This window comes from Rhinoraja longicauda, chromosome 30, assembly GCF_053455715.1.
Source record: "Rhinoraja longicauda isolate Sanriku21f chromosome 30, sRhiLon1.1, whole genome shotgun sequence".
NCBI lineage: Eukaryota > Metazoa > Chordata > Chondrichthyes > Rajiformes > Arhynchobatidae > Rhinoraja > Rhinoraja longicauda.
The window spans coordinates 27,712,222-27,856,400 of record NC_135982.1 but is presented as its reverse complement, the minus strand read 5'-3'; the positions used below and the strand labels follow the sequence as shown (position 1 = coordinate 27,856,400).

At 42.0% G+C, this 144,179-nt stretch overlaps 2 protein-coding genes across 13 annotated transcripts; one reads left to right on the top strand and one right to left on the bottom strand.

Annotated features, from left to right (window-relative positions):
• Positions 1-6,876: 6,876 nt before the first annotated feature.
• On the top strand, positions 6,877-23,705 carry efhd2 (EF-hand domain family, member D2). Its single transcript, XM_078425092.1, has 4 exons — positions 6,877-7,239; positions 16,246-16,393; positions 19,888-20,022; positions 22,628-23,705. The coding sequence occupies exons 1-4, from the start codon at positions 6,944-6,946 to the stop codon at positions 22,757-22,759; spliced, it is 711 nt and encodes a 236-aa protein (XP_078281218.1). The 5' UTR covers positions 6,877-6,943; the 3' UTR covers positions 22,760-23,705.
• Positions 23,706-40,975: 17,270 nt separating this feature from the next.
• Positions 40,976-125,949, bottom strand: foxj3 (forkhead box J3). 12 transcript variants are annotated; one of them, XM_078425641.1, is made up of 12 exons: positions 124,532-124,739; positions 96,119-96,577; positions 82,527-82,601; positions 78,197-78,280; positions 76,372-76,473; positions 71,181-71,309; positions 70,613-70,814; positions 69,275-69,580; positions 66,770-66,871; positions 65,588-65,779; positions 62,101-62,205; positions 40,976-48,939 (listed from the first exon to the last, which is right to left on the bottom strand). In XM_078425641.1, the coding sequence occupies exons 2-12, from the start codon at positions 96,434-96,436 to the stop codon at positions 48,812-48,814; spliced, it is 1,743 nt and encodes a 580-aa protein (XP_078281767.1). In that variant the 5' UTR covers positions 96,437-96,577; positions 124,532-124,739; the 3' UTR covers positions 40,976-48,811. The 12 variants fall into 12 exon arrangements, with proteins under 12 accessions (XP_078281767.1, XP_078281768.1, XP_078281769.1 ...); XM_078425642.1 differs by having other exon boundaries at positions 40,976-48,936; XM_078425638.1 differs by lacking the exon at positions 40,976-48,939 and adding an exon at positions 123,936-123,987 and having other exon boundaries at positions 61,925-62,205; positions 124,532-124,740.
• Positions 125,950-144,179: the final 18,230 nt, after the last annotated feature.

The following is a 144,179-nucleotide window of genomic DNA, read 5'->3' as shown; positions in this document are numbered from 1 at the left end:
TCTGTTGTGCTTTTAGGCCCTTCCCACGTTCAGAATAATCTGCTTCCCTCCTGTTGAGTCCCACACTGTTTCTTATCCAGTTCTCGTGACCCACTTCGATCGGTACATGATCTGATTAAGAGTCTGCCTGAGTACACAATACTTGGGCAGCTTACAACCCAGCGGTATGAATATTGATTTCCCACTCTGTCCATCCCTCCCCATCCTAGATCTCAAGCCAAGTCAAGACAAGTCAAGTTTATTTGTCACATACATATATACAAGATGTGCAGTGAAATGAAAGTGGCCACGCCTGCGGATTGTGCTAAACTACAAAACACAATAGAACAAAAAAATTTAACACAAAAAATAAATTAATACAGTAAATTAAATGAGTCCCTGGTGATATGAGAGTTAACAGTCCTGATGGCCTGTGGGAAGAAACTCCGTCTCGTCCTCTCTGTTTTCACAGTGTGACAGCGGAGGCGTTTGCCTGACCGTAGCAGCTGGAACAGTCCGTTGCTGGGGTGGTAGGGGTCCCCCATAATGTTGCTGGCTCTGGATCTGCACCTCCTGATGTATAGGTCCTGCAGGGGGGCGAGTGTAGTTCCCATGGTGCGTTCAGCCGAATGCACTACTCTCTGCAGAGCCTTCCTGTCCTGGGCAGAGCTGCTCCCAAACCAGATTGTGATGTTCCCGGACAAGATGGTTTCTACAGCCCCAGAGTAGAAGCACTGAAGGATCCTCAGAGAGACTCTAAATTTCCTCAACTGTCTAAGGTGGTAAAGGCGCTGCCTTGCCTTACTCACCAGTACGGCAATGTGTGTTGTCCGTGTCAGATCTCCGCCTAGTTCCACTGTCCTCCTGATTACATTTTACTGATTGTTAGCCTCGTTGTCACCTTCCCGTCAGCTAACAATGAACCAATCTAAACTACTATCTACCTTGTTGGTGACCCTTGGACTATCTTTGATCAGACTTTACTAGCTTTACCTTGCACTGAACGTTGTTCCCTTATCCTGTATCAACCGCACACTGTGGTCGGCTGGATCGTAAACGTGTATAGTCTTTCCGCAGCAAAAGCTTTTCACTGTACCTCGGTACACGCAACAATAAACTAAACTGCGCTGAACCTGAAAGTTATCTAAAGGAAGGAAGACACAAAATGCTTGAGTAACTCAGCGGGTCAGGCAGCATCTCGGGAGAGAAGGAATGGGTGACGTTTCGGATCGAGACCCTTCCGTCACATTCCCCCATCAGTCCGAAGAAGGGTCTCAACCCGAAACGTCACCCATTCCTTCTCTCCCGAGATGCTGCCCGACCCACTGAGTTACTCCAGCATTTTGTGCCTACCTTCGATTTAAACCAGCATCCGTAGTTTTTTTCCCTAGTTATCTAAACGAGGTGAGCATCACTGCAGGTACCCTGTCTACAAACCTTCAAGCCAAAGTACATCTCTTCCCAGTTCTCAGAAGAGGTACACTGTGATCGATCCAGTGAGTGGATGACTGAGCTTCCAAAGCACTGAGATGATGCTGTTTCTGTGGTGTTATACAGAGGACCTGCTCTCGGCAAGACTGTGCCTGCAGCCCCGATGTGGAATATAGGCCGTGTCGCCAAACAGCAGGTGGGTACAACTGCGCTAATCATAGAAAATAGGTGCAGGAGGAGGCCATTCGGCCCTTCGAGCCAGCACCGCTGTTCATTGTGATCATGGCTGATCATCCACAATCAGTAACCCGTGCCTGCCTTCTCCCCATATCCCTTGATTCCGCTAGCCCCTACAGCTCTCTCTAACTCTCTTTTAAATTCATCCAGTGGATTGGCCTCCACTGGCAGAGAATTCCACAAATTCACAACTCTCTGGGTGAAAAGGTTTTTTCTCATCTCAATTTTAAATGGCCTCCCCTTTATTCTTAGACTGTGGCCCCTGGTTCTGGACTCCCCCCAACATTGGGAACATTTTTCCTGCATCTAGCTTGTGCAGTCCTGTCAATGTCTCTGCAAATTATTTTATAGGGCAACTCTTTGTTGTAAGTCTCTACATAACCAAATAAATTAGAGGAGATTTTTTCACAATTACGGGTTGGCCAGTGAATATTTAATTAGGATATTTTTTTAATTCTATTTTCGCACAGTTTTAGTTTTCGGTTTTAAGGAGTGGGAGTCATCAGGGAGTATTTTTGTTTATATTGAAATAGGAGACCATTCGGCCCTACGAGTCTATGCCAGCTCTCCAAGTAATAGAAACATAGAAACATAGAAAATAGGTGCAGGAGGAGGCCATTTGACCCTTCATGGCTGATCATCCGCAATCAATAACCCGTGCATGCCTTCTCCCTTGATTCCGCTAGCCCCTAGAGCTCTATCTAACTCTCTTTTAAATTCATCCAGTGAATTGGCATCTATTTATGGAGTAGTTCCATAAATCATATTCCCCCAACAATTTCAAGAACCAGAGGACATAAGACACACCTTAAAGTTATCTTGACTTTTGGTCATGTGCTCTCTCTTATCACTGAAATTTGCAACACAAACAGGATCCCACTTTCCAGCATCTGGTCCATTTCCTTCCCGGTTAAGGCTGTTTGAGTGAGAGCTCATTAGGAACTATTTCATTTAGTTTAGTTTAGAGATACAGCGCGGAAACAGGCCCTTCGGCCCACCGAATCTGTGCCGACCAGCGATCCCTGCACACTGACACTATCCTATACACACTAGGGACAATTTACACTTATACCAAGTGTACAAACCCAAGCCAATCAACCTACAAACCTGTACGTCTTTGGAGTGTGGGAGGAAACCGAAGAGTTCGGAGAAAACGCACGCGGTCATGGGGAGAACGTACAACACTAGTAGTTGGGATCAAACCCGGGTCTCTGGCGCTGCGATAGCTATAAGACAGCAACTCTACCGCTGCACCACATTTAATAATAATAATAATAATAATCCTTTATTCATCCCACAACGGGGAAATTTGCAGGATTACAGCAGCAAAGTGGATAGCAAAAATAAATAAGCATTCATTAAAAAATAAAATAACGGTAATTATCTTTATTTACTGGTCTGCTGGGAGCAGTGCTGATTGTGCAGTCTGACAGTGGCAGGAAGGAAGGACCTTCGATATCTCTCCTTCACACACTTGGGGTGAAGGAGTCTGTCATTGAAGGAGCTGCTCAGTGCAGTGACAGTGTCCTGCATGGTGTGGGAGTCGTTGTCCAGCAGTGATGATAGCTTTGCCATCATCCTCCTCTCTCCCACCGCCTGCATTGAGTCGAGGGGGCATCCCAGGACAGAGCTGGCCTTCCTGATCAGTTTATCAAGTCTCTTCCTGTCAGCAGTTGAGATGCTGCTGGTCCAGCAGACCACTCCATAGAAAATGGCTGATGCCACCACAGTGTGGAAGGTGGTCCTCAGGAGTACCCCCGCACTCCAAAGGACCTGAGTCTCCTCAGCAGGTACAGTCTGCTCTGGCCTTTCTTATACAGTGCATTAATATTATCAGTCCAGTCCAGCTTATTGTTCAGGTAAACACCCAGGTACTTATAAGAGTCCTCTCTCTCAATGTCCACTCCCTGGATGTTCACCGGTGTCGCGGGGGCCTGGCTGCGGTCATCGGTGCCGGAACTCATTTGTTCTGTACCTTTTCATGCCTCTAGTTGCCCTCTCCCCTGACTCTTAGTTTGAGGAAGGGTCTCGACCCGAAATTTCGCCAACGCTTTTTCTCCAGAAATGCTGCCTTATCGAAACGTATAAGATTATTAAGGGGTTGGACACGTTAGAGGCAGGAAACATGTTCCCAATGTTGGGGGAGTCCAGAACAAGGGGTCACAGTTTAAGAATAAGGGGTAGGCCATTTAGAACTGAGATGAGTAAAAACTTTTTCAGTCAGAGAGTTGTGAATCTGTGGAATTCTCTGCCTCAGAAGGCAGTGGAGGCCAATTCTCTGAATGCATTCAAGAGAGAGCTAGATAGGGCTCTTAAGGATAGCGGAGTCAGGGGGTATGGGGAGAAGGCAGGAACGGGGTACTGATTGAGAATGATCAGCCATGATCACATTGAATGGCGGTGCTGGCTCAAAGGGCCAAATGGCCTCCTCCTGCACCTATTGTCTATTGTCTATTGATCCGCTGAGTAACTCCAGCATTTTGTGTCTACTATTTAAATACCTTGATGGTTTCTCATTCATTGGGTTGAGACCCTCTCGGGTTGGATGTTCTAGATCTCCACTATTCTTTGAGTGAAAACATTTGTCACCAACGCTCCTTTTAATCCTTCCATCAGTTAGCTTAAAAGGCGGCACAGTGGCGCAGTGGTAAAGATGCTGCCTTACAGCCCCAGAGACCCGGGTTTGATCCTGACTACGGGCTGTCTGTGTGGAGTTTGTATGTTCTCCCTATGACCGCTTGGGTTTTCTCTGGGTTCTCCGGTTTCTTCCCACATCCCAAAGATGGGACAGGTTTGTAGGTTAATTGGCTGCTGTAAATTATCCCTAGTGTGTGTAGGATAGAACTAGTGTACGGGTGATTGTGGTCGGCGTGGACTTGGTGGGCTGAAGGGCCTATTTCCACGCTTTATCTCTGAACTAAACTATAAACTAAACTAAACTTAAAACTATCCAGAATTTACTGAACTCTCTGCTAATACTCCTTCTGTTTGCCCTGGTGACAGCTTCCCTTGTTTTACATACCTCTGCCACATCTTCTCTCAGTCTCCTTTGTTTCAAAGAAAACTGCTCTATCTGAAACAATCTGTCTTTGTTAATCGTCTTTAAAACGTCCTAGTCCTGGCCACAGCTTTGTAAACTTCCTCTACACGATCTCTAGTACCATCACATCAAGGCCAAAACTGTACATAGTCTTTTTGTAGACTTTTGTGTTTTGTACAACCTTAGTATGAACTCTTGTATTCTGTGCCTTCGACAATGAAACCAAGCAGCCCATATTCTTCTTAATCAACTTATCAAACCTCACTATGTTCAGCAATCAGGCATTAGGCACTGCTAGATTTTCTATATTTCTCGGTATCCTGCCATTTATCATGTATAACCCCTTCTCTTCATTCCATGGCTGTCTCTGGATAACATTATGTTCACCATCTACAAGTTTGCATAACAACCCAGAGGCACAGCGGTAGAGTTGCTGCCTCATAGCTGCCTGTCCCGAGTTATTCCAGCTTTTTGTGTCTAGCCTCTAGTTTTATATTGCCCTTATCTAAAAGATAAAAGTAGAGGTACACATGATCTTATAAACCTCTATAAGATCACTACTCAGCCTTCGATGCACTGGGGAATAATCACTGATCTATCCAATATCTTTTTATATGTCAAACCCTCCAGCTCCGGTAACATGCTTGTAATTCATTTTTACACCTTTTCCATTTTAATGGCAATGACATCCTTCCTCTAGCAAGGCGAGCAGAACATTGTAGAATATTCCAAATGTGGGCTTGCATTTATGTCTAACCTATAGCCCAACATATTAAAAGCTTTGCCATGTATCCTGCAGTTCAACTCTGCAGCCAATGCTCAATCACTTGAATGGAGAGGAAGGAACTGCAGATGCTGGTTTCCACTGAAGATACACAAAATGCTAGAGTAACTCAGCAGGACAGGCAGCATCTCTAGAGAGAAGGAATGGGTGACCAGTCGGATCAAGACCCGCTTGCATGGGATTGTCCCTTGAATGTCTGCAATCAAGATTTTCCCTTCCAATCCCTTCCCAATGACTTGAATGGAAGAGAGTTAGGCGTGACACCCAATGGGCAGGTTCAAAGTTATAATTACCCCACATGTTCAATTCCTTCTGGTGACCATCCTGTTGATCCAAGTCCTGCCCACTGGGGCAGGGGCTGTGGCCATGCGTGTCCAAGCGAAAGCAGGAGAATGGAGTTAGGAGGGAGCGATAGATCAGCCATGATTGCATGGTGGACTAGACTTGATGGGCCGAATGGCCTAATTCTGCCCCTATCATTGATGATCTTATGAAGATCCTACACCCAGCCAGAGCAGCTGATTGGCTCGGGGTGCAGGAAGGGGCCGTAGCTAATTGGCGGACATTGGGGAGGGGGTGAGGAAGGGGGTTGACGAGAGTGGGGAGGGTGCGGAGCTGATCGGCTCGGGGTGTTGAGGGGGACGCTGTTGACCGTCTGGGGGGTCGAAGCATGGGGGCGCAGGTTGAGGAGGGGGCGCAGTTAATTTGGTGGTGGGGTGGAGGGGACACTCCTGAATTGCAGGAGATGAGGGGGTGCTCGTGAATGACTGGAGGGGAGGTTGGGGGGGGGGCGAGGGGAGGTGGGGGGGGGGCCTGATTGCCTGGAGGGTTGGGAGGGGAGGGAGGGGATGGAGGGAAGCTCCTGATTGTCTGGAGACAAGGGGGTAAGGGAGGGTGCTCCTGATTGGCTGGAGGTGAGGGGGGGGAAGGAGGGAACGCTCCTGATTGGATGGAGGTGATGGGGGGAGGAAAGGGGGAACACTCCTGATTGGCTGGAGGTGATGGGGGGAAGGAGGGAACGCTTCTGATTGGCTGGAGGTATGGGAGGGAACGCTCCTGATTGGCTGGAGATGATGGGGGAGGGAGGGAACGCTCCTGATTGGCTGAAGGTGATGGGGATCAGCTCCTGATTGGCTGGAGGTGGTGGGGGGAAAGAAGGGGAGCAGCTGATCGGCTGGAGGTGAGGGGCGCAGCCCATTGGTTGCGGGGGGTGATGTATGGACGTTTCTGATTGGCTCGAGGTGAGGCAGAGGGCGGGGACGCTCATGATTGGCTGGAGGCGAGGGAGGGGGATCGGACGCAGTTCATTGGTTGCGGGTTGTGGAATGGACGTTGCTGATTGGCGGGCCGTGGGCCGCTGCTGATTGGGCGGGCGGGAGGGCGGGAGCGGTTGCAGTCCGGCGCGGGCAGGCGAGGCGCACGGTCGGACCGAGAGGGAGCGGAGCCACCGCCACTATCATCGGAATCCCGCCATGGCCACCGACGAACTGGCTTCGAAGCTGCAGCGGCGCCTGGACATCGGCGACGGGCCGGTGGGGGACGCGGACGGTGAGGGTGAGGCGAGGTCAGCGCCGGAGCCCGCGATGGAGGAGAAGCCGCCCACAGCCGCCGCGGACACGGAGCTGTCGGCCAAGTTGGCCCGGCGCGGGGAACTGAACGACGGCGCGGCCGAACCGCAGCAGCGGAGCCTCCGCGTCTTCAACCCCAACACCGAGTTCAAGGAGTTCTCCCGCAAGCAGATCCGAGACATGGAGACCATGTTCCGGCGGTGAGTGACCGGGGGGAGGGAGGGAGGGAGGGACAACCTCACTCACCTTCCCCTCACTCACTCTCCTTCCCCTCACTCTCCTTCCCCTCACTCACCTTCCCCTCACTCACTCACCTTCCCCTCACTCACTCACCTTCCCTTCACTCTCCTTCCCTTCACTCTGCTTCCCCTCACTCACTCACCTTCCCCTCACTCACCTTCCCCTCACTCTCCTTCCCCTCACTCACTCACCTTCCCCTCACTCACTCACCTTCCCTTCACTCTCCTTCCCTTCACTCTGCTTCCCCTCACTCACTCTCCTTCCCCTCACTCTCCTTCCCCTCACTCACTCACCTTCCCCTCACTCACTCACCTTCCCTTCACTCTCCTTCCCTTCACTCTGCTTCCCCTCACTCACTCTCCTTCCCCTCACTCTCCTTCCCCTCACTCACTCACCTTCCCCTCACTCACCTTCCCCTCACTCACCTTCCCCTCACTCAGCTTCCCCTCACTCAGCTTCCCCTCACTCAGCTTCCCCTCACTCAGCTTCCCCTCACTCTCCTTCCCCTCACTCTCCTTCCCCTCACTCACTCTCCTTCCCCTCACTCACTCACCTTCCCCTCACTCAGCTTCCCCTCACTCACCTTCCCCTCACTCACCTTCCCCTCACTCTCCTTCCCCTCACTCTGCTTCCCCCTCACTCTGCTTCCCCCTCACTCACCTCATCGTTCACTCACTCGCCTTCCCCTCACTCAACCTTCATCCCTCCCTCATCTCGAAGGGCCGAATGGCCTCCTCCTGCACCTATTGTCTATCTCCCTCACTCAGTCATCTTCTCCCGCCCACCCCTCACTCAGCTTCCCTTTCTCTCATCTCACCCCCTCCTCCATCTTCTCCCCACTCCCATCTTATCCCCCACTCCTTCTCTATCCCCCCTCTCTCCACACCCCCCCCCTCTCTCCACACCTCTCCACCCCCCTCTCCTGTCCTCCCCCACCCCCTCCCTCCCTCCCTCGGTCCGAGTGCCCTGCCCTGGATGCCGGCTGACTGGAGCTCCGTGTGTGTTCACCTGTCAGCGCCGGCTGCTCAGCAGCGCCTGTCTGTCCCTGTGGAGCGCCTTCAGTGGGACCCACCCTCGGCGTTATACCGGGGTCGGTACTCTGCAGGATCGCTGACTCTCACCACATTAATTCGTGCCATGAGCTACTTGCTCCCCCGTTCCCTGCTCCGGGACAGGGCTGGCTACTAAACGTCTATTTGAGTTCCACCGCGTGTCAGTAAATTACATTAATTACTCAAGATCAGTCAACATTACATACAAAGTCAAGATCAATTCAAGGAGTCGATCCACCAGTTTTTGGGATCGTGTGCGATAACAAGCTGCCGTTATTTCGGGTGATTCAGCTACTCAACAGGTCCTCCCAGTTTAATTCTTTCAAAGAAAAATTCATTTTGACAGATGCCTTGTGCTAGAGAAAATACCTTGTGTGGAATAGTTCGGCTCTTTACTACCGTGGATTCTGACAGTTCTGTTTAGAATAAAATGTAGCTAATAGTTGGATATTTTAAAAGTAATTTCCAGCCTTGGAAAATTGGAGCATGGCCCCAAAACTATGGACCAGAATTTAGCCTAATTGTAATTTATAAATTGACACTATCAGTGGTTTTCTGCAACAAATATCTTTACGATGTCAAAGGTAGACACAAAATGCTGGAGTAACTCAGCGGGCAGCATCTCTGGAGAGAAGGAATGGTGATGTTTCGGGTCGAGCTCTTCAGACTTCAAACTGAAACATGCCCCATCTACACTAGTCCCACCTGCCTGCATTTGGCCCATATTCTTCTAATACTTTCCCATCTATGTACTTGTCATAAAGCTTTTGAAACATTGTGATAGTGCCTTAACTACCTGCTCTGGCAGTTCATTCCATACATCCACCCTCCTTTGTGGTTGCCCTTCAGGTTCCTATCAAATCTCCCCCCTATCCTCACTGTAAACCTATGCTTTATAAATGCATTAATGAGATGGTTGATCTGATGCCTCTGGATCTAATGTACAGAGAAGGATTGTCAGGGCACAGTTCATGGCTTGCAATAAAACGCTGAAAGAAGCTGCCTATCAACAGTGGCAAATTGTTTGAAGTGGTGATTGCGATATGTAAATAGATCTGTGGCTTTAGAAGCTCCATGCTAGCCTGTGATTGTGAGAAACTAATTATTAAACAGCGTGAGTGAATGCGATCAGGCTGTGAAACGGACGCCTGTAAAAGTTCTCTTTAGCCCTCCCGTCAACCATTTTTAAAATCTAGATCAAATTCTGTTTTATTTTAAATGCTTCAAGTTTTCCATTAGTCACTAATTTTTCTTTCAAACATTATGGGTTTTATGTAATTGAAAGGCAAACCACTTCTTTTAATGGACATCAAGTAGAACCATTCGGGTTAAATGCAGGCTAGTTGTACTCTACCCCTCCCCCACCCTAGTCATCCTGTTAGTTTCAATGTTCATATCCCTTCGTTATCACTTCCTCCACAGCTAACTATGGAGCATTGTGGGCTCATTGTCTATCGGTGACGTCTCTGACTTGTTCTGTACCTTTTCATTCTTCTAGTTTCCTTCTCCCCTGACTCCCAATCTGAAGAATGGTCTCGACCTGAAACATCGCCTATCCCTTTTCTCCAGAGATGCTGCCTGTCCCGCTGAGTTACTCCAGCATTTTGTGTCCATCTTGAGTTAATTTGCAGACTGCCTCTTGTGTGTGAAACTGGGTGGGGTGGGTGATGAGGGTTTGGATGTATCTGGGTGTTTTATTTGGACAGAATGCAGAGACAGCTTCAGGCGTGTTGGTGTACATGTGGTGGCCTGCCCACCAACAGCTTATCTGATGAAGCTCCAGATGCTTGCAAAACTAAGCAGATATTAAACTAAGGAGTGAAGCCAGACCAAGAACAAGAAACTCCAAGAAAGACTCGGCAGGTCAGACAGTGTCTGTAGGGAGAGAGATGGTGACTGCCTCAGGTTGATACCCTCCCAGTAATTGTAAAGATTTGACTATCTCTGAATCATACAGTGCAGAAACAAGCCTTTCGGCCCAGTCTGAGTGCAGACCATCATGTGCGATCTATTGGCAGTGATCTATGCCTTGGTCTTCAAGTGGCCGCCTGGATACTACCTCCCTGTTGTGAGAGGCAGGGCATTACAAACTGCAACCACCCAGGTGAAAATATTTTTCCTTGTGTTCCCTCTAAATCTCTTATTCCTTCAAGGGGACATATGCTCCTGAGTTATAGATACCTCTGCCGTGGAAAAACGTTTACTGTTATCTATGCCCCTCATAATTTTGGTACTTGTCCATTGAGTCCTCACTCTGTCTTCTCTGATACAAAGAAAACAAACCAACCCAACTAGGGTCACCTCAACTGAGGTTCCATTCCCAGCCACACCTCGGTGAACCTCTTCTGCATCTTCTCCAGAACCATCGTATCCTTGCTATTCAGTGACGTCCAAAGCCGCGCACAGGATTTTGATGTGGTCTCATCGGTTTAAGTCTTGCAGGTACATTCTTCAGTGGTTAACATCTCTACAAGTTTTTTCCATTAGCCCTTGGTTCAGGAGGAACACAATCACTTTGGATCAGTTTACCACAGTGGGATTCTGCACAGTCAGAAGTATTTGAATTCCCTAATTCAGTGTTCTAAATAGAGATTAACATCTTAATACCTGACCATTGGCTCAGTGAATGTGTGCCTCTGTTTAGCTCCACATGAGCCACTCTCATCTCGTTCTCTTGGTCTCCTTCCATTTGATTCTCGTATTTATTTAATTCTTCGGTGTTCTTACTCTTTGCGTTAACTTCTCCACTAATCGTGAGTTCCACATTCTGCAAACACTCGTTGATGAAGTTCCTCTTGAACTTCCTGTTGAATTTTTTTGGTGACTGTTCCTTGTTCTGGTCACACCCATGATTCAAGTCACGTCCACATCCACTCTCACAGACTGGTTCTAACAATCTCTATTTGATCACCTCTGGATTTTCTGTTTTCTACAGTTAAGATTATTTTAGGAGACTTCCAGTCACTGAGTTCCTAACAATTTCAATGTCTGGGAAGGCCAGGTATATTGAGCAGACTTCTCTTTAAGACTTTATTTTAGAGATACAGCATGGAAATTGGCCTTCTGCCCACCAATTACCGCCAACCAGTGATAACACCGTCCTCTACCACTACTCTACACACTAGGGGGAATGTACAAATTTCCCAAAGGCAATGAACACACAAACCTGTACATCTTTGGAGTGTGGGAGGAGACCAGAGCTTCCAGAGAAAACCGCACGGTCGCGGGGAGAATGTACAAACTCCGTACAGACAGCACCTGTAGTCAGGATCAAACTAGAGGCTCTGGTACTGTGAGGCAGCAACCCTACTGCTGTGTCGCCGGTTCTCGACCATCTAAGGCTCGGGATAAGACGTTGCCGGAACCTGTGTTGTTTTGAGCAGCTCAACGTTTGTGGCTGAGGACTGGCACGATTGGGAATGTTTAACATCTCTATCTTAGCTCCCACACTAATACGGTGATTAGCTCCATCTGCACGGTGATTTGCAGCTACTGCAAACAGAAACCCCTCTGCACCCTGTGTAAAATCACTGGAACAGCGAAACTTTAGACAATTCTAATCTGCCACTGGCTGCTTTTAGCCAAGGTGACTTTGGACTTGGACCGGGCAAGTGTTTGCTCTCTGATTAAACCGTCCCAGTCCCAGGTGACTCGGAACACACGTGTGACGCAGAATCTCGAGCTTGATATTGCGTGTCTCATTAGTGACGTTTCTGTGCAGACTTCAAGCTCAAGTCGCTTGTAATTTGTCTATTTTTAAAGGTTTGCAGGGAATCAACTTTCCACGAACAGTACACTGCTTTAAATTCGTGTTGTGCGCCAGTTTCTTTGAAGGCTTGGTGTTGGTGTCCCCATGTGATTCAACAGTTCCACTCTAACACCATGGAATGAAATATTCAACTGCAGACGATATCACGCCTTCAGTATACACTGTGCAGCACTGGGTGGAGAGTGGAGCAAGATGCAGTATTAATACTGCCCCCTCCCCACACCCTAAGAGAGGGTTCAAGTTGAGATGCATTCTGACAAATCCTGTCCTTTGGTAGAGAACAGCAAACAGATATTTTCAAAATATCCGTGAATGTTTGTTAGATTGTTTCATTGAATGATGTTGATGTATCTCGGAGAGATAAAGAACTGCAGATGATGGATTCTCAAGTAAAACACAAAGTGCTGGAGAAACACAACAGTTCGGGCAACATCCATAGAGGGAGTGGACAGGTGTCATTTTGGGTGGGGACCCATAAAACCCTGAAAATGGGTCCCGACTCAAAGCATAGCCTGTCCATTCCCTCCATGACTGCTGCCTGTCCTGCTGAGTTTATGTAGCAGTTTGTGTTGTGCGGATCAGTGTGGGGTGGGTGGATTTTCGTGACATTTCAAGAATTGTAAGTATCATTGTTAATTCTGGATGTATTGTGTAATCAAATTTTTGTGGGTTTTCAACGCTGTTTTACAGTCTCTATCGTATATCAATTCAGTATCTATTTGACTTTAAGACCTGTTAAGAGGGATGATATAATTAGTTGGGGGTTTACCATGGACTACTGCATGTGGTGTAAAGGAGATAGAGATGTAAATTTGCAGACACATTACAAAAAGATGCAATATTTTGCACTTTCAGAGAGAGTCAGAAGAACATTCAAAACCACAACTCTCTTAATGAATTAAGATTGTAGAGTTTAAAATGTGATTAAAAAAATTAGACTTTTGACAAATATAAGGTTGGGAACAAAGTAGAAGGGAGGAAGTACAGAGATCTTTAGAAAAAGGGAATCAGGTCATAGAGTAGATTAGTGATTTACATAAAAGGGAACTGAAATGCCTTTTGTAAGCAATAAAATAATACAATGAAAATCAAAGGAAGGGTGTGGCTGGTTGGGGTCCAAAAGCCAGTAATCACAAGTAGACCGTCAATGAAACGTAATAGCGGCTGCAGTATATTGCACTGGTGATGAAGCATCTTTTTGAAGAGAGCAACTTCTCTTTGTACAGGTACATCTCAGTTTCTGATGGGGTTCCGTTCCGAGAAACCCACCGGAAACCGAAGTATTATGTTGAAATGTATTGAAAACGCGCGATCACGTGTCGGGATGTGCCGCGGCTCGCTACGGGTACCTGCCGTTTGCAGCATCGCAAAGTCGAACTATCGCAAGTTGAACCACGTAACCTGGGGAGTACCTGAATATTTGGAAACATTTTGACCTCTTTCAGGGTGATACAGTGGCACAACGGTAGAGGTGCTGCCTCACAACGCCAGCGATCCAGGTTGGATCCTAACCTCGGGTGCTGTCTGTGTGGAGTTAGCACATTCTCCTTGTGACCGCGTAAGTTTCTTCTCGGTGCTTTGGTTTCTTACCACATACCAAAGACATGCCAGTTTGTGGGTTAATTGGCCTCTGTAAACTGTCCCTGAGGTGTAGATAGTGCACGAGTAGGTGGGATAGCATGGAACTAGTGTGAATGGGTGATTGATGGGAGGGCTGAAGGGCCCGTTAACGCACTGTAACTTTCAATCAGTCTTCAAAGTAGAAAAATCAATGGGTCCCAATGGACCAGAAGGAAGATCAGGAAATTGTGGCTGTGTTTTTCCAGTTGTCTGTTGTTAGCAGTGTGAGACTGCGGCAGGGCACATTCAGTAGGTTGGTTTACACGGAAGGTTTACATCTCAAGCACCACAGCCCTAGATGTTGGCGCTGGGGAAACTGGGACATCGATCCAGGGCAGGATTCGTGGGAATTAGTAAAAATCTGGGTTACTGAAACTAAATCGTGTTTGACAGATTTGAAATAGTAGAGATGGTAATGAGAGGTGTACAGCTCATAGTATATACTGACCTGCAGCAGGACCACCAGGGAGTAGAATAGTTTCTGTACTTAAAACCCTTGGGATTAAAAATGTGGAGAAGTTATTTAAGGGACAGGAAATGGAGCGTATGTTGAAAAGATAAATATCTGCTTTTAGATTAAATTCCTGAATGAATAAACAACCTTAATACTTATTGAAGTCTTCAACACCAATGACGTAGGAACACTGAGTTGCAGATCTACTCATTTCCATTTTAATTTGTGTAGATTTAACTTTGGAAGGCTGAGAGCAAAACAAAGTGTGTAGGCTGCTTTCCTGCACCCGGGTACGTATGTAACTACTTCATTACAATCAACGTCATAAACCAAACAACGTTACCCTTTAATCGGTGAATGAGGCACCCAGTGGAGGACTTTGACCAAGCACATTTCTCATAAATCTGCCACAGTAATCCAAAGGGCTGCACTGGCTCCTGGCCACGGGTCTCACCTGCTGAGTTACTCCAGCTCCTTGGTGGAGTAGACTTGATGGGCCGAATGGCCTGACTACTCCTAGAACTTATGAGCATTCTGTACCTTAGTGCAAATCCCTTCAAGCCCCTGCACCATGATGCAAGATTTATAATTTCTGGCACGTGAGAATTCTCTTCTCCTTAAACCTTGACGTGTCTAAACAGGACGTAGAAATATTTTGTCAGCTTTCATCAGCTGGTTGCTGGAAGAAGGCGGTAGTCAATTAACAGTGCCCTACAGGTTTTCTTAAACTACACCACCATTCTTGGATAGGGTTCTCCCATCAGGCAAGAGATATAGAAGTGTGAAAACACACACCTTCAGGGTCAGGGACAGTTTATTCCCAGCTGTGATCAGGCAACTGAACCATCCTATCACCACCTTGAGAGTGTTTTTTGAAGCTTTGAGTGAACAGAGCTCCTGGCCTGGAAGACTGACCCCTTGCCCACACAAGCTGGAGAGGGGGCAGTTGTGACCCACTCCTATTGGACCCGGGTCAGGGTTCCCAGCAATGGTAGGTGTGGTGGCTGTTGCTATGGAGACACTGGGCACAGGGCCTGGGAGAGGCAGGGAAGAGATAACATTCTAGTGGAATGGAGCAACTCAGCCGGGCGGGACCTGCCCCCTCCCCTGACATCAGTCTGAAGAAGGGTCTCGACCCGAAACATCACCCATTCCTTCTCTCCCGAGATGCTGCCTGACCCGCTGAGTTACTCCAGCATTTTGTGTCTACCTTCGATTTGAACCAGCATCTGCAGTTCTTTCCTACACTTCTCTTTTTGCTCTCCTGGTTTCTGTAAAAGTCTAAACTGCCGGAATGTGCTCTGAATGCCTCGCCCTTTCTCTTCCTCGCCAACCCCCCCCCCCCCCAGAGCGGTTTGATGCGCTTAGCTGCCTGTTGCGAACACTGTTTGCTCAGAACTGCACCTTGTACACTCACAATTCAGTGCGCCGTCCCTTTATTTACTTATTTGGGGAATTAGCTGTGATGTGTCCAGAGTCACGGAGGAATGTGGAGTGAAGCGTGTGTCTAACGGAAGAGGTGTGGTCTGATGAGGTGGGGTGTGAGTACATCGCCCAGCCCCGAGGAGCAATGGGGAAGGGTTCATCGTGCAAGAGTATGCAACCTCTGGGTGTTTCTTTGCACTTTACACCTCCAGGAATTATTGGTTATAAATCATAATGCCTGATACCATATCCAAGGGCTAGGTGTGTGCACACATTTTTACCAGAAAATTCCCTGCAAAATGAGGTGCCAAATGTTTCAAAACAAAATTAGAGGGCTGTCGGTTTTGTGTGCTCTGGGTTTATGGAGGGAGTGTGGGTGAATGGATCTGTCTGGATTACCTATGGGACTGGCAGTGTTCTATTTTCTTAATCTGTGATCCATCACTCAAACCTAGGAAACATACCTAGGCCTCCACTGTTTCTGCAAGACCAATCCCCCCCACCCCTCCTCCCTCTGTTCACCGAGTATCCCCACATGGTGTTTACTGCACCCCGCCCTCTGGTCCCATGTGCTGACACCTCCTTCAGCCCCCCACCCTATGACCTGCCGACTGTGTGTGACCTGGTTTGTCTCTGACCACCACAGATATGACGCTGGGAAGGACGGTTTCATCGACCTGATGGAGTTGAAGCTGATGATGGAGAAGCTGGAGGCTCCTCAGACCCATCTGGGGCTGAAGAACATGATCAAGGAGGTCGATGAGGACTTTGATGGAAAGCTCAGCTTCCGAGAGGTACCGCACTCTGCTGGCTGGGGTTCTGGCAGGCTGACCTGCACGAAGTGTGTGTAAAATGCAAATTACTGGGTTACACCCAGGAGACTTGTGGTATCCCACTGACTAATCGGTTCAATGGTTCTTTTATTGTCATGTGTACCAAGGTAGAGTGAAATACATTTTTTACATACAGATCAGAGATTATTGCCATACAATCCCCGATTAAGTACCCCGTGCGTGGAAGCAGTCCACTGTCCATATACAATAGTCGCCAGATTTTGGCACCATTTTACACAGTCCAAGTTGCAGCTGGCCGCAAAGGTCCGTTGCAGCTGTCACCTCATGCGGATCGCCAGTGAGCCTTCGTGCCCCGGGTAAGGGCCTCCCGCAGCCGACCTTGAAGGTGCAGAAGGTTAGACCACTTCCCAGATCCACTTTAGTCAAACCCTGTATGTACAGCATTATTGGATTTGATTGGATAGCATGTAAAGCTTTTCACTGCATCTCGGTACATGTGGCAATAATAAACCTAAACCCAGTTACTGGGTTAGATGTTTTATAGTGTCTCAGTGTTGGTTACAGGAATAGTTGGTACAACACATATTTGGAAGGTTATTGCTTTAATTCCTACATTGATGTACAAAGCTCAATCTGCTGGAGAAATTTAGTCAGGTAGCATCTATTGAGGGAATGGTCAGATGATGTTTCTTGTCAGTACTTGGTGTGCAGTTGTGGACTAGGTTGCAGAGTCCTGGAGGGGTAAGTCAATGGTGTCCCAGTGTTCATTGGTCTCGCCCCTCTGTCACGTCTTAGTTTCTATCCACCATTGGCAGCTGTTTAGTCGGTGTTACTGTGCAACACATTTTACCAGCGGGGGCATCAGTGGTGCAGCGGTGGAGTTGCTGCCTTACAACATTAGAGACCTGGGTTGAATCCTGACTACGGGCGTTGTCCGTAAGGAGTTTGTACATTCTCCCCGTGGGTTTTCTCCATGTGCTCCGATTTCATCCCACACTCCAAAGATGTGCAGGTTTGTAGGTTAATTGGCTTTGGTAAAAATTGTAAATGGTCCCAAGTGTGTAGGATAGTGCTAGTGTGCGGGGATCGGTGGATTCGATGGGCCAAAGGGCCTGCTTCCAGGTTGTATTTCTAAACTAAACAGCGATGGTGAACCTGGTGCCGATGGATTCCAACAGGTGGCTGGTGTTTCACAATCACATTGAGAGGCATAGCGAGGTTAGATGGAACCTTTTCCCCACGGTGGAAGTGTAAAGAGCAGAGGGCATAGTTAGTTCTAAGATGAGAGGCAAAGTTTAAAGATGATGTACGTGAAAGATTGACAGAAGGCATTTCATGAGGCCTTCAGATGGACACACAAATATGCAGGTGATGGAGAGACATGGATCACGTGCAGGCAGAGCATAATTTAACTTGGCATGTGTAGGAGGGAATGGCAGATGCTGGTTTACACTGAAGATAGACACACAATGCTAGAGTAACTCAGCAGGAAATGGCAGCATCTCTGGAGAGAAGGAATGGGTGGCATTTCAGTTCGAGACCCTTCACATTGAGTCGGGAGAGGAAGACAGATATGGAAGGGTAAGGTGTGAAAATGAGATCAAAAGGTACAAAGATCAAGGAAGATGTAGAAAAGATCATTGTTAGCTAAGGTGACAATGAGGCATATACAGATAAAACTTAATCACGGTTTGTTCTGTATTCGAAAGCGGCCTCTCATGGCCTCCCCTCCCCAGACCCCATCGGCATTTCCCCGTACGTGGGCCATCGGGCAGCTGGCAGAGTGGCCTCACTGGCTTTGTTGAACCTGTCTAGGACTTACCCCACCTGCGCTCAAATGCACATTGCAGCTCTGTGTCTGAGGAATGAGACAAGTGGCTGTAGTAACTACAGGAACCTAATGAGGACTGGAGCAGGTGGAGGGTGTGGAATAATGGTGGAAATAGCCATAGTGTTTGATGAAGAGTTCTCGACTGCTGCCATCCCCCTCTGCTGGTCGCTCGGAGTGCTGCATCCCAGTGGTTCCAAAGTTACGCAGTAATTCCATGAGTGGTTTAGAAACATAGAAAATAGGGGTGCAGGAGGAGGCCATTCGGCCCTTCGAGCCAGCACCGCCATTCATTGTGATCAGGGCTGATCGTCCCCAATCAATAACCCGTGCCTGCCTTCTCCCCATATTTAGATTTAGAAATACAGCGCAGAAACAGGCCCCTCAGCCCTCCGAGTCCGCGCCGCCCAGCAATCCCCGCACACTAACACTATCCTACACACACTAGGGACAATTTTTTACATATTACCCAGTCAATTAACCTAAAAACCTGCACATCTTTGGAGTGTGGGAGGAAACCGAAGATCTCGGAGAAAACCCACGCAGGTCACGGGGAGAACGTACAAACTCCGTACAGACAGCGCCCGTAGTCAGGATCGAACCTGAGTCTCCGGCGCTGCATTTGTTGTAAGGCAGCAACTCTACCGCTGCGCCACCGTGCCGCCCTTAATTCCACTAGCCCCTAGAGCTCTATCTAACTCTCTTAAATCCATCCAGTGATTTGGCTTCCACTGCCCTCTGTGGCAGAGAATTCCACAAATTCACAACTCTCTGGGTGAATTTTTTTTTTCTCACCTCAGTTCTAAATGGCCTCCCCTTTATTCTAAGACTGTGGCCCCTGGTTCTGGACTCGCCCAACATTGGGAACATTTTTCCTGCATCTAACTTGTCCAGTCCTTTTATAATTTTATATGTTTCTATAAGATCCCCTCTCATCCTTCTAAACTGCAGCGAATACAAGCCTAGTCTTTTCAATCTTTCCTCGTATGACAGTCCCACCATCCCAGGGATCAATCTCGTTGTTGTCATGTTCTTGCCCAGTTCAGTCTGAAGAGGGGTCCCAACCCGAATCGTTGCCTATCCTTGTTCTCCAGAGATGCTGCCTGACCCGCTGAATTACTCCAACACTTTGTGTCCTTTTATTCTGAAAATTAACATGGTTATTGCCATTTTTTGACAATTGATCAATTTTGAATTAAACATAAATCAATTTATAATGAATTTGTATTTAAATAAGTATTAGATACATACCTAAAGTTATGTAATTCATGTATTTAAATACATAATGAGTGTGTTACTTTAACATGACTTAACAAGTTTGACGTTGAACCACTTTGAATTGAGGGCATGCTACTCATCTGGTATTGGTTCAGGAGATGGTCTCATCATGGTCCTAGCTTGGAGAGGGCAGGTGGTGGGGGAGTGGAGTTTGGCATTTGTCTTGTTGCTAAAGGAGTGAGTAAAGCTGATAGTGTTGGCCAGTGAGCTGCTGCTCTCCCCTGCCTGCCTCTGAGATCTCCAGAAGTGCACGTTAAACCATTGGTCTTACCATCACCTTGTCCTAGTCCATCACTCTCTCATGGTCTTACCATCACCTTGCTTTGTGTCCATTCCTATCTACCAGCAGACTTCTCCTTCACACCACTTCTCCTCTCTTGCCCTTCAGTTCCTGCTAATTTTCCGTAAGGCAGCAGCCGGAGAGTTGGCTGAAGATAGTGGGTTGCAAGTTCTTGCCCAGTTGTCTGAAATCGACGTCTCCACAGAGGGAGTGAAAGGTGCCAAAACCTTCTTCGAAGCCAAGGTTAGTGTCACAGGCATGTGGACTTTGCTGATTTCCGCGTTTTTAAAATCCTTTTTCCGCGCCTTTTGCATGATTTCCGCGTTTTTCACTTTAACAAATAAATGGAGAAATCGGATTGAAAAAAAGAAATAAAAAATAATAAACAGTGTATAGACTTGTAATGAACACTGGGTTCCTCTAGGGGTTCCGCGAGAAATCCCCCTGCGAGCCCTGGAAGTCGTCCCACCTAGGCTGGGCAAGGCAGCCAATCCCGACTTCATCGGGACTTCCATGGCCAATTTGTCAATTCGGCCGCGAGAGGTCCCCCGCGCCGTGGAAGTCTTCCTGAAAATGTGGCACCTAGGCTGGGCAAAGCAGCCAATCTCGACCTCGTCGGGACTTCCACGGCCGATCGGTGGGTTGAATTTGCAACCTGCGGCCGGGGCTGTGGAACTCCAGCCCAGCTGGAGCCAGCACATCTATCCCCATAGCTGACTTCCTTGGCCGGCTGGATAAACCAGCAAAGCTCTGGAACCAAGAGTGCTAGAAAATCAGCGGTGGAACTGTAATGAGTAAATATTAAATTTAAGTGCAAGTTGGCACGGTAGCGCAGCGGTAGAGTTGCTGCTTTACAGCGAATGCAGCGCCGGAGACTCGGGTTCGATCCTGACTACGGGTGCTGCACTGTAAGGAGTTTGTACGTTCTCCCCGTGACCTGCGTGGGTTTTCTCCGAGATCTTCGGTTTCCTCCCACACTCCAAAGACGTACAGGTATGTAGGTTAATTGGCTGGGTAAATGTTAAAAAAAATAAAAAATTGTCCCTAGTGGGTGTAGGATAGTGTTAATGTACGGGGATCACTGGGCGGCACGGACTCGGTGGGCCGAAAAGGCCTGTTTCCGGCTGTATATATATGATATGATAAGACAGGGTTAAAATGTAAAACACAGCAAAAAAGTCAATTACCACCTTTTTGGGCTGATTATCAATTAATGTGCGAATTTATTTCAAAATGTTATTAGTGTACAGTGACATATTCACATTATTTTGCAATGACTGTTTTCACTTTGAAATGCACTAAAAGAGGCTTGAAACTGGTAATTTTGTGTGTAGCTTTTTGACCCCCGTTGTACGCCTCGTGCAAGCGCTCGGATCTTTTCATCTTTTTTTTTACCTCACTCGCATGCCTGGTGTCACTTGAAACTTGAGTTACTGTATTGATTATTGACTGACATCTGTCAGTGTCAGGGCTTGTATTGAATCACACAGTAACTACAGCCAGGTCATTGCTCTGCTGATGCTTGTCTCTTCATCCCATCAATATCCCCTTCTAATCCTTCCTGTTTCGCCAACCTCTTTAAAATGTCAATACTTTTGTGTCTCAAAAGCTTCACATGGCAACATGTTCCACATTCTAACCAATCTGTACAGTGAGCAGGCTTCTCCTGAATTCCCTATTTAGAGATACAGTGTGGAAACAGGCCCTTCGGCCCACCGAGTCCGCGCGGATCAGCGTTCACCCCGGACACTAGCACTGTCCAACACACAAGGGACAATTTACAATCTTTATCGAAGCCAATTAACCTACAAACCCGCCGTCTTTGGACATGTGGGAGGAAACTAGAGCACCAGGAGAAAACACTGCTTCTTTGTGCTGCTCTAGTCTACAGATCCCAGTGCCTGAAAGTCTGGAATAAGGAAAGGCCTTTGTGCCCATTCCTTCCAGGTTGTTTACATCTGTCCAGGCCTCAGTAGCACTTTTCTGCCAGTCTAGTGCCTGAGTTAGCCCAGAATCTAACCTTTCTCACGGAACATGTTGCAATTTTTCTGGAGGCTGCAATAAAGAAATCATCTTTGGATGTAAATTTGTAATCCCAGACACTGAGATAAATGAGGAGTTGTGTGTGAAGCAAGCAGCCTGTTTCAGTTCCATCTGTGTAAATTAAATTTAAGGGTGGCGCAGCTGGTAGAGCTGCTGCCTCACAGTGCCAGAGACTCGGATTTGATCCTGACCTCGGGTGCTGTCTGTTTGGAGTTTACACATTCTCCCTGTCACCACGTGGGTTTGCTTTCCCTTCTGCATCCCAAAGGCGTGCAGGTCTGTAGATTAAATGTGTTTGAAGGAACTGAGCTTTGTCACCTTTGATCTCTAGTTTTCACACCTTACCCATCCGTATACCTCGTTTCCCTCTCCCCTGACTCTCAGTTTGAAGGAGGGTCTCGACTCGAAACTTCACCCATTCCTTCAATGCAGAGATGCTGCCTGTCCTGCTGAGTTACTCCAACATTTTGTGGCTATCTTCAGGTTTGTAGATTAATTGGCACTCTGTAAATTGACACTAGTGTGTGGGGAGTGGATGAGAAAGTGGGATAACAAGAACTTGTGTGAACGGTCATCGATGGTCGGTATGGACTCGGTAGGCTGAAAAGCCTGTTTCCTTGCTGTATCTTGGAACATTTAAACTCTGTAAATGTGCAGTTTATTCCCCCGATTATTTTGAGACCTGGATCAGTCTTTCCTCCATCCCTAGATGACATTGACTGTCCGATTGTATAAACAGTGGTCTTTGTTCATTATGAGTTGACGTCAGGGCTTTGAGCTCGATAACAATGTGTTACCTCTGCAGCTTCAGGTAATCAATGACTCAAACCGATTCGAGCAGGAAATCAAGGAGGAGCAGGAGGAAAAGAAGAAACAGGCGGAGGAAAAGAAACAGAAGAGAGCTGCCTTCAAGGATCTGCAGTCAGCGTTCAAGTAGCCGCTTGGCTCCTGGGTGCAGGAGGTATGAGGATCTGGCTTCTAACCTTGGCAAAAGCCCAGGTGACAGACTGCTTTTTGTTTTCAAGAGTAGGTTGGGTAAGGGGAAGGGTGGGAGATGGGGATGGGATGTACCAGAGACACCACTGACCACAATGTCCAGTGTGGATGGACAGAACTGCCTCTTTCACTTCCAAGCATATCCTCAGCCTGTCGATCTACCACCAGCCACTTGTGAGGGCTCGGGGATGTGAGCAGGGCTGGAACAAGAAGCGATGGTCGGTCGATGTTCTTCAAGCCAAGCCTTACCAAATGCATTGTTTCCAATGTTATTATTTGCTGATCTTGACCTGTTGCTTTATTCCTGGTACGTGATTCTGAAAGTAAAATCCTGTGCTCCGTCTACGATGGGACCCGAGGCTGCCGGTGAAGCTCCGTGAGCCTGGTTGACATTTTGAAAGGGACTTTGGCCTTGATGGGTTGTGTTAATTTGTCCAACAAAGCCTCTTCATTCTGACAAATCTGAAGCAAGACGGGCCCCAGTGACCACCTTAAGCTGAAGCTCTGGGGGAGGGAGGTTCCTGCTGTCTCTCTTCCTGCCTTGTAAAGGAATCACCTCAGTCCAAATTCACCTCTTCTCACAGTTTCCTCCATTAGCACATGGCTGCTCATTGCAGTCATGGTGCGATTTTAAGGATAGGTTTGATTTGACACCACGTGCAAAATAAATGGGTTGGTAATACAAGAGGGTAATACATCAATAATTTGTGGTATCTTAGGTCAGATCAAATAGCTTTAGTCCTTTAAATTGTTCATGCCAAAATCTACTTTTACCTCTGGCATCTAATGTAAGAAAATAACTGCAGATGCTGGTACAAATTGAAGGTATTTATTCACAAAATGCTGGAGTAACTCAGCAGGTCAGGCAGCATCTCAGGAGAGAAGGAATGGGCGACATTTTGGGTCGAGACCCTTCTTCAGTCTGAAGAAGGGTCGAGACCAGAAACGTCGCCCATTCCTTCTCTCCTGAGATGCTGCCTGACCTGCTGAGTTACTCCAGCATTTTCTGGCATCTAATGATCAGAAATCAGTAGCATATTACCTGTTAAATGATCAATGTAAATCAGTGGAGTTAGTTGATATAGGATAGATTGAACATTTCTTTCTTGGGTTCCTGTGAGCTTGTGTAATTTGTCATAATGTGGGTGCGTTATTATGAAGCTGCTGACCTGCACAAGATGCTTTTATTGCCACTTTGGATGGTCCAAGTGTACTAGTCATCGTCTGCTTCCTTCAGACCCCCTACTGTGAGGGAGGCAGTTACCTATCAAACCCAGTGTCTGACTGTATTTACAGTTGAGTTACACCCTGCAGATACAAGTTCCTGGAGTGGGCATCAGTCATCAACCCTAATGCAAAGATTAACTATGCATCTTCCATCTATAGTGTATGAATGTTCTGAGCAGCCAGGTAGGGATTACTAGCATGTCCTTGGGAGGCAGTGGAAGAAGTTCCTACTCTGGTCTGAGTTATGACTGACCCCCTAAAGTGGCTCTGAGGTTTGTGTTCCAACGGGGTGCGCCATACAGAAACACCTTCAGTCAGCACTATTTGTGATCTATATCAAGTCTTCCTCCAATCTCAGGGGTGCCATCTCAGTTCTTCCAAATCATCATCCCGGCAGCATGGGAAACATCATTAGAAAATACCGACCAAACATCCTTGGTTAAGTTCATCTTTGTGGTTTCTCTTCCATCGTGACCTCCTTGTACAGAACAAAGCGACTACATGGTAGACACAAAATGCTGGAATGACTCGGCGGGTCAGGCAGCATCTCTGGAGAGAAGGAATGGGTTATGTTTTGGGTCGAGCCCCTTCTTCAGACTGATGTCAGGGGAGGGGGTGAGACATCTGTCTGAAGAAGGGTCTCGACCCATTCCTTCTCTCCAGAGATGCTGCCTGACCCGCTGCGTTACTCCAGCATTTTGTGTCTACCTGTTGCATTTTGTATGCAATGCCTCTCCTGGAGTGGGGCCAGGAGGAGAGAACAGCGTTGGCTTCCCAACCCCCTGCCTTCAACCTATGGGCAGGAGCTCTGTCACACATCAGGTGGGGCAGGTAGAACTTTGTTGTTTGCGGAATCAGAAAGAGACCACGAGGCCTGTTGACCCCAGAACCAGTTCCTGTAGAGAACAACCCAGTTAGTGTTGAGTCACCTAGGTGTTTGTTCAAAAACCCTGGAAATGTTTTAAGGAAAAACAATAGAAGTGCCTTTTAAGAAGAAAATATATGGGTTTTTTTGGATTAGAGGAAATCAATTGTCTTAAAAATCAAGGCAAGAAATATTCAAATGATTGAGACTGAGGGAAAAATACTTAAATGTTCAACTTTCTCAGTTACCTCCAGTGGGGAGGTTGGAAGTAGAGGACCTAGTGAATGGAATATCCTTGAAACAACTTTTTGCAAACCTTGCCATAGACATGAGGAACTGTAGGTGGTGGCTTACAGAAAAAGACACAAAGTGCAGGAGTAACTCATCAGGTCAGGCAATATCTCGGGAGAACATGGATAGGTGACGTTTCGTGTCGGCCCTTCAGACTGAAGAGTTATTCCACCACTTTGTCTCTTTCTTTACAAACGTCTATTTGCTCAGGCTGCACCTTGTGAAATAGTTTTTGTGCTGTAAAGGAGTAGACAGGTGGGGTTGAGGTGTCTAGTAAACCAGCTCTGGAAGCTGTCAGACACAGCAGGGAGACAAATGAAACAAAATGGTGACCCTTACAGATGCTGGCAATCTGATGCGAAACTTCTGGATCTTTGTAATAGATTTGAGAGCCTCTGCAATAAAGTGATAGGTAATAACCCTTTGCCAGAACAAGGTTTACACCAAAAGCCTTTTTCAGATAAAATTGTTCCCTGGCCAACTGGTTCCACCTGTGCCTGGTCTGACAAGGGAGCTCTGCTCATTCCCTAGTCTACAACTGGTTTGATGCTGTCTTGGTTACAGTGCCACTGACTGAAAGCAGAATATCAGTCCGTTCTTGCTCCTCAACAATGGTCAGTAACCCTTGCTGTGCCTGTGTGACCACATGGTGGGCTTGGCATTGATCCCTCCATGTGGTGGTGAGTGTAGCCACCTCTGGGTGATTAGGACTGTTGGTTCAACAGCATGAACGAATGGTTCTAACTCATCTCAATAGGGGCTTAAAACAATTAGCTTTGGTTTATTTGCACCCAAAGGTGTTAGACAGTCTACATTCCATTGCATGGGTAATCTTGGGCTAAATGTGTCTTTTTCCTGTCTGTCCATTGTGTTTAAAAACTGTTGTGCCAAATACTTATGCCAAATGTTTGTGCCAGTGATGTTTTGTTCTACTTTCAAAAGCACTGAATTAGCTGTGTGTCTGTCCACTTAAGGACATTATTCTGCTTTAGTTTCAAGCTGAAGGCACAGGTGAGGGACTTTAGCTTTGCATCGAGAATATTTGTTTGGCTTTGTACAATTTGCTCTCACTGTCCCTGGAACATGTTACCGATGGGGAGTGGGATGTGTGGTGTCTGTGTGTCATGTGTGTGTGTGTCTCTGCTGTATCCATGTGTTCTTCAAGATCCATTAACATAATCGTGCCTGTGTTCTACCTTAGAACTGGTTCTCCCCAAGGAACTACCTGAGTGGGATAATAAACAGGAATGAAGTCTGGAATGGGCAGCATTATACGTGTGCTGTGGGAGGTGGGGATGGACTCAGTAAAAGGATAGAACTTGCTCACTAAATTATTCCAACACCAATGAATCTGCATGAACTCTGCATAATATTGATGACATTGTTTGGTGCATTATGTAAACTGAAAAATCACCTATTTTCTATAACTGTAATGTTGCTGTCTAAAAATCGCGGAAATGAGTTGTGTGAAAAAAACTATTTTTGATTTTCTTACAAAAATAAATTTAATTATACATATGTTCTAATAAATGCATCTTAAATTTTTATGTCTTTTACCTTTTTATTTGCCACTGCATTTGAGGTACAGGTTGTGAAAGGAACAATAAGGTGCCATTTTTCCACTGATGGCAAAAATTAGTGTACATTCACATTGATGCTGCTAGTTATCTGTCTAAACTACCTTCTGGAAGCCAAATGGAAGCTGTTCTCCAGTGAGGACCTGAGGGGAAGGAGGTGGGAGAGAAACGGTTGGGAAAGGAAAGAAAATTAATATGATTGCCACTTTACCGTCCATTGTCAACTCAAGAGAAATGAGGAGGTTGACAGAATAGCTGGCCAGCCTCATCCAAAAGGTGCCTTATGTTAGAACCAACCTTTCTCTGCACGTCCATTAAACAAAAAACAATTGCATATCCATGCAACTCCCTTTTAGTTCTTTGGAGATGTGAGCTTACAAAAATACACAGATCAAAGAAATGAAATGATGGCAAGGGGGTGTATGTTAAAAACTAGTGTACATTTGTATTGACTAATTGGTGTCAAATTAGCTACTGCCTGGAGGGAACAACACAGTGAGCAGTTTCACACCAGGCGTGCTTGCAAAAACTTTAACGTTGCTAGTTATCTGTCAGAAAATTCTGGTTCAGAGCCAAATAGTTTTCCTTAGTACCTGCCACACATGCAAACACAACCATTAATCTTTCTAAAAGAAACCAAGTGCTGGAGTAACTCAGCGTGTACAACTCGCTGAGTGTGTGTTGCTCTTGCTGAACAAATACATGAATTTGTAGGAAGATACAAAATGCTGGACTAACTCAGCGGGTCAGGCAGCACCTCGGGAGAGAAGGAATGGGTGATGTTTCGGGTCGAGACCCTCTTCAGACTGATGTCAGGGGGAAGGGGTGTCTGCCCCGAATCGTCACTCATTCCTTCACTCCCGAGATGCTGCCTGACCCGCTGAGTTACTCCAGCATTTTGTGTCTACCTTTGATTTTAACCAGCATCTGCAGTTTTTTTCCCACACCTGAATTTGTAGTCGGGAAGCTAAATGGAAGCTGTTCTCCAGTGAGGACCTGGGGGGGTATTTACCTTCCATTGTCAACTCGGGAGATTGACAGGGTAGTTGGACAGCTTCATGCAAAAGGTGACACTGCACCCACCGGCTGTATGTTGGAACCAACCTTTCTCTCCACATCCATTAAACAAAGATAAATTGCATATATCCGTGCAACTCCCTTTGAGTTCAATGGTGGAGTTGTGAACTAACAAACATTTGCCACTCATATACGCCTTGTAATGTTTTACTGAAGCTCAAATACACACATCAAAGAAAAGAAATGACAATAACTGCAAAGTCAAGCTTTCAGACAAAGTAATTTTGGGGGAAAAAAAGGCCATTGGGTTCAACAGGGGAGTTAGAAACCAAACTACCCTTCTGCTTCTCACATTTCATCTTCCATCAGTGATGGAAACAAAGTGCATTTGTTTAATATAAGAAAATAACTGCAGATGCTGGTACAAATCGAAGGTATTTATTCACAAAATGCTGGAGTAACTCAGCAGGTCAGGCAGCATCTCAGGAGAGAAGGAATGGGTGACGTTTCTGGTCGAGATCCTTCTTCAGACTGATTGCATTTGTCTGTAAGGAGAGATGAGGTGATCAGGGCATCTGCTTCTCATTACACGGCTTTATGTTAAAGTGAGGGACATGAATAAGGAATTAATGACTTTATATATTTTTTTTGGATTATAAACTTGCTGATTCACTACCATTTCCACAAGCAATTGCATTATGACATTACTCACTGCAACTCCGCCATGAAGACACACAGAGCAAAATACTTCATCTTTATCTACCTGCACCTTTAGATCCTGGGACTGAAATCTAAAATTAATTTTGGTGGCTTAAAATGGTAAATCTTAAAAAGATATTACATGAAATTTTCCTACCCAAAATTAACAAAGATTCTCTAGAGTCACAATAATGCAGTGCAGAAACAGTCCCTTCAAGCCTTTCACATCTGCACTGATCAACAAGCACTCTTTTCCATCAATCCTACTGTGATTTTATTCCGCCTTGGCTATGTTCCAAAGCATTTAATTAAAAAAATCAATCACATTAGAATAATGAGTATTTTTATACATGCAATCCTCCACAGTTAGCAAAGAGAAAAAAATAATTTATGGGCGACTTGGCAGATATTGACTTGGATGGCAAACCACTTCCCACGTCATCTTCAAAGTGCTATGAAATATTTAGTGTCTACCATGCTGACAGAACTGTTTAATATTACATCTGAAAGATCGAACTTCTGATCAGTATTCCAATAGCATTGCCCAACAACGAGGAAACATGCCAACATCACTGCCTGCACATGGATAATAAGTAATAGGAGTAGAATTCAGCCCATCAAATCTACTCCGTCATTCAATCATGGCTGACCTATCTCTCCCTCTTAACCCCATTCTCCTGCCTTCTCCCCATAACCCCCGACACCCGCACTAATCAAGAATCTATCTCTGCTTTAAAAATATCCATTGACTTGGCCTCCACAGCCTTCTGCGGCAAATAATTCCACAGTTTCACCACCCTTGGACTAAAGAAATTCCTTCTCTTCTCCTTCCTAAAGGAACGTCCTTTTATTCTGAGGCTGTGACCTCTAGTCCGAGACTCTCCCACTAGTGGAAACATCCTCTACACATCCGCATCATCCAAGCCTTTCACTATTCGGTACGTTTCGATAAGGTCCCCCCTCATTCTTCTAAACCCCAGCGAGTATAGGCCCAGTGCCGAGAAAAACGCTTATCATAAGTTAACCCACTCATTCCTGGGATCATTCTTGTGAACCTCCCCTGGGCCCTCTCCAGGGCCAGCACATCCTTCCTCTGGTATGGTGCCCAAAATTGCTCACAATACTCCAAAAGTGGCCTGATCAGAGCCTTATAGAGCCTCAGTATTACATCTCTGTTTTTGTACACAAGCCCTCTTGAAATAAATGTTAGCATTGTGTTTGCCTTCTTTACTACCAATTCGACTTGCAGATTAACGTTATCCAGCACTCTCAAGTCCCATTGCACCTTCAATTTCTGGATTCTCTCCTCATTTAGAAAATAGTCTAAATAGTTTAGAAGATAATATAGTATTGATGACCCTGTGCAGAAACTTGAGTGGAGAGGAAAAAGGAAATGTCCTTTGTAGAAGACCACTTGAAATGAGTCAAAAGGCAATGTAATTCAAGAAGGAGCCAAGCTTGAGTTTAAAAGACCAGGAAATGGGAAAAGACTGGGGAAGATTGAGATCAAAATTTCAAGGTAAGGAATAAGCAGGAGACATTTCAGGAGGCTGGGTTCCAGTAGACTGGGGTGTACACGATGAATGGTAGGCTGAAAAGTCTGCTGCCACACTGTATGATAATAATCAGTTCAGATGAAAATGGACTGCTGCAGAAGGTACCACTGCCCGTGGTTTAAATAGCATCAAAACGTTCTCACCTATCCTTGATTACCGATCATTGGCTGACCCTTACATTGTTGTATCATTGTTCCCACAACTCTTTAGATTTAAGTCATGCACATAAACAAAGAGTAATGTGATAAGAAAGAACGTGTAACGATAAAGCAACATTCACAACATCATTCATAGGTGACTTAAGATTAGTTACTGTTGTAATCCAACCAATCTTTCACAGCAAGATCACACAAATGTGATATTCATCAGCTGTACATATTGTCCAGTGGTGGAGGTGCCTGTTGCTTTTGAAGCTGATCACAATTCTTGCCCCTCCATCACCCCCTCCCCACCCCCATCCCATAGAGTGTATGTGGGGAGGATGTTTCCACTATAGACAATAGGTGCAGGAGTAGGCCATTCGGCCCTTCGAGCCTGTACGCACCGCCATTCTATGTGATCATGGCTGATCATTCACAATCAGTACCCCGTTCCTGCCTTCTCCCCATACCCTCTGACTCCGCTATCTTTAAGAGCTCTATCTAGCTCTCTCTTGAATGCATTCGGAGAATTGGCCTCCACTGCCTTCTGAGGCAGAGAATTCCACAGATTCACAACTCTGTGACTGAAAAAGGTTTTCCTCATCTCAGTTCTAAATGGCCTACCCCTTATTCTTAAACTGTGGCCCCTGGTTCTCGATTCCCACAACATTGGGAACATGTTTCCGGCCTCTAACGTGTCCAACTCCTTAATAGTCTTATACGTTTCGATAAGATCCCCTCTCATCCTTCTAAATTCCAGTGTATACAAGCCTAGTCGCTCCAGTCTTTCAATATATGACAGTCCCGCCATTCCGGGAATTAACCTAGTAAACCTACGCTGCACGCCCACTAGTGGGAGAGTCTAGGACTAGAGGTCATAGCCTCAGAATTAAAGAACATTCTTTTAGGAAGGAGATGAGGAGAAATTTCTTTAGTCAGAGGGCAGTAAATCTGTGGAATTCTTTGCCACAGAGGCCGTCAATTGATACATTTAAGGCAGAGATAGATAGATTCTTGTGCAAGAAGGAACTGCAGATGCTGGTTTAAACCAAAGATAGACAAAAAGCTGCAGTAACTCAGCGGGTCAGGCAGCATCTCTGGAGAGAAGGAATGGGTGACGTTTCGGGTCCAGACCCCTTTTCAGACCGGTTGGGGATAAGGGAAATGAGAGATGTAGACGGTGATGTGGAGAGATAAAGAACAATGAATGAAAGATATGCAAAAAAATACTGTTATGATGATCAAAAGGAAACAGGCTGTTTGTAGGGTGAAATGAGAAGCTGGTGTGACTGAGGTGGGAGAGGGATAAAGAGAGAGAGAGAGAGAGAGAGAGGGAATGCCGGGGCTACCTGAAGTGAGAGAAATCAATATTCATACCATTGGGCTGTAAGCGAAATATGAGATGCTGTTCCTCCAATTTGCGTTTCGCCTCACTCTGACAATGGAGGAGACTGAGGGCAGAAAGGTCTGTGTGGGAACGGGAAGGAGAATTAATGTGCCCAGCAACCTGGAGATCAGGTTGGTTCACGCGGGCTGACCGAACGTTTTCCACAAAACGATCGCCCAGTCTGCCTTTGGTCTCGCCGATGTACAAGAGTCCACATCTTGAACAATGGATACAGTAGATGAGGTTGGAGGAGGTGCAAGTGAATCTCTGCCTCACCTGAAAGGACTGTCGGGGTCCCTGGACAGAGTCGACAGAGGAGGTATAGCGACAAGTGTTGCATCTTCTGTGGTTGCTGGGGATGGGGTGGTTTAGGTGGGAAGAGAGGAGAACCAGGGGCCACCGTTTAAGAATAAGGGGTCGGCCATTTAGAACGGAGATGAGGAAGAACTTTTTCACTCAGAGTTGTAAATCTGTGGAAATCTCAGCTTCAGAAGGCAGTGGAGGCCAATTCTCTGAATGCATTAAAGAGAGAGCTAGATAGAGCTCTTAAGGATAGCGGAGTCAGGGGGTATGGGGAGAAGGCAGGAACGGGGTACTGATTGAGAATGATCAGCCATGATCACATTGAATAGTGGTGCTGGCTCGAAGGGCCGAATGGCCTACTCCTGCACCTATTGTCTATTGAGTTAACCATGGAAATAGATAGATTCTTGACTAGTACGGGTGTCAGAGGTAATGGGGAGAAGGAAGGGGAATGGGATTAGCCGGGAGAGATTGATCGGCCATGATTGAATGGTAGAGTAGACTTGATGGGCTGAATGGCCCAATTCCTTCCTATCACTTATGATCTCGTGATCTTAAGGATCTACTGCCACTCCCCTGACTCCTGCCAGCTGCTTCTTGTTGCCACAGTTTGCCTGCCGCCATTCTGAATACTTGTTTTTTACCTTGTCCAACATTACCACCTCATAACCTCCCTCCACGAGGTATCTGCATCCTCCACATCTCCCCCACGTTACCTTATTTATATCCCATCAAGGCAGAAGACCCACACATTTGCGTTCCTCCGAGGTTCCCTTGTTACCGGGTTATTTAATACAACATAATAGAGTGGAAATAGTGGCCCAACTACTCAGTGTGTGCTGGACTAACGACATCGATCTGCTCATTAATATTGCCTGCAGATTCTCATTGTAATTGTGTAGCCCCTTGTTCAGATGCACAAGGGCAGGCAGGTAATTCGCTGATTGCAATATCACCCGCACCACAAGATGGCAAAGAATAGCCACTCAAAATATGAGGAACTGCATCTCGTATTTCGCTTGGGCAGCTTACAGCTGAGTGGAATGAATATTAATTTCTCTCACTTCAGATAACCCCGGCATCCCCTCTCTCTCTCTCTCCCTCCACCACCCAAGTCGCACCAGCTTCTCGTTTTCACCCATCAAACAGCTGACAGCGGCCTGTTTCACTTATCATCGTTACTCTTTTGCACATCTTTCATTCATTGTTCTTTATTTCTCTACATCACCGTCTATATCTCTCGCTTCCCTTATCCTCTAACCATTCTGAAGAAGGGTCTCGACCCGAATCGTCACCCATTCCTTCTCTCCAGAGATGCTGCCTGTCCCGCTGAGTTACTCCAGCATTTTGTGTCTATCTTCGGATTAAACCAGTATCTTACTGCCAAAGGCAGATCTTCATTCCGGTTTTTATCCCCGAATTGTTTTTAAAAGTCAATTTGCTTGGAAAATTAGGCGTTACATTTCCCATGTGAAAAAAATGGGAACATTTTCAATAGAATGAAAACAAAATGTAGTAGCTTTCTACAACTGTCGTTCAGAAATGAACAGCAATTGTACAGTAAATAAAACTATGACTGGCGGTAGAGTTACCGCCTCACACAGCGCCGGAGACCCGGGTTCGATCCTGACTCCTGGCGCCGTCTGTACGGAGTTTGTACGTTCTCCCCGTGACCCGCGATAGACAATAGACAATAGGTGCAGGAGGAGACCATTCTTCGGATTCCTCCAACACTCCAAAAACGTGCAGGTTTGTAGGTTAAATGGCTTTGTATTAAAACCATTAAATTGTCCCTCGTGTGCGGGGATCGCTGGTCGGCGCTGACTCGATGGGCAGAAGGGCCTGTTCCCGCGCTGTATCTCTAAACTAAACTACACACGAATAAAACTAAACAGTAACCGATAGTGAGCGACTTCGCAAATAATGGGGAAAAGAAAACTTCAGATACTTACGTTGCACATTACGTTGATTGAGAATGATCAGCCATGATCACATTGAATTGCGGTGCTGGCTCGCAGGGCCGAATGGCCTCCTCCTGCACCTATTGTCGATTGTCACATTGAGCACAGTGATATTTGAGAAGTTGGTGCGATTTCTTGAAAATAGATAGAGATTGAACATCTAAAGTAAACGAGAAAGTAACTGCATTTGACTAACGCCAATGCACAGAAAACGGTTTTGCCACTGAACGAGGAATTGTTGAGAAAATCTTGTCTTTTTGGGGTATCCTGACCGCGAGCACAGACTGAGATGTTTGCTGATGACTGCACGCTTGAGATCTTGTGGATGAAGGAGGATCATTGATGAAGCAGCTGCAGATAGTTGCACTTGGACCGCATGGAACTCCAGCACCTGAATCCTGGGGCCGGCGCTACTGACCGATGACTGCCCCAATTTAATTTCATGTTTCATGTATTCTGTGTTTTTCTATGACTGTTGGAAGGTCAGTTCCCCTCCTGCGATAAATAAAGTTCTATCGTATCGTAATTGTTTTGCTTAGTGCGAAAGGTCTGAATCCAACCGCAAATGTTTTCAGTTAGAAACCTATTGACTTGTGTTTTACCAAAACTCCTTCATGCCATGTTCATCTGTCTTGGTTTCAAGGGCAGACCCTCGCATCTTATCTCTGGAATCCAGCTCGTGGTTGGCCCAAGGCTGTGATGATGTCTTCATACAGCTACAGGAGCAGAATTAGGCCATTTGGCTCATCACTTTCACTCCACCATTCAATCATGGTTGATCGATATTTCCCTCTCAACACCATTCTTCTGCCTTCTCCCCAAACCCTTGATACCATACCCTTACTAATCAAGAACCTGTCATTCTCCACCTTAAAAATGTCCACTGACTTGGCCTCCACAGCCTTCTGTGGCAATGAGTTCCACAGATTCACCACCCTCTGACTAAAGAAATTACTCGTCTCCTTTCTAAAGGTACGTCCTTTTACTCTGAGGCAAAGTATTCTGGTCCTAGACTCTCCCACTGGGGCTTGGGTCAACTGTTCCTGGCAAAACCCAAACTCGTGAATGAGTTATTTGTGAGTGGGTGCCATCGCTGATCGCTTCCATCACTTTACTGATATTTGAAGATAGACTAATTGGGGGTCTAGTGAAAAGCTATTCATTACGTGCTATCCAGCCAAAGACAACTACACATGATAACATTCAAGCCGCCCAGCGTACAGATAAAGGAATAAAAAAGTAATTTATGATTAGACGTGTCCTGCTGCTTGTGAATAGGTCCTACCTGGGCAATTTCCCATAATTGGTGTGCAGATGTCAGTGTTTATAATGGTGCTGGAACAGTTTGGCTCCGTGCCCAGCCAACCCTACAGTGTGCACTTCCTTGTTTCTACCACAATGAGAGTGTTGTCTGGTACCACACCTTTCGCTTTATCCAATGTTCTCATCAATTTTACCATTTGGAATGAATCCAATTGACGGGCTTCTGTGAGGGCGAGGACCTCCACAGGCAAACCAGTAATGGATCAATGCAACACTTTCGGCTGAGCGTAATTGTAAATGTTTCAGCCACTTCTGGCCTAAAGGCGATACTCTTGGAGACGTCTCTTCCCATTAGCTATTTAACTGGCCATCATTCATGGCCAGATGTGGGAGGACTGCAAATCTTGACGTGGTCGGCTTGATGCTTCCTTGCATGCCTAAACATCAAAGATGGTTTGCTTAGCTTGGACGTTGTTTGCCTTACACGGTATAGGGAGATCAAAGTGTTAGACAATGGACCCAATGCACTATAGAACAGATTGGTCAGATGCAGTCATTTTGCTCAGTCCATGAACACTGTGGCATTTGACTGTTACCAATTCTCAGGTTTGTCGATTCTGACCTTACATGGAAGATAATTTAGTTAAACTGATGTCCTCGGCCTGGACATGATCAGTATCCTCGGTCTGAAGAAGGGTCTCGACCCAAAACATCACCCATTCCTTCTCTCCTGGGATGCTGCCTGACCTGCTGAGTTACTCCAGCACTTTGTGAATAGTATCCTCTATAGTCATGTACCTATCTAAAAGCCTCAAACACTACTTTGATACCCAACTCCACTCCCAGCAGCACATCTCAGACACTCAACATTCTGTTATTTGTCTATCTGCTGCAGTTTATTTTATTTAATAATCTGCATGTTTGTCCACCTGATTTTGTCACACATCCACTACCTGGCCCACAGATGTGCAACTAAAGCAGATGAACAGAAATATATATCATGCACAACCCCACATCAAATTTGCACAGAAATAAAGGAAGTTTCCTATCTTAAAACCTGCGCTTTCTTCAAAATTCACATCCTAAAGCATGGAGAACCAGATTACTCTCTGAAGACCGGCGTTTTGTCGGCTCTCCTCGTGGCCTGAGATCAAATGGGCATTTGGATCGACAAGATTAAAATAAAAGGTAAATTCTCGGACGTGGCCTGAAAGGAAGTTCATGTAGAAATGCCAAACTAGACAAGGCACAGGCTGATTTCATCACGAGAACACTGAGTTTATGCTAAATGGTATCTGCTTTGACTGGTGTACTATATGATTTCGTCCTATTAAGGAGATGAAGCAAGAACCATCTTAGTTTCAAATGCTTCAATCAGCTTTTAACATAATTGGATGAGTGTTTGCGAAAAGACATAGTAATATCTGGTTCATATCACAAGGAATCTGTCACCATTGTTACATTAATGAGTACAGTTAATGAACAGTGCTTAAGTAGGTCACTCTATTGGAGTGACTAGTGTACCTGACTTCCTACTCCTACTGAATCCATTGAACCTTTCATCCACTGGCTCCACCTTCTATAACAAGTGGTGCTTGAGGTAATAGAACTATAGCTAATTGCAATATCACTCAAAGCACCCTTGAAATAACTGATTAGAAAAAAACAAAAGGTATTTTATGTGGACTACAATCTTATATAGAACACCTCTTGCATATCCTGCTCCGTTTTTTAGTTAAACTAAAAAAAATTACCCAACTCCAAAGTAATTCTCAGACAGCAGGTATTACACGATGTACACCGTTATGACCACCTGCCTACTATGCTGTTGGTCCTCCGTGTGCAGCCCCATACGCAGCAGGGTGCGTTGCACTGTGTATTGTGACACATTCCTCCCGTGACCACCATTAACATTTCGGACCAGACGGGATAGCCTTCGTTGCCCTCGCGCATCGATGAGCCTTGGGCACCCAACACCGTCACTGGTTTGTGGTTTGTCCCTCCTCGGACCACTGTCGGTCGGTCGGTACTCACCACTGCTGACCAGGAGCACCCCACAAGCCTTGCCGTTTCAGAGATGCTCTGACCCAGTCGTCTGACCATAACAATTTGGCCCTTGTCAAAGTCGCTCAGGCCTTTACTCCTGCCCATTTCTCCTGCATCCAACACATCAACTTCAAGAACTGACTGTTCAGTTGCTGCCTAATATATCCCACCCCTTGACAGGTGCCATTGTAACAAGATAATCAATGTTATTCATTTTGCCTGTCAGTGGTCATAATGTTTTGGCCGATCGGTGTAGACCTGCAGTTCCTGCAAAAAAAATTATGCACAGAAACTAACAGCTTCAATCCATCAGCCCCAAATTTTAAAATTTATAATTATCATCATCATTTTGCTGGGCAGATCAGTGCCACGTGTTTATCATCTTACATAATTTAAGTAATATTTTTAGACGAAGTGCATTGATATACATTGCCACACTTTTCCACCAACAGGATTTAGCACACAGGAGGGTATGCATTAAATTTAATTGCTGAGAACATCTCTCAATATAGCTTTACCTGCATGATACCGAATGACAAAGACCAGGCAAGCCACATGTTTGTTCCTTGGGACGTTGATCAGAGCTTATATATTTTGTATCCCCTGTAGACATAAAATTCCGAAGTAATTCAGCGGTCAGGCAAACTCCTTGCAGACAGCACCTGCAGATAGGATGGAACCCGGGTCTCTGGCGCTGTGAGGCAGCAACTCTACCGCTGCGCCACCATGTCAAAACCAGTCCCCTGTACACACCCTCCCAAAACCAACCCTGTGCACACACACACCCTCCCAGAGAGTTGTGAACCTGTGGAATTCTCTGCCTCAGAAGGCAGTGGAGGCCAATTCTCTGGATGCTTTCAAGAGAGTTAGATAGAGCTCTTAAAGATAGCAGAGTCAAGGGATATGGGGAGAAGGCAGGAACGGGGTACTGATTGTGGATGTTCAGCCATGATCACAGTGAATGGCTCGAAGGGCCGAATGGCTCACTCCTGCACCTATTGCCTAGCTCTGGAGAGAAGGAATGGGTGACATTTCGGGTCGAGACGCTTCTTCAGACTGTACTTCCCCATTACTTCTGACAGCAAGAGGTTCATAAGATCACAAGTGATAGGAACAGAATTAAGCCCATCAAGTCTACTGCGCCATTCCATCGTGGCTGATCTATCTCTCCCTCCTAATCCCATTCTCCTGCCTTCTCCCCATAACCTCCGACACCCGTACTAATCAAGAATCTATCCATCTCTGCCTTAAAAATATCCACTGACTTGGTCTTCACAGCCTTCCGTGGTAAAGAATTCCAGATTCACCACCCATGACAGAACGCCAGTTTTCAATGTGTGGTACACAGATGGGCATTCCACATCAAGCTACACCACTCTCCCTTTCTCATCGTGAAACAGTGTGGAAACAGGCCCCTCGGCCCAACTTGCCTACACCAACCAACATGCCCCAGCTACACTAGTCCCACCTGCCTGCGTTTGGTCCATATCCCTCTAAAACTGTCCTATCCATATACCTGTCTCCGCTGTTCAATGCATTGAAGCCTTGATTGGGTCCGATATCCATCTTAGGGCTATGCTGGGTGGTGCCTCTGGTAGCATCTGACACACATCTGAAGCATCTCCATTTCCTTCTTTCCACTGCTTGGTCAAAGGGGTTTTGTCTCTGTCTGCCCTATTCTGTATGGGAGAACATTTGAGAGTTCTTTTGTCCAGAAAATTACAAGAGCTTTCCTCAGGTGCTTGATTTTGCAAAGTTTGTGAGTTATTCCAGTGAGAATGGCCAAACACTCTAGTGTCCTACAACGTGAAGTACAGAGTGCTGGCAAACAAGCTCATTCCTCATCACTTTTCTGTCATCCTTGCTGGAAGGTGAGTGTACAGATTTAGATCAGAACACAACTCAGTAAGTTGGGATATCGCGATTAGACTCTGGGCCTTGTGTTATCTCATTTATAAAGCAAATGATTACTTGAAGTTGTTCAAGCAGACCCCTAGGATAATGCCACATCCATCCAAAGGCGAGTATACCATGTGTAGCGTATGCCTTCATTGTTCTTTACTCCAATGTTATCTTTCAGAGATGACAAGGCTCGAAGCTGAATGGAACTGCAAACACTTCTTGAAACCCAGGAGACAATTTCTACACACGTTTGGAACTGGCAATCAAAAATGAATTGCGTAATTTCCTTTCCATACTCAAATGATAATATCTTACTCTGAGCTGACTTGTAACCTTTGGACTCAAGGGTCCAAGTTGACCCTTCCTCAGGGGAAAAATATGCCAGAGCTATTGTGCCTATTAACCAATAACTCTGTGTGGCGAATAACTTTTAGGGATATAGATTGGTAATTGGGTCATGTTTCCCCACAGATAATCTGTTAACATCCTCTGCAAATGTCTTATGGAAGGCTATTTGGATAAGATAGCAGACAGTTGTGAAATACAAGGGACCACAATTCGATATTGTCCCATGGAGTTTCTCATGTAGTGTTCAGAAACCAGATGAAGCACTTATTACGATCCATATCCGTTTCAATCCTAGACTTTTTGTCCCAAGCCCAAGCTAGCACTTTTGTTTCCTTTGATCATCTGCCACTCTGTTCAATGTAACTTCAGTCATGAAACCCACATGCAAATGCTCATAACAGGAACATGCATTAGTGGGTTGTCTGGAGTTTGTGTAGCCAATGTGCACAAATGGCAATGCAAAACCTTGGTGTTAGTGACTCCTGCACACATACACGCACAGCCTTTGCAGCAGTAAGTCACACACACACACATGGCCCTCAAGGCAAATTATTCGAGCTGGATAGTTATGAAGCCCCACAAACATTCATTTGGGCTAATCTATTAGACAACACAACACTCTGTCCTACTTAAAACCATGGCAAAATTTAAGTTATATTTTCATACAAGGAATCTCTGCAGACCCCAACTGCATCCATCTGTCTCACTAATGCTTCCCTAGACACGAAATGCTCGAGTAACTCAGCAGGTCAGGCAGCATCTCTGAAACAAAAGGGGAATCAGGGGAGAAGGAAACTAGAGTGATGAAAAGGTACATATTCACTATGGTCCTATTCACCAATGCTTCCTTTGGCTGGCTATGTCTTTTCTTCGATGCCATCATCGTTATTTTTCATGTACTTCCTTATACTTGCGCTTTCTATTGGAAATCACCAGCTACGTACTCTTGTGTGTACTTTGTTCAACTTCGTCCTCTGCATTCTTCTGCCATTAATAGACCAGTGCTTCACAGCCTTGTAGCTTTCCTACCTTCTCAAAAACACTTCATCCCTCTACTCTTCTTCAAAACCTTCCAGAAAAGAAATCAACTATTTCCCTTGCATTAAGTTTTCTGTACAACACTGACCCTTTTATTAGTAGGGTCCCTAGATATTCTTTTATGTTGAAAGCCACATTTAAATATAAACTAGACCCAAGGAACTGCAGATGTTGGTTTGCAAAAGACACAAATAGCTGGAGTTACTCAGCAGGTCAGGCAGCATCTCTAGACAAAATGGATAGGCGACTTTTCGGGCTGGGGCCCTTCCTCACACCCTCTTCTGATGGATCCCAACCCGAAACGTCACTTAACCATGTTCTCCCGAGATGCTGCCTGACCTGCTGAGTTATTCCCCCAGTCTTTTTCTTAACTACAAGTTGGTCTGCACAGTTGTCAATCTGGAATTCTTGTTTAAAAATAATCGAGGCTACAAAGTATTAAATACACACACAGTTAGTTCTGCGCGCACACACAGTCTCTGCAATTGCAAGTTTGATTACACCATCTCATTAAAAGAGAAGCCCTTAACACACAACTGAAGCTACAGCATTTATTATAAGTGCCATCCATGCATATCACGACTGGCAGCAACAACTAATGACATTTGGTAGTATTTTACAGCAGTAAACTGATACAAAGGATAGTTGTGCATTTTTCTTTCAGCTAGGATTAATAAAACGTGCAGTAACAAAAAATACAAACACTGAAACACTGACTGTAGAACAGCAGTACAGAGAGGAGCTGGTGCTGTACAAAATGATAATGATTTCATCATTATATACATCATAGATATGTACACATCACCCTTGGAATGCACAATATCAAAATACTCTGTATTCCTTTATAGAATAAAACCCTGGTCTCTGCCTTGTCCCCCTTCCCACCCCAAAAAATAAAAGGACAATTTCAAAGACAAATATATTTACAATTAAGCACATGAACACCACAACACCTTTTTTTTCCATTTTGTTTTAATGTGCCACAAAAGCCAACATTGCTTTTGTTATGCCGGAGGTTGATTTTCCTCCTGCTTGTATTGTAGCCTTTACTTCCAAAACTGCCAATGTGTCCTCTTTACTGCAAACACAGAGGGAGATTTCACATAAGACAATGGCAGTGCATTCAAGGGGAGATAAGCCAACTCCAAAGAGGTTCAGACTCCTGTTCCAAGAAAACCTCATGAAGAAAACGGTTCCTGTCCAAGTCTTTAATGTGCAATTATTAAGAAATTCAAATTGTAATTGATTTTTGGGAAAAAAAATCATTTGGTTACTGCAAGAAATCTGTCCATGCTGCCCGACACAGCTACAAAGTTTAAAAATACATTTACAACAGTCAAAAATGAAAAAGAAAATCCTCAGAGGGATTACACCCCTCTGTCGTCACAACAGCAATCACACTGTGAACAAAGTTCATTCCAAACTCTGAATGACACGAATCAACTATAGAGGTGCCAGAGGACAATTTTTTTTTACCCATTTAAATATACACCAGGTCATTAAAAAAAAGTATTCATCAGGATTTTTGGAACAGAGAAATCCAACCTTACTAACACCTTCTGAACGTTTCAACTCAAGTGCAAAGTAGGGGAGGTGAAGAATGGGGTTTGCCTATTTGGAAAGTAGGATCGCTACTTTTATCCTTTGTACTGTAAATGAATAATCTATTTTTGAATTCGCACAGGAAACATTCCTTTACCAGCAACTATCACCTTCCTTGCACAATAGTGCTCCTACCATAAGTCAAAGCTGTGCCCCTCGACTGCAGAAATTCACTAATGTAGTGATTCTGCCAGCTGTTAATGCAAACTGCAACAAACACTTTCTTTTAAAATTTACTTAATTCTTCTGTGAAAGTGAACGCTTTGAGTCTCTCTCTATTCCTGCGTTCAAGACTTTGCTTTTTAATGACTTTCATACAGGTCCGCTCTCCCGAGTCACAGATCTTAAGCAACACTCAGTCTCAGAAAAGTTACTGCATTTAAGTTTATTATTTTATCCCCTTTTGTTTTCCTGAAGGTCGCGTTGGTCACACCAATTGCTCTGTTGCATCCTGACATCAAACCCAAAATGATTTAGATTTCCCCCTCTCACTCGCTGCCCGAGGAATGGCTGCACTCAGGCCACCAGACAAGCGAGTCTGAGCGTCAGGACGCAGAATCTTGGTTCTAAATTATCACGCCCTCGATCCTGCCTTTGACACCATTGCTGTCCTCTGAACCAAAGTAGAGCATTTTCCACCCATTCTTTTATCAAGGGAAGGCAGCCTACGTCGACAGTCAATTAAACTTTTTTTAAAGGGTATAGGCTAATTACATATTATATATTTGTTTCAATTTCAGTGATTAATGTTTTATTAAAAATAGAATGCACCTTTTAAAGGTAGTCAGTAATATTTATAATTCTACATACTGTATTACATCGTAGGCTGCCCTTTATGGCAGACCTGTCGAATAGTGCAGCATTAACGTTTCTCTGATGAGCTGCTGCCTCCTGCTACTTAGAAGATTCCGTAAATATATTTTTGTCTGAAATTATTTGCAAATTTTTCTCTTTAAAAACAGCAAGAATGCAACACTACATGCATGAAATAAAATTCTTAACAGTGCAGACATCAAAATAAATTGATTATTTTCCAAGGGGATCTATACTGTATGTGGAGAGGGGTTATTTAGCCCTTAACTCTGCAACTCAAGCACACTGATCGAGGGACTGATCAATTCTTTCTTGCACAGACTTTTAAACTAGATCTTGAATACTTCTACAACTTTCAATTTTTTTTATTTTTTAAATAGTGGATGTACTAAACAATCCAGCAGTATTCAGGTTAAACTGGCATCTTTCTCATAAAAGCTAAATTTCAAAAAATATATATATATTTAAAAAAACATTCACAATATTGGTCATTTTAATGTAATTTCCTTTAAAAATGACAAACTAACTGGGGTTTTAAAGTATGCCAACATTTGTAAACAATGGGATCCAGCCAATGATGTGACTCTTTCAGTTAGAAATCAGGCACCACCCAAGGTCTCGGTATTTTCTCTTGCCTCCCATAAATCGGGCAAAGCATATCCAGTGGATCAAGGTGGCTTTACTCTGCTGGTCCCGAGTGAGGTGTGGAGATAAATGGAGACAGGGGAAGAACATACAAGCCATTGAACACATCAATTCCTCTCTGATGGGCTGTGTGCAGTCACTGATTCTATAATTTAATCTAAAATCCAAACAGAATTAGTTGAGATAACAACTTGCCCAGACAGGATAAAAAAGGCATTAAAACAAAAACTGTTCCATTATGCAGAATTCAAGGAACTGAGGTGCATGGCGCAGTTGTATATATTTTCCATGTTAAATGTGTACTTTAGTGGAGTTATGAAGTCTATATTAAGTCCACTGATCCACAATTTCACTTAAGAGAGTTGCAATTTCTTTCACGAAACCGGTGAATTACTAAATGGTACCAGCGGGGCAAGAGAAGAGACAAGTTGAGCAAGAGTGTAGAAGGCAGTGCGGAGAAGGAGAGCTGCCTGGTGAAATGGAAATAAGCTACATATTGTTTCAGGTCATACACAAAAGAGAAAACTTTAGAGAGTTGAGATTTAGATTTGTAAAAAGCAATAACGGTAACAGTAAGGAGGAACCAATTGTTTAAAATCTGCCAGGAAAGAAATCATTAATAAATTTTAGTTCCAGACAGATTCCCTCAAAATAGCACAGGTGTATCCCCGAGGCATTTTTTTACTCCAAGTAGACTTTAACCTGTCCTGGAAATTTCGCTGACCTTGGCTTCAGCCATAAGAGAAATAGCTGTTAAAAAGTATTTTGCACAGACATCGTAGGCTGAAGGCCTGATCCTGTGCTGTACTGTTCTATGTTCTAATCCTACCCATCCAAATATAAATCAGCAGTGTCAGCCAAGACCCGAAATCGACCTACCACAATCCAGAACCTTAATTCACACGTGCAGGCAAGATGAATGTGGACAACATTATTTTCTAAAATGCCTTCAAAATCACAGACATAAGCATTAGCAATGTTTTTCAAAACTATATACTCTGAATGAACAACTAACTTTAAGCATATACATTGTAAACTTGGGCCTTATTTAATGAGTTGAAATGTCTTAAAAAGCTGAACACAAAATAAAATAAGTTAAAATTCTGGCTCGTGCCTCCCACATCATGCAAAACATTATCAACCAAAATCAAATGCTAAATCGTAAAGAGTCAATTTTCTGATTTACATTACATACAAAATAGTCAGATATCTTGTGTAAGGATTATGATCTGGACAATTAAAAGTGCCTCAGTTATTCAACAACATACTAACATGTCCTCTCCAAGGGCTGAATTTGATGTCCTATTTTCCTGCAAAATGGGCTGCGACATACATCTTGTCACCAGGTGGTGTCATTGCTTTTATCATGCATTGTATTTTGGGTTAATTGATAGCACTGTTATTAAAAAAAGATTTGTATCAAAATTTTGGCTTGTCAAACATAACAGCAATTAATAAAGTCGGTGGAACGTTACACAAATGCTCCAATCTGGTTTATTTACAAATCAGGACATAGCTCAGAATCTTTGGCAAAAAGATTTAGTTTGACAGCTGTTATAAAAACTCTACGCCCTCGAAGATACGAATCAAGCTCTAGTCCGACTCAAATAATCTGTCGAAGTACAGCGACAACGCTTCTGCTAAACTCTGTGCTGTAATAATATTATCTTTAAGAGAAAATTAAGAAAGTAGTTAAAACTTGACAATATTAGCACCAAAACCAAGCAGAGAAAGGGTTGGATAAAGGATTCATGTAATATATTTTATACCATAAATTTAGCTTATTTATTTGCAAAAATGGGAGATTTTTTAAATGGACGTTTGCAATGCAAACATTCATATCAATCTTTTCCCTCCTCCCAAAACCTTCATTAACTTTAAATATAAAAAGTGCACCAGCTGATTTCTCCACTTCAGTACATCTTGCCACATCACAGCAAACTTTATACAATTTAGTTATGCCGACAATTTTTGTTTTAATCTTTTACTGGAAACTCAGTAACTTTACCCTGAAGCTAAAGTGCTAAATGCTATCTGGGTCTGAAATACACATTTTAATGCATATCTTGTTGCAGTTGTGCTTAATAAATTGCCAGTTTTAATACTGCATATTTTAAACCACTACCATGCTTCCAAACCACTTCACCTCCAGTTTCTGTAAGGGCAGCACTTGGGGTGGGGAAGGGAGAAAGAAGGGGGTCAGAATAGAAGAAGAAAAAAAAAGGATTTATGCTTCTAATCACTATCCAGTAGTGTATCCATTATTTTTTTTAAAGTATGGTGCTTTAGGTCTAGCATTAGCGTTGTTGAGGAAAGAACTCAACTGGCAACTGTTGTGCGATTATTAGTATCTTGACTGCAGAGTCCAATTAGAAATGCTTAGAGAGTTTCTTGTGGCAGTGAAATTGTGCTTTCATAAAATAACAATTTGAGCTGAAGTGGTCAGACACGCAACACAAGAGAAACAAGCGAGCACAGTTGGTTGAGCTTAAGGAAACGTTCCTTATTTTTTTTCACATTTTATTTCACATCTCCAGTTAATACTCAAACTGTTTGGGTTTACTTCATTAAGTACCAATTTTTAAAAAACAGAAAATGTGAAAGCCCATGTGAAACAAAAAGAGTGCTTAAGTGGGAACTGCCATTGAACAAGAAATTAGTGAGGGATCGCAAATGGAACATTGACCTACTTCTCCATGCAGAGGCCGACAGAAATGCTGCATATTTCTAGCATTTTAATTTCCCCTTTTTCTTCAGCTTATTCAGTAGTCATGTGAGAAAAGGCAAAACATTTTAGCAAAAAACTGCTGAATCCTGATTATATAGTACTGGCACCAATCTTGATCTGAACAACCTACAAGTCTATAAAATTGTTAACCCCAACTCCTACTACTTTGCAACTAGGAGAGGATTAAAAGAGTGGAGATTAAAAATCAGCAGGCAAGCAATGGTGAAGTTGAAATTCAAGCAAGAGCCAGAAGACTTGTTAACGGAACTGTCTTGCACTACCAGTAACCTTTTCATGTAAACCAAAAGCAAGACAGAAAATCCAAATGATTTTAAATTAAGAGTTTAGGATTGTAGATATTTCAACAAAGCACAAATCAGAAGTACTAACTTACTGTGGGGAAAATTAATCTTAAAAACCAGCTTTCATCAATCACAATCTTCCATTTTACATTATGGCTGCAAAAATGTCCTCATTCAAAATTCAGATTTTAAACGCAAATGCATTAAACCAGTTTTTTGCAATATGACTTCCAAGAAATCACAACACTTCTAAAGAGGAAAAAAAAGAATATGGAAGGCAGAATTAATGACCCAAGTTAAATCCCTGCTCTGTGGTGCACATCAAGATTCAGGTTGTTCCTCATTCAGTTCAATGTTCTAGTGAGTGAAGACACCTTATAGGTATTCACGAACTATACAGTCTCCGTCTTGCATCTAACACATCCACAAAGATTTATTAAATCAAGCTTTTGCAGTAGGTAAACTTCTGCTATTAGATAGTCATAATTTCCCAGCAGCGTGTGGTGACAAGTTTGGGGCAACAGTGAGCCCTGTCCATTTTGACATTGTTTACTCCTGGATCAGCATGCTGACAAAATATAACATGATAAAAACACACTTCATCACTGTCTTAATCATGGGAACAGTATCCCTCAATTGCAAATGAGACAATGGGAAAGAAAGAGAAGCTGGAGGGCAAAAGAAAACCATGCACTACCAAAAACAAGTGTTGCGCTGGGAAGCACCCATTCACTAAATTACGACAAAGTTCCTACTGCCCCAATGTTGATACTCGCATGGATTTGACTTGAATCTTAATTTAAAATGTAAACCAAGAAAGATTGTGCATCCACATATCAGTATTGCAGTCTGAACGCACTACTCGATTCTTCTTTATAAAAGGGAGGTGGAAATAATCAAGTAGGCACAGTTCCAGAAAGTGCATATATAAAAAAGTTCCAATTCATTGAAAACAAAGTGTAACGCAAGTATTAAAAGCAGAATGGGATTCCAATATTGAAATTCTCAACTATCCACCACTAAACATGCAAAGCTGACAAATGCAATATTGGTTAACATACTTCCCCTGCATCACCTCTCCAAGGGATACGATGGACTCTAGCCCTTTTCCCCCTTGGCCAGCAGAGGAAGGAGGAAGGCAGTAACCAGTTTTGCTCCTACTATGATCACGTAACTTTTGGTAAAGGAAAAGGGATGGTTAGCATTTCATAAGTTCTCACCATGCATGCGCTCTGTAGTCTGTGCTTCACTCTTTTGCATGTTTGTATGACTGCGACTTGAAGATTACGAACTCACCAGAAGAGGCTAAACATTCATCTCAGGATACTCCGCTGGATAAAGCCACCACCAAAGAGAGGGACAGACCCATTTGCCATCACACTACTACATTTAATCACTGGGATACTGATTAAAACCACATCGACACTCGGTACGTGGTACCTGCAAACCCGAATTTAGTGCTACCCTTTTGAGATGTAGTAACGAGCAGCCGGGTGGGATCTCTGGGGAGAATCCCAACAGTTCAGACTTGGAAGCTGGTGTTGTGTGCACAAAAGCTGGGGACTCAAAGACAATGCAAGCCAAAGCAATGCAACCTTTGAAGCGTTAGGACACTTTCCCCAGTTACCCTAGTATTGTCTTCAATACTAATCCTGGTTTCCAGCAACTGGATTTTCAACAAAAATCAAGAGGTTTCTCTGCAGCACCGTATTTAGACAAAATTCTCTGAAAAGAAACTCATTTTGTAAAATATTCCCCTCCCAGCTACTGACAGTAACCCTGACTTCCTCTCGAAGAGACCATCTAGAAGCCAGCTTTCTGATCGCCTATTCGTGTGTGTTTCCTCCTATTGGAGTGTTTCCCCCCCCCAATAAAAAACCCACACAGGAGAGAAACTGCACTGAATGTACCATCCTTACACAACCTTAGATCACATCTGAGCCACATCATTCAGACGAACAATGCTCAGACATTAACCTTTAACACATCCCTTTGATTTAAAAAAAACTGTTCAGAGTTAGAAAAAGCTTCATTGCTTGATACCGCTGCTCCACCACTGAGGGGGTCAGCAGCTATCTCCACGTTTCGATAGTGACTGCAAGCAGATGGCATGTTTCCCACCCACCCCCCTCTCAAAATAAGTTCAGCTCTCTTGCAGAGTGGTGGTGGGGGCGTGTCCAGACAGCAGTCCAGCGATTGTGGCCAGCAATGGCCGACACAAATAGGCAAGAAGCTAAAAGAATATCCGAGTCACATTGACAGGCTTGTCCTTTGAAAGACAAATTAGACAATGGAATCCCAGTCGAAATCATCTTGGATATCGTCTGCAGGGTGTTGGGACATCGATCTGTGCATTGGAAAGCTGGAAGGCGATATCATGTGTTGCTGGTTCATTGCTGCATGGTGGCCTGCTGGGCAAAAACACAGAAGATTAAACAAAAGGAATGGTTGAGTTTTGTAGAAACTAGGAACTGCAGATGCTGGTTTACACAAAGGGACACAGTGCTGGAGCAACCTAGCGTGTCAGGCAGTATCTCTGGAGAAGATGGATAGGTGACGATTCGGGTCAAGAATTTTAGACTTGAGTACAGAGAGGACATCCTTCAATCCACCATGTCCGTGCCGACCAGCGATCACCCCGTTCACTAGCACTTTCCTACGCACTAAGGTCAATTTACAATTTTGCTGAATCCAATTAACCTACAAACCTGTACATCTTTGGAGAGTGGGAGGAAACTGGAGCACCAGAAGAAAACCCACATGGTCACAGGGAGAACATACAAACTCCTTACAGACAGCAAACGTAGTCAGGATCGAACCCAGGTCTCTGGCGCTGTAAGGCAACAACGCTACCGCTGTGCCACCCCAAGAAAGGTGAAATATGACCTATCCATGTTCTCCGGAGATGCTGCCTGACTCACTAAGTTACTCCAGCACTCTGTGTCTGGCCAGATTTTGTGTTAGTGTAACCAAGCTATTTATCATATTTAATTTTACTGAGGTACAGTAAAATTAAATGGTTTTTTTACACAGCTGGAGCGATGGCAAACAACTGCTTGCAGCAGGTTAAGAAACCCTTCAAGCAGACATTTCATGTCTTCTCACAGCAAACACTCATTTAATCAATTACCCATCTTAAGAAGTCGTGAACCCGTTTTCCCATATGATAATTTACACAACCTAGCCAAAAATGATGAACAGCTGTTGGCATTCAGTACATCAAGCAGCAACTATGAACATTTTGGGTGGGGACCCTGCATCAGGATCTCTTGGACCTCTTAAGTTGGTTATCTCCCATCTATACTCTCAGTCCTGATGTAGGGGCTCAACCTGAAAAGTCAACCATACTTTTGCCTCCACTTTTGCTGTTCAACCCATCGAGTTTCTCCCGCAGTTTGCCATTTGCTCCAGATTCTCGTGTCTCTTGTTGAAAATTAATAACAAGACTCAGTTCCTGAGAATCGTGGATATATCAGCCATGGCATCGGGCATGGCATCCCAGTCAGCTTTAACTACATCGTGTTTTCATCAAATTGTATTTGACCTTGCAGCTCCAGTTTATGGGAAGGATGTGTCAGGCAAGTTCTTACATGCTTGTTCATAGCAGACTATTATTAGCAGTTCACTGTACTTGAGGACTCTACACTGTGATTATACTCAGCCCATTAAAAGAAGCTGTCAGAGCAAGTGACTTACTCCAAGATTTGTTTAGTTTTTTATACAGAAAAACAAAATTCTTTTTCCAAATGCAAGGTTTAAGAAGCAGAAATTGAACAAGGCCTCCTCGGAATATAAATGAAGCAGGAAAGAGCTTAAACAAGGAAGGCGGATGGTTATAACGGGACACAAAATGACCTTGTCGAGTAGGATTAATGAGATTCTCAAGCCACTTTACACGTACCTGTCCTCCCCAGGTAATGAGCACCTGACATTGAATAATTATTTTGGAGACTGGTGGGATGGATTTGCTGGCTGTGGTGGGGCTGCAGGCATCTCCTGTTGTGTGGGAACTCAGTTAGTGGCGATATTTGAATGGTTGAGTTAAACACACTGGTGTAACTACATGTTGCCCTTGGTTGGTCTATAATTTGACTCAAATATGCTGCCACAGGTTGTAATTCAGACTCGTGGACCGTTCTAGTTACAAATGTATCTTAGGGCTAGAACTCTGTTGTAATCTGGACAAGACCTGCATGTTAGGAGCAAGAGGGCAGGCAGGAAAAGGATAGGTCCACTCAAGAGCAAAGGAGGGAATTTCTGCATGGAGCCAAGGCAGTGGGCGTAGCTCTTAATGAGTACTTCACATCGGCTTTCATAAGGACATGGATGATGACAAATAAAATTAGCTTAGGCATAACCGATAGAATGTAGTGATGGAAGGATGTTTTTCTGACTGGAGGTCTCTGACTAGTGGTGTTTGCAAAGATCAGAATTGGGACCTCTGTTGTTTATAATAAATAAGTTAGATCAAAACATAAGTATGTGTAGGAATGAACTGCAGATGCTGGTTTACACCGAAGATAGGCACAAAATGCTGGGAGTAACTCAGCGGGACAGGCAGCATCTCTCGTGAGAAGGAATAGGTGACGTTAAGGGCCGAGGAAGACCTGTCTGAAGAAGGGTCTCAACCCAAAACGTCACCCATTTCTTCTCTCCAGAGATGTTGCCTGTCCCGCAGAGTTACTCCAGTATTTTGTGTCTATCTTCGGTCAAAACAAAAGTAGTCCATTTAGTAAATTTACAGACGACACAAAAATTGGAAGATTGGCAGATCATAGGGACGGTTGTCAAAGGATACAACAGGACATAGATAAGTTGGAAATATCGGCAGATAAATGGCAGGTTGAGGTTATACATTTTGGCTCAAGTCAAGAGTGTTTATAGACCAGTTAGTCTGACATCAGTGGTGGGGAAGATGCTGGAGTCAATTATAAAAGACGAAATTGCTGAGCATTTGGATAGCAGTAACAAGATCATTCCGAGTCAGCATGGATTTACGAAGGGGAAATCATGCTTGACAAATCTACTGGAATTTTTTGAGGATGTAACTAGGAAAATTGACAGGGGAGAGTCAGTGGATGTGGTGTACCTCGACTTTCAGAAAGCCTTCGACAAGGTCCCACATAGGAGATTAGTGGGCAAAATTAGAGCACATGGTATTGGGGGTAGGGTACTGACATGGATAGAAAATTGGTTGACAGACAGAAAGCAAAGAGTGGGGATAAATGGGTCCCTTTCGGAATGGCAGGCAGTGACCAGTGGGGTACCGCTAGGTTCGGTGCTGGGACCCCAGCTATTTACGATATACATTAATGACTTAGATGAAGGGATTAAAAGTACCATTAGCAAATTTGCAGATGATACTAAGCTGGGGGGTAGTGTGAATTGTGAGGAAGGTGCAATAAGGCTGCAGGGTGACTTGGACAGGTTGTGTGAGTGGGCGGATATATGGCAGATGCAGTTTAATGTAGATAAGTGTGAAGTTATTCACTTTGGAAGTAAGAATAGAAAGGCAGATTATTATCTGAATGGTGTCACGTTAGGAAGAGGGGATGTTCAACGAGATCTGGGTGTCCTAGTGCATCAGTCACTGAAAGGAAGCATGCAGGTACAGCAGGCAGTGAAGAAAGCCAATGGAATGTTGGCCTTCGTAACAAGAGGAGTTGAGTATAGGAGCAAAGAGGTCCTTCTACAGTTGTACCGGGCCCTGGTGAGATCGCACCTGGAGTACTGTGTGCAGTTTTGGTCTCCAAATTTGAGGAAGGATATTCTTGCTATTGAGGGCGTGCAGCGTAGGTTCACTAGGTTAATTCCCGAAATGGCGGGACTGTCGTATGTTGAAAGGCTGGAGCAATTAGGCTTGTATACACTGGAATTTAGAAGGATGAGGGGGGATCTTATTGAAACATAAGATAATTAGGGGATTGGACACATTAGAGGCAGGAAACATGTTCCCAATGTTGGGGGAGTCCAGAACAAGGGGCCACAGTTTAAGAATAAGGGGTAGGCCATTTAGAACGGAGATGAGGAAGAACTTTTTCAGTCAGAGAGTGGTGAAGGTGTGGAATTCTCTGCCTCAGAAGGCAGTGGAGGTCAGTTCGTTGGATGCTTTCAAGAGAGAGATGGATAGAGCTCTTAAGGATAGCGGAGTGGGGGGGTATGGGGAGAAGGCAGGAACGGGGTACTGATTGAGAGTGATAAGCCATGATCGCATTGAATGGCGGTGCTGGCTCGAAGGGCTGAATGGCCTACTCCTGCACCTATTGTCTATTGTCTATTGTCAACAGAAAAATGAAATTCTTCGTTGCTGCAGCTTTACAGGCCCATTAATGCAAAACATACACAAATACATACAATAATCAATAATACCGTAAATTAATCATAATTAGCAATACTAGGTAATGAGCAGGTAATAAAAGTGCAAAAACAGAAGTCAAATGCAGGAGAAAAGTACATAGTAAATAGCAAGATCCTCTCATGCATTGATGTGGAGAAATGTTGGGTCAATAGTTCCGGGAAAGTGGAGCACAAGGGCACAGGCTGGTAAAGATGGCATATGGCATGCTTGCCTTCATCAGTCAAGACAATGAGTATGAAAGTTGGCAGGTCATATTGCAACTATATAAAACTTTGGTCGGGCCACTGATTATTTTGTGCACTTCTGCTTGTCACACTATAGGAAGGATGGGGAGTCTTTGGAAAGGGTGGAGAAGATATTCACCAAGATGTTGCCTGGATTGGAGTGCATTAGCTATACGGAGAGTTAGAACAAGTATGGAGTATTTTCTCTGAAGCATTAGAGGTTGAGGGTTTTGAATTGAATTGAATTGAATAAATTCTATTAGCCAAATATGTATACATACAAGGAATTTGCCTTCTATATAAAATTACAGACATAGATAGGGTAGATAGTCAGAATCTTTTTCGTCGCAGTGGAAATGGCAAATACTAAAGGAAATAGGTTTAAAGTGAGAGGGAGAATGTTTAAAGGAAATGTGCTAGACAAGTTGTATTTAAAACTCAGAGTGGTATGTGCCTGGAACTGCTAGTGGAGGTGGTAGACAGATACAATAGCTATGGGTAAGAGGCATTTAGATTGGCACACATACAGGCAGGGAATTAGAGGGATACGGACCATGTGCAGATGGTTGAGATTAGTCATACTGACATCATGGTCAGTGCAGGCATAGTGGACCTGTGCTGTGCTTTTCTTTGGTCTATGTTCTAATTGAGGCTAAAGAAGTGCAGATACAGGAAGTCTGAAATAAAAACAAAATGCTGGAAATAATCAGTAGACCAGGTAGCATTTGTAGAGATAAAAACAGTTAATGCTTCAGGTTAATGACCCTGCATGGACCTGAAAGTTAAATTCTGTTTCACTTCCTAGAGATCCTGCATGACCTGCAAAGTGTTTCCAGCAATTTGTTTTTATTTCTCTCTCCTACTATTAATTTCTTCTCCCTCCTGAGAAGGCTGTCCTAATCAAAGATCAATGTATTGACAAACTATCTTACTACAATAACTTACCACGAGGAGTTTCTAGCTATATTGCAGCAAGTTGGAACATCAGCTCCCGTTTTTTAAAATCTTCCATGCCCAGGGTCCCATTTATCCCACCTTAGAATATTCATCTCAATTTATAGGAAGTATAAGAAAATAACTGCAGATGCTGGTACAAATCGAAGGTATTTATTCACAAAATGCTGGAGTAACTCAGCAGGTCAGGCTGCATCTCGGGAGAGAAGGAATGGGAATTTATAGGAAGGATGTTGTCAAGTTGGAAAGGATGCAGAGAAGATTTACAGGGACGCACAAAGTCTCATGCTCAGAGTAGGGGAATTGAGAACCAGAGGATATAGGTTTAAGGTGAAGGGGGAAAAATTTAATAGGAACCTAAGGGTCAACTTTTTCACACAAAGGGTGGTGGGTGTATGGAACAAGCTGCCGGAGGAGGTCGTTGAAGCAGGGATTATCGCAACGTTTAAGAAGCAATTACACAGGTACATGGAAAGGATAGGTTTAGAGGGATATGGACCAAAGCAGGCCAGTGGGACTAGTGCAGATGAGACTTGTTAGTCGGTGTGGACAAATTGGGCTGAAGGACCTGTTTCCACACTATGATTCTACAGAATGGTGACTTAATATGGAATCCTTCTCCTCAAGGAGTCTCGGCCTTGATCGCTATTCAGTAACTCGTGCACTGGCTTACGTTCAAACTAACTATCAAATGACATACCGGAGACTCCAGCACAACTCATTGGAACTTGCAACACAGTGGGATTCTGACTTTGTATTCTAGGCCAGAAACTATATGGAAATAGTATTGCATCTGTTTTTGAGATTGCATACAGAATGACTATGCGACTTGGAAAAATCATTGTCACTGGATATGCTCTATTTGATAACCTGAGGAGCAACTGGTGTAGCGAGCACAAAGTGTGATTATGCATTGGAAAATATCATTGTACCTAAAGAATCAATTCTATTTGTGTTCTCATATCTCCCGATCTCTTGAATTAAATGCAAATTGCCTTTTAAATCCTTTTCTACCATCCACTGTAATATCTTTCTGGAAAATTTGCTCCACAGCTACTAAAGTATGAAAATCATGCACAAGTTCTCTTAATCTTAACTCAATAAAATTTAAAATTTTTACCCCTTGCTCTTTCAATATTTCACCACAGTGCATAACTGGGAAAATTGGACAATTCTTTACTCAGAATTTTATAGTAGAGATCATGTGACCTATTGTGTGCATGATAGCTCTGAGTTATCTGCTTTGTTCCCATGCCAAGATCTCGCTCCATCACCCCCAAAATGTATCCGTTTATAAAGCTACCACAGATTCTGCTTTCACAATTAATTTCAGAGCTCTGGCAATCAAAGCAGCTGAATTCCTAATTTCCACGCTCATTTCAAACTTCTGAAAAATACCCCGCTAAAAGCAAGTTTCATTACTACAGATATCAAGACAGTCTCTTAAATAATCACACTGAACTTGCATGGAACGAATTCTCCACTGCAAGTCAAAGGAACATATCACATTACACAAGAGGCTCCTGTAAGGCTAGAAAGAGAAAATCTTAAAGCATGCAAAGGATTTTTTTTTAAAGTTTTCATCCTGCATCACAGCTGCAAAGATCAAATCATAATAATCCTGCAGAAATCTAGGATATTTATTGTATTTGTTCACCGAAAGCGGAAATCCCTAGATAGGATAGATTGCCTCTTGTCTCCCAGCTGCATTTGAGAAACTGGCGGCGAGTCACATTTGCAATAAATTCCCTCAGAAGTCAGGTAGGGAGTTTCAGATTTGAACCAAGCAGCAATGTAGGAACAGCGATATATTTTAAAGTCAGGTTGGTGGAGGACTTAGGAACTTTTCATGGTGGAATGGGAGATCTTGGATTGAGTCGAACTTTAAGTGACGGAGCTACACACATCCAGGCAGATAGAAATTATTCCATCACATTCCTTTCTTTTGCCTTGATGAAAGATCATGAAAAGATTTGGGCAATCAAAACAGTCAGATCATCAATTCACAATGTGACCCTTTAGTCTGTATGAGTTAGATGGAGTTACATGATTTCTTAAGTAAGCTGCCAACTGGAAGAAACATCAAACAGATGTTAAACAGTTTGAGGTAAGTATATTCCCTATTCTGCTAACTGAACAGAACTGGCAGAAGCAGGAAAAAATAAGACCTTGATCTTATAGTTTCACAGCGTGGGTGAGCAGAATGTCAGATTTTTTACTTCAAAGGCAACAAATTTAGAATGTCATTAAACGTTAGAGTGGATTATTTTCATTGATGTCATATCCTGCACTGTTACCCCCTTCCACTGTTACCCCCTATCCACTGTTGCCCCCTATCCACTGTTACCCCCTATCCACTGTTACCCCCTATCCACTGTTACCCCCTATCCACTGTTACCCCCTACCCCGTTACCCCCTTCCACTGTTACCCCCTACCCACTGTTACTCCCTACCCACTGTTCCCCCTACCCACTGTTACCCCCTACCCACTGTTACCCCCTACCCACTGTTACCCCCTACGCACTGTTACCCCCTACCCACTGTTACCACCTACCCACTGTTACCCCCTATTACCCCTTCCACTGTTACCCCCTTCCCACTGTTACCCTAGATCAGCACCACAGTGGACTTCAGGAAGCAAAGTATTACATACATATCCTAATATACTTTGGTACTGAAGTGAAGATGGTTGAAAGCTTCAAGTTCCTAGGAGTAAATATCACCTACAACTTATCCTGGACTATCAAAGCAATGGCCAAGAGAGCACACCAATGCCTCCATTTCCTTAGAAGCCATAGGAAATCCTGTATGTCCCCAACAACTCTCACCAACATCTACAGATGCGCTGTGGAAAGAGTTTTATCAGGTCCACTGCAACAGTGTTTTGCTGGACGTATCCCAAGATCCCTCTGTACAGCAAATTCTGCAGCTTTCTGCAGCAGCAAGTTCTCTATGTTCGTTGCACGACTTTCCCCTTTTTTCCCTATCCAACCCCACAACCGCATTGACCTTGTATTCCAAGGAACCTTTGATTCAGTTGTACTGGCCTTCTCCCTTACCACAAACATTTTGCTCCAGGCTTCTTTAGAAACAAGTAAATGACTTTACTCCACTTTTATTAAATCAGCCGAGTAAAATTGGCAATACTTCAATTTAAAATCTGTGCACCTATTTTATCTTTGTCCTTTCAAATAACTATGCTAAATCTAACTGAATTATTATCAGTAATACTAAAATGCTCTCCCATCTGTTCAACCTCATTCCCCAAATCCCAAAGCAGAATTTTAAACTTCATCTTCTGGGCTTTATAGATATAGGCAAATAAAGAATGTCTTGATTGAAATTCTTTGCCTGATGTGCTTTTTATATTTACTGTATCGTAATTACTACTTGTGCAATTAAATTCCACACTTCATTCCTCCGTCTCAATTATTGCCATTGTATGCTTGTTGCACACTTTTACACATATGCAAAAAAAGACAGTGCTGGAGTAACTCAGTGGGTCAGGCAGCATCTCTGGAAGTTGTGCACAGGTGACGTTTGGGTCGGGACTCTTCTTCAGACTTTATACATTTGCCTGCAATATTGCTTACCAATTTCCCTTGATCATTTGGAGGTCTATAGTACAATCCAAACAGTGCGACTGACCATTTGTTATGTTTTTTTAAAGTTTGATTTATAAAGTCTCATTTGATGATCTAACATATTATCCCTTCTCTGGGCTGTGATAGTTTCTTGAACAAATATTGCCTTTCCCTTAGATAGACTGCCTTTCCTTTCCTTTGCATTTGAAAACTCCCTGGCCAGAGTAGCATGTTATTTCTGCCCTTCTTTAAATCAAGTTTCCATCACACTTGCAATGTTATATTTTCACATTTCAATCAGTCCACTCAACTATTCTGCTCACACCAAACTCCTCACTTTTACAGATACTGTATAGTGCAGCCAGACTCTCCCTTATTGATTTTACATGCTTTATTTGCTCTGCCTTCCAAAATCACTCATCTAATTCCTTACTTATATTTTCAGACCCACTCTTCTACTGTCTGAACCATGTCAAATGCATAAAATCTGCCTGAACAGCACTCACAGACCTGTCATGCTGAGGAGCAACCAATTTGATCTACCCGGTTTCCACATTCCCCAGAATTTGCTACAATGTCCTAAACATCAAAAACCCTTCCTCCTCCTCATTCACCCTGACCACACTGTTATCTGCACTATCCTCCAGTGTTGAGAAGGACCAAAAGACCAAATTACGACTCTTGTCTTAGGAAAGAACTGCAGATGCTGGTTTAAATCGAAGATCGACACAAAATGCTGGAGTAACTCAGCGGGACAGGCAGCATCTCTGGAGAGAAGGAATGGGTGATGTCACCCATTCCTTCTCTGCAGAGATGCTACCTGTCCCGCTGAGTTACTCCAGCATTTTGTGTCTAAATTACAACACTTGTTGTGCTACTTAATCTCTTTCCCAATTCCTTAAATTCTGCTTGCAAGAACTCATTATTTTTTTTACTTTTGTTACCGGCATCTTTGGTTCCTCTCTAAGTTTCTGCAGTCTCTCAGTGATGTCCTTGAATCTGGCATGAGGAAGACAATGTCTGCAACCACAAAACAACTACAGAACATCTAATAACTATGCTCTCTTGACCTTTCTCCTGGTGATCGCCTGTACAACTTGTCTGCTTTTAATGCCTATCTACCAGTGATCTATTTTCCTTCTACCTGCATTCACTTGAATTGCGAGATAACCACCCACAGAACACTCAATCTACTCCATCTGAAGAAGAGTCCTGACCCAAACGTTGCCTGTCCATTCCCTCCACAGATACTGCCTGGCCCTGTGAGTTTCCCACAAAATACTATTCTGAAGAAACTAACCCATGTAGTTGAAGCAGTTTGAGTTCCATGGATGACTTATTGATCTTGCTCATTTGATTTGCTAATGTTTAAACCAAGAAATATAATGGGAATGGTTTTATTCACAACAAAAACTGATTTCTAAGCTCCTGAAATATTGATCCCAGACAGGATGGTACATCCTATCAATTGCAAACAACAGAACTGTTGCTCTACATTTCCTCAGGCTGCAAAACATGCAACGATGTAAAGCATTTTACTCCAACCCCAACCATCCAGTCATGGTAGGAATATCTCCTTTGTTTATGAATACATTGGCAGCAAATACATTAAGTTTGTGGATGAAAATCCTCAGTTAAAAGATATTCTTATGGTAAAATGGATTTGCATGTATAAAGCCTAGCTCTGAGCGGATTCTTAGCTCAGTTGAGGAAGCTTTGCTCAAATGAGACAAAGGAAAGGTTGAGAAGGAAACTGGTTAATGTACAAATAAATTGTTCAATTAAATCTCCAGGAAAATATTATTGTTGAGGGTGATATTAAATGTGAATTAATGTGGTGAAAAGATTAATTAAATTAATTTGCAAGGATATTTTTAAAACTTATTTTAGGAAGGCACAGATTAATTAAGGATAATCAGCATGGATTTGTCAAGGGACTAACCTGAACACAATTTTTTGAGGAGGTAAAAAGGCCTATTTGATGTGATCTAGCAGGTCAAGCAGCATCTGTGGAAAGAGAAACAGAGTTAACATTTCAGACCGACCCTCTGAAAGGTTAACTTGGTGCCTCTTTCCACAGATGCTGCCTAATCTGCTGTTTCCAGCATTTTCTCTTTTTGTTCCAGATTGCCACCTGCAGTTTTTTTTAAAAAACATTCATTTGATATGGTCTACAATGAGTTTTGCAAAGTGTGGACAAGTTTTACACAACAGGCTAGTCAGTAAAAATTTATGGAATTACTAAGAAGATGGCAAATTGGATTCAAAGTTATGCCAGAGGTCGAAAGGGAAGGGACAATTAATGGTCGGGAGATTTTGCATCCGCAGGGCTGTTTTCATCAGGGTAGTCCAGAGCTCAGTTCTGGGTCCATTGTATTTATAGTAGATATTAATGACTTGGACTTAAATGGGAGCATTGTAAAGAATTTGCAAATTATAGAAAATTCCATCATTTCACAAGTAGTTCACAAGAAAGAGAAAGCTTTAGACTGTAAGATGATAGATGGTCTGGTCAGTACAGATGAAAAGTGCCAAAATAATTTCATCTACAGCATGTAAAGTATTTAGTTTTGGAAGGTTCAAATGGCAAGGAAACTCAAATAGATGAGAAGATATAGACAGATGTGTAGCGATGGGAGTGTATTCTATGGACCCTTAAAAAAGACAGATCGAAAGTTGTTTTAAGAACATATGGGACATTTTATAGACAATAGACAATAGGTGGAGGAGTAGGCCATTCGGCCGTTCGAGCCAGCACCACCATTCAATGTGATCATGGCTGATCATTCTCAATCAGTACCCCGTTCCTGCCTTCTCCCCATACCCCCTGACTCCGCTATCCTTATGAGCTCTATCTAGCTCTCTCTTGAATGCATCCAGAGTTGCATGACTAATTCCAGAAGATTAGTCATGCATGATTTCCCCTTCGTAAATCCATGCTGACTCGGAACGATCCTGTTACTGCTATCCAAATGCTCCGCAATTTTGTCTTTTATAATTGACGCCAGCATCTTCCCCACCACTGATGTCAGACCTACTGGTCTATAATTTCCTGTTTTCTCTCTCCCTCCTTTCTTAAAAAGTGGGATAACATTAGCTACCCTCCAATCCACAGGAACTGATCCTGAATCTATAGAACATTGGAAAATGATCACTAATGCGTCCACAACCTCCTTAAGTACCCTGGGATGCAGACCATCAGGCCCTGGGGATTTATCGGCCTTCAGTCCCATCAGTCTACCCAACACCATTTCCTGCCTAATGTGAATTTCCTTCAGTTCCTCCGACACCCTAGGATCTCTGGCCACTAGAACATCTGGGAGATTGTTTGTATCTTCCTTAGTGAAGACAGATCCAAATTACTGGTTCAGCTCGTCTGCCATTTCCTTGTTCCCCATAATAAATTCCTCTGCTTCTTTCCTTTCTTAGCTGAGGCACAGATTACAGGGACATGGAAGTTATGCTAAAATGTATACTTGTGTTTAGTTAGGCCACAGCTCATCTAAGGTGTGCACTTCTAGTCATTCACCATTTTACTGGATAGATGTGAGTGTGCAGAGGAGATTTAAGAGGATGTTGCCAGGACTGGAACATTTTAAGCGTGAGGAAAGATTGGATAAGTTAAGGATGTTTTACACAGAACTGAAGAGGCTGAGGGGAGATTCTATGATTTAAGTGAGATGTATAGAGTAAAAGGTGCCTAGATGAAATAAACAGGGAGGACATTTCCCTTAATGAGTGATCAAAACTCAACATAATTTGTTCATGGAAACAAAAATATTTTCACCCTGCCTCGGGTTCTGAAAAGTTACAGGAGATTCAATCCTTAATATTTAATAAGTCCTTGGATGTGCTCTTGAGAATTGCGACCTGCTTGGATTACAGACCTGGAGCTACAAAGCAGCATTAACTTTCTTTTGACCTAAAGCAACATGCCTCGTCCTGTGTTGTACATTTTCTGAGATTCTATGATCCAACTGTAAACTTGAGATGAGAGATGTCAACGTTGGGTAGCTGGGGATCTGTTATTAACAGTTCATAAGCGATATTACTGTGGAGGGGGAAAATGGTACATTTGTCTTTTAGGTGGTTCTTCAGGATGGTATGGAAAACAATAAATTGGGAAGTACAGTGGGACGTGAAATAACAATCTTCCATCCTTGAAGCGGAGGTTATAGCTGAGTCGCATCCACATGGCATTAACAAATTAATCAATGAGCAAAATTATCTTATATTGTCAGAAGTGCCTCCCATGTTTAAGGATGCAATATAGAAATCAAATAGACTGCAAATCCATTCCAGTTTCTAACCATTTGTCTTCAATAGACACATGCAAGTAAAATGCACCCAGGATCCCAGACATGCATACAACATGCAGGTCAAAAGGGAAAGAAGGGAGGAAAAGAATAGGGTAGTTGGCCCAGGGATAAGCGGTTAATACGGGGCGATTACCTGTCATGGCTGGTCCTGGGGTACTGAGAGGTGGGAGATGGGGGTACCCAGGGGGCCCCATCATTGAAGCAGGAAGGTTTTGTCTGGAGTCAATGTACAAGCTTCCTGTGTGAGAAAGTGGTGCAGCAGTGAGAAATCACCACTTCAGTGCAAATAAACACACCAACAATCTGAAATAACCAGAGCCAGCATCATTGTCAGATCCAAATGAATATATCCAAGACCTGATCCTTAAAAGAAGAGCAGTTTAAGGAAACAAAGAACTGAAGACGTGTGTGTTATTTCTAATCACCTATAGCAATTAAATGTTTTTAAATTCTTTCTGGAAAACAAGCTGGAGAGCAACTAAAGGTTTTCTTTCTGGCCGCTTTGTTTGGGAAAACTAATTAATGCAAGCTCTAAAATAGCTCTCAAATAATTCATCAGTTTTTTCCAATGTAATACAAAATTTGATGATGAAAAATATTAGGTTAATGTCACGCTGAAGGACCAGATTAATCTCAATACTTTTTGCTTATTTCCATCACATACAAGTTGATTTTAAATTTGGAATAAGACACAAACCAAAAATAAACAAGAAATATGCTGCACTTTCATCTTTAGGCCTGCGTCTCAATGTGATCTTACCAGCAGGTCAGTCTCTCCTCTAAGATTTACGAGGTCCATGTGAAATGAGTTGAGTCTGATTCAATTCCGTTCCAAATGTCAAAATTATACTCAAACACTTGGAACTATTCCTCTCAAATTGCAAAGATTACACACATGACCAATGGGAGAATGCAACAGAGATGATGAATTCAAGCTCCTCAGGATATACTGTAGCTCAACTCTACTGTTGGTATACGCAAGAGTAAAACCGAAACAAGACAAGCATTCCATATCCCAACACCAAACTTACTTCTCAATTTAAAGCAAAAGGTTTCTTTAGAAAAGATCAAAGGAATAAATGCCCTTCAACAATTCTACTTAAATTACTGTATTTCTATATATTTATTAAAAAAACTCGACAGTAACTTTCACTAGGTGTTAAGCTCATGGCAATTTTGCTTCACAGACCCAATTATGAAACCGTCAACCACAGAGCGAGTGGACTTTTGGATTTTGAAATAACATACAAGTTTTGTTTCAGAAATGTACACAACGGGCTGAGTGAAGGTAAGTGTGCAGTGGTGCTGCAGGTAGGTGTACCTGTTTCACAACTCCAGGAACTTGGCATCAATTCTAATCCGCAGTGTCGTCAGTGCAGTGTTAAATTTTTGCTGTTCTCCATCGCCATACGAGTTCTACCGATATCTCAATAATCTGCAGACTATTGGGGTAACTTATAGCAACCCAATAGTCACAGCAACGAAAGGGTGACAGGAGAGTCAGCAGGGATGTTGATGGTCATATGTGAGAGAATAGGTTGCAGGGAAGTTGTGAGACAATGGGATTGATGAGATTGCTTTAAAAGCCAACAGATTCAAAATGTTGGATGGGCGCCTGTTAAATTTATACGGAAATATATATATCTTTTAAAAATCAAATGTGATGCTCTACACAAAATCTTATCTTGTGCAATGACATTATAGGTAAGTCTGAAGTGATAACCAACAATTGCCTACAGGGAGGGATAACGATTCAGGACACAGATACATACTCACATCTTGTGGATGATTGAATCACAAGTCAAGCCAAATACCACTTGAGTGCAGACAAAGCAATTAGACCAATAGAAATGCACCAGCTTGCTCATTCATTGTTCGTGTGCGTGAGGAGCAGTCAGCAATTCAACTGCGCCACATCCACACCCGATTCCATCCTCACTCTCTCTCTCTACATCTCTGCTCAATAATTCGGTGTTATTGTGGTCAGTAGACAAGTGGAGTTTCTTTTAGAATTCTTAAATTAATTTTATTTCTAGAACTGTTGTATATTGAAGCCAATTATAGCTTCCTCTCTTCGGCTAAGACCATACAGGGAATTGAAGGGTACATGACATGGGTACTTAAAGTGAGGCATCAAAAGGTACCAACTTAAAATACTGAGATGAACTCCATTTTTTGTAGATTTTTTTTTGGCCTCTTAGTGGACAGATTATCCATGCTGTGTTATACTACATCATTAATTTTGAGAGTTTAGAACAGCATAGGAAATAATAGCCATGAAACCTGTCGGCAAATAGTTAATCGAGAAAGGAGAAAGCAGTTGCAGCCCACAAAACGAATGCCGTCAGAAGTAAACTGAAAGCAGAAAAGCTGTCAAATGTAATTAGAAGGCAATGGACAGCGGAATGAAAAAGCCACAAAACAGCTGCAAATACAGAGTGTGAGCTACTGAAGGACAGATGAGCTGTAAAAGGGACAACAAAATGGCCAAAAATAGGAAGCAAAACTGTGGGACATTAAGTTTGGAGGAACCTGCAAGAATTAAAAGAATGTTGGTCAATGGAAACAGAGCAGAGAAGCTGTTAACAATTAAAATAAAAGCAGTTAATTTCAAAAGACAGTTACAATCAGTAGGTGCTAAACTTGGATAGCAGAAAGCTGTAACATAAATTGTAGGTTAGAAGTTAGAGTAAGGGAGAGCGCCAGCAGGTTCAGCTGAATTACAAGCATGTTGTTGACAAGTAATGTAATGTGCGGCATATTTCAGATTTCTATTTTGTTGCTTCACTAAAACTGTAGAGCCAAACCATTAGACACCAGGTTGAAAATCTGGTTGTTTTTTTGCAAGTTGAGGTCATTTTCACCACACCCTCTTTTCATTCATTTCGAGAACTAAACAGAAGCACCTTGTTAAAGCTTGCCTAGGGCAAAGTGTTTCAACTGATAGTCCTGCTAATTTGGTTTCAAGGATGTAGTATATTATGCAATCAGGTTTGCAATGAGTGATATTCAGAGGCTGATAAAACCAAACTCGTATCCTTTGCACAACAATGATGGCTGCTTTCCCTGTCCTTCCAAAATAATCAAAACATATAAAAAGTGAACAGAACTTTAAAGCAAAAGTGGCCTGCTTCGCAATTTTTCTGCTGGGGGTGAATGTACAACAATTTACTGAATTGCCATGGCCTAACAAACAAAAGGTTAACCATCTTTAAAGCTTCACCGTGTGAATACCTTATCATATCATATCATATCATATATTATACAGCCGGAAACAGGCCTTTTCGGCCCACCAAGTCCGTGCCGCCCAGCGATCCCCGTACATTAACACTATCCTACACCCACTAGGGACAATTTTTACATTTACCCAGCCAATTAACCTACATACCTGTACGTCTTTGGAGTGTGGGAGGAAACCGAAGATCTCGGAGAAAACCCACGCAGGTCACGGGGAGAACGTACAAACTCCTTACAGTGCAGCACCCGTAGTCAGGATCGAACCTGAGTCTCCGGCGCTGCATTCGCTGTAAAGCAGCAACTCTACCGCTGCGCTACCGTGCCGCGGTATTTTATCGATAAATTAAAAGTTGAAACTAGCTCTACTTGTTTGGAGTCTATACCTGTACTGATGTGCTGGTTTGGTTTCTGCGTATGCATTGTGTTGTGACAAACGGAGGGCTGCATGTTCCCTTGTGACTGGATCAGACCAGTTTGTGTGAAGAACTGGTTTAGGGAAGAGCACAAGTCCGCAAACTGAACGGGATCGAGTGACCAGTTATTGAGATCCGCCTGTTTCATACTCTCCATCAGACCTGCGGATAAAAGGCACGACAGAGCGTTAAGGAGAAAACCAGGGAAACACGAGGCTAAAGAACCAATGGGTTCACAGCCTGAGAGGCAAAGCAGGTATCCAAAGAAAATTAGAGCAACACAAATAAAAATTTGTAACAAAACAAAATTAAAATTAAAATGCTCATCCCTAATTCAGTTACACAAATTGAGGAAGAAAGGTATCAGCCAAATTTGTGTGCACAGGATCAGGTTGGTTTTTGAACGTGTGGTCATTTTGACAAACAAATAATTTCAGAACCTGAGAGGAGACCAGAACTAGTGTGTAGGAAAGAACTGCAGACGCTGGTTTAAATCGAAGGTAGACACAAAATGCTGGAGTAACTCAGCGGGACAGGCAGCATCTCTGGAGAGAAGGAATGGATGACGTTTTGGGTCAAGACCCTTCTTCAGACTGAATGACTTACCTTGGAACTGGGAGAGATCCACATCAAACCAGTTGAAACTGCTAGCAATACAGAAACTCTCCTTCACTGTCCAGATTCATGCACCAATCAGAAGGAACGCCTACAACAGTCATAAATCCATCAGACTGAAGAAACGTCTCGACCCGAAACGTCACCCATTCCTTCTCTCCAGAGTTGCTGCCTATCCCACTGAGTTACTCCAGCATTTTGTGTCTACCCTAGAGACCAGAACTAAATGTGTACTTGCAAGATATTCCATTCATGAGTAAGACTTTACCATAAAATATTTCTGCCCTACAACTTATTGCAATACTCAAATTGTATAACATTATAGCCAAAACAACTATGCCTTAACCACCCACAGCAAAAAGAATATGCCCTAATGTACAATGTGCCTAACTGTGGGTCTAAGGAGTTCTACAGAACTTCTAGGTTTTGTTATATTTTTAAATTGGCAGGTCTTCATTTTGATCTATCTGCTTACAGGAAGCAGCTGCACCTTGGACAGCTCCATTTAGCCCATGGTCCACATTACCAATGACTTACCTTGGAACTGGGAGAGATCCACATCAGACCAGTTGAAACTGCTAGCAATACGGAAACTCTCCTTCAGAGTATCCAGATTCATGCACCAATCAGAAGGAATGCCTACAACAGTCATAAATCCATCACAGCATTAGAACAACAAGGGTTTATGTTAAATATGATCAGTAACATTGCTCTGAAAATCGAAGCCATTCTCTCTCTACGAGTGCTATTGTGTGCTATTGTATGTTCTTTTTAAGTACCTGCACTGATTGATGTACAGCACTTTGGTCAACTTGAGTTGTGTTTAAATGTGCTATACAAATAAAATTGACTTGACGTGACTACGAACACATTATCAACTCAATCGGTTCACAGTTCGTGTAGATTTGAGCACAAACATAATTTGATTTTTTTCCGATCAAACAATTTGGAATTAAGAATATGAATGATGCTAAGAATAATTTCATTAGATCTGTGAATCTAATAAGTTCTAATTCTGCACAACAGCAAACCCTATACTCCAGAGATCTGAGAAGATTGACAAGTCATTCTATACACTGTGAATGGCTCGATTGTCATCATATATTGTCTTTCCACTGACTGGTTAGCACGCAACAAAAGCTTTTCACTGTACCTCGGTACCCGTGACAATAAATTAAACTAAACATAAAATATTGAAGCGTACAAGATTCTGAGTGTGATTGACTGGTGAATGTTGAGTTTGATTTCTCTTGTTAGTGATTCTGAATCTAAGGGGCAGTGCTCCAGGATAAAGAATCAGTCATTCGTCATCAACATGAGGAAATATTTTATACTCTGAGGATTCTAAATGTCAGGAATTCATTTCTTAGAGTGCTGTAAATATTCAGCAGCTGCATTTATTCAAGGCTATAGATTTTTAACAAAGGAATCAGGAATGTGACACTTGGAATGGAAAGCGATCTTGAGGCAGAGCACCAGTAATGATTTTAATGAATACAATATGCTTATTGACCTACTTCTGTTCTCATTTCAAATATTATGAAACACAATGACTTGTTTGCTTAATGCTTCCAACAAAACATCTATACAAATGAATTAAAATCCTTGATATCTTAGGGGGCTTTAACCCACATCTCCAGCATGGTGTATCTGATTGCAGCAAGATGTAAAATAATATTCACTAAATTGTCCACACCACTATGACAGAGTTCAGTGAGCAGAATTAAATCAACAGGCCTAGGATCACAAAAACTGATATTAAGTGTCTTATAAGGTAATTACGAGTGTTATTTTTTCAAGTTTTTGAACAGCCAATTTATTAGCAGTTTCAGGTACAAAAGCACAACAGTTACGAATGTGAATTGCCTGCTTACTAATCACAATCCAGTCAATGGTACATCATTAAATGTAATGGTTTGATTAACATTGGGACAAAATGCCTGTTTTCACACAAATCCAATAAAATATTAAGCTCCTGAATGACCACGTGGTCAAAGGTGTGAGCAAGTACGATGACAAATTTTAGAAATAATCCTTCATGCCATTTCAGGATGTCCAAAACAGTTTACAATCAAAGTAGCAATTTGGAAGTCTCATCACTTCAGCCAATTAGCATTCAGAAAACTTGCTTCAATACCAATAATCAGGTAAGCTTTTTTTAAAGCAACGCTGGAAAAAATATTCATTAATCAGAACAACAGGGATACTAGCATATGTTTTCAAAATGAGGCATCACAATATTTTTTTAACATCCATTTGAAGGGGCAGATAGAGCCCGAGTTTAATTTTTCTGAAAGATGGCATAACCAACTGTACGGTACTGGAGCATCAGTATATCTTCCCAAAGTCTCTATAAAGTGGGGCGAAACAATTTTCTGATGGCAGTACAGTTTTCTGATGGCAGTACAGCTGTCAAATCAGACACATTCTAGCTAGATTTTGGTTGTGGGTTGGTGGGTAAAGGAAGGGACAAAAGATTAAGGGAAAAATGGAGAGGAACAAAATTACTTAGGATCTCACATGTGATTGTTTGGCAAGAGGATATTCAGGCATAATTCATTCTTCTAGATAGTCTTCCTGAGAAACTGCATTTTATGGGTTTTTTCCCCCCTAGGAGGAGGCAAAGGGCTGGCAAGGCTCCGAATGCGTTGCCCTTCTTTACTCTTAACTTCCAAAAGACAATGGTTCAGTTTAGTTTAGAGATATAGGGCGGAAACAAGCCCATCGGACCACCTTGTCCGCAGCAACCAGCGATTCCTGCACACTTACACTATCCTACACACACACACGGGACAATTTACAATTATATCAAGCCAATCTACAAACCTGTATGTCCCTGGAATGTGGAGGAAACCGGAGAAAACCCATGCAGGTCACGGGGGGAATGTACAAACTCCGTATAGATAAACGCCCGTCATCAGGATCGAACCCGGATCTCTTGCGCTGTAGGGCAGCAAATCTACCGCTGCACCTCCGTGCTGCCTGCCCTATAATTAAGATTATCCTGAAAATGCAGTGCAAAGTTAAGAAAAGTGGACTCACCAATATTACAGGCCATGTGTTGTTGCTGTTGGTGGTGGTGGTGGTGCTGCTGCTGATGGTGTTGCTGATTCGGCTGATGCTGTGGATGTTGATGGTGTTGGTGATGTGCGTGCTGCGGGTGGATCTGATGTTGCGGCAGTTGCACCTGTGGCCCTCCCCCACCGCCTCCAAGGCTACTTGCATGGCTGTTGGACAGGCTGTTCTGTCCACTGTGCGGATGGGTGCTGACAGTACTGTTAGGAGAATGCTGGTAGGAACAAGATGTGTGGGTTGGCTGTGAAGTCTCAGAAGGCAGGTTGATCATCCCTAAAAGAGGTTCGATATTATATTAGTGAAATAGTAATCATTATGCAATAACAATAAAAGAATCTTCCCTGTTTTGTAACATTCATAGGCAAGAACAATTAATCACAAATTTGAAAAATTCAAACAATCTACCACTGTCCATCACATATAACATTTCAAGATGAAAAAAGATTAGCTGAATTCCAGGTTTGTATTTTAAATGCGCCTCCATTAGATGGAAGGCAATGCATTCACAATGTTCACAGGACTAAGGTTCTGGGAGTCAATGAGTTAGATTTAGGAAACATATATAATGATGTATATAATGGGCAGCACGGTGGCGCAGCGGTAGAGTTGCTGCCTTACAGCGAATGCAGCGCCGGAGACTCGGGTTCGATCCTGACTATGGGCGCCGTCTGTACGGAGTTTGTACGTTCTCCCCGTGACCCGCGTGGGTTTTCTCCGAGATCTTCGGTTTCCTCCCACACTCCAAAGACGTACAGGTATATAGGTTAATTGACTGGGTAAATGTAAAAATTGTCCCTAGTGTGTGTAGGATAGTGTTAATGTGCGGGGATCGCTGGGCGGCGCGGACTCGGTGGGCCGAAGGACCTGTTTCCACGCTGTATCTCAAAATCTAAAATCTAAAAAATGTGCGTGAAGTTTAGGTGAAACAAGAAAGGACAATTTGCATGATTGTGGTATTCTTGCAACCAACTGATTTTAATAGGAAAAAATATAGTTGTATTGTTACGCTAAAGTGATAGTACATTGCATTCAAAGTAAAACTTTGATCTCAAATGGAAATATAGTGTCCACGAATAGCAATGTAGCAGAATAGTAATTTACATGAAGTTCACCACCTCTCTCTTCCAAAATCTCATGTTTTAGTAACAGCAAATGTATAAAAGATAACATTTTAATACCAGTTTTAAAAGGTTTTCAACTGTTAATGTTACCACAATTTAACAGACAAAACCTTCAAAGTAATGAAAATATTTTAAGCTTTTAATAGAGAAGACGTGAACCATGTGTGACAGAATCCATACTAACCCTGCTGGCTGAGAGACTGCTCAAAGACTGATTTGTAAAGGCTACGGAAGGAGGCACTCAGATCTTCAAAGTTGTATTCTGAGAAGGGTGGTTTAGAGTCCCTCTCGGGCATGCTGTATTGTTGCTGCTGCTGCTGCTGCTGCTGTTGTTGCTGTTGCTGCGACGTTAGATTCTGTGAGACTGAATCTGCTCGATTTGTCACCTGCACAAATGGATAAAAGCAGCTCTTGAATGCCGAAACCACAAAGTAATATACTAATCAAAAACTCTCATTACGCACAACTACAAATAGGAATGAAGTGGTTGGCCGGTGAAAAAATAGATCTTGCAACCACAAGACTTTAAACAGCAGCACATACTCCAGGAGTATTTAACCATGCTGCAAATCATGTCAGATTGTTTTTATTCCAATTATGAAATAAATAAATGCAGAGTTATATTATTCTAATTTATTTTCAACAGTTTGGGCCCGACAGGTTCAGACTACTCTAGTTCATAACTATAATGCAAAAGAAATTGTAACAGGTATTTTAAACATAAGTTTATTCAAGAAGAAAAAAAATCTTGCCTGTGCATAATTGTGGACAGAGCCGACATTATTCACGTTGACGGACGCTAAACTTGTGTCAGACAGGCTGTTGTTAAGGCTGCTGCGAGGGCTATCACTTCCTTCTTGATCCGTATTATATAGTGTTACCTGCATAAACCAAACAGCTCATCATTGTGAGACACTAACCAGAGCTTCCTCTGTTTTCTGTGAGCTGAAGCAAAATCACACAGTTACAATTAAAACCTTCTGGCCCACCTCCACAAGTCTCAAACTGCAGTAAGATTTGTTAGTTGTATTTCTGCCCTCCACTTGGAGAATAGCATGAGGAAATACAACACTAGAAAGCTGCTATAGCACTCATATAATCAGCAGTTTCACGTAAAAGCAACTTTTCTTATGCAGGATTTTGTAAAAACACAAAATAAATTACCACAATGCATCTTTACACAGATATGAAAAGCACACGCAAACAGTAAATTAATAAGCATAAACCTTCATGTTCGGGCAAACTTTGAGCATCAAATTGCGCAAACCAACATGTTCTGTGGAAGTAGCTTGGAATGGAAATAATATCTCATGGGCCAATGGAAATAATATCTCATGGGCTAATATCTCAAACCAACACAATGCCAACAGAAACAGTGCGGCCATTGATAAATAAACATTTTTTTAAACTGTCAATATACGTTTCTTCTGCAATAATACCAACACATAATTTCCTTTCTCGTTTCCTTTCTCTCTTCCTTCTTTAATTATAGTATTATACATGCTCAGGCTGCAAGAGAATCTTAGGACTAATGAATGATCTGGAGTCCCCTTAATTTCACCTGTATTTGTAAATTCTATACTGAAGACAAAGTCTTTAGGCATGAACTCTGTTACTATCATTTCTTCTGCTTTTATTTTTACTATCTTCCCTTTTGCATCGGTGAAGCTCTTACATTTCTCTTACATATACAAAAATGAATTTCACTGTACCTCAGTATCATAGATTTGTTTTTCAAATGTGTTAGTTTATCAAATGCTATCTTCTTGTCCAGTTTCTTAAACTCTTACATTCTAGATTTACTACCCATTGGCAAAACTACGTTTCCTTGATTAACCTAAAATAACTTCTCAATTGAGATATCATCATTTTCCCCATGTTTTGTTTTTCATTTCCCAATGGAAAGCACATTTGAGAATTATGAAACATGCCTTAAAATGCGCCATTGTTTATTTAATGGGACAATTTACTTTACCAAATTACCTCAGTCAATTTGTTCCCTACACTTACGTTAATAGCTATATTTTTCATGACTTATTTGTGACACAATATTTCAGAAACTGGATATAAAGTTCTACCTTAATGCAAAAACCTTTCCCTACAAGATCTCTAAAGATTACTAATAAACCATGCCTAAATATACATGGCAGGAAATAATCCAAATAATAAGAGACTCTTATGCAAATCTGGAAGTGGTGGGTTTAAACCCACAAGATTAAAACAAATATTAAGTGTCAAGATTTAAAACCTGAACAGCTTTGGTGGTGTCATCAAATCAAACCACCAGTTGCTTGCTAGGAAATCTATACAAGTGAATGAACATCATAACATCTAGTTACTGCACGAGAATAATACCCAAGAGCAAGATCACAACATTGCACATTTCTGTCTAAGTGTTAATTCTCTGGATAAATGTGCAGATTCAAGAATAAACCTGTGTCTCTAATCAGCAATTGTCACCCACTCAAGCTATTCAAAGTGCTCGCGCTCTCTCTCTCTCTCTCTCTCATACACACATTAACACAGATTTATTCCAGGGTCCGGGGTGCCATTCTAGGAATATACCAGTAGTCTCACGGTCCATAAATTATTTTATTGGGGAGTTTCCTAGATTAGGAATTTCTGACTTCAATGAATTGAACGCACTCTCATTGGCACGTTCCCTGTGAAAGGAGTGGCAGGATTGTTTAAAACCTAAGTAGGGGTTTTTCACATTTAACGTCTTTGCAATGAATAGGTTATGTCAGTCTTCTCTCAGTCTTTCACACAATTACAAGCCTTGCTTTTGGTACTAATACTAAATACAAATTCTTCTTTCCAACAAGCTAACTTGCAAAGACACTGTACAGTGCTAAACCACACACGTTTAGTTAAGAAGCTGCTAATTTAGCTGATCTTCACAGGGTTATTAAATTTGGACTCAATTTTCCCCTCCTCACTGCATAAGTAAAACCAACAAATCCACCAACTTTTAAACTCCAACTCCATACTTGTCGGTTACCCTTTAGGCAGATTTCCCTTCTATATTGCGGGCTGCAGAAATTCACTGAGCTCACACATGAAGAATTGCTATTTGGTTAAAGTACTCAAGGGCTACAATCACCAAAATTAGATTATCAATGGGCATTTTGCTTATGTTTTCTTAAATTTAAAATTACAATTTGAGATGCTGAGTCACTGCGATGTAAATTTAATTGGAAATTTTGGCATTACATTAAAATGTTTTGAAGAATAAGAGCAGTTTTGCCAGTCAAATTAAGTCAGAGTTAATCTGCATAGCAACATAGAATATGGTCCATAATGTGCAATTTGGGGATTTATTAATCAAGTCAGTGTGTGAATATTTTGGGACAATACTCCAGTTGTGTTTGTTTTAACCTGCTCCTGAAAGTATCAACAGCTACTCGTGTACAGTTAATCCTTTCAGGAAGCCGATCTATAAACAAATTTAGGTAAGAGTGCACACCTATTCAACATTGAAATGTACCGTCACTGATCCCATTTTCAAAATAATGCTAGGTAAACACAAAATGCTGGAGTAACTCAGCGGGACAGGCAGCATCTCTGGAGAGAAGGAATGGGTGACGTTTCGGGTCTAGACCCTTCTTCAGACTGATGTCAGGGGAGTGGGCGGGACAGAGATAGAATGCAGTCAGAGACAGTAAGACTGGTGGGAGAACTGGGAAGGGGAGGGGATGGGGAGAGAGGGAAAGCAAAGGCTATTTGAAGTTAGAGAAGTCAATATTCATACCGCTGGGGTGTAAGCTACCCAAGCGAAATATGAGGTGCTGTACCTCCAATTTGTGCTGGGCCTCACTCTGACAATTGAGGAGGCCCAGGACAGAAGGGTCAGATTGGGAATAGGAGGGGGAGTTAAAGTGCTGAGCAACCGGAAGATCAGGTAGGTTAAGGCGGATTGAGCAGAGGTGTTCAACCAAACGATCGCCGAGCTTATGCTTGGTCTCGCCGATGTACAGAAGTTGATAGCTGGAATAGCAGATACAGTAGATGAAGTTGGAGGAGGTGCAAGTGAACCTCTGCCTCACCTGAAAAGACTGTTGGGGTCCTTGGATCGTGTCCAGGGGGGAGGTAAAGCGACAGGTGTTGCATCTCCTGCGGTTGCTGGTGGTTGAGGGGGTGGTTTGGGTGGGAAGGGACCAGTTGACCAGGGAGTTGCGGAGGGAACGGTCCCTGCGGAAAGCAGAAAGGGGTGGAGATGGGAAGATGTGGCCAGTAGTTGGATACTACTCGCTCCAGACACATCTCTCCAGAGATGCTGCCTGTCCCGCTGAGTTACTCCAGCATTTTGTGTCTACCTTCGATATAAACCAGCATCTGCAGTTCTTTCCTTCACATGATGCCACATTGACTTGCATTTGACTAGTGACTACTTGATGTTATTCCTGCATTGTGCAGCAGCAATGAGATTTTTGGTGTATTTACATTCCCGAGGTGCTTATTTATTTAACCATATAACAATTTCCCCCATTTTTAAATGTTGACAATCAGCAAGGGCTACTGATGGTGAACATGGTTATATTCCTTGCACTAATGTCTCTGTTTTTTTATAGCCTTTCCAGAAGAAGAATCAGAATCAGAATTACCTTTATTGTCATCCAAAAAAAAAGTATTTTGGACGAGATTTCGTCACCCACAGTCCAACAGTAAGAGCAATAAAATAAGCAATTACACAACCACAAACCAACACAAAAAAAAAGAAACATCACCAAGGGAAAAAAATCAGTCCTGTCCACCAGATCCATAAAATCATAATTTTACATAAAGCCAATCAAGATTTCCCTCGGGCTTCTAGCCTAAAGAAAATAAAGCCAGACAAATACTGGCCACATCTTCAAATCTTAAGGTTCACTCAGTCCCTCCACACCACTCTGTATGGTCTCTTTAATTTTTCATTTCTGTACTTTGTTTGCTTGTTCCAAATCTCAATGCTTAACACCACTCCAGCAGCCATCTGATTTAGTTTACCTGTCATCTGCCTTCGATTACTCTGTTCCTGCCTTCTTCTTGCTTTCCATCTGGCTTAAAATCCCTGTTTTATAGCCACGCTCTTGCATGCCTTTCTGCACCTTTTGAAATTCTGTGATTTTTACGTTGCTGTAATTTCACATTTTAACATTTGCCATGCTCAAGGTAACTCTAGCATTCCAGTAAACATATTTAAATAATCACTTCTTCGGTAGAGCATAGATTTAAAGATTTCTGTGGGTTCCAAGGTAGCCGATAAGACCAATATGGGATCCAATAACTCTGTCACAAATGGGATGTGTGCTTGATTTTGTGGGTGGGTATTTTGGGAGACGAGGTTCTTCACTTGCCATTTAATTTGTTTTTTTGTGTGCTTCTGCCACACGTACTCAATAAAATCAAATTATATTCTACTTGATTCTCCCTTTTGCATTCTAAGAACTTTTACTAACCAATCTGCTTTGTCGTTTATGTCAGAAATCCCAATTTCTAAATTACTGGTTAGATCTGCCATGTCATTTAGCAGAAAAATTAGTATAGATAAATTAACTTTCACTCACAAATTTAATCAGTTTGCTACATTTGTGCTAAATTTGCAGTGTTTTTCCAAATTAGGATGATGGCAAATTAAGTGACAATATTTTACCCAATGGATCTAAATGTCATCTCCATTAGAATTAGGAGTAGGCTATTTTGCCCTTCAACTGTGGCTAATCCTAATCACAAAACCTTTTCCTGCTCTCACCCAAAACCTTTGATAGTTTCCAGACACAAAAGATAGTTCCTTCCAAATATATTCAGTGACGTGGCCTCTACAATGGTTCAATGGTAAAGAATTGCCATTAATTGCACGTTTATCACCCATTTCACAAGTTCAGGAGAAATTTCTATTGTCACAAAAATATTTAACAAAAAGCATCTGACAATAAGAAGGCAGCAGAATTAAACAAACAGTACTTTGTTAGTCACAGTGTTGATTGCCAGGGTTGGAGAGGCACTTCCAGAGATGATGCAGTCCATTCCTAAAGGCTCTGAGTCCAGACTGTAGGGTGTTGATGCCTATAATGAAGGCAGCAAAGGAAAGGGTCATAGAGGTTAGCTCCAAGGTACACAGAATAAGATTTGCTGTCCATCGTGTTAAATTACAAAGATGATGGACATAAAATGCTGCAGTAACTCAGCGGGTCATCTCTGGCTCTCAGTCTGATGAAAGATCTCGACCCAAAACGTCACCTATTCCTTTTCTCCAGAGATGCTGCCTGACATGCTGAGTTACTCCAGCATTTTGTGCCCATCTTCAGTGTAAACCTGCAAATTACATATTTATCACCTTTGATCCTTCAGGGCACATATACCGACCACAGCACCACACCACCCTTCCACCACTTGACCGGAGCTCTTCCTTCACATCATAACCACCATCCTGCTCATTACCCCAAACCCATGGCCATTTAACTTGCTTGCCTACCCAACACTAAAGATTCATAACCAATACTTATTGGTCTTCTCTTTTCCCATCTCATTCCTGATCTTTGAGTGCTGTTGAAATTTGCTCACTGAAAACAAGGTTCCAAATAACTCTTGTGTGGGGAGGGCTTTGTTTAATATCCACCTCTTGGTCACTTTGCTGTCAGTGACATGAGACGGACGGTGGCGGTACGTAATCAAGGCAGTTACTAAGAAAGAACCTATTGCAAAAACTACCATTGAAAAGGAGTGACTATCACCACTAGCCATCAAGATTCAGCCAACCCCGGAGACTGAACCGCCAAACTCCACTGGAATTTAGAAGGATGAGAGGGGATCTTATAGAAACATGTAAATTTCTTAAGGGATTGGATAGGCTAGATGCAGGAAAATGTTCCTGGTGTTGGGGGAGTCCAGAACCAGGGGTCACAGTTTAAGAATAAGGGGTAGGCCATTTTGGACTGAGATGAGGAAAAACCTTTTCACCCAGAGATTTGTGAATCTGTGGAATTCTCAGCCACAGAAGCCAGTGGAGGTAAATTCACTGGATGTTTTCAAGAGAGAGTTAGATTTAGCTCTTAAGGCTTAAGGAATAAGGGATATGGGGAAAAAGCAGGAACGGGGTACTAATTTTAAATAATCAGCCATGATAATATTGAATGGGGGTGCTGGCTCGAAGGGCCGAATGGCCTACTCCTGCACCTATTTTTCTATGTTTCTATGTCCATACTATATACCTCTAGGATTCTAATTTGAGTATTTATAGTGAACACAAGATCTAGTGCCACTAAAATGCTCTTTATTGGGAAAGAACAGGAAGAAATCTGGCTGTGAAACATCTCACTTTCCCCTTAGGTTAAATAAACTCAGGCCAGAACAAAAATGGGCATATGGATGTGGAACCAAAGGGCAGCCATTGGAAAAGAACACCAGACGTATTTCACTAAATGAGAAGTATTTGAATCTGAATTTTTGAACATTTTAGCGATCAGATGAATGGGAACAATCTAGCGCTCATTATTCTACAAACGTTAATTCTACATTTCATGTTTCCTCAATTAATTATATATCAAGAGGTCGCAACATTTGAGAATGCCTCTAATTTCATCTAATCTAAAGATGACAAGAGAGATTTTGTACATGTGTTAATATCAGATGATAAAGATTAATTATTACTGAATCTTTCAAAGCTTAGCTAAAATCTCTCAATTACACAGCCTTTAAGCACTTTGGAGAAGAGGGCCGAGATTAGTTAATTCTGAAGACAATACATTAAAGCAGAACCTCACAAGTTAAACCTAGTATCTAGACCTACCCTTTCTCCCGATCGTGGCCTCTTCTTTGGCCGTGTAGGCAGTGTGTCCTCCTTTGGATTAGTGTCTATAGCCCAGTATGAACCCTAAAAAGGACAAGCACAACATTGGAATCAATCACAATTCTCATGAGTACATGTCTTCTGTGTTATACACATGCATCTTTAACCATTGGCATAGATTCTTGCATAAAACAAAGAATATGTCCTATTAACAGGTCATCTTGGTTGACAAATTAATTTCTAACTACTCTTATGCATCGAGTCTGAGTAGCTATAGCCGGCTTTTGCTTAAGATGACCCATAACTGGATGAGAGGGCCTCTGGCAAACAGACAATTTCTGTCAACCATCCAGACCAATTTTCCAAATCATAGGTATAAGAGATCTGTCTGTTATCCAGAAAAACAAATCTACTGTTAATCAAATTTAGACTAAATTATTTCTGTACAGAACCAGTTAATGAGTCTTAATAGTTCCAAAATGTATGTCTTATTTATCTTTCACTCGTGACTGTCACCTGTTAGTTTACCCGATGACACTTTTGTGAATAGTGAGCCAATTGTAGATACACACGTTCGACTCCACTATTTACTATCTTCAGCACGCATGGTCTACCTAAAGTAACTAATAGCACCGAAGAACCAAACTTGAGGCAATTAGCAGGTATAGATAGTTTTAGTCATGTCTCATCGAGTCAATGTTTTGCATTAATTTTGGAAAGATAATTTCCATCGTATTTGAGTTTTATATACAACTGAACATAAAGTATTAAATCCTTTTACTAAAAAACATGGAGCTATGTAATGAATGGGGACAGCAATCTCTTGGTGCTGGCACCTACGAAAAGTATTAGCAGTGACATTTGGTCTCAATGTCCCAACACCGAGACAGACTGATGGTTGGATGCACATTTAATTTAGTCTCGTCTGATTTGAGTGATTACTTAAGTTGTAAGCAAGCACATTGCCAAATTCTGCATCGAGCAGGACCCAATTCAATTACAAACCTTTCAAATAGAACATTTGTTTTAAGAAAAGTATTTACAGCCATGAATATCTAGCCAGTAACATTTTATTTGATAATTAACCCGATTTAATCTCTAACGTAATATTGCTGCACAATGAACAGATAAAGATTGCAAAAGTACCTGAGAGATAAATGACCTGAAGTAAAGGTAGAAAACATTGGAAACACTCAACAGGACAGGCAGCATCACTCAAGAGAAATAATTATCCTTAAACATTAACTCATTCTTCTTTCCAGAAATGCGGCCTGGCCTGATGAATGCTTCCAGCATTTTTACTTTCCACATATGCGGCCTGTTTCCGGCTCTGTGTTTATTTCACAACTATGTACAACTATTTAAATGTTCAAATAAATGATCCGATTGTTTTCAGCGCTGCTGGTAGAGATAGTATTGGTTAGGACAATAAAATGTCCTAGCCAATACTAATTTTCATACAATGTTCATACAGCTACCCGAGAATTTAAAAAAAGACAAAAAGTGCTGGAATAACTCAGCAGGTCAGGCAGTTAATCTGGAGAACATGCATAGATGACATTTTGGATTGTGACTCTTTTTCAGTCTATTCAGTCTGAAGAAGGGTCTCGATCCGAACCTCACCCATCCATGTTCTCCAAAGATGCTGCCTGACCAGCATCTTTGCTGGAGCAACTCCAGCACCGTTGTCTTTTTTTGTAAACCAGCATCTGCAGTTCCTAGTTTCTCCATCTACCCGAGAATGAAGACAAGACCTCTTGGTTGAAATTCAAAACGGAAAGACAGCATTCTTCAAAGTGTAGAGTTCTCTCGATATTGCACTAAAGTGTCAGCCTAAATTTTGCAAACACGAATCAAAGTTTAATCAAAGGTCTTCTGTATTACAACTAAATCAAAGACAAGAGAACTATCTATTGCCTCGTTGTTGTGAGATTCAACATGTAACAAAGTAATAGTTTGCAGAGTACCTGCAGATTCCACATTATGCAATAATTTTGCATTATTTCTGTAGAACACAAAGCACTTTATTGAGTTCAATGTGCTTCCAATGAACTAAATATTGTAGTAGCCAATTACCCTAACACCTGGATTTAAGATCAATCCAGACAATGACAGAAGGAAAAGCAGTTCTAGGTAGGTATATGAGCACAGCAAAAAGATGCTCAAAATTCAGCATCAAATAGCATTAAAATTCTATTAATGGGCATCAGCAAAAGAGAAGTGCTTGCTTAAAGTTAGGGCTGAATGACATATTTCGAAAGGTTACTTGTATCCAAGAGTCTGCACTGAAACTGTGTACTTCAAATGGAAATTCTACTTCCTGGAACTAATATCTCTTACCTTGAAGAAAATGCGACTAACTCGTAATTCTGGAATTTATTTGCCTACTCGTGTTCTGCTTTAACATGAATGTGAAAATGAATGCAAAATGCCATTTGGTTAATAATTCATTTTTAAGCCAAATATGCAAAGCGGTTCACATCGAAATCCCTGCTCCTCCAATTACATTGGATCCTATCACTTGATAGGAGCTCATTCAAGTTCCTCCACATCCTTTGCCACTCATTCTTTGCCATGCCCTTCCCCCTTGTATCCTTTTTCTACAAGACCCAACTGATTTAAACTTCTCAGAATTAACTCTCCATATCTGACCTCTTATCCTTCTCCAATTTCATTCAGTCCCCACATGCCAGCTGTTCTTTCATCTGCCCAAACTATTAGCTTAGAATTTCCTCCCAAATTTTCTGCCATCTTTCACTTATCCCTGAAGATGTTATCTGATCCTTGTACCTATTCGGCTAAACCATTGCTTTTTCTATCGCCTCCTTATGTATTTTTGGATACAATTGTGCTAGAAATACAAGATAGCAAGGCATGTTAAAAATTATGTAACTGCAACTTGTTGTGGGGAATTTCAAGTTCACATATCTATTTCTGTGCTATTTGGGAGATGAAAACAAAAAAAAGGTAACTTGCTAATCAGACTAAGGATTCTTAAAACAGTTTGCATAATTGCATAATGACAAAATTAAATCATATTTTTACATACTGAGCATCTCCAAAACCACTGCCCTTTTTGGGGCAAACTTGAATTTAACCAGAAAATAACTAAGTTGTTCAATACTATCAAACCTGACGCATCTTCAACTGAAGAAAATATTCTGACAAACGTGCTTGTTAAGGAGTGCAAAAGAATCACAAGTATCCAGCAATCCAACCATCTGATGTAGAGTCCTACCACTCAAATAATTCATTTTTAAGCCAAAGGGGGCGTGGCTGTGTTCTGCAGCTGCGGCTCACCGGCAGTCTCTCTGTCTTTTTTGTTTTGTTTTTTGTCTATTGTCATCGTTTAATGTACGTTTTGTTCTATTTTTAACTCTATTTATGTGGTGGGTGGTGGGGGGGTGGGGGAAACATTTTTTTCTAATCTCCTCCTCAACGGAGATGCGACCTTTACCGTGTTGTGTCTCCGTTTGTGCTACGGCCTAACACCGTGGAGTCGGCGGCCTCCAGCTGGGATCGACCTTGAAGACTCCGGTCGCAGGGCCTGGACTTACCATCTCGGAGGCTTCGGCCGTGGGCCCTGCAGGCCGCAACATCTGGAGTTCACAGGTCCCTGGCTGGCGACCGGCTTTCAGGAGCTCCAGCCGTAGCAGCTTCGACCGCCCCGGAGCTCGAGGTACGATCGACCCGCTCGCAGGCCCCTCATCGCCCTGCGTGGCCTGGCCGCGGCACTTTCCATCGCCCGGTGGGGGCTCAGGACCTTCATCGGCCTGCTCGGCTCGGCCCTCGGACTTTCCATCGCCCGGTGGGGGCTTCAAAAGTCGGGAGCCTCGATCGCCTCGTGGCGCCACGGGAGAAGAATGAGGAGGAGATAATGACTTTTCTTTGCCTTCCATCACAGTGAGGGTGTGCCTGGAGCAATCACTGTGATGGCTGTTTGTGTTAAAATTGTACCTGTGTGTCCTGTGCTTTTTGTTGTCTACTGCCGGACCCTGTCGTGAGAGGACGCTGGCGCTGTTTGTTCGCCGCTTCTCCGTCAGGATAGTTTGTCTGTTTGTTTTTATGTTATGACTGTTTTTGTAAAGCGCTTTGAGCTTTTGGTAAAGCGCTATATAAAATAAATGCTTATTATTATTATTAAATAAGGAACATTCCATGATCTGTTCTGTTCACATTATCACAAATAACATAGTGAGAACCGAAAATAGCCTGAAGGAAAATTTGTAACACAATTTTTTAAGATTTAAAACTATACTTGTTTAAGTTTCACTAAACACTGGTTTGTAAGGATAATGTCACAGCTTAGAGGAAAAAGCGTCAAACTTACCTTGCCTGGGTCATCCTTGGACCGAGGCACTTTCAGGAAACATTTATTTAACGATAAATTGTGTCTAATGGAATTCTGCAAGAAAGTATTAAAAAGGGATTATTAAAAGGATTAAAGTCAATTGAGATAATCAAAAACACAAATAATGCAACAATACATTTAATATTTTGACCAGCAAAACATAAATGAAAGAGACACGATTTATTGGCAGTATCGTATTGATTTGCTTTCTCCCCACTCAATATATTAAAAGATCTCATAATTTGCTAATCCACAGAACCACAAGACAATCATTCATATTCTATCCAACCCCAAAGGTTTGTACTAAATCTCAGTTTAGCTTTTAAAACAAATTACACATGCACAGTGCAAGGGTTTGCCACAGGGAGAGAATGGAAGGGGAGGATGCTGATGGAAATCAGGAAAGTTAAAATAATAGGAAGTCAATAGCACAGGGAATTGGCATTTTTACATCCACAGTCATAATTCCAGAAAGTATTGATGCATTCCTCATGCAATGGACAACAGTGAGCATTTAGAGGATTGGATCCATATTAGTATCATTGACAAAGAGTGAGGCTCTCCAGGTGGACGATAGGAAGCCAAGAAAAATAATTAATAAGCAGACATCAAAGTCTTATTAATCTGCCACGTACTACTGACTATAGAAATACAAGGACAGCACAGAAAGCAAGGCTGGAGAAAATGTGCGGGGTGATAGATTTAAATTCAGGGATCTACTCGCAGTTTAAGGTGGAGTGAGACTTGTGCATAGTGAACAAACTTAATTTTTTATCGTTCCTCATCTTCTCCAATTTTTCCTCCTCTACCCCCTTTACACTGTACACACACTTTCGGATTATTTCAATTTCAAATTTAAATGTATACCATTAAGATTGTCAAATTTCTGAACTATCAGTTCTGAACCTTTGTTCTCTCCACCTTCTAAAATCACTAAATCAGTCTTTCATTTCTAGCAATGCTTCTGGCCCTTCTGGCTATGCTTTGCCATTATCTAAACTTTCCCCAGATGCACAGCATCTCTGGCAATAATTAAATTACCACTGGTCTGGTTGCAGGCTAGATCAACTAATGGCAGACAACATCACAGCTATTACAGGAAAGCAGAGTATTACCTGAATGGTGACCGATTGGGAGAAGGGGAGATGCAACGTGACCTGGGTGTCATGGTGCACCAGTCATTGAAAGCAAGCATGCAGGTGCAGCAGGCAGTGAAGAAAGCGAATGGTATGTTGACATTCATAGCAAGAGGATTTGAGTTTAGGAGCAGGGAGGTTCTGCTGCAGTTGTACAGGGCCTTGGTGAGACCGCACCTGGAGTATTGTGTGCAGTTTTGGTCTCCTAACCTGAGGAAAGACGTTCTTGCCTTAGAGGGAGTACAGAGAAGGTTCACCAGATTAATGCCTGGGATGGCGGGACTTGCATATGAGGAAAGACTGGATAGACTGGGCTTGTACTCGCTGGAATTTAGAAGACTGAGGGGGGATCTTATAGAAACATATAAAATTCTTAAGGGGTTGGAGAGACTAGATGCAGGAAGATTGTTCCCGATGTTGGGGGAGTCCAGAACCAGGAGTCACAGCTTAAGGATAAGGGGGAAGTCTTTTAGGACCGAGATGAGAAAACATTTCTTCACACAGAGAGTGGTGAGTCTGTGGAATTCTCTGCCACAGAAGGTAGTTGAGGCCAGTTCATTGGCTATATTTAAGAGGGAGTTAGATGTGGCCCTTTTTGCTAAAGGGATCAGGGGGTATGGAGAGAAGGCAGGTACAGGCTACTGAGCTGGATGATTAGCCATGATCATATTGAATGGCGGTGCAGGCTCGAAGGGCCGAATGGCCTACTCCTGCACATATTTTCTATGTTTCTATGTTTTCTAAGACTTAAAAAGTGGAACATTTCTGGTCACAGGATTTTTGGCCAAGTTTGAAGGGCAGGTTAAAAAAAATGGCCTCCAATATTGTTCAAACAACTGCATCCCAAAGGATTCTAAGCTGTGACCAGATATGTTGAATTGATCAAAAAAGGAACAATTACACCACTAAGAGGCAGAAGACCAAATACAACATCGCAGATATTGTTTTATCAACTCTCCATCACGACAATGTAGAACCATTCCAGTTCCAATAACTGGAAACAATAGCTCTGTTGCTCTCTGTACGGAATATGTAGGAGAGAACTGCAGATGGTTTAAACCAAAGATAAAGAGAAAATGCTGGAGTAACCCTCTCTCTCTCCATCCCTCCCCCTTCCCAGTTCTCTGACCAGTATGACTCTCCGGCTACATTTTATCTCTGATTACTTTGTTGTTACCTTCTCCCAGCTAACAATGATATATTCTACATGTTCCTTGATCTCCATCCCCCATTTATCCTGTTTTCACACCTTACATTTCCTTATCTATCTATCTCCCTCTCCCCTGACATCAGTCTGAAGAAAGGCCTCGACCCGAAACATCACCCATTCCTTCTCTCCGGAGATGCTGCCTGTCCCGCTAAGTTACTCCAGCATTTTGTGTCTATCTTCTGCTCTCCATATGGATGCTGCTTGACTACTGAGTATTTCCATTCTTTTTCTGCTTGTTTCAGTTTTCCAGAATCTGCAGATTGTTTTGCTCCAACTGGAGAGTCTTTCAGTCTAGTTTAGAGACACAGCATGGGGAACAGGCCATTTGGGCCATCGAGTCCATATTGACCATCGTTCACCCATTCAAGCTAGTTCTAGAATAAGAAAATAATGCAGATGTTGGTACAAATCGAAGGTATTTATTCACAAAATGCTGGAGCATTTCAGGAGAGAAGGAATGGGTGACGTTTCGGGTTGAGACCCTTCCTCAGACTGATTCTATGTTATCTCACTTTCGCATCCACTCCCCACACCCCAAGGGCAATTTTATAATTAATCTACAACCCCGCACATCTTTGGGATGTGGGAGAAAACTGGGCACCCAGAGGACCCCATGTGGTCCACGGAGAACGTGCAAACTCCACTGCGCCACTGTATCACCCTAAACTAGAATTACGCTGGAGCCTTTATTGGCAGGCTTGGATGTGTATCCAATAGCTTTCTCCTGTGCTTTAAATTTCTATTTGATGATCAAACGTGACTTCCATTAATCAGCAAAGCCACCAATAGCAATGTAATGCTTACAGATAGGTAACTATTGGAAAGTTGCAACCATACACAATGCCTTAGAGTAGATGTAAATTTCCTTTCATGCCAGGCAGCATCATTAACTTTTCAGGAGAATTAGATCAATAGTGCCAAGCCTTTCAGATTAAAAGCCCATCAGTAAATTACACCCCCCTACATAAATGCTGATTGCGGACAGCTCATTTTTTTAAAGATAGTTTTTCCTATGTTTGTAACAGGACAGCTGGAGCATCTTGAACACCCATTTTCACTTTCTCTTTTCTGATCAAATTTCACCAATATTACCAACCATTGTTCTGGTCAAACCACACTGATGCCATGGCCAAGAAAGAACATTAAAGCCTTTATTTCCTCTGAAGACCAAGGAAATTCGTCAAGTCTCCAACAGCTCTTACCAATTCCTACAGATGCACAGCAAAGAGCATTCTATTAGGATGCATCACAGTTTGATCTGGTAACAGCGCTTTGCAGGAAATTGCAAGGTTATCATATCATATCATATCATATCATATCATATATGTACAGCCGGAAACAGGCCTTTTCGGCCCTCCAAGTCCGTGCCGCCCAGCGATCCCCGTACATTAACACTATCCTACACCCACTAGGGACAATTTTTACTTTTTTTTTTTTTTACATTTACCCAGCCAATTAACCTACATACCTGTACGTCTTTGGAGTGTGGGAGGAAACCGCAGATCTCGGAGAAAACCCACGCAGGTCACGGGGAGAACGTACAAACTCCTTACAGTACAGCACCCGTAGTCAGGATCGAACCTGAGTCTCCGGCGCTGCATTCGCTGTAAAGCAGCAACTCTACCGCTGCGCTACCGTGCCGCCCAATTATGGATATAGCCTTGAAAGCAAGTACAGGTACAGCACTGATTTTGTGGCACCCTTGGTTCCAGAGCCTTGCTGGATTTTCCGTTTTGCCAGACCAACAAAAGTCACATTATGTTTTCTCTCTCTCTCTCCTCCCCCCCCACCCCCCCCTTTTTTCCCTTCTCTCGGCCGCCTCTCTGGCTTCAGAAACTCGTCGCAAATCTAACGGAAAGTGACAGCGGTATGGAATCAACCACTAAGTGTCTGCACATTGAAAGCAGTAAGAATGAAATGGGTTGTCACAGGATAGACTTTATCGTGTCAGGAGAAAACCAAAGAGGGTGAGAGAGAGGGAGAGAGAGAGAAAGATTGGAGATCTTCAGCTCTCAATTTTGAAAATAAATCAGCCTCAGCCCTTCTAGTTTGTGCCAGATTTAAAAGCTTAATTGTTTTCCTGCAACCCCCATTTTAAAAGCTCCTTGCATATTCTCCATGTTTAATATGTTAGGAGGAGAAAGGAGCAAAGGATCAACACGGAGATCGAGAGGCAGCTGCAGAGACAGGCGGGATGCATGCAGAGCTCAAATTGCTGCTACTTGGTGACTTTTGCAGATGGAGCGGATGGGTGGGGTTAATACGATTTTTAAAAAAATCATAGTTTACATTTAATTTAAAAGACCATCCACGGCCAGAGAACCGACCTGCTCCGCACCTCAGGAATGTAACAAACTGCCCGTTTTCAGTCAGCCATTTGGCTACGTACGCGAGGTGGCAGGTTGTGATCTAATATTCGTTTCATGTTTATGTATTAACTTTTGAGGTATTGAGAATTGTTGTGATGCTGATTTGGAAATAATGTCTTTATTTCTGATTTTTACCCAGAACAGGTATATATGGCAATTAGGATTACTTACTTTTTGATAATTGGCACGTCTTGCCTGCAGTCAGGAAAACAGACCATTTCCTATGATACCTCCCCGTAAGCCCCTTACCTTTCCAGTACCTTACTTTAATGTTCACAATTTCTGAAGGGTTCCGACCATATTTAGTTTAGTTTAGGGATACAGCGCGTAAACAGGCCCTTTGACTCACCGAGTCCAGGCCGTCCGGCAATCCCCGCACACTAATACTATCCTACACACTAAGGACTATTTACGATTTTTTAACCAAGCCAATTAATCTTTGGAGTGTGGGAGGAAACCAGAGAAAACACACGCAGGTCACCCACAAGTACACAAACGTATTAACTCCAAAAGGACAGCACCCGTCGTCAGGATCGAACCCGGGTCTCTGGCACTGCAAGGCAGCAACTCTACTGGTGCTGGAGGTTACTCAATACAATTGGCATAATAAACAGGGCCGTCGAACAACTGTGGGCTACGCAGGTTACATCCTTTTTCTATATCACTAACTTTACCAAACAACTTGCAAGATGCAGCAATTTTAATTTTCTAATTTTGAAACACCAATGAAGGTTGTGCAAGATGTCCAGAGGCTGACTGAAAGTAGGTGTGCTACTAACGTAAAGCAATTTTGATGACCAGCTAATGTGATTTCTACGTCAGAGTAAATATATAGAAATTGTAATTCTGGATTAAAAATTGCAACAATACTTGCAGAATATCGAAAAATGCATCAGTCAATATTCAGGAAGTTCTTTCAAAGGCATAAACAGTTTTATCTGCGAACCCAAAATGTCTCCATTCAAGACAGAATTTGGATGAAAGAGTGTCAAGGTTCAACCTTTTCTCATACTTATCATGAAACTGAAGACTGCAATTCAACCCACTGGATCCATATCTGCTCCCAGGGAGTAATCCCGTACGTCCCATTCCCCCTTTATTTCTCACTGTCTCTGAAGTTTATTCCTGTTCAAACATACCTATCATCTCGCTTTTAACCTACACTACGGAGAAATTTACAGCAGCCCATTAACCTACCAGCATTTCTTAAGGATGTGGGAGGAAACCAGAGCTGCTGGAGGAAACCCATGCAGTTAGTAAAGGTGCAAACTCTGCCCAGACACCACCCAAAATCATTACTAAACCTAGGTTCAAGGAACTGTGAGCCTGCAAAGTTAAATGCTGCATCACAATGTTGCCCTTTCATTCAAATGCCTAATTCCTGCTTGTACGATACATGGTGTTTTCCTTTACAAGATCAAAGTGATGTGATTACCATAGTGATGTATGGAACAGACAGACATACAAGCATAAGCATTATGAAAGCAATTACATAGGGTATGGTAATAAAGTTGTTACGCAAGTTATACTGACGCATGAGGCAAACAAAACTGCTAAATTTCAGTTCAAAGGTCAGTCTCTTTCAGTTGAGTCATAAGAGAACTATTTAGTACGTGGAAAGGAATATGACCTAAGACAGGTAATCCTATTACTGCTAAAGAAAGAACAGGGATTCAGTTGATATGCCCAAGGGCAAAATAGAAGCTTTACACTATTGCATCATATTTATAGAAGAAATCAAGATATGTTGTCAGGTATTCCCTCAATTACCTGGTGAGTTTATGCACAGATTGATTATGCCACAAATCAGCAACATTCTAGGATTATTCACAAAATGCTGGAGTAACTGAATGGGACTGAAGGCTGATAAATCCCCAGGGCCTGATGGTCTGCATCCCAGGGTACTTAAGGAGGTGGCTCTAGAAATTATGGACGCATTGGTGATCATTTTACAATGTTCTATAGATTCAGGATCAGTTCCTGTGGATTGGAGGGTATCTAATGTTATCCCACTTTTTAAGAAAGGAGGGAGAGAGAAAACGGGAAATTATAGACCAGTTAGTCTGTCATCAGTGGTGGGGAGGATGCTGGAGTCAATTATAAAAGACGAAATTGCGGAGCATTTGGATAGCAGTAACAGGATCGTTCCGAGTCAGCATGGATTTACGAAGGGGAAATCATGCATGACTAATCTTCTGGAATTTTTTGAGGATGTAACTAGGAAAATTGACAGGGGAGAGCCAGTGGATGTGGTGTACCTCGACATTCAGAAAGCCTTCGACAAGGTCCCACATAGGAGATTAGTGGGTAAAATTAGAGCACATGGTATTGGGGGTAGGGTGCTGACATGGATAGAAAATTATTCACAAAATGCTGGAGTAACTCAGCAGGTCAGGCAGCATCTCAGGAGAGAAGGAATGGGTGACGTTTCGGGTCGAGACCCTTCTTCAGACTGAAGAATATTGGTTAGAATATTGGATAGAAAATTGGTTGGCAGACAGAAAGCAAAGAGTGGGGATAAATGGGTCCCTTTCAGAATGGCAGGCAGTGACTAGCGGGGTACCGCAAGGCTCGGTGCTAGGACCGCAGCTATTTACAATATAAATAAATGACTTGGATGAAGGGATTAAAAGTACTATTAGCAAATTTGCAGATGATACTAAGCTGGGTGGTAGTGTGAACTGTGAAGAAGATGCTATGAGGTTGCAGGGTGACTTGGACAGGTTTTGTGAGTGGGCGGATGCATGGCAGTTGCAATTTAATGTGGATAAGTGTGAGGTTATCCACTTTGGTGGTAAGAATAGGAAGGCAGATTATTATCTAAATGGTGTCAAGTTAGGAAAAGAGGACGAACAACGAGATCTGGGTGTCCTAGTGCATCAGTCACTGAAAGGAAGTATGCAGGTACAGCAGGCAGTGAAGAAAGCCAATGGAATGTTGGCCTTCATAACAAGAGGAGTTGAGTATAGGAGCAAAGAAGTCCTTCTGCAGTTGTACAGGGCCGTAATGAGACCGCACCTGGAGTAGTGTGTGCAGTTTTGGTCTCCAATTTTGAGGAAGGATATTCTTGCTATTGATGGCGTGCAGCGTAGGTTTACTAGGTTAATTCCCGGAATGTCAGGGCTGTCATATGTTGAAAGACTGGAGCGGCTAGGCTTGTATACACTGGAATTTAGAAGGATGAGAGGGGATCTTATCGAAACATATAAGATTATTAAGGGGTTGGACACGTTAGAGGCAGGAAACATGTTCCCAATGTTGGGGGAGTCCAGAACCAGGGGTCACAGTTTAAGAATAAGGGGTAGGCCATTTAGAACGGAGATGAGGAAAAACTTTTTTAGTCAGAGAGTTGTAAATCTGTGGAATTCTCTGCCTCAGAAGGCAGTGGAGGCCAATTGTCTGAATGCATTCAAGAGAGCTAGATCGAGCTCTTAAGGATAGCGGAGTCAGTGGGTATGGGGAAAAGGCAAGAACGGGGTACTGATTGAGAATGATCAGTCATGATCACAGTGATTGGTGGTGCTGGCTCGAAGGGTCGAATGGCCTACTCCTGCACCTATTGTCTATTGTCAGGCAGCATCTCAGGAGAGAAGGAATGGGTGACGTTTTGGGTCGAGACCCTTCTTCAGTCTGAAGAAGGGTCTCGACCCGAAACGTCACCCATTCCTTCTCTCCCGAGATGCTGCCTAACCTGCTGAGCTACTCCAGCATTTTGTGAATAAGTACCTTTGATTTGTACCAGCATCTGCAGTTATTTTCTTACACATTCTAGGATTATGCTGACCTTTAACAAGAATTTAATCTCAGTGCTACTAAATTAGGCTGGACTCAAAGTCACATGGAAATGGTCAGAATTATGATATGCCACAAGCAGTCTCACAGCTTTTGGGTGGGCATGTACCGAGGAATGGCCATCTGGGTTGGTTAACTCCAGTTAACTGGCAACCACACAAATTGCAAGACTGCAGCAGTCAATATCATTAGAGGCACGTAAATAAACCAAGGAACGATTATGTTATTAAAGGAAATGCACCTTGGGGAAACGATAAATCATCAGGATTTTGTGTGTCCTTTGCACAGTTCGAGTCACGATTACAGCAATCGGCATCAATCTTGGTTACTTTTGACTATCATGAGCTACATTCCATGACATCGATATATTCCATGACATCGATATATTCCATGACATCGATATATTTGCCATACATTTCACTCGTGTGATTTTTTTTTTAAAAATCAGGAAAACACAATGAGGGCAACAACAAGACTTTTGAACAACAAGAAGTATTTTGTCCTGCCCCCCCCCCTCCCTTGACATCAGTCTGAAGAAGGGTCTCAACCCGAAACGTCACCCATTCCTTCTCTACGGAGATGCTGCCTGACCCGCGGATTTACTCCAGCATTTTGTGTCTACCAACAAGAATTACTGCTTTGAAAACAACCCACATACCAGAAGCACTTAGGGAAGCACAGTGGTACAGCTGCTGCCTCACAGCACCAGAGATCCTGGTTTGATCCTGATCACAGGTACTGTCTGTGTGGAGTTTGCACATTCACTGTGTGACCTCATGGGTTTCCTCTAGGTGTTCCAATTTCCACCTACATCCCAAAGACACGTGGGTTTTGTAGGAAATGGCCTGTAAATTGCCCCTAGTGCGTAGGGACTAATTGCGAAAGTCGAATAATATAGAACTAGTGTAACTGGATGATTGATGGTCTGCGTAGGCTTGGTGCACCAACGGGTCAGTCTCCATGCTGTATCTTTCAATCACTCACTCAATACAAATAATACTACAAGAGTTAAAATCAAAACACTGGAAGAACCCAGGGAGTCAAGCAGCATTTGTGGAGGTAAAGAAATGACTGATGTTTCAGATCAACATTCCAACCTGCCTGTCCATCTGTTCCCTGCACTACTATGGTCATCATTTCACTTTGATCATGCAAAGGAAGGTACTGAATGTCATTCAAATGAGTTAAATGGAGGAATGAGACAAATGAGTTAAATGACAGAATGGTGGTATAACATTTAATGCTGCTGGCTCAAATGTCCTTGAACCCAGATTCAGTCATGACCTTCGATGCTGTCAATGCAGAGTTTGCAAATTCACTAACTGCATGGGTCTCCTCTCACATCCTAAAGAAATAAGACCTCTAAAAACTCGCTATCTTCTCTCTACATTCAGTCCTGATGCAGGAACTCAAACCAAAATATTACCATCCCTTTGTCTTCACAGATGTTGCTTGACCCACAATGTACTTCCTGCAGTTTACATATTGCATTAGATTCGACCAGTTGCAGTCTCGGGTCTCCAAACCACAAAAGTTACCGTGAGTTTGCAAACATAGCATAAATTCCCCCTCAACCATTTCAATTTTCTTAAATTTTCTTAAAATGATTGGTTATTCCAATAAAATAATTTACATCGTCCTAATTGAGGGAGCAATATTGGCCAACAAAACTCCTTGTTGCTCTTCAGACACAAGCCTAACCATCTTACATTGAGTTGAACCGGCAAATGGTGACTTCATTTTAATTCATACTCAGAAAGCATTATCTCCAATAATAGTTGACGTGATATTTAAAAATGTACACTCATGTTCCAAAATAGCAATTGACCACAATCATGCTTCAAAGAATTGCCAACCGAGGATAGCTAATATCCTTTGTGATATGAACAACATTAGTGACACCCAGCATACCATAAAGTAATTGTTGCTTTGTGTTCCTATGGGGCAGTCACGCTTTAATTTTTTTCTATAAGCATTTCACTTTCCGCTTCTCTAATAGGTACCTGCTCATATGCAATTCCAAGAGATACCTTCCTGCAGCTAAGTGACCAAACTGTAATTGGGCCTGGAAAGCCATCAAACTCTGCCTGATCTTTTTCACTCCTCTTCATTTCATCATGCACCAAAATATACTTTTGCATTCTTCGAACAAAATACATTTTCCATGTATCAGTGCAATCATTACTTTTATTAAAACTATATTATTATATTGTCATTGGACTACACTTGGCCAATTTTCAACTCTGATCCCTGTTTTTATAACACGATGTTACAACTACAACATTTTATGAACTCAAAATTAAAAATACCAATGTTCCCATGGGAAAAAGGTATTGGAAATTTAGGATCTTTCAAGCATCTTAGTTTTGTTCTGCTCTTCAGCTCCATCTACCCTCCATTCCCTCACACCAGTATGCCTGTGGTAACTCCAATTTACAATGAACTTGCATCAACTGTCATTTGTGAAACAAAATTCCAAATTTACATCATTCTATGTGCAGAAATATTTATAAACACAAGGAACTGCAGTTGCTGGTTTACAAAAAAAAGACAATGTGCTGGAGTGAACCAGAGAGCAGCGCTGAACTACTATCTACCTCTTTGGTGACCCCTGCACTAAACGTTATTCATTTATCATGTATCTATACACTGTAAATGGATCGAATGTAATCATGTATTGTCTTTCTGTTGACTGGTTAACACACAAAGTTTTTCACTGTACCTGGGTACACGTGACAATAAACTGAACTAAGTAACTTGGCAGGTCATGCAGCATCTTTGAATAACAAGGATAGTAGATGTTTCACCCGACGCAAAGCATCACCTGTCCATGTTCTCCAGAGATGCTGCCTGACCCACTGAGTTACGCCAGCGATTTGTGTATTTGATGCAGAAATATTTAGTACCTTCCCACCTGAAAGATCAGACCCTAATTTTTAGGTTAAGATCTCAAGCAATGGACACCCAAGATGCTGAATACATACTACTTTAAAAAAGATATTCTTTGAAGTAGATGAATTTTCTTCATTCCAAATTTCCCAAACATCTTCAAATCTGCCTAAATAAATATAAAAGATCATGGAAGAACCCTGTTGGGAATCCATAATACCTGTTATCAGTACCAAACTAAAGTTAATACTGTTGCAATTAACCTAGGCTAGAGTATAAATGAAGTTTACGTCACAAGGCAGAGTCTTTGGATATGCCTTTTTCTCCCTGTATCTCCCTGTATCTGGTGACAAGATGGTGGAAGGGGTGCATGCGAGCATTGGAGGGCGCCTTATGAAGAAGCGCACTACTTTTTACCTTGGGACGGGGTGAAGTGTGTTGTGCAGAGTAATCCAGTCTATCAAGTTCACAGACTCCTCGCAATGCAATCTCTGCAGTCAGGGGTTGCCCGTGTTCTATAATTGTTATGGCTTTGAGGAATTACAGTGCTTCTTTCAGTACTTGAAGTGGTTGTTCAAGTTTTGCTTACACCTCAGTCTCACTTTTATTAACTGAGCACCCAACGCAGTGCACCCCTGGGCCTAACCAAGTTGGCCACTTACAGTAGACCTCCCGATTCCTCCATCCTGAATTTCTCTCTGAGGGTATGTTTGCGTCTGGGTTCCTGACATCCACTCAAGGCAATAGGTGCACATCCCAGAGGCTAGAATTCGGATTGTTTTTAACTTTTTTTGTTTGGGGAAGTTATTTTGGGGGGAAAACCCCCACAAAATTGCACAATTTATATGATATTAATTGGATTCATCTAAAAAACAAAAGCAGTTACGTATCCTGGGCCTCTCACAAGTAAATACATTTAAACATTCTATTTGCTTTTTGCAAATTTTCAAAGATTAAATGGAGCACATCTGAAGAACCTAATTTGGATACACATTAAACAGAGGATGAAAGCCAATAACTAATTGCCCATTAACATTTACTATTTTGTTACAAGAGCCCTGCTGGATGAAGATCTCTTGCCAAGGGTTGGCATTTGTCAATAACCAGGAATAATGCCAAGTCGAGCTATTTGAAACAAGGGTTTTTATCTCTCCTCCTACGGCAGTCCAAGTCCAAGAAATTATCAAAATCTTTTTTTCTGCATGGGCCTTCTGATCTATAGATGAAATTGGAGAAAAATACACACACAAACCCTTGTTGTCTGAAAAAAGATGAACACGGACTTCATGTTGGAGTCCATGTGAATTCAAACTGATGTTAATTCAATGGTATCTGGGATTAAGGTTTAATGAAAAACATTGCCATAGTTGGAGAATTGTTTGTGTTAAACTGCAACGTGAACTTAATATTAATTGTCAAAGAAGGATCTCGACCTGATAAGTCACCTATCAGTGTTTCCCAGAGATGCTGCCTGACATGCTGAGTTACTCCAACAATTTGTGCCCTTCTGTGTAAACCAGCATCAGTTTAGTTTATTGTCATGTGTACCGAGGAACAGTGAAAAGCTCTTTTGTTGCCTGCTATCCAGTCGGCGGAAAGACAAAATGTGATTACAACCAAGCTGTCTACAATGTACAGATACAGAATAAAGGGAATAACGTTTAGTGCAAGATAAAGTCCGATTAAAAATAATCTGATTAAAGATAGTGAGGTTCTCCAATGAAATAGATGATAGGTCTGCAGTTCTTTCTTTCTTAATATAATTCTCACAATTTAACACTTTATGTTTTAGTAGGGGAGGGGATTTTCATCCCAAAAGTTGGTAATTTACAGGACTATTGTTACACTGAAACTCTCCAGTATCTTGCACATTTCACAGATTAGAGCAGGGAACAAGGAAGCAAGTGACAGGCTAGCCGAGTGATAAGGGAGAGCAAATACGCCAATGCCTTCCCATAACTTGCATTCATTAATTTTCCAACCATACACCATGCCAGGCTCTGTGAACATCCCTCCAGCTCAGTACAACATTTAGAATTATAAGATGATGTCTTCACCCATCACAACAGCCATTGTGGCATCCCATAACTCAGCCGAGTTGAAGATCCAAGTCAGAGGCGTTTGTTTTCTCCTTAGAAAGCACCCAGGAAATGGAACAATTTTTCAGAAACTTACCTTCCAACCACTGCCAGCTTCTCTGTAATAGGGAAAGTTGTCACAGATCCACTGATAGATCTCACTGAGTGTCATCTTCTTTTTTGGGGAGCTGTTGATAGCAAAGGTAATGAGACTGGCATAACTGTATGGCGGTTTGCCGTCTTTGTTCTGTGCATCCTGGTCCAGGGTAGTGTTTGGGTCCAGAAGGGAACTTTTCTTTGTAACGCCACCACCCGCCACATTCTGAGCAGCATCAGCTTTCTGAATGGCTGCCCTCATTGTCAGCTGTGGCAGCCAATCCATGGACGTCAGGCTGCTCTCCAGCTCTGACGTCATTGTGTTGTATCACTTCTCCACCAGCTCCCAAAATGAGTTTGAAACCCACACAATAGATCTTCCACGTCCAACACAGAAGCCACACTGCAGATAATCCCCAGACTCTTAATCCTCTGCAGACTGAAGGGAAGTTGTCTTATTCTAAAAAAATAAAAGAGAAGGTTATAATTCAGTTCAAGAAATGTATTAGAAAGCAATTAATTTCAATAAAATCAACTTTGGCTTTGCATTAAAATTCATTGTAACTGGGAACCATGTCATTAGTCTTTCTCAACATGTTCTTGCCAACAATGCCAAGTGTCACCCCCTCACGCACATTCTCTCACTCTGACATTGTTCGGGATGGCTGGTGCAGAAGAGCCAACAAACGAGGATTGAGTGCATGGGATTGGGTCAGCAGCCAACAGAAAGAAAGAGAAATAGTGGGCACGCAGAAGATTCAGTCTGTCAGGCTGCCTTGTCAATAAAGGGTTTGGTACTCCCAGGGCTGAATTGAGGCCACACCTTCCATGACCCAGGCAATGCAGAGTGTGATGCAACTACACCTAATGGGCCAATGCTCAATTCCTGGCCCTTGCTGATAAATGATGATTTACAACAGAGGAAAGATGGCAACTAGTTCTCATCTGAAGCTGCAGAATAGTAACATTTTGCACAGGTTACAAAATGTTTTAATCTCATTTAAGGTGGAATAAGCCCAGGAATGACTGTGCCTTAATTAGCACAATACTTACAGAATAATGATCACTTTTCTGGAATTTGGATCAGGAATTCAGCTGCAAATATGTATTTGAAGGCCTTTTTGCAAGTGTGGCAGTCATATGTGGGGACAACTGAATAGAGAATCTTGGAATTATGGTTTCCAGTCAAAGTAACTGTTCACATAGAAATATGCAATTCTTTGCCCTCTTCCGCAAACACTATCAACTCTCCCCAACCAACAATTAAACCTCAAACTGTTTGGTCTTGCTTTTCACAATTTCAATAATTCAGTCAAAGTTTCCCCTTATAAAAAAATCAACTCCCGTTCTGCTCATGACCACTGATTTTTTCAGACCAAGGATTGAATGAATTTTACACATGGGTATATTCATGAGGTCAAGGATAAACAGAAAAAGCAGGGAGGCAGGAAGCACAAAAGAATGGAGAAAGGCAACTATCTCCATTTTTTTGTGCTTCCTCCCTCCCTGTTCAAAACAACAAAGATGAAATACAAAAGACATGGTGATTGGGAGACAAGTAACAATGCAATTTGGACATACCTGTAATATTATAATGTTGTATAAGCAAAAAAAAGCAATTTAAAAGTTATTCAAGCAATGCTTTCTGAAAGGTGACCAAAGCAAGGTAAGGTAAGAAAATAACTGCAGATGCTGGTACAAATCGAAGGTATTTTAAAGCAAGGTAAGGGGTACCTATCTTGTGAGGGATTAAATAGTTCAGCATATGGGGCAAAATAGTGGGTTCCAGAAACTACGATGGAAACATGTGAATGTTCTACCTCGGGAATTAAGTGAGAAGATAGAGTGGTCACACAATGGTACACGGACATTGAGAAATTTGAGTGTCAGAGACAGCCAAGTCACAAATTAATTTTCAAATTAAGATAATAATTCTGAATACAATCATCTAAGAAACCCAACAGAAATCAGTAAGAACGTGGAAGACAAAAGTAACTAGATTTAAGAATGGATAGAATAGGCAGACATAGTTTTAGAAAAGTTTATGTTTACTGTACAGGAACTAGAGGCCAGAAAGGAGTAGAAGAAATGAACTCTCAAGGTGATAAAGGTATTCACATGGAAGTAAATAGACGAGGAATAAAATTAATTTTCTTTTTTACCCATGGGCACAACATTGCGCTTCATTGACTCACAACTGAGCTCAAAGATTGCACATACCGTGCAACATAAGTTAGTTTCATCTTCCCACCCAATTAATTATAACCAGTGGAGTAAGCATTGGCCACAATTGCTATTTTCCTTCAAATTAATGCCTTTACACGCCCAATAAGCCAACAGTTTCTGAGGACGGAAAGCTAGGTTTAACCAGACAAAACACATCACCTTCCCACCAGTGTCATTGCTGACATTCTCTTTTATGTCTTCACGTGCAAAGTGTCACCGAAATGGAACAGTGCACAACAAAATACCAATATGCTCATGCTGCACCTCATACACACCCAAATCTGAAGTGAATCCTTTAAAAAAAATGTGCACGTGGTACCAAAGATTTGTAATTCCACACCCAAAAACATCATCCATCAACATAGTTTTCCATGAACCTCTTACTTTTAAAGCTTCACTTTTAAATGAATCTTCAAGTAGAGGCAAGCCTCTGTAGTGGGGAATTGATTGGGCTACTCCACCGATCAAACTTCATAACTATATTGAAGTGACAGTTTTTTTTGCATGTAACTGATCTCAGGCATCAACCATTCACAACAATTCTCTCGTGGGAGGGAGGAAATTAAATAAAATTCTAATAATCAGGCATCCATTTTTTCAGAAACCCTCACGGTTTGTCCTCTGGCTCACTCATTAGACTGGTGTGACAGCCAGGGTGCAGAGTGCGAATGGCTACAGATAGAAATCCAGAGTGTAGCCAATGGAGCTGGACAATGGGTCAGCATCTGGAACACCAGGAGTTAGGTATATGGGGGGGGGGGGGGGGGGGGGGGGGGATCGTTGCCAGAGCCGAGGCTGGAGTGCTTGTATGTTTCCCCACTCCATTTTAGTCACCATTTTCTCTGTACTACACAATTAACATTTTTTTTAAACAGTGAAATATATGTATGTTGAGCCTCAATTGGAATAACATCCAATAACCTGGAAAATCTACACCATGTCAACACCAAAATGATCTCAATGAATCCAGAACCAGGGGTCACAGTGTAAGAATAAGGCGTAGGCCATTTAGGACTGTGATGAAGAAAAACTTTTTTACCCAGAGAGTTGTGAATCTGTGGAATTCTCTGTTACAGAAGGCAGTGGAGGCCAGTTCACTGGATGTTTTCAAGAGAGAGTTAGATATAGCTCTTAGGGCTAACGCAATGAAGGGATATGGGGAGAAAGCTGGAACGGTATACTGATTTTGGATGATCAGCCATGATCACATTGAATGGTGGTGCTGGCTCGAAGGGGCTAATGGCCTCCTCCTGCACCTACTTTCTATGGTTGAGATTTGGTGTGGGAGAAGAGGAGCAGGCAGATTTTGTTTTTGTCAACACAGGGCATGGGAACAGAACATTTGGCATCTCATATATTTGCCAATTTCCCGATCAAGAGTCAACTTGCAGTGTAGAAGCATATGGTCTACGAATCCAATTCAGATAATTGTCCAATTGTTTCAAGGATTAAATATAGAACAGGGAGATGTTTTTCAATTAATTCACGCTGTAGTTGAATCTGATTATAGAAGCAGATGACCAACTTTCAAGAGATGAGACGGGGTGGGAGCTGCTTTACGTCCTCGTCGTCCACCCTGGGTAGTTCTACGGAACTGGCAAAATTTGCAGCAAAGCGTCAACTCTGAAGTACCAATTGCTACTTTTGATTGTTGTAGTTGACATACGAAAGAAGAAGAGATGAGACTATCATTTTCTCACCAACGTAAAAGGAACAATTTTCAATACAGCTTGCAAGTACTAAATTACCTGTACAATTTTTATGTAGATAGAAATATGGCCATAAAAGTTCGATAATGAAGATACACAACACTTAACCAATATACTCAACAGATACAGAAATGGGAGTGATTCGGTAATTTAAGAACATAAGACGACAGGAGTAGGCCACTCAGCCCTTAAAGCTAGCCTCGCCATTCAATATGATCCTGACTGATTGCACAAGTCTCATCTCTTCTATGCAAGTTTTCCATAGCCTTCTATCTCCTGATATCTCAAAAACATATCTACTTCCTCTTTAAATACCGCCAATGATCTAGCCGCTACAATCCTCTGGGGTAGGGAATCCCAGAGATTCATCATCCACTGCAAGAAATAGTTGCCGCACGTTAGTTTTAAATGACCACCCCTAATCTTGTAATTATGTCCTGTCATTCAGAAATCACCCACTTGTGGAATTACCTACCATGTTATGTCCCTTAAGGATTATTTGTGTTTCCTCATTCTTCTAAACTCCAAAGAATACAGATCTAATTTCTTTCATTGCTGGTGGCAGAACAACCCACTCATATCAGGCATTATCTGAGTGATTTATTTTGCACTGCCAACACATCTTATCTTAAGTAAGATGAGCAAAACCACTCTGTTTTCACAAGTGTTGCTAATTTCCAACACTATTGCAATAAAGGTCATTGCCTTCCTATTATCCCAAGTTGCAAACCTGCGATTGTCAGTCCTACTTACAGCTAATAATATCAGCATGACAATATATTTTCCTTTTAGATCTTGGTATAGACACTAGATTTACTATAGATACACATGTTAGTCACTAAGAAGTTTGTCATGCCACAGAAGCAATTGTACCCTGGACCAGCTTGCTGGAGTGGAGATCTCACAGAATAATTCAAAAAAGCAAAAACAAAAAGAATTCAATTGCACATAGATACACAGTGAATGGAGGGATATGGATCATGTGCAAGCAGAGGAGGCGAGTTTAACTTGGCATCCTGTTTGGCACTGACGTTGTGGGCCGAAGGGCCAATTCCTGTGCTGTATTGTTCTATGTAATCAAGTAGTTTCGAAACTACATTAATCTCTTTATCTTCTTGGTTTTGGCAAGAATAATTTCAGACATCATAGGCAGCATGTGATTCCAGTATCCAAGAGAAAATCCAACATTGAGTGAACTATATTTCTACACAAAAAAAAGCCATATGGTTAACATTCCATCATTAAGATTCCAAAGAATTATTTAATATTAAAGATGTTTGGATTCTAAAGATTTACTACTTCAAGTCTTTCCAGGCATAACTATGGATTTTGGGAGTTAATCTTAAAAATACAGTATTAAATAAAAGCTGCTGTACACTATTTTAATGAATGCAAGTGATATTCAGCCACACACTTAACCTGATGCAGTCTCTTTTGTGAACGTACTCCCAAGGCGCTGATAAAGATGTTCTAGGATTTAGACCCAGCACAAATGGTGGAACATAAGGAAGGTTTGGAAGTTTGAGACTTGGAGGGGAACATGGTGCGACCAATCACCTAAATCCCTTGTCCCTCTTGGTGGTCGAGGTTGTGGGTTTGGGAAATGTTGTCAGGTTATTCTGGGCAACAAATGGAACACCACAGCAACCGTGCACCATTAGCAGGAGAATGGATATTTAGGGTGATGGACGGGATACAAATCAAGTACATCTGCCCTGATTGGTGCTGAGCTTCTTGATTGTGATTGAATTCAACCAGGCAAGTGGACAGGATTCCATCACACTGCTAACTTGTGTCTTTGAGAGTAAATGAAAAATAAAACAAACTGCTGATGCTGGAAATATGAACTAAAAACAGAAAACACTGCAAAAACTCAGGCAGCATCTATGTTCCGTCTGAGGCCCTCAATCGGAATGGAGTAAGATAGAAGCTTCACTAGGTAGCAGACAAGATAGAGGTGGGCAATAAATGGAACAAGAGAGAATTTCCCTGCAGGTCACACTAAGCAATGAAATGAAAGAAGGAAAAAGGAAATGCCTGGGAAAAAAAAGGGAATCTTGAAGACAGAAAGAACAACTGAGCAATCTCAAGTTGAAGGATTCAGCATGGAGTTACACAACATGTTCAGGGTAAAGATGGAGTGAAGTGCTGCTCCTTGAACTTGTGTTGGATGTCGTGTTGTAACAGTGCAGATAAAATACAATACAATATCTTTTATTGTCATAGTACAAGTACGACAAGATTTTTGAATGGCGTTAGACGTAGATCTTTGTGGCAGTAGGATGGTGAATTTAAGTGCAGATAACTGGAAGCTTAGATTGAGTGCAGAAGTTCCACAAAGCAATAACTTAATCTACATTTTGTGTCTCCAAAGCAGAGGCAGCCATATTTGGAACACAGTGCAATTCACTAAATTGGAAGAAATGGAAATGAATCATTGCCTTACCCAAAAAGGATGCTTGGGCCCTGGATTGCGGGAAAGGAAGTGAAAAGAAAGGTATTGCACCTCCTACAGTTGCATGGGAAGATGCCATATGATGGGGAGTGGTGGGTACGGACAAGGAAATGGAACAGGAAACAATTCTTTCAAAATATTGAAAGGGGAGAGGAAGCAATTGAATCTGATGGTGGAATCTTGTTGGAGATGTGGAAATTGCGAAAAATGATTAGTTGAACGCGGAAGCTGATGGCATGGAAAATAAGGAACTGGGAAGCTGTTCTTGTTCTTTCCAGAAGGGATGAGAGCAAAAGTGTGGGAAATAGATGAGATGCAATCAAGAGTTCTGATAGAGAGGAAGCAATGGTTAAGGAAGGAGGAAGACATTTCCACGTGAATTGTTTCATCATTCAATAGAAATGGAGGAAAAAAAGTCCATATAGGAGACATGGTGGGAAAAAGGTATCATCAGACTTGTGGTTGTTGATAATGGCATCAGCGGTGATGGACATTGAGGCTCCCCGTCCAGAGAACATTCTGAGCCCTTGCTCCCTTTAAATCATACGAGGAACACTGGTTGGTCAACTATGATAATAGATAGTGATCACAAGCAGAATTCCCTGCCCATATTTGACCTGATGCATCAGATTTCATGAGGTGGGGGAAATCCTAACAGCCGTTTCTTTCTACCTGGAACCCAGGAAGGATCTGCTCTGCAAGTGGGACAGGAAGTTCCTTGCAATTATAATGGAGAAATCTGACATATGGACTGCAATGTATGATTCTGTCAGTGTAACCTCAAACCAAACCCCAATTAGTATTTCAGCTCTCCTAATTGAAATACTAGTCCTTTCTATGCCTGCAAATGCAACAGAGTTGGGAACAACCTTGCCGTAGGTATCCAAGTCAAGGTGAAATGATTCACCCGGTTTTATTCTCTGTGAAAACATACGAGTTATGTCAATACCAAGCAACTGCTATGCTATTTCAAAACAAATTTAAGAATCAATCATGATTCTAGACTTACAAGTAGGCCACACTAGATAAGAATGCTAGATTTCCTGCCGTGAAGGATATTAGCAAAACCTTTGAAGTGCAGAGGCGCAAGTTTAGCAAAAATCGTAGCCAATATGCAAAAGCAGAGTTCCACAACTAGAAATTGAGTTGAATGCTTATCTGATTTTCTTTTTTATGGTATTTTCCAGCTTACATTTTTATTGAATAAATCTCTGGCATTCGTTTAAGCAGATACCATATAATCATAAACACACACTAGAGGAACAGCACCTCATATTCTACCCCGGTAGCCTGAAACCCAATGCCATGAACTTTGAATTGTCCAATTTTGGTAGACTTTCTCTTCATCCCTTATGTCCCTATTTCTCTCTCCTCCTATCTAGCCTGGTCCTCTATCACTTTCGCCCAAATTTCTCCCAAATCCCTGTTACTGTTTCTTTATCCTATTCCTCCCACTCCCACCTTCTTCATTCTTCATCCCACTAGCAAATTTGGAATGTTGTGTGAAACCAACAAGATCACGTAGTGGTACAAGTAATTGCAGATGTTGGAAACTGTAGCAAAAAAGGGAGAGCTGCAGGAGGAATTGAAGAGGTTAGACAACATCTATAGATGGAAATGGACAGTCAACATTTCAGGTCAAGACGTGTAGGAACTGCAGATGCTGGTTTAAACCGAAGATAGACACAAAATGCTGGAGTAACTCCGCGGGACAGGCAGCATCTCTGGAGAGAAGGAACGGGTGACATTTCAGGTCAAGACCCTTCTTCAGACTGGGTCTAAAGAAAAGTCTCGACCTGAAACGTCACTCATTTCTTCTTTTAAGTCAAGACCCTACATTAAGACTGAGACCCCACAGGATTCCCTTTCTTCTTCTCTGCTGACCACTCCCCTCCCTGTTGTTCCCATTTACCAGCACCCCTCCTTATGCAGTTCCACTCTTCACATTCCTTTCCTATCAAAGTCCAGAAACTGCAGCTTTTCTTTCTCTGCTTATGATCACTTAGGATTATTTAGAACCTTGAACTTCTGGAAGGGAGGTGATAAAGGGGCATGCGGTACATCCCACTGCACAAGAACGTGGGTATTGGGAAAAACAGAGGAGTAGACCAGACCAGTGCTGGTAGAATGACCTCATTGGAATGCTACAAGGGGAGGCGACCGCAAGCTGTGTCTAGCACTGGTATCATGTTGGAGATATCACAATTCTTTAGGAGCCTGAAACATTTGGATTTAGCAATGTTATAAATAAAAGAGGGAGCCTGAAGAAAATTCCTTAGATATTGGGACACATCATCCAAAGGGCGTCAAAAAAAATTCACAAGACTGTCAGTGTTTATATTCTTATGGGAAAACAGGCTAATGGCCATCATTGATACATGTTAGTGCATGTGGACTGCTAAATTATGCTTGGCATAATATTGTGACTAAGTTGTGAACACAAAAACTACAGCCACAAATGTTCTCAAATATTTAAAACTAGGTTTTTATTTGTTTTGTAAACTCCAACCATTTCAAATAGGTTTTATGGAACTGATTAGATGGAGGTTATCATGTAGAGATTATCTCACTCTCCTTCACACAAAATTCAAATAATTGTGTCACAAGAGAAAACTTGCAAAATAATTTGTCTAATCATGCTCTCAAAAGCACAAAACAAAAACTTAATGTACTAAAAACTACCTCAAGTAGTCTGCGGATTATGCTTTGCAAAGGTAGTCAGCAACAGTCCTTTGCAACGTCCCAATGAAATTGGCTGCCCTCCATACAACCAAAAAATGAACACCAAACATTTTGATTTGAAATCTAGTTTTGAAGGTGAACTATGCAATTCTGCTTGAACATACTGCACGAGCATTACTGGCAAAGCTTTGTTTATTTTTAAAAGAAAATTTAATGAATGGAGATATAGCTGCAGATCGTACGATATAGTGAGATTAATGTTAATTTAGTTCTATGAGAGATGTCACAATTTGTGAAAGGCTTGGACAGAGTGCATGTGGAGAGGACGTGCAGCGTAGGTTCGCTAGGTTGATTCCCGGAATGGCGGGACTGTCGTATGTTGAAAGGCTGGAGCAATTAGGCTTGTATACACTGGAATTTAGAAGGATGAGGGGGGATCTTATTCAAACGTATAAGATAATTAAGGGATTGGACACATGTTCCCAATGTTGGGGGAGTCCAGAACAAGGGGCCACAGTTTAAGAATAAGGGGTAGGCCATTTAGAACGGAGATGAGGAAGAACTTTTTCAGTCAGAGTGGTGAAGGTGTGGAATTCTCTGCCTCAGAAGGCAGTGGAGGCCAGTTCGTTGGATGCTTTCAAGAGAGAGCTGGATAGAACTCTTAAGGATAGCGGAGTGAGGGGGTATGGGGAGAAGGCAGGAACGGGGTACTGATTGAGAGTGATCAGCCATGATCGCATTGAATGGCGGTGCTGGCTCGAAGGGCTGAATGGCCTACTCCTGCACCTATTGTCTATTGTCTATTGACGCTTCCACTAGTAGGAGAGTCTAGTACCAGAGGTCATAGTCTCAGAATTAAAGGATGTTCCTTTAGGAAAGTGATGAGGAATTTCTTTAGCCAGAGGGGATGAATCTGTGGAATTCTTTGCCACAGAAAGCTGTGGAGGCCAAATCAATGGATATTTTTAATGCAGAGATAGATTCTTGATTAGTACGGGGCTTAAATTTTTTTTTAATAGATTTTTTAGATACAGCGCGGAAACAGGCCCTTCGGCCCACCTAGTCCGCGCCGCCCAGCGATCCCCGCACACTAACCTACACACACTAGGGACAATTTTTTATTATTTTTACATTTTACCCAGTCAATTAACCTACATAACTGTACGTCTTTGGAGTGTGGGAGGAAACCGAAGATCTCGGAGAAAACCCATGCAGGTCACGGGGAGAACGTACAAACTCCGTGCAGACAGCGCCCGTAGTCAGGATCGAACCCGGGTCTCCGGCGCTGCATTCGCTGTAAGGCAGCAACTCTACCGCTGCGCCACCATGACCGCCCTTATCAGGGGTAATTGGGAGAAGGCAAGATAATGGGGTTGGGGGGGACAGATAGATCAGCCATGATTGAACGGCAGACCAGATTTGATGGGCTGAATAGTCTAATTCTGCCTCTATCACTTATGACCTTATGGATAATAGTTACACATGCCTGCATAAACACAATAGTTCTAGCAAATTCCAGAATATTTTGCTTCTCTCCTTTTTCTGAAAGAACAAAATATAACACAAGATTTAAACATGCCAATAGATAGCATATCGAATGGGCGAAGGACTGGAATTACATTTAGAACATACCTGATTTAACAGTTCCCATTATAGGGGAGCTCATTGGTAGTAATCATCTACATCTCTCTTATAGACAATAGGTGCAGGAATAGGCCATTCGGCCGTTCGAGTCAGCACCACCATTCAATGTGATCATGGCTGATCATTCTCAATCAGTACCCCGTTCCTGCCTTCTCCCCATACCCCCTGACTCCGCTATCCTTAAGAGCTCTATCTAGCTCTCTCTTGAAAGCATCCAGAGAATTGGTCTCCACTGCCTTTTGAGGCAGAGAATTCCACAGATTTACAACTCTCTGACTGAAAAAGTTTTTCCTCGTCTCCGTTCTAAATGGCCTACCCCTTATTCTTAAACTGTGGTCCCTGGTTCTGGACTCAACATACGACAGTCCTGCCATTCCGGGAATTAACCTAGTGATCCTACGCTGCACTCCCTCAATAGCAAGAATGTCCTTCCTCAAATTTGGAGACCAAAACTGCATACTCCAGGTGCGGTCTCACTAGGGCCCTGTACAACTGCAGAAGGATCTCTTTGCTCCTATACTCAACTCCTCTTGTCATAAAGGCCAAAATGCCATTAGCTTTCTTCACTGCCTGCTGTACCTGCATGCTAACTTTAAGTGACTGTTGAACAAGGACACCCAGATCTCTTGGTACTTCCCCATTTCCTAACTTGACACCATTCAGATAATAATCTGCCTTCCTGTTCTTACCACCAAAGTGGATAACCTCACATTTATCCATATTAAACTGCATCTGCCATGCATCTGCCCACTCACACAACCTGTCCAAGTCACCCTGCATCCTCATAGCATCCTCCTCACAGTTCACACTGCCACCCATCTTTGTGTCATCCGCAAATTTGCTAATCTTAATTTGAATCCCTTCATCTGAGTCATTAATGTATATTGTAAATAGCTGCAGTCCCAGCACCGAGCCTTGCGGTACCCCACTAGTCACTGCCTGCCATTCTGAAAGGGACCCGTTAATCCCTACTCTTTGTTTCCTGTCTGCCAACCAATTTTCTATCCATGTCAGTACCCAACCCCTAATACCATGTGCTCTAATTTTGCCCACTAATCTCCTATGTGGGACCTTATCAAAGGCTTTCTGAAAGTCCAGGTACACTATATCCACTGGCTCTCCCTTGTCCATGTTCTTAGTTAATTGCTGGGATATGGAATAAAGGTGTAGGTTTAACAGATACTTAATACAGATCAAAAATTAATCTCTCATGGTTCACGCCAAGTACAAACATTTTGTGCAGCTCATACTAAAGAACTGACAAAATACTTTATTTGAAACTTTCCTTAATTAGTGTAATAAGGCGTGTAGATCTCACATCATTAACAAGAGAGCTAACGAAAAGAATTTTAAAAATATTTTTATGGTTTATTTTGGGGTGATTTTTTTCTTCTTATGTTCATTATGTTATAGGCCAGTCACAAAACATTCTGCTAGTTAATGCCCTGATTACTCCCAAAGAATATGATCAATGTTCAGACACAACTTTCCTCATCTACCATGCTGAACTATGCCACAGTACCACTAAGACCAACTTGAATCAGGAAACAACTAAAGTTAGGTAGACAAAAAATGCTTGAGTAACTCAGCGGGACAGGCAGCATCTCTGGAGATGCTGCCTGTCCCGCTGAGTTACAGCTTTTTGTGTCTATCTTCGGTTTAAACCCAGCATCTGCAATTCCCTCTTACATAACAACTAAAGTTAGTTTTGATTCAGCTGCGTTCACTCCATGACTGTGCAACTTTCCAACGTTCATGAACTCTATAAAATACTTTATAAAATACATTCATACAGCACATCAGCAGAAAGCAAATTAGTGTGTTTCAAAACCAAATAAATTGCGGTAAACCACTGCAGTGTTGGTGTGAAACCCACAGCTGTTGATTTTGTCAAGCTTTTCATGTAAAGGAGATGGAATCATGCTTTGAGTGTGGCTAGCCACAATGTTGAAGCTGAAGTATCGAAGAAACCTAAATTTTCTATATTGCAACAGCGATTAGATTTTAAAATATACTTCACTGCCTATGATAATGTATTGAACATTCAGAGGTCATAAATAAATTCAGGTCCATTATCTGATTAAAGGTCTCGAACCAAAACATCACCCATTCCTTCTCTCTGGAGATGCTGCCTGTCCCGCTGAGTTACTTCAGCTTTTTGTGTCTATCTGATGAAGTCAGCTGCACTTGACAATTATTACTGGCCTCAGGTAAAAATCACTATCCTGTGCAGTTTCATAAAAATGCAAGGTAGACACAAAATGCTGGAGTAACTCAGCGGGTCAGGCAGCATCTCAGGAGAGAAGGAATGGACGATGTTTCAGGTCGAGACCCTTCTTCAGACTGATATCAGGGGAGGAGGCGGGACAAAGATAGGATGTAGTCGGAAACAGGAAGACTAGTAGGAGAACTGGGAAGGGGGAGGGGATAGAGAGGGGAAGCAGGGACTACCTGAAGTGGGAGAAGTCAATGTTCATACCGCTGGGGGGTGTAAACTGCGAAATAGCTGCTGTTCCTCCAATTTGTACTGGCCCTTATTCTGACAATAGAGGAGGCCCAGGACACAAAGATCAGATTGGGAATGGGAGTTGAAGTGCTGAGCCACTGGGAGATCAGGTTGGTTGAGATGGACTGAGCGGAGGTGTTCAGCGAAACGATCGCCGAGCCTGCTCTTGGTCTCGCCAATGTAGAGAAGTTGACATCTGGAACATCCTATCTTTGTCCCGCTCCCTCCCCTGACATCAGTCTGAAGAAGGGTCTAGACCCGAAACATCACCCATTCCTTCTCTCCTGAGATGCTGCCTGACCTGCTGAGTTACTCCAGCATTTTGTGTCTTCCTTCGATTTAAACTAGCATCTGCAGTTTTTTTTCCTATTCATGAAAATGCACCTGGATTAATAAATCTAGAAAAGAAATGCTGTAACATCAGCTGAACATACTATTGTTTGCCAACCAACAATGGACAGCCCATGGAAGGCAAATAATCCTCCATATAGTCTCCAACAGACAAATTTTATACAAACCACAAACTTTACACCAAAGAATTTGATACTGCACTTTAGTAGCACTTTACTGTTCTCCCATCACAATTCCCTGCCCTATTCCAATTCCTTTTTAGATATGCACATTTGCCATTTAGCTTGTAACATTGGGGATATAGCACCTTAGAACCAGAACAGAGCAGAGAAGAAATCACATTAGTGGTTCATTCAATCTTATAAATTTTCCATAAATTTGTTTGGACATTTCAAGCCAGGTCTTAGTAAGCAACAGCTCTCATAAAATGTCTTTTAATGTGATCACTTAATCAGAAATTGGAAAACTAATGCCCAGGAACCAACTGCCGACATTGAAGATAGAAACAAAGTGTTGGAGTAATTCAGTGAGTCAGGCAGCATCTCTGGCGAAAAGGAATAACAGACATTGCAAACAATAGAATTCCACAGCTTAGTTCACAATATAAGCTCTATCTATAAATAAAGATTTCACAGAATCAACATCAGAAATTGATGCACAAAATACAAATTGAAAGACCAATGTAAGCAAGCACTTGAAGGACGCTCGGAGTACGATATGATACAACTTTATGTATCCCAGAAGGGAAATTAATTTGCCAACAGTCATAAAAAGCACTGTAATCTAGAGTGCAGCTGCACTTGAATTTTATCTGGGAACAGTGACTTTCAATTAACATATTAAAGAATTAACAGAAATAATTATGTTAAAACTCATTTTCACTACCTTGCCAGCATTTTGCTCCTCAAAAAAAGTTTATACAGCATTTTCTGTGTCTATTAGAACTATTTGTACATCATTTTGAAATCTTTCGGATGCTTCTCCAAACTGTTACACATCAATGTATTGACCTCTTCTGCACAAGATAAAGTGACAGATTTAGTTTAGAGATACAGCGCGGAAACAGGCCCTTCGGCCCACTGAGTCCTCACCGACCAGCAATCCCCACACATTAACACAAGCCTTCACACACTAGGGACAATTTATACCAAGTATACAAACCCAAGCCAATTAACCTATAAATCCGTACATCTTTGGAGTGTGGGAGGAATGTGAAGATCTCGGGGAAAGCTGACAGTCATGGGGAGAATGTACAAACTCCTTACAGACAGCACACGTAGTCAGAATCGAACGCAGGTCTCTGGCGCTGCAAGCACTGTAAGGCAGCAACTCTACCGCTGCGCCACCGTGCTGACTGATGCTGCTGTAAGTTAATGTACCTGCACCTCACCACACCTGGACATATAATAAACTCGAATCGACTTGACATCTAGATGAAATTCAGATGAAATGAAAAAATGTGCAGCTTGACAATAATACAAATGTAAAACTAATTTTAGTGACAATGCAGTACTAGAGCACAAGGCATATCTGATACTTCAGGAAACTGCATAAACAGAGAAATAGAAGTGATAGTCATAAATGTAGCATCAGAATTATACATGTGGGCCACACAAAAATCATCCAGATTACATAAAGACCAAGCAGAATATGATTGGAGATTTTAGGACCAAAGGGGATTTAATTAAATAGATCTTAAAAGGAGGCAATATCATTATCCATTAGGCCTACTGGACATTAATAAGTCACTTTGGAAGTAAGAATAGAAAGGCAGATTATTATCTGAATGGTGTCAAGTTAGGAAGAGGGGATGTTCAACGAGATCTGGGTGTCCTAGTGCATCAGTCACTGAAAGGAAGCATGCAGGTACAGCAGGCAGTGAAGAAAGCCAATGGAATGTTGGCCTTCATAACAAGAGGAGTTGAGTATAGGAGCAAAGAGGTCCTTCTACAGTTGTACCGGGCCCTGGTGAGACCGCACCTGGAGTACTGTGTGCAGTTTTGGTCTCCAAATTTGAGGAAGGATATTCTTGCTATTGAGGGCGTGCAGCGTAGGTTCACTAGGTTAATTCCCGGAATGGCGGGACTGTCGTATGTTGAAAGGCTGGAGCAATTAGGCTTGTATACACTGGAATTTAGAAGGATGAGGGGGGATCTTATTGAAACATATAAGATAATTAGGGGATTGGACACAGTAGAGGCAGGAAACATGTTCCCAATGTTGGGGGAGTCCAGAACAAGGGGCCACAGTTTAAGAATAAGGGGTAGGCCATTTAGAACGGAGATGAGGAAGAACTTTTTCAGTCAGAGAGTGGTGAAGGTGTGGAATTCTCTGCCTCAAAAGGCAGTGGAGGCCAGTTCGTTGGATGCTTTCAAGAGAGAGCTGGATAGAGCTCTTAGGGATAGCGGAGTGAGGGGGTATGGGGAGAAGACAGGAACGGGGTACTGATTGAGAGTGATCAGCCATGATCGCATTGAATGGCGGTGCTGGCTCGAAGGGCTAAATGGCCTACTCCTGCACCTATTGTCTATTGTCTATTGTCACAGAAACAAGAAACTGGAAACTACTCCTTCAAAGGCTCAGCAGTTTTACACATCTGTAGATGAATTATACATAATGATTAAGGATGCCTTAATTGATCTTAAATCATGAGCTAGGAAGAGAGTGGAACCAGTAAAAAATACATGGCATCCAAAATTATATGGTATTTAAACTTTCATACAATCACCATAATGCTTTATTCCAGTGACAACATAGCAGTGGTGTTGTAAAATGTAGACAAGAAACTGCAAATGCTAGTTTACCAACAAGACACACAGTGCAAGTAACTCAGCAGATCAGGCAGCATCTCTTCCCCTCATCTTTACAACCAGCCTGAAGAAGTATCCCAACCCAAATGGCGCCTATCCATTCTCCAGAGTATATATATTCAGGAAGTTGATCATAATAGCTTCTAAGCATATTTTGTGGGGAATGGGATAACATATAATCTCAATTTGAGAGGTTGAACATACCACTACTTCATTTTTAAAGAAATAATCCTTACTCTATTTAAGAATAGGCAGGAAGTAAAACAAAAATAAACAAAACATTGTTTAATATATGAGGGCGCATTTTCACGGCTACAATATGCAACTAACATTGCTTAAAAGCTATCAGTTATCAGAAACAATCTGCAGGTATATAAGGGATACTTGAATGTGGTAACTGTAGCAGAGTTCTAACGAGGACCAGTTGGCAAATGAAATTAAAGTAATTCCATGGGCAAATAGTACACCTAGGGAAGTGATGTGACCATCTTAATAAATATTCAAGTTTAAAATTGAACCTGTCCCCGTTCAAGGCCATATGAAACTGAATCATAGCTCTGGCTATATACAAACTGTGGCTTCAAGCAATTAATCCTTAGTCTCCTTTTTTTATAATGATCTGTTAGGTGTATCATTCCAAGTCCCTCCCTTAGTGACCAGCAATTCTGTCTCTCAAACCCTCCCCTATCAGGGTGTGAGGAGTCAAAACAAATTCTTGAACTGTTATTCATAGTTGCTTCTGATTAGACTAAAGTAATACTGTACAAAATTGTCCATGGAGAAAAGAAACTAGGAATATTTTTTTAATCCAAGCTCAAATAACATGCATGCTTAAGACTGTTAAATACTAAGTGGATCCATATCATTGGATTTTACTCTGCTGAGCCATTTTAGTACAAGATTGGAAAATCACAAACATTAAAATAAATCCAATATGTAGAGTTCTGACTAGATCCAAAAGATTGTGCAACTACTCTGGGATATAATCACCAAGGTGTGGAATAGAAGTTTAAGAGGAGATTTAATTAGAAATGAGGAGTTGAAAGGCTAAAACTATGCTGTTGCCTGGTTGGAAGAGCCAAAACGACCGGGTATAAAATAAATGTTCGCATCCTCTTGCATCTCCATTAACTTGGGAATGCAACCTTCAATTGTATTTTTAAATTCATTGTTTCCTGGACCAACTCATATTTTGGATCCATTAACTCCTGGTCAGAATTTATATTCATCATGCAAAATCAATCCAGAGCAATGAAACCAATATCTTGCAGCTGGGAAACAGATAACCTGGTTGGAATATATTGGCATAATCTCTAAGGTTCTCTATCATTCTTCTTACATCTTGGTTGGATCTAAAACTGTCAATATCTGCTCAGTTTGCACCCAACTTTTCCAATTGATATCAGTGGAACCATAAACATTTTCTATTGGTGACACAAATCATACGTGCAAATAGCACTAAGTTACTCAAGCATACCACAGCACTGAAAAAAGAATCAATATTAATTTTAGGACATAATTTTAGTGGATATTGCAATTGCAAAATATAGACTCAGAGCTACACTGAAATACTACCAAGATTGGTCCCAAATCTCAATTCCATATGTAAAACTCCAGTCAAATGATACAGGGTAAAATTTCTGTTCTCCAAACTACTAAACTGCCAAATGTGGACATGATCCTTTATTTTGAAAGTATTATAGACATAATAACTTGCATTCACAAGTCAACTGTTCACAATTCTTAGCTTAGTGGCTAACTACCAAAATTCATCAACATACTTAAACTGCTGAGAAAGCTACAGAAGTTGATCCTCTTGATCTCAGGTGGGACTCCCTTCATACAGAAATCCAGTTACAAGGATGCTGAGAATGTAGATCCTCCTGAGCAAAATGATCCCCTTTGCTCTATCTATTCTACGAGCTTGAGTTGATTGTAATCATGTATGGTTTTTGTCTGGTCTGTTTGAAGAGCATGCAAAATAAAGCTTTTCATTGTACCTCAATATCTAAACCTTATTAAGACTAATGTTTGTACTCGGGTAGTAACATAATGCAAACAGGGCTACATGGACCATGAACTGGGAGAATACCAGTCCTCAACGATGAGGCCAATGCTAGCTCCAGGAGCATGGGCGATCCAGCCAATAAAATGGCCAAAAGAAAATCTAAATCGAAAGGATGCTATCTGGTCCACCAGAGGTGATGGCTAAGTACACAATTAAATACTTATTTTAAAATATAGCGAAGGCTCTGCATCCAGCACCCAATGAACTCCGGGATCCATTGGTCTCCAGGTGAAAATACTTTTCCTAATGCTCCCCGATTTTTTATACTCATCTACGGAAAACAGATTCTTCCTGCTAAATCTATCCATGTCTGATAATTAAGAACGCCTTAATTAAATCTTCCCTCAGTAGATACAAGGAACTACAAGTGCTGGAATCTTTAGCAAAAAAACACAAAGTGCTGGTGTAACTGAAGGCCCAACAGCATCGCTGGAGATTATGGATCGATGACATTTCAGGTCAGGACCCTTCTTAAAGTCTGAAGGATCCCCACGTGAAACGGACACACGTTTTGGGTCGGTATCCTTCTGGGTCGCAGACCAAAACGGCTTCAATCCATTCCCTTCAAGGAAACTGCCTGACACACTTAGTTATTCCAGCACTTTGTTTCTCACTCAAGATTCTAGCTTCTGCATTCTCGTGTCTCCATATAATCCAAGGTCCCTTTACGCCTCCCACTACTTTGAAATTAATTTCTACCAAATTGCTAAATCGCTTCTCAGCTTGTGAATCTTACCTTTTTCTACCTTAATACCCTCCCATTATTTCTGTTATCCTCTTTGTAGCATCTTATTAAACATATTCTTTCACATCTTTGCATGAAATTCTATTTGCCATTCCTCCGCCCAATCGACAAAATCTTTGATCTCAATCCACTAAATCTATGGTTTACACAATCTAGAATGTTGTTGGATCATCTGCAACAAAAATGCCTCCTACATTCAAGTCAGTTCAGTTTTAGTTTATTGTCACATGTACCGAGATACAGTGAAAAGCTTTTGTTGCACGCTATCCAGCCAGCAGAAAGACAATGCATAATTACAATCAAGCCATTTACAGTGTATAGATACATGATAAGGGAATAACGTTTAGTGTGAGGTAAAGTCCGATCAAAGATAGTCCAAGGGTCTCCAATGAGGTAGATAGTAACTCAGGCCTGTTCTCTGGTTATGGTAGGATGATTTAGTTGCCCGATTCAGAATCATCCTGGTAGGATGATTCAGTTGCCATGTCCAAATCATGAATGTATATTGTGTAGGAAGGAACTGCAGATGCTGGTTTAAACCAAAGATAGGACATAAAAAGCTGGAGTAACTCAGCGGGACAGGCAGCAACTCTGGTGACGTTTCGGGTCGAGACGCTTCTTCAGACTCTATATATATTATTTATATAGAATATATATTAACAGCAAGAAATTATGTACTGAGCCTTGTGGAACCTAAACAGTAACAGACACCCACTCACAAAACAAACATGCAAAGATTACCCTCTGCATCTTGCCACCGAGCTAATTTGGGAACCAATTTATTGCTCCCCACTGGATAGCATGCATCTTTCCTTTAGTGACTACCCCGTCATTTGGGACCTTGTCAAATACCTTGCCATAATTAATGTAGATGACACTAAATGTATTGCCCACATTGATCCCCCTTGTCACCTCCTCATAAAAATCAAATCAATCAGATATTCCCTTAATTATTCCAGGCAAAGTAACAGGCTAAACAAAGGTTTATACAGACCCTTAGAATCGATCAAAACTTGCTCACCAATGACATTAAATGGGTTGATCTGTAAGTATGTGTAGGGAGGAACTGCAGATGCTGGTTTAAAACAAAGACAGACACAAAGAGCTGGAGTAACTCAGTGGGTCAGTCAGCATCTCTGGAGAAAAGGAATAGGTGATGTTTCGGGTCAAAACCCTTCTTCAGTCTGAAGTTTTTTGCTTCCGGACTTTTCAAACCACATTTGCAGGCTTCTAATCCTCTGGCACCATTCCTGTAAACAGGGATGTCCGAGAAATGATGGTCAGAGTTCGTGCAATTTCCTTCCTTACGCTCTGCAAGTCTGGAATAGATTTCATCCAGGCTTAACAGTTTATCCACTTTTAAAAGTGGATCCCTTAATCCCCTTAATAATTTTTCTTCTCACTTTCTCACTCTTAATTGCAAGATTTTTCTGTAAGGACAACTTCAAGATATTCATGAAGAACTGTATCCACATTCTCTCCACATATGTCTCACTTTCTATCATTAACCTTTTTCACTTCATTTATAATATCCATTGATTTTTCTTACAGTATTTATTTGCACTCTTTGCACTCCTAATTTTCCATTTAATTTTACTCCTATGGTTTCTGCATTCTTCTTGGATTTTGAAGTATTATTTTCTTGGCATCTTATATAAGCATTTCATTTTTGCCTTATCCTACTCTCTGTGGACCTAGTCAGTCATCCAGGGGGCTCATGATTAGGCAGCCCTGCCAAAATGTATTCTGAACCTCTTGGATCTTTTTCTTCAATGCCTCCCATTGCTCCGAAATGAATTTGCCACCATGTAGCTGGCTCCATTCCAGTTTTGCTAAAATCACTTCTCAACCTAGTAAAAATTGTCTCGCTTTCAAAAATTTTAATATTTTATCTGTCTTTTTTCTTAACTATGCTAACGCTAACTGAATGATCTCTATCAAAATCTTGTCATAGAGTAGGCCGTTCGGCGCTTCGAACCAGCCATTCAATATGATCATGGCTGATCATCCAAAATCAGTAACCCATTCCAGTTTTTCCCCCATATCCCTTGATTCCCTTAGCCCTAGGAGCTAAATCTAACTCTCTCTTGAAAACATCCAGTGAATTGGCCTCCACTGCCTTCTGTGGCAGAGAATTCCACAGATTCACAACTCTCTGGGTGAAAAAGTCAATAGACAATAGGTGCAGGAGTAGGCCATTCAGCCCTTCGAGCCAGCACCGCCATTCAATGCGATCATGGCTGATCACTCTCAATCAGTACCCCGTTCCTGCCTTCTCCCATACCCCCTCACTCCGCTATCCTTAAGAGCTCTATCCAGCTCTCTCTTGAAAGCATCCAACGAACTGGCCTCCACTGCCTTCTGAGGCAGAGAATTCCACACCTTCACCACTCTCTGACTGAAAAAGTTCTTCCTCATCTCCGTTCTAAATGGCCTACCCCTTATTCTTAAACTGTGGCCCCTTGTTCTGGACTCCCCCAACATTGGGAACATGTTTCCTGCCTCTAATGTGTCCAATCCCCTAATTATCTTATGTTTCAATAAGATCCCCCCTCATCCTTCTAAATTCCAGTGTATACAAGCCTAATTGCTCCAGCCTTTCAACATACGACAGTCCCGCCATTCCGGGAATTAACCTAGTGAACCTACGCTGCACGCCCTCAATAGCAAGAATATCCTTCCTCAAATTTGGAGACCAAAACTGCACACAGTACTCCAGGTGCGGTCTCACCAGGGCCCGGTACAACTGTAGAAGGATCTCTTTGCTCCTATACTCAACTCCTCTTGTTATGAAGGCCAGCATTCCATTGGCTTTCTTCACTGCTTGCTGTACCTGCATGCTTCCTTTCAGTGACAGATGCACTAGGACACCCAGATCTCGTTGAACATCCCCTCTTCCTAACTTGACACCATTCAGATAATAATCTGCCTTTCTATTCATTCTTCCAAAGTGAATAACCTCACACTTATCTACATTAAACTGCATCTGCCATGTATCCGCCCACTCACACAACCTGTCCAAGTCACCCTGCAGCCTTATTGCATCTTCCTCACAATTCACACTACCCCCCAGCTTAGTATCATCTGCAAATTTGCTAATGGTACTTTTAATCCCTTCATCTAAGTCATTAATGTATATCGTAAATAGCTGGGGTCCCAGCACCGAACCTTGCGGTACCCCACTGGTCACTGCCTGCCATTCCTCCGCAAGGGACCCATTTATCCCCACTCTTTGCTTTCTGTCTGTCAACCAATTTTCTATCCATGTCAGTACCCTACCCTCATCTCTTTCCTCTTCTCAGTCCTAAATGCCCTACCCCTTATACTTAAACAGTGACCCCTGGTTCTGGACTCCCCCAACATTGGGAACATTTTTCTTGCATCTACCCTGTCCAATCCTCTAAGAATTTTATATGTTTCTATAAGATCCCCTCTCATCTTCTAAATTCCAGCGAATACAAGCCCAGTCGACCCATTCTTTCATCATACGTCATTCCCGCCATCCCGGGAATTAACCTGGCGAACCTATGCTGCACTCCCTCAATAGCAAGAATGTCCTTCTTCAAATTAAGAGGCCAAAACTGCGCACAATACTCCAGGTGTGATCTCACCAGGGCCCTGTACAACTGCAGTAGGACCTCCTTGCTCCTAAACTCAAATCCTCTCGCAATGAAGGCCAACATGCCATTGGCTCATTGGTTTTCTTCACTGCCTGCTTTACCTGCATGCTTACTTTCAGTGACTGATGTACAAGCACACCCAGGTCTCATTGCACCTCCCCTTCTCCTAATCTGACACCATTCAGATAATGATCTGCCTTCCTGTTCTTGCCACCAAAGTGGATAACCTCACATTTATCCACATTATACTGCATCCGTCATGCTTCTGCTCATTCGCCCAACATATTCCAAGTCATCCTGCAGCCTTATAGTTTCCTCCTCGCAGCTCACACTGCCACCCAGCTTTGTGTCATCTGCAAACTTAGAGATGTGTCCCAGTGAGATTGCCCATTGTTCCTTACATTAATCATAATGCTCCTTATCGCATCATTCCTGTGATAGTTTCTTGAACCAATATTGTTTACCACTCCCATTCTTTGTTTCTTCTATTGCAAAAAAGTAACCAAGAATGTTAAACTGCCATTCCTATCCCTCTTTGAGGCAAGTTTCTCTCGTAACAATATTATACTTCCACATGTTGATCAGTGACTTCAGCTCACCTACCTTGTGCATCGTTTCTTACATTTAGATATATGCCATCAAGTACAAGCTGACTCTTGTGAAGATTTTCAAAACTTCCACTAATATTCTACCTTCCATTGGTAGACCTGTTTTATCTCTTTTTGAATTTTTGCTCATTGTTCCATTCCCCAGCCAAACTAATGTGCAGTGTGCCTGCGAGGATATTGGGCTTGATCTTGATGAAGTACAACCTCACTGTCCTATATTCAATGGCCTGTGTACAAGTCTGGCATAGATCAACTGAGTTTTAAAATATTAATCATTAGGGCATGAGTTTCAATCTACGCCTCCATGATAATTTGCTATTACTACCTTAAGATTCTAAATTAGACAAGTGAAAGGTAGTCTTTTTCCCCCAGCTCATGGATGGCATTGTGCATGTTTAAATAAGAAAGCATATTATAATCCAACTAAAAGTAAAGAAAACTCCTCTTAACCTTTTGACTTGGCTTGTACAAGCAAATCCCATCAATTTGGATGCTGGCTAAATGCCTAAATTTTAACTGCTAGTAGTCAGCAAATTTAGATGAGAACAAATCTCTTAATTTTCAAAATGAAGCTATTCTCAGAATGTTACAAAAAAGAGTAAAATGTTTTTTTAAATACCCAAAGTCTCACTTAGGAATAACCAGAAGTTTTGGTGGAAAAGGGTTGGGCTCCTTGAAGCAATATCCTTGAGAACAAATTAACAAAGACACCATTTCATGCACATCATTAACGAAATGAGCATCTGGAACCTGTAATTTAATTAAAACTATTTGCCGAGCTCTCTCGTAATATAGCTGAGCTAGTAAGGTAACAAACACACAAACCACACAAACCAGGAGATCTAAGATTCAATTTGCTTATATTGAGGTAGCTAATCTCATTTTGAGCGAACATATTTTGGCAGACCAGATTGCAAAATGAGGGAAAATAATCAGCTTCCTACTCGATTACATTTCAGCCACACTTGCTAGAAAAAGCATCAGTGAGTATTCGTTGGACAAATCCTGGTCTGGTTCTTCTCCAGCCTCCAAACACTCCCTTCAGTTCTATGAAGGAGTGGCTGTGGGAAAGGGTCACAAGAGATCCTGTAGAATAGTTTCCCCAAGAAGACTGTCAAAGCCATTCGACAGAATGCCTCGCCATCAACAAGCACAGAGACTTCTGTTAGATGGCAGTGAATGTAACCCTCCTCGTCAGATCTACCCTACAAGGTCAGAGTCTCACTTCCAATGCACATTGCCCTTGAGATGGCTGCAATGTGGATGACATGATTGTCCACCTTTTTGTGGTCTGCATGTTTGCCAAGGTGGTCTGAAGAATAATTCCAGCTACCCTTGTCAAGCTTCATCAGGAGCAACTGCATAATAAAGGATGCCCTGATCGACAGGCTGTTTCCTGGACGCACATCAACTGTTGCTGCAAGCAAAAGATGCACTTTGAAAAAGTTTTTACTTTAAAACTTGTTGATCTTTCAATGTAATGAGGAGTCCGCAGGTGAAGATTGCTGACTGGCACATTCCAGGCTGCAGGACACTAAGGGATGCATTGAAGCTCGATACAGCAAACTTAAAGGCTTTGTGGGGAAGATTTGTAAATTGAGGTGCTGCCGCCACGAGATACTGATGCTGGGTCCTGTTTAACAGCCTCTCAAACATTTGATAATAGGCGACACAAGTGCCTTTGGTGCTTTGTAAATAGAACCCACTGGTTAGATGCCATAATCAATACATTGATTCATTACAGTATGAATGTAAAGAAAGATATATACTAATTATATTGTCATTTCTGCATGTATTTTTATGAATTAAAAAATATATAAAATGAAGCTTCCTCAAAATCTTCTTTTCGGTACAACCACTATATAGGCTTCGTGGGGATGGTCTAGGATCCTGTCACCACTGGAAATTGAGGGGCTGGGCTATAATAAACAGCCTTTCAAACATTCCATAGGTGCATCGAGAAAACAGGAATGACTTTGAACTGATCGCACAATAAATGCCGAGAAAGGTTTGTCGAGTGCATTTACAGTATATTATGAATAAAGTATATTTTTGACATTAAAAATCTCTACTCTCAGTCTTAGAATTCTAAACCCAATTATGATTGGGCATCTATGTACAACAGACATTAAATAATTGCTTTTAACAAAATAAAATATGAGGACACTTCAACAGAAGGTAAATTTGATACCAAATTACAGGGTTAGGTGTCTGAAGACGGGTCCTGACCTGAAACCACCCACCCTTTTTCTCCAGAGATGCTGCCTGACCCACTGAGTTACTCCAGCACTTTGCGCCTACAGACCGGGTTAGGTGAGCAGAAATTTGGTCAACAAGGAAAGTTTTAAAGGACACCATAAAGGGGGAGAAAACAATAGCTGTAAGTTTAGGTTGGAAACTTAAGGGCTCGGTGCCCAAGTACCTAAAGGATTAAACACCAATGATGGTCCAATGAAAAAAATCAGGGTTAAGGTAGAAATAACAGAGATGGATAACTGAATTGATGGTGGTTTTCAAAACAAGATTACAATTTTTTAATTATCATATTGTTGGAAACCAATGCCGATTAGTGGGTGTAGAAAGTGACAACAATGCATGAAGACAAATGACCAATCAGTAATTCTCTGGGTTTTTTTAAATAGAAAAAATTATTTCAAAGAAAAATTCCACAAACGTTTTAAAATATAAAAACCCAGTAGACAACTATCACTGGGTTGCTCAGTTAATCAAATCCTGCTTCATTTTCCATTTCCACACCTCATGAAGTAACCTCAAACACTTAATGATTTTAGACATGGTATATTGTTTACATTATTGTAATTGCTGAAATTACACTGATCAACAACTCAAATTTTCAACATAATGTTTCAAGACTCATCACAAATGAGAGCAACACTGGTTGAAAAAACTTTTCTGGTCACTTGGAAACTCAAATTAAGATCAAGGAAGGAGATAAATGAAAAACACCATTTCACTTTTCACATTTGGATTTAATTTGGATTTCTTAAAAACAGCCTGCCGAGGATGCGGTATTGTGATGTTGAGAAAATACTTTCACTGACAAACTTAAACCACCTCTGACCATAGAGCAAGCAGCAGAGGCACCAAAGTAGGTTGCGTACAGACAACCAAACAGTCTTTCCAAGGGTTAGGAAAGTTAAACAGCTAGGACCTTGGTTCTAAAGCCACCGTGCAGGTACAATAGTTAAGACAAGATCTTTTATATTTTCCAGAAAAGACCATCTGTGTTTTATGTATCAGGGATTATCAGGTTAATTATTTTACCAATGAAAAATCTGAATGATTGTAAATACAAATATAATTATCTTTCTCTGTTCCTCAGTCCTTTAAGTTTTTGACTATCAACCATATTCTGTACAAAATAATCCAGGGAATTTTACAGAATATTTAAGCCTCTAATCTATTGTTTAAAATAAAATGTTGAAGAAATAAGTGCAGTTGGTTTAAAGTTCTCTTTAAGGCTCTCTAAATAGCCAGTTGGTTAAAAGCAAAAGCCATGGTGGTACAATTCCAAAAGTCTGTACATTAAATTGAGCAGCCAACATATCTCACAAAATATTAATGAAAGATGGGCTAATTGAAAGAATAAGCAAAAAAAATAAAACATCAAATCCATTTAGAAGAGTACTTAAAATCATACTAAAGTTGTACCTCAAAATTTCCCCAGGAATTTTACAAACTCTAATGTAAAAGTTTGCCAGCAACTGGTTCTCAGGCCTGACTCAATGACACTGAGACAACTGCCAATGAGCCTGTAAACTGAACAGGCTGAGCCAAGCTGTTTACTGTCTTAACAAAAATCAACAGTTCAGTGCATAGGAAAATAATATCAGAGAGTAACCGATCCCCCATCAAAATGAAAAATCACACCCTGGGATTATGTTATCATTTGCACATTAAGAATTATTCAACCCAGTGAAAGGATTCAATTCTCCCATAACCATGATACATCACAATTAAGAACAGGAGCGAAAATGTTTGCAATTAAATCTCTGCAGAATTCACACTTACTTGTTGATGTAAAATCACAACCTAATTTATCTAATACTATCTCATACTACCAAAACAACAGTAGTAAGGGAAAAGATTGTCCATAGAGCACTCTCTCTCATCTGAAGTAGCAAAAAGATACCATTAATTCAATTGACAGTGGGCAAATCATGTTTGACATGTATTGCAGAAAGATGATGCTCAAAACACAATTCCATTTAATACAAACTATTTCACACTATACAACACTGTAGATCATCTCAATCTGGTTTTTCACACCACCACAAATGATTGTACTTCACCTCGCAACGCAACACCTCAATTTTCAGACATCCTAAATTACACAGAGCAAAATATAGGATTGTATTACATGGTGTTTTTACCTGTGCAAAAAGGCAGCGTGGATATTTTAGTAACGATCTCCAAGTGTATGCACTGAATTATTCACAATCAAAGGAATTTGTTTTAAAACCATACATTCATGCATATGCAAAAACTGATTATTTTTTTTTAAATCCACCATTTCAAGTCTTAAAATCATGCAGAGTAAACAAAATGTCTCGAATATGTTCCCCTACTCCTGTGTAGTACATTGAGATGAGCAGTAATTCAAATAATTGTGACTGCCCATGCCTTGTTGCCCCAGTGTTACTCATTGCCCAGTCTATCCCAGGCCTGCGATACCCGCTTCACCACCAGGCCCGGGATGTTGCCTCCATTCCAGGCCACAGCGAGGAGTCTGCTCCCCTTACGTGGGCCTCTGTCTATTTTCGGCTTCGGTATCGATAATTGGTTGGGGCCGAGATTGAGATGAGCTTGCTCGAGCTCTGCTCGCTACCCCATTCCCTTCTCCACTCTCCACCCACCCTCCCTCCCTCCACTCCCACCCTCACCCACCCCCCTGGCGGCTGCCTGCCTGCCCCCCTCACAGGCTCGAGTGGGGCGCCGCGCCACAGGCTAGCCCTCCCGGACTCCTCACCCTGTGCCACTCGCTGGCCCTGAGAGAGGCCCCGCCGCTGCCAGAGCTGGGGGTGTTGGCCACTGGCAGTCAGTGTCCCCCTCTGTGTGTGTGTGTCCCGCTCGCACGGCCGTCCCCAGGCCCGGTCCCACTCCCGCTCCGTCTCAGCTCCAGGCTCGGCCTACACCCGGAACTACTTCCAGCGCCGGGCCTCGCCGCCCAGTGTAGCGCTCCGCCCGGTCGCAGCACCGCGCAGACACCTCCGAATCCCGCAAAGAAGAGCCAGGGGAGCCCTGCTGTTACTCCCATTCGCCCAGTGCATGGTTCACGTCCCGCTTACCGCAAAAGCCGATTAGAGAGGTCAGACTGGCAGTTTTGTCTGTGAATAAATGAAGCTTTGGCTTCCCAGTATTTGACTTTTCCATTGATCTTTCCTTATTTTGGTTTACCAGTGCTGCCTCCCTCGCAAGACGACACATGGCAACACGTAAGAAAGACACACAGTGCTGGATTAACACATTGGGTCAAGCAGCATCTTTGTAGAAAAGTAATAGGCGACGTTTCAGGTCGAGACCCTTTGTGACCCGCTGAGTTATTCCAGCATTTTGCGTCTATCATCGGTGTAAACCAGCTTCTGCAGTTGAAAAGAAGGCTGGGGTTAGACCCGAATCGTCACCCATTCCCCTTCACTCCAGAGATGCTGCCTGTCCCGCTGAGTTACTCCAGCATTTTGCGTCTATCTTCGGTTTAAACCAGCATCTGCAGTTCCTTCCTACACACCTTTCAGTTTATTATTGTTTTAACAGTGGCTAATGTTCTTTTAAAATAGCATTGTAGTCCCCATGCACAAAATTACTTACATAACATTTTATTTTGATCGTATAAATATTTCCTTTTGCATTGATCATCGTGTTTACATTACTCTATAACCGTGTCTCTGGTTCAGTGATACTCCGTTGCCGTAAAATGCATGAGGCTTTGTGTGAAAAATACGGAATAAACACATCTAACATATACAAATACCCTGCAATTTAATATATATTAAATAGTAGATCTTCAGTATTTTGATGTCTACACCCATACAATGTTGGGAATGACAGGAGTGGGGAGCAGTTTAACAGGTGTACAAAAGAAATATTTGTGCAATTGATAGGATTCAGAAAGAAGTTACTAAAGACGTGCTCAAGGAGAGAATTACAGTTTATTTTTTTTAAATAAATATACCGATAAACAAAGATTTCCATACCTGCTGCAGGTTGATGAAGTCCTTTAGCCAGAATCCTTTCTATTGGTTCCCTCATTATTAAGAATCTTTTCAATTGCTGGAAGGGAGATGAAGGTTACAAGCATCCATTCCTAAGCACGTTAGATGAATGCCCACTCTTGCTGTCAATCCGAGAATTTTGCATATCTCTGCAGTTCCAGAATTTGTGATTCCGTGTCGATGTAGCCTCATGTTGCCACAATGTTGTATCGTTACGCACAGGATGCTTGCAAAGAATCATGCATGTGTTTTCAGACATTACAGCATTACTACCTAACTGAACCCTTTAAAACACCGTGTTATCTAAAGAAAGATTCCTGTATATAAGAAAAAATATTGCCACTGCACACCAATCAGTATAGATTACAAACTTATCATTCATGTGCAGATTTACATGAAGGATAATATTAAACATAAATATTACCCTTTCATTTAAAATGTTGATTTTTTTTACCCAGTATAGGTTCAAAACCAGCATTAAACTTCATTTTATTGAAAAAATAAGATTGCAGCTAACAATTCTTCCATGTTATTTGTAGGAAGTGTTATTAGTTGGAAGGAACTGCAGATGCTGGAAGCCTGAAGAAGGGTCTCAACCCGAAACGTTACCCATTCCTTCTCTCCAGAGATGCTGCCTGTCCTGCAAAGTTACTCCAGTATTTTGTGTCTATCTACTAAAAATGTTATTACTTTATTTTCCATTTTTCCATAGTTGATGGTTTTGGCTCCTATTTGTTAATTGGACTGTTTTATTTTGTTTTCTTCTCTTTTACTCATATGTAACCATATAAAAATAATAGTTAATCTAATTTTTGTGCATGATGATTTAAGGTTATAAGGTCATAAGTAATAGGAGCAGAATTAGGTAATTTGGCCCATCAAGTCTTCTCCACCATTCAATCATGGCTGATCTATCTCTCCCTCCAAACCCCATTCTCCTACCTTTTCCCCTTAACCCCTGACACGCGTACTAATCAAGACTCTATCTGTGTAATTTGTGAATTCTGGTCAGCTGGAAGACACATGGACTAGAATAAAAACTTAACATCTATATTTTATTACCTCTATTCTTTTATCCCTGTGCACTGCATGAATATGTACCAAAGAGCTTCATGGACCACGAAGCTTACATCCAAGGTGTCATGGATTTACAAATCTTAGACTCCTGGTACCTAGGAAACATGGTGTTTGATCAATAATTTGGCACTATCTGTCAAAAGTTCTAAAAGCAAACTTTTCCAAACCTCCACTCATGTACAATGACAAAATATCAATTCTTTGATCCTACAGGGCTAGATTAAGCTGTAGTTTTAGGGCCATATATTAAAGGGATTTTGATTTACTAAACCATAAGGAGGAATTGAAACTGAAGTGTGAACTGTCAGCCCTCAGAGCAGCTGGTATCCATTCACTATTCATATCCCAACAGGCCAATCACACAACTCAATGAATAATGAATAATCAAACAATTTGAGTACTTACTATCAGATTGATCATGGGAATAGCTGGCATCAAAGAACCTTAACTGTATGAATTGATATCCAGTAAATCTATGCTTCCTGTCATTTCAGCATTGGTTCTGTCGAACAGACATGCATTTCAATGTTAAATAGATGGTTGGAATTTGGCAGTGATCTGGTTATTATTGGCTAATAAAATCTCCAAAAGACAGATGGAATTTGTTTTTAATACATTTAAAGGAAAAATATTTTGGCGGTGATTTTAGATTATTGATTGAGAAACATGTAATCAAAGCACATCACATCAGTTATTAATTCTCCAATCTTCTGATATAGCCACAAGGATTTGAAAGTAGCCTTTAGGAGCTTGGTTGGTTGGTTCTTGGTCTTCCAAAATATTCCAAATGGAATTTAAACTGGAGATGATGACATGGGAGTTGGAACGATGACCCACAACTAGGGGTTGTATGATATTGAAGGCACTGGACTAATCTCATTGTAAATTCCAGATGATTTTTCCAACACTAAATTGAATCCTGCTGTAGAATGTGGTGATGTCACCATTCCTGTGAAACAATTCAATGTTGTTTCTTTATCAACAAACAAAGCTTGAGTAATCTGATAATTTCCCATTGGTCTCCCAAACTGGGATAAAAACTGAAAAGTAATGGAGAGTATGAAAATTATGAAAATGAATAAAATATGCTGGAATAATAAAGCAGGTGTGTGGTTGATACCTGTAGGAATGCTACAGGTTAATATTTTGACGTGGACTGCATTCCAAATATATTTATTACTGTGAATAAAGGACTGTTGAAATATGACTTTTTTTTTCAAATGTTGACAAGTAATCAGGATATTTCCACCATTTGGACCATTTTTGCTGTAGAAGGAGAAGTTGGGAAAAGGCTAAATGATGTTAGTTGAATGTTTGCATCAATATGGAAGCCTATCCTGCCTGGTCAAACCGCATGTCAAAAACCTCGGCGTGTTATTTGACTCTGCATTAAAATTTGACAAGCAAGTCAACGCTGTGGTAAAAGCCAGCTTCTTCCAACTTCGTACCATAGCTAAAATCAAACCTTTCCTCCAATTCGACGACACTGAAAAAATCATTCACGCTTTCATTTCCTCCCGCCTAGACTACTGCAATTCCCTATACACTGGGATCAGCCAATCTTCCCTGTCCCGCCTGCAACTGGTCCAAAACGCCGCAGCGAGACTCCTGACGGGTACCCGTAAAAGGGACCACATCACGCCGATTCTGGCCTCTCTCCACTGGCTCCCTGTACGGTACAGAATCAACTTCAAGCTCCTCCTATTCACATATAAAGCCCTAAATGGACATTCCCCCCCCCACATCAAAAATCTTCTAACCCACCTCTCTAACTCCAGGTCCCTCAGGTCGGCCGACTTGGGGCTACTCACTATCCTGCGGTCTAGGCTTAAGCTCAGGGGTGACCGCGCTTTTGCGGTTGCAGCTCCTAGACTGTGGAACAGCATCCCTCTCCCCATCAGAACTGCCCCCTCCATCGACTCCTTTAAGTCCAGGCTCAAAACCTATTTCTACTCCCTAGCGTTTGAGACTCATTGAGGAGGCGCTGTGAACTGTTTTGTATGTGCTGTTGTGTTTGTATGCTACTGTATGTTTCATTTTTTTTTTCCTTAGTACCTAATCAGATGTACAGCACTTTGGTCAACGTGGGTTGTTTTTAAATGTGCTATACAAATAAAATTGACTTGACTTGAATATAGTTGTCCTCCAGTATCTTTGAGAAAGGTACAGAGCAATTTCTTTTCAATAAACTTCCTGCAATTTAACTTACAGCGAGGAAAAAAAAGATTGATTGAAAAAATATTGTATCTTGCTGACCAGTTGTGGTCAAGTGACCAAAACTGTTGTCTGATAATTTCAGGCATACTCATTGACAATTATTACCATGCAAATATTCAACCTATGTGCTAATTGAATGCATTGAATATCTCATTGGAAATAGTGAACATTAGTTTTTTTAAATATTTGAACCATTTATGACAATTATTTTGGCTCCAGCAACAAATTAATAATCCAAGGACCCAAACAGTCTTTCCAGGTGAGACAAAGGTTCACCTGCACCTCCTCCAACCTCATCTATTGCATCCGCTGCTCTAGATGTCAACTCATTTACATCGGCGAAACCAAGCGCAGGCTCGGCGATCGCTTCGCTGAACACCTGCGCTCGGTCTGCATGAACAAAACTGATCTCCCGGTGGCCGAGCACTTCAACTCCCCCTCCCATTCCCAGTCCGACCTTTCTGTCATGGGCCTCCTCCAGTGCCATAGTGAGGCCCACCGGAAATTGGAGGAACAGCACCACATATTTCGCCTGGGCAGTTTGCAGCCCAGTGGTATGCAGTCCCTCTGTCCCTCCCTTCCCCTCTCCCTTCCCAGATCTCCCTCTATCTTCCTGTCTCCACCTATATCCTTCCTTTGTCCCGCCCCCGACATCAGTCTGAAGAAGGGTCTCGACCCGAAACGTCACCCATTCCTTCTCTCCCGAGATGCTGCCTGACCTGCTGAGTTACTCCAGCATTTTGTGAATAAATTAATAATCATGTTGGTTCAGTGCTCAGTCGCTGAAATATAAAATAATGGTAATAAAGATAACCTATAATGGTTTAAGAATTCATCTTGTTTCTGTTTTTAAAGTGAAGGTTTATTGGTTCTCTGCAACAATGTGACTGTTGCCATGGTAATCAATGCTCATTGTGAGCATTGTGATTGGGACTTTAATGTACAGAATCACTTGAGCATCTGAGTATTAAGAGTAAATTTATCATGGTAATGTTCTTGGTATGAGAGCTCAACGTATAATTCAAATAAATGTTCAAGGGTCTTTAAGGTAGGAGTAGACCAGCCAGCCTTTGAGCCTTTCTGTCACTGAGCTGGACTTGCTGTTCATGACCATTTTCTTACTTTTGTTCCATATCGAGTCAAAGTGTCATAGAGTTATAAAGCACGGAAACAGGCCCTTCGACCCAGCTTGCCTATACCCACCAAGGTGACCCATCTACACTAGTCCCATCCGCCCCATTTGGCCTTTGTCCCTCTAAACCTTTCCTATCCATGTACCTGTCCAAATGACTTTTAAATGTTGTTATAGTTTCTGCCTCAATTGCCTCCTCTGGCAGCTCATTCCATATGGGTAGGGTGAAACTGCAGATGATGGTTAAACCGAAGACAGCCACAAAAAGCTGGAGTAACTCAATGGAACATCTCTAGCGAAAAGGAATAGGTGAAGTTACTGGTCGAGACCCTTCCTCAGAATGAGAGTTGGGGAGTCAGCTCATTTCATATACCCACCACCACGATACCTGTGGATATAGTCATCTTACAAAAACCTATCTACCTAACTCAACCTTTGTGTGAAAACATTTTTGTGGAAAATGTTGGACTACTTTAGAATAGTAAAAGTCATTGATAAATGCAAATTGACACTACTGCACCCTCCATTAGTCGCAGCATCCACAACCTTTTGGAAGGACAGAGTCACAATCCTCCACATCCTTTTTGTGTGTTCAAATTGGTTCTTTGTTCTGTTTCTGTATAACCAATCCGTACATTTAAAATGATATCTGATCAATTTTGATTCCTCTACCACGGTGTAGATTATATTGTCTGCGTAAGGGTAGTTCTGCTGTAATGTGTGTCTCCATAACACAAACTGGATATGATGCAAGTGATAAATTAGGGAATGTTGTTTACAAAACACGGGCTGAAATAATTAGAATGAGATTTTGATCGAGAACGAGAGAACCACTTAAACATTTATTTGGAAATTCACAAGCAGAAAAAGGCTGCCTTGGATTTAAACAGAATAGGGAACAAAGAAAATCCTGTTTCCATACAACGTTCCTGCAGTAATCGGACACCATTGTCTTTTAAAGCACAGCTGCTACTTTAACCTTAGTGGCCACTGAAATTAACAAATAATCGCTTCTATTGATAATTAAGCTATTACCAGCCTTTAGTATTTTTACTTACAGCAACAAAACTAAACTTACGTCATTGAATGCACCTCTATTTTTGGAAAATCCTGCAGGAAAACTGTCGTTGCAAGTCTGAATCTCTTGCCCATAACCTCTTAGACAATAGACAATAGGTGCAGGAGGAGGCCATTCGGCCCTTCGAGCCAGCACCACCATTCAATGTGATCATGGCTGATCATTCTCAATCAGTACCCCGTTCCTGCCTTCTCCCCATACCCCCTGACTCCGCTATAGAATAGAATAGAATAGTTCCTTTATTGTCATTGTAACATGAGCCATGTACAACGAAATTGTAAAATGTCAGCCAGTCAGTGCACCATTCAAACATTTCTAAAAGCTAACGATACATACAAGGTAAAATATTTTAAAAAAGATAAACAACTAAAATAAATATCATGAAAATAGCACGCATAAACATTAAGAGCTCTAACGAGCTCTTATCCCCATTGACACAATTGTCTTTATAATACTTGTTTCTGAAACATGGGGAAGCAACTATTGCATTATAGCAGAATCACCTGGATATTTCTTCAATAAATATATGGCACCACTTTTGATATAGTGATATATTTAGTGATATAGTGATATATTTAGTGATATAGTGATATATTTTGATTTGTGGTTGGTTGAGGGTAAACTGTCTTCACTAAATGATGTTTGTCTGGCAACTTTGCCTATTACTTCCCTTACCAAATAGTAACACAAAAAAAGCCTTGTGATTACCATACAAGATTATATATTTTCTCGGACAAAGGGGCGGCATAATGGCGTAGCGGTAGAGTTGCTGCCTCACAGCGCCAGAGACCTGAGTTCGATTCTGACTATGGGTACTGCCTGTGTGGAGTTTATACGTTCTCTCTGTGACCGCAGGGGTTTTCTCCGGGTGCTCCGGTTACCTCACCCCACACTCCAAAGACCTACGGGTTTGTATGTTAATTGGCTTTGGTGAAAATTGTAAATTGCCCTTAATGTGTAGGATAGTGTTAGTGCTTGGGGTGATCGCTGGTCGGCAAGGACTCGGTGGGCCAAAGAACCTGTTTCTGTGCTGTATCACTAAATTAAAGTCTATCAAATTATGATTTCACTTTAAACATCATGATTGGAATCTCACCTTCCACCCCACCAGCCAGCGGATCCAACATATCATCCACCAACATTTCCGTCACCTACAACAGGACCCCCCACTGGCCATATCTTCCCATCCCCTCCCCTCTCTGCGTTCTGCAGAGACCGTTCCCTCCGCAACTCCCTGGTCCACTCGTCCCTTCCTACCCAAACCACCCTAACCCCGGGCACTTTCCCTTGCAACCGCACGAGATGCAACACCTGTCTCTTTACCTCCCCCCTCAACTCCATCAAAGGACCCAAACAGTCTTTCCAGGTGAGACAGAGGTTCACCTGCACCTCCTCCAACCTCATCTACTGCATCCGCTGCTCTAGATGTCAACTTATTTATATCGGCGAAACCAAGCGCAGGCTCGGCGATCGCTTCGCTGAACACTTGCGCTCGGTCCGCATTAACGCAACTGATCTCCCGGTGGCCCAGCACTTTAACTCCCCCTCCCATTCCCGGTCTGACCTCTCTGTCATGGGCCTCCTCCAGTGCCATAGTGAGGCCCGCCGGAAATTGGAGGAGCAGCACCTCATATTTCGCCTGGGCAGTTTGCGGCCCGGTGGTATGAACGTCGACTTCTCCAACTTCAGATAGCTCCTCTGTCCCTCCCTTCCCCTCCTCCTTCCCAGATCTCCCTCTATCTTCCTGTCTCCACCTATATCCTTCCTTTGTCCCACCCCCGACATCACTCTGAAGAAGGGTCTCGACCCGAAACGTCACCCATTCCTTCTCTCCCGAGATGCTGCCTGACCTACTGAGTTACTCCAGCATTTTGTGAATAAATCGATTTGTTCCAGCATCTGCAGTTATTTTCTTATACATATGATTGGATAATGCCTCAGTCATCTATACCTTCATGGGAATACAAGTCAAATTTATGCAGTTGTTCTTGTAACTTAAGCCTTCAGTCTGAAGAAGGGTCCCAACCTGAAACATCGCCTTCAGAGATCCTCCAGAGATGTTGCCTGACCCACTGCGTTACTCCAGCATTTTGTGTTCTAGTTATAAATTTTTGCTGTAAACATATGAGGACTGTGATTATACTGCAAAGATAATCCATAGCTACTTTAGTTGCTATCTAATCACTAGATGGGTGACATTTTTAAACTATTTAAAATTATTAGTTAGATACAAAATGCTGGAGTAACTCAGCAGAACAGGCAGCATCTCTGGAGAGAAGGAATGGGTGACGTTTTGGGTCAGGACCCTTCTTCAGATCCTTCTCTTCTCATTCCTTCTCTCCAGCACAATTCCAGAGCAGACCCATTCCTTCTCTCCAGAGATGCTGCCTGTCCCGCTGAGTTACTCCAGCATTTTGACCCCATTCCTTCAAAGATACTGCCTGTCCCACTGAGTTACTCCAGCATTTTGTATCTACCTTCGATTTAAACCAGCATCTGCAGTTCTTTCCTACATATCAAATGATTAGTTGTTCGGTAACATTTGTTATCATATTTTCTTACTATTGGTTTGTCTCAAATGAGAGAAGTATTCCTTACAGTATGTAGAACAAAAGGGAAGTTCCAAAAGGGAAGTTAGAGATTTGAAAAATTTGGACAAGAGCTTGTAGATATCATGAAATTGCTATTTTAACCTTATACATTGTATTCTTATTTTTACAAATTTCTATTTTAGTTTCACATGTCAATGTTCTTTAAAGGAAACATCCCATCAAGAATGATGATGAACAACCAGGCAAATAACTGGAGGAGCAAGTTTCATGAATATCCCCAAAGATAGAAACAAAATGCTGGAGTAACTCAGCGGTTCAGGCAGCATCTCTGAAGAAAATGGATAGGTGACATTTCGGGTTGGGACCCTTCTTGAGACTTAAGGGTTAAACATCACCTATCCATGTTCTCCAGAGATGCTGCTTGACCCACCTGAGTTATTAAAGCATTTTGTATCTATCTTTTGTATAACCAGCATCTGCCGTTCCTCTTTTTTACATTATATTTCACGAATATCCTTCTGCCATGGCATATAAGTATAATACACCATACTTTCAGTTCCATCATGGAACTGCCGAGATGAAGATGCCCAGCAAGTTCAGTAATAGCAGTTATTATGAATAAGCCTCTTAAAAAGATACTTATTAATGCCTTTTTATAGAGTTTACTCAACAGAAAAGGCATTGGTGCAGAGAAAATCCTGTTCAGAGCCACTGTACAAGAACTAGTCATCCACTAACCAATCTATTCTGTTACAACTAGCGTTTGATGGCACTGGGCCTGGATTCGCTGGGGTTTAGAAGGATGAGGAGGGACCTCATTGAAACTTATCGAATAGTGAAAGGCTTGGATAGAGTGGATGTGGAGAGGATATTTCCACTAGTGGAAGAGTCTTGGATCAGTACCCTGTTTCTGCTTTTTCCCCATATCTCTTGATTCCGCAAGCCCCAAGAGCTATATCTAACTGTCTCTTGAATACATCCAGTGAATGTATGACCTTATGACAACTGGATCACTGATTCTTAACAATGCAGGGTATTATGTTATCCGTAGCCTGACAAGTTATTGTCTTATCCAGCATTAACAAAGTGATGGATGGAGCCATCAGTGGTGCCAGCATGCAACAGTGACTCACCATTAGTCTGTTCACCAACTCTCGGTCTGAATCATTGCCACGTGTCATCACAGTATTAATTTGAGATGAATGCGAAAGCTGAATGACAAAGAGGTAGTGAGAGTAGCTGTCTGACATATTAAAGTCACATGCAGTCAAATCTGGCAATGCTTTCCACAAGACGAACCTGCAGAAGTAATCCACTGGATTAATCTTTAAAATATACTCACATTTACAGAACATAGTTCACAAATTCAGGACAGTCCAATGCATGAAATGTTCCAGCTAGTTTGCACCTTGACATATCTATCTCTGCTTTAAAAATATCCATTGACTTGGCCTCCACAGCCTTTTGTGGCAAAGAATTCCAGACTCACCACCCTCTGGCTACAGAAATTCCTCCTCATCTCCTTCCTAAAGGAACATCCTTTAATTCTGAGGCTATGACCTCTGGTCCTAGAATCCCCCTCTAGTGGTACATCCTCTCCACATCCACTCTATCCAGGCCTTTCACTATTTGGTAAGTATCAATGAGGTCCCCCCTCATCCTTCTAAACTCCAGCGAGTAGAGGCCCAGTGCCGTCAAACGCTCATCACATGTTAACCCACTCATTCCTAGGATAATTCTCGTAAACCTCTTCTGGACCCTCTCCAGAGCCAGCACATCCTCAGATATGGGGCCCAAAGTTACTCACAATACGCCAAATGCACCTGATCAGCACCTTATAGAGCAGGGGTGTCAAACTCATTTTAGGTCACTGGTCGGAATAGGCAAAATGCAACTTCATGCGGGCCGGATCAGTTGTGCATGTGCGAATGCACGCGCGCTTGCTCCCACAGCTTTTGTTGCCTTCGTTTTTTCAACCTGCTCTCATGTGTCTCAGTCTCTGCTATAGCTACAAAGTGTTTCACTTTACGAATTTTGTTTCTTATGAAGAAGATTGCCTAACAAGCATTACTTTTATGATTGGTATTAACTTACAGTCGTAGGGTACAAGAAAGTTGTGATGAGAGAGAAAAAAACGATGTTATTTTGCTAAGATTGTTTCGGGAGCAACAGCCTTTCCATTAATAAATCATTTGGAATCGAACATTAGCAGACACAAATGTAGACCTAACGAAACAAATTGTAAACGTAAGCTACACAACTGCACCAAATTTTTATTAGCAAGCTTCCAGCAATCAAACTCAGACAATGAATACAGTTAGCCTCTAATTTTTATTGAAGTGATCACATTTACAATAATAGAATAGTCAGAAAATGAATGAATCACAATATTATGACACTCAATATTTCATAATGCATTTTGCTTACATGTCGCGGTGCATCGAACAGTGTCACTCATTTTTCACTTGCTGCTTCCAGACACCTAACATCTCTTGGCTTCAACCAGCCTGTCAACATCAGGGACCTCAGGTAGACACAAAATGCTGGAGTAACTCAGCGGGTCAGGCAGCATCTCTGGTGAGAAGGAATGGATGAAGTTTCGGGTCGAGACCCTACTTCGGAAGAGTCTGAAGAAGGGTCTCGACCCGAAACGTCACCCATTCCTTCTCTCCAGAGATGCTGCCTGACCCGCTGAGTTACTCCAGCATTTTGTGTCTACCTTCGATTTAAACCAGCATCTGCAGGTTTTTTTTCCTAAACATCAGGGACCAGTTGTCTGTTAGTTATACATTGTAAAATAATTTCTCTTTAATTCCGATTCCAACCTCCCAGAAGAAATAAAGAACCAGCAGACGTCTCGGTTGAAATTCTCATGTAAAAAAAAGAGGAAATGAAAAGGTTTGTTTTCTTCACGCTGTTTTACTATTTGGGGGTGAAATGCAACAGACTTCTGTGGTGTTTGCTTTCTTCCTTGGGGTTGTTGGTGCTTCCAGTCCACTCCAGTCCGTCGCACAACTCCGCTCTGCCACATCCCGCTCCGCTCCAGCCGCGGACTCGCAGCTCTCGTCGCCGAGCCGGATGGGACTGCAACTGACACTGCGCCCGCCCGCCCTCCCGTCGCGCTGCCCGCCAGGAACTGTAGTCCGCAACCTTCCTCCCGGCTACCATTCACACGTGCCCTGAATTACAACCCCCGACATGCCGCAATAAATGCTGCCCGCCCTCCACACCGTGATTGACAACGCAGCTTTTTTCCCCCAAATCATCCTGTGGGCCGGATTAGTCCCCTTTGCGGGCCGGATGCGGCCTGCAGGTCGATAGTTTGACAGCCCTATTATAGAGCCTCAGCATTACATCCCTAACATCCCATGATAGAATTCCATATGTAGTTTGAGGGTGAAACAAGACCAAAAACACTGTCTTAAACTTAAATAAAAGGAATTGTAATAGTGTAGAAATGGAGTTATCCAAGGTCGATGAGGAAAATAAACAAAGAGACCTGGCAGTACATCAACAGTGGCAGATAGACAATAGACAATAGGTGCAGGAGTAGGCCATTCGGCCCTTCGAGCCAGCACCACCATTCAAAGTGATCATGGCTGATCATTCTCAATCAGTACCCTGTCCCTGCCTTCTCCCCATACCCCCTGACTCCGCTATCCTTAAGAGCTCTATCTAGCTCTCTCTTGAATGCATTCAAAGAACTGGCCTCCACTGCCTTCTGAGGCAGAGAATTCCACAGATATTCAAACAACTGGTCCACAAATTTATAACAACTGGAAAGAGGGGTTCCATGAAAAAGAGACACAATTTGTGGTTAAGAAAGGAGGTCAAGAATAATATTAAATTGAAAGTAGGGCTTGCAAAGTAGATAGATCAAAGCAAACAAGACATAAAAACAAACAAACAAACAAAAGATTGTATTAATACTAGAGGTAGTGGACCCATTGGTTAAAAATTTTCGGCACTTGCTAAATTCCAGGAGGTTGCCAAAGGACTGGAAAACAGGCAATGTGATTCCCATGTTTCTAAAGGGAGGGAGCAGAAGGTTGGAAACTCTAGACCAGCTAGGTTAACATACATTGTCGGCAAGATGTCAAGTATCTTCCCGACCCATTAATTTCCCCCAAAATATATTTTTCACTAATGATAACATCTTTGATTTCCTAATTCACACTGGACCTGTAGTTTACAGTTTTCTTACATGATACAAGCTCAAAATATTTGTTTAATTTTTCTCCCATTTCCATAATCCCCAATATAATTTCTCATGTTTCAGTCTGCAAGCGACTCATATTAATTACACCAAAATTGTTCCTTTTACATAGCTAAAGAAGCTCTTACCATCTGATTTTGTTTTTCACATTAGATTACTTTCATTTCTTACCTACCCTATTCTTATCACTTTTCGTTTTCCCATTCCTCACACAGTCCATTTATATCCAGATGGCATTACTAAACCTTGCAAATCGTGGTTTTAAAACTGAATGGGACAACAAAAAAAAACAGCATTAATAATCTCTCCAAACATTAAAATGTAATCATGTGGAAAACACATGTCAATGTCAGTGCGTATCATACTAAAATCATATTTCCAGTTTTAGTCACTAAGTTACAAAGGCTTAGAAGCAGATCCTTGTATCAGTCGATTAAATTATATATCAACAATTGAGAAAGCTTCAGCACTTAATAAGATAATGATCTGCTATAAAATGGCAGTACTTGAGCACTCAAAGGTAATGGCAGAAGGAGGCAGAGATCACAAAGTGGAAAATTTAACACTGATGCCAGGAAGCTCTTCCTCACACAAAACACAATCAACACTTTGGGATTGTTTTTATTGTTTTAAATTCAGTTTGCATTAGTTTTTGAATATTACCTTCACCGAAATATTTCACCCCAAACTGTGCAGTACCTCCTTGGTGTTACATCAGAGTATATTCAGATCATATTATGAAGATTAGAACTTGTATCTTCCTAAGTATGAGGTGGTAAAAGTGGTATGAAAGAATACACAAAAATATTAAAAGGCAGCTGGCTCTAGTAAGAGATTGCATCGATTTTTCTGCTATATTATGCTTTTCCATATCTATCATATGAGTGCCACAGTTCAACCAATTAAAAATACCTTTCTTGTAAATTCTTTCTTGCAACTTAGTTCCACCAGATGGCAGCATAAATCAAGCACCCATGACGAAGTATTGAAGGATCAGAGCCAATGTAATTAACGGGCAGTCAACTGATGCTTCTAGTGACACAGATATCACCAAAGATGCCAAGGCAGAACAGATGGCCACTTCTTCAAATTTATTTCCTGAAGGATTCTACTGAAAGTGGGAAAAGGGTGTATTGCATTTTTTGTTTGGAACAGAATTTCAGTGGACAGGCAAGTTTTAAGATTATTATTAATCAAATGTTTTTTCTAATATTCACTTGAAATTGCTTTCCTGCTTAAAATTAGCTCCACTGGTCTAGTCAGAATGATGTTAGCTAAAAAAGACCACATGTAGACACAAAATGCTGAAGTAACTCAGTGGGAACGGGCAGTATATCTGGAGAGAAGGAACGGGTGATGTTTCGGGGAGAAGGCAGGAACGGGGTACTGATTGAGAATGATCAGCCATGATCACATTGAATGGTGCTGCTGGCTCGAAGGGCCGAATGGCCTACACCTGCACCTATTGTCTATTGTCAGATGCATACCAAACATCCTGATAAGCTGTCTGATGGGTTATCCTTGATTATCTCCTATTTAAATTAATTCCAAATGGTCACCATGCTTTGTATGCAAGATCTGTTCAATAATCTTTTTTTCATCTGCATGTTTTCTGTCCCCTCTTCTTTTCATTCTTGGCCTCCTGAATGAACTTTTCTAAAACTCTCAACATGTTGATATGTTTCAAAATTCTGAATACCTTTCACCAATCCTTTTTCATTCTTCTGTTTAATATAAACAAACTCAGCCTTGTAACTTAATGTTCAGTTGGAACTAATCTGTTAATATTATCATGCCATGGAGTCCTTGTGTCCTTGTTTGATGTTTGTATGCGTTAGTTAATAACTGACTGGTAAATTCTGTTCTTGGGAATGCAACCATGCAACCAACTTTTTATATTGTATCTATCCTGTAAGAATTTCACTTGTTTCAATTGGGATCACTACTCATTCTTCTAAATTTAAGAGCACATAGTCGCAGTCTTCTTAACGTCTTCTCACATGACAAACCCACCTTCCCAGGGATCAATCTGATGAACGTTTATTCCATTGCAACTAGAGTGTGGTCCTGACCTCCCATCTACCTCATTGGAGACCTTTGAACAATATTTAATCAGACTTTATCTTGCACGAAATGTAGCACCCGTTATCCTTTATCTGTACACTATGGACGGCTTGATTGTAATTATGCATAATCTTTTCTTGACTATTCTACCAATAAATGCATAGAACTGATAGAGTCCACCTGTACACACCGAGTGAGTCATATTGTTGAGATCACATGTCCCACAACTCTTCAATGGAGGAAAGTCAGTAATTTAAACCAACAAGAGTACTTTACTTATAAAAGCACAAACGTTGAGCATTAGGTCATCTATTAAGTGGCTTTATCAAGAGTCCAACAAGTTCTCAAAGCCACAAAGGGAAACAGATTTTCTGGTAGCCTTTAGTCACAAACAATTTGCATCCAAGAGTAATTGATCTCGTGCTGCAATGTTTGACTATGGATGCTACAGTGCTCATTGCTTACTTTTAGCTTATTAATCAAATCTGCAACTATCCACATCTTGGATTTCAATTACTGATAATGTGGCCAATGTATTGGACAACATTAGTTTTGCTCATATTTGGGAAAATATGTAAGTCTGGATTAGTGACCTCAGAACCCACTGGTCAGTACAACCCCAGTTGTGTGTATGAGTTGACACACATTGTATATGGATTAACGCACAGACACAATGACAAAGCAAAGCTGTGATAAATGCGATAGACAGGGATCATGCTTGGGCCCTAGATTTCAAAATATTTTTCTATTGTTTGGCTGAGGAAAAATCTCATATTTTCAGATTTGCTGATGAAACAAAATTAGTTGGGATAGTAGAAACTGGAGGGTTCAATGGATATAGATAAGTGAAATGGTAGATGAGACTTAACATGGAAAATATGAGATCCTCCACTTTGTTACACAAAAAAGGAAAGTATTTCTTAAGTGGTGAAATATTGGAAAATGTCAATATTCAAAAGAAACTGGGCACTTTTATACATGAGTCACTGAAACCAAAGAAGCAGATGCAACAAGCAATTAGGAAAACAAATGGCAGATGATATATTGGCTTTTTGTTTTTAGACGATTTGGGTACAGGTGTAAAGATTTATACTGCAATTATCCGGATATTGTGTAGTTTTGGTCTGTTTATGTATAAAAAGGATTTAACTGTCATATAGGAGTGTAATAAAGACTCACTAGACTATATTTTAGGATGATGTGGTATGAGGAGAATTTGAATAGATGAGACCTGCATTATCTAGAATTTGTAAGAATGAGAGCTGGTCTAATTGAAATGAATAAAATTCCTACTGGCTCAAAAGGGTGTCATTAGGGAAGAAATCTCTCGTAGTTGAGTGTAAAACCAGGGGTCACTCAGAAAAAGGTGTAGGACTGAAACAAAAAAATTGTCAATTAGGATTATCTAACCTGAAGGCTGTGAACACTCAATCACTAATTACGTTCAAAGGCTTGAAGAGCAGAGGTCTGCTTCTACTCCTAATTCTTATGTTCTTTTTAAAAAATCAGTTCCAAACAGCCAACTCAAGAAACAACAGAATATAGTTTCTTAAGTGGTTGACATGTAAGAATCAAGAGTATTTATTTATTATATGTGCTGGTACCAGAACAAGAAATCTTTACTAGCGGCAACTTTATAGGCTCGTTAAACGCAACAAAACAGCAATAAATATACATAAATTATCATTTATTCCAGGTGAACAACCTGTGTCTAGCTCGAATTTGCCTAGCCCAGCTAATGGAATCTAGAGCGTAGCTCTAAATGTTGAGTCAATATTCACCTGGTTTGTTTGGTTTTGTTGTGTGTTGATGTCCACATCCCTAAACCCCACCATGAAATGCAATTTCACAATCATACAAATTAGGAGTGGGGGTAAGGGTGCTCTGACATTCAATATGTTATTGCTAATCTGACTGTATCTTCAACACATACCCACCCAGCTTTCATTGCCTTGCTTATCATGTATCCATCCATTTCTATCTTTTTAAAAAATTCAACAGCTTTACTGCCATCACCTCGTGAGGAAGAATTCCAAATACATAAGAATCACTTGCCTGATAAATTGCCTGAAAAATTGCCTCATAAAAGGGAAAGTCCTTTTTAAACAGTGACCCCTAGATCTAGATCCTTCCACAAGTTGTAATATTCGCTCAAGATCCACCAAGTCAAGACCTCTCAGGATTTAATATATTTCAATCAAGTTGTCACTTACTGTTCTAAACTTCATTGAACACAAGCTTAGCCTGCCAATTCTTGTAAGACAACACACCCATTCTGGATATTAGTCTAGTAAATTTTCTTTGAACTGCTTTCAATGCATTTACTTCTTTAAGAATAGAAATAGTGTACACAGTACTCCAGATGTGGCCTCACCATACTCAGCATTGAAGCAAATCCTGCTCATTTTTGCGTTCAGCGCCCCTCATAACACATAATAAAATCTTTGTTAGGTTTCCTAATTACTTGTTATATTTGTACATCGCTTTTTTGCCAAACACACCAGATCCCTCTGCATCTCAGAACATTACAATCTCTCATCATTTGGATAACATGCATCTTTCTAATGGGCAAAACTTGACAATTGTCCACATTACACCCCAGACCACTACCCACCCACTTAACTTATCCAGAACCCTTTTTAGCTCCCAGCATAATCGTCACCACCACAAATTACTGTTCAAAAGGCTGAGAACAGAAGGAAAGAAACTGTTCCTGAGTCTAAGAAGATAACTGCAGATGCTGGTACAAATCGAAGGTATTTATTCACAAAATGCTGGAGTAACTCAGCAGGTCAGGCAGCATCTCGGGAGAGAAGGAATGGGTGCGTTTCGGGTCGAGACCCTTCTTCAGACTGAAGAAGGGTCTCGACCCGAAATGTCACCCATTCCTTCTCTCCCGAGATGCTGCTTGACCTGCTGAGTTACTCCAGCATTTTGTGAATAAATACTGTTCCTGAGTCTGGTGTGTGCATTTTCAAGCTTTTAAATTTTGTGCCAGATGGGAGCAGGGAGTAGAAGGAATGAATGGCGGGAGATGTATTTGATTATGTTGGCTGCTTTTCCGAGGCAACTTGAAGTGTGGATGGATTCAATGGTGGGAAGACTGGCCTGTGTGATGGAATGGGCTATATTTATAACTCTCTAATTTCTTGCGGTCTTGGGCAGAGCTGTTTCCAAATCAAGCTGTGATGCACAGCATGCTTTCTGTGGTGCATCTGTATAGGTTTGTAAGAGTCACTGGAGACATGCTGAATTTCCTCAATCTTCTCAGGAAGTAGAGGCATCGGTGTGCCCAAAGATAATAGAGCAGAACAAGATAGACCACTCGACCCTAAAAACCGTAGTATGTCATGGCGCCATTTTAGTAGGCAGAAACATTGTAAAAGAAAAATAACACAAATCTGTGAATTGATAGATGAGATATATTCTGCATTTTTATGGTATCATCACACATACTGTTCCCCCAAAACACTGATTACACTGCGAGAGGCATAGCGAATGGCGGGTTTTGCTGACTAAAATGGTGGACATGACGCTCCTTTGTGTACTACACTTCAGTATAGGCAATTTCGCCGGAGTGGTTCATCTTGCTCCTCTAGTATCTTTGGGTGACCCTTCTTGACAGTCATTCAATGCATTTGATCCATGACACATCATTGGTAATATTAATGCCAAAGAACCTGAAACTTTCAACAATTTCCACTTTTCCACCATTGATGCTGATTGGGGCATGTACTCCACAATGCTTCATGAAGATCTACCTGCATTTGGAAAGGCAAGCACTGATTAGGGATAATCAGCATGGCTTTGTGCATGCAAAATGGTTTTTCACAAATTTAATTGAATTTTTGTGAAAAGGTGACTGAGAAGATTGATGAGGGCCGAGCGGTAGATATTGTCTATATGGACTTCAGCAAGGTTTTTATCATCATATCATATATATACAGCCGGAAACAGGCCTTTTCGGCCCACCAAGTCCGTGCTGCCCAACGATCCCCGTACATTAACACTATCCTACACCCACTAGGGACAATTTTTACATTTACCCAGCCAATTAACCTACATACCT

Bases quoted from the DNA above. Each gene is read 5' to 3' on its own strand.
- efhd2 (XM_078425092.1), top strand. From the start codon at position 6,944: ATGGCCACCGACGAACTGGCTTCGAAGCTGCAGCGGCGCCTGGACATC. The intron at 16,394-19,887 runs GTACCGCACTCT...CTTGCCCTTCAG, and splicing joins GAAAGCTCAGCTTCCGAGAG to TTCCTGCTAATTTTCCGTAA. The intron at 20,023-22,627 runs GTTAGTGTCACA...TTACCTCTGCAG, and splicing joins AAACCTTCTTCGAAGCCAAG to CTTCAGGTAATCAATGACTC.
- foxj3 (XM_078425637.1), bottom strand. From the start codon at position 96,436: ATGACGTCAGAGCTGGAGAGCAGCCTGACGTCCATGGATTGGCTGCCA. The intron at 76,474-78,196 runs GTAGGTCTAGAT...CCTTCATTATAG, and splicing joins GGCCACGATCGGGAGAAAGG to GCATCAACACCCTACAGTCT. The intron at 62,206-65,587 runs GTATAGACTCCA...TTTCTCACACAG, and splicing joins AAACCAGCACATCAGTACAG to GAAGCTTGTACATTGACTCC.